The following is a 144,179-nucleotide window of genomic DNA, read 5'->3' on the forward strand; positions in this document are numbered from 1 at the left end:
GAGTGTATCATATGTGTGGAGTTTATCATGTATATGTGTCATGTATCATGTGTGCAAATGTATAGATTGCCTCATCTGTGCATATGTATGGAGTGTGCCGGTGTATAGATTGTATCATGTGTGCATATGTACGGAGTGTATCATGTCTGTATATGTATAGAGTGTATCATGTGTGCATATGTATGGAGTGTATCATGTCTGCAAATGTATGGAGTGTATCATGTGTGCATATGTATAGAGTGCCTTGTGTGTGCATATGTGCTCAGTGGTAACGTGTCCGACCTCTCACGCCAGAGACCCGGGTTCTATCCCAAACCCGACATGTGTGCATATGTACGGAGTGTATCATGTCTGTATATGTATGGGGTTTATCATTTGTGTCTATGTATAGGGTGTATAGATTGTATCATGTGGCAGAGATGTATAGTAACGAAGTAGAACTACTTCACTAATGTACTTAAGTACTAAAAGGCAGTATCTGTACTTTACTGGAGTATTGTTTTTTTCTCCTACTTCCACTTTTACTTAAGTACATATTTTCGATGAGTTTAATACTTTTACTCTGATAGATTTTTATGAGCTGCATCGTTCTCGTTACTAGAGGTGTCAAAATGGTCGATATCGGTTCAGTAATAGATCATAACGGGTTATTACGTACTGACGTCATTTATCTCCTATGTGCGGTGTCGCAATACTATGGCGAAGGACAGAGGCGCGAGGGCGAGTGAAGGCGGCACAGCACACGAGCCGCTATTTCACTACTACAGAGAAATGTTTGTGAGACTCCATCTCTGCCTCTCTCACTTTGGACATTTGACCCGCTGGTTTGTGAGGTAACTTTTCAATCTCCTCTTGGCTGTTAAAGCGATACTTGTGGATCCAGACCTGGGCGTGTATGAGGTGCAAGTTTCTCCACTGTGTCTATTATAGATTACCTGTGATAACCGCGTATTATACATACATAGACTATAACCGCGGCTGTCCTTCCCGCCATCAGTGAACAACGCTTTCATTTCTACAGCCGATAGCAGCCCTTTCTGTTGAGAAGGTGAAGACAATAACCAATCAAAGGGGTGTAAGACCTCGTCTGTCAGCGTTTAAAAAGCAGGCGGGAGAATATTTACATTAGTTTATTTGCTAAAAATGCTCATGCTGTCTTCTGTGCATGAGTTTAGTTTGATACATTCAGAAAGAGTGTTTTCTTTGAGCGGGTCAAATTAAGGGTACAGTTCATATTTATTACTGCTGTATTAAAGGACACAATTTTATTACAAGTAACCATTTAACTGTCACACCAAGTGTGCAAATATGTATAGAATGTTCATGTGTGGATATGTATAAATTGCCTTGTGTGTGCGCATATTGTGCCCAGTAGCTCAGTGGTAACGTGTCTGACCTCTCACGCCAGAGACCCGAGTTCTATCCCAGACCCTGACATGTATGTATATGTAAAGAGTGTATCATGTGTGCATATGTATAAAGTGTATAATGTGTGTGGAATTTATTATGTATATAGTGTATCATGAGTGTAAATGTATAGAGTATATCAAGGTTGTATATGTGTGGAGTGTATTATGTGTGCAAGCAGGTTGCCTCTTGGTGTGTTCATTATCTCCCAGTTGCTCAGTGTTAACATGTCTGACCTCTCACACCAGAGACTCAGGTTCTATACCAGACCTTGACGTGTGTATATGTAAGGAGAGTATCATGTGTGGAGTGTATCATGTGTGCAAATATTCAAGTCAATTCACCATTATTTGTATAGCGCTTATACAATGTAGATTGTGTCAAAGCAGCTTCACATAAAAGGTCACAGTAAATAGGAACAGTGTAGTTCAGTTTGTAGTGTCAAGCTCAGTCAGTGTGGTTTAATAATCACTACTGAGAGTCCAAATATTGAAGGGCAAATCCAACGATGCGCAGCTCTACAGATCCCGAACCATGCAAGCAGTGGCGACAGCGGAGAGGGAAAAAAACTTCACTAATGGCGGAAGTGAAGAAAAAAACCTTGAGAGAAACCAGGCTCAGTTGGGCTCGACCATTTTAATTTCTCCGCTGGCCAAACGTCTTGTGCAGAGCTGCAGTCTCAGTGGCGGAGGCTGGAAGCTGGCCTCAGCGAAGACTCGTCTGTCTCTGGAGCGTCACAGGAATCAGTCTCATGTTCTCCACTCTTCCATGACCATCACAGTAGCTGCTCAGGATACGGTCTGGTCCAGGATATGGAAACCTTGGGATCATCTCGTCGTTGGTCTTGGATCGAATCAGTGGCTCTGCATAGTCTGAGGGCCTCGGGAAGAGTATCCCCAGGTGGAAATGGAGAATAAAGAAAATAATTAGCGTAGCTGATGTTCACAGTGTATATCAACAAGATGCATAATGAGTGTAAATGTATAGAGTCTTCTTAACATTATCAACTCTTCTTTATCTTTAGGCCACGTTCCAAATCCTTACAAGTTAGCTGTTATTAAACCTATTATTAAGAAACCACAACTAGAACCCAGCAACTTAGCTAATTATAGGCCTATTTCAAATCTTCCATTTATATCTAAAATACTAGAAAAAGTTGTTTCTGCTCAATTATGCTCCTTTCTGCAGACCAACAATGTTTTTGAAGTGTTTCAGTCAGGTTTCAGAGCTCATCACAGTACAGAAACTGCATTAGTGAAATAAACAACGATTTACTCTTAGCTGCTGACCAAGGGTGCATCTCGCTATTAGTTCTACTCGATCTTAGTGCGGCATTTGACACCATTGACCATGGTATCCTTATAATCGCTTAAAGTCTACAGGTGTCCAGGGACAGGCCCTACAATGGTTTAAGTCATACTTATCTGACCGTTACCAGTTTGTGAATATTAATGGACAGCCTTCACAAATCAGCCCAGTAAAATACGGGGTGCCTCAAGGATCAGTTTTAGGCCCTTTGCTGTTTACAATATACATGCTACCCCTGGGAGACATTATTAGAAGACATGGGATCAGCTTTCACTGCTATGCAGATGATACTCAATTATATATTTCAACTAACCTGACGAGACGTCTAAACTGTCCAAGCTAACTGAGTGTATTAAAGATGTTAAAGACTGGATGACCAACAATTATCTTCTCTTAAACTCAGACAAAACAGAATTATTACTTATTGGGCCAAAATCCTGTACACAGCAGATCTCACAACTCGACCTACAATTAGAGGGATACAAAGTTAGCGTTAGCTCTACTATAAAAGATCTGGGTGTCATATTAGACAGTAATTTAACTTTTAAAAATCATATATCCCATGTCACAAAAACTGCTTTCTTTCATCTGAGAAATATCGCTAAGTTACGAAGTATGCTATCCATCTCAGATGCAGAAAGGCTAGTCCATGCTTTTATGACTTCTAGGCTGGACTACTGTAATGCACTGTTTGCTGGCTGCCCAGCATCCTCTATAACAACTTCAATTAGTACAAAATGCAGCTGCCAGAGTTCTTACCAGGTCTAGAAAATTTGATCACATCACCCCAATTTTATCCTCCTTACACTGGCTGCCTGTTAAATTTCGTATTGAATTTAAAATATTGCTTCTTACCTACAAAGCTTTAAATAATCTAGCTCCTGTTTATCTAACCAATCTTCTGTCTCGCTACAATCCAACTCGCTCTTTAAGGTCTCAAAACTCAGGGCTTCTGGTAGTACCTAGAATAGCAAAGTCGAGTAAAGGAGGTCGAGCCTTCTCATTTATAGCTCCTAAACTCTGGAATAGCCTTCCTGATAACGTCCGAGGCTCAGACACACTCTCCCAATTCAAAACTAGATTAAAGACCTATCTGTTCAGTAAAGCATACACTTAGTGCACCACTTGGGGGCTTCCACACAGGTTATGCATCTTGTTGATATACACTGTGAACATCAGCTACGCTAATTATTTTCTTTATTCTCCATTTCCACCTGGGGATACTCTTCCCGAGGCCCTCAGACTATGCAGAGCCACTGATTCGATCCAAGACCAACGACGAGATGATCCCAAGGTTTTTATATCCTGGACCTGGCCGAATCCTGAGCAGCTACTGTGATGGTCATGGAGGAGTGGAGAACATGAGACTGATTCCTGTGACGCTCCAGAGACAGACGAGTCTTCGCTGAGGCCAGCTTCCAGCCTTCGCCACTGAGACTACAGCTCTGCACAAGACGTTTGGCCAGCGGAGAAATTAAAATGGTCATGCCCAACTGAGCCTGGTTTCTCTCAAGGTTTTTTTTTCTTCACTTCCACCTTTAGTGAAGTTTTTTTTTCCCTCTCCGCTGTCGCCACTGGCTTGCATGTTTCGGGATCTGTAGAGCTGCGCATCGTTGGATTTGCTCTTCAGTATTTGGACTCTCAGTAGTGATTATTAAACCACACTGAACTGAGCTTGAACACTACAAACTGAACTACACTGTTCCTATTTACTGTGACCTTTTATGTGAAGCTGCTTTGACACAATCTACATTGTATAAGCGCTATACAAATAAAGGTGAATTGAATTGAATTGAATAACCTGTGTGGAAGCCCCCTAGGTAGTGCACTAAGTGTATGCTTTACTAAACAGATAGGTCTTTAATCTAGTTTTGAATTGGGAGAGTGTGTCTGAGCCTCGGACGTTATCAGGAAGGCTATTCCAGAGTTTAGGAGCCATAAATGAGAAGGCTCGACCTCCTTTACTCGACTTTGCTATTCTAGGTACTACCAGAAGCCCTAAGTTTTGAGACCTTAAAGAGCAAGTTGGATTATAGCGAGACAGAAGATTGGTTAGATAAACAGGAGCTAGATTATTTAAAGCTTTATATGTAAGAAGCAATATTTTAAATTCAATACGAAACTTAACAGGCAGCCAGTGTAAGGAGGATAAAATTGGTGTGATGTGATCAAATTTTCTAGACCTGGTAAGAACTCTGGCAGCTGCATTTTGTACTAATTGAAGTTTGTTAATAGAGGATGCTGGGCAGCCAGCAAAAAAAGTGCAATACAGTAGTCCAGCCTAGAAGTCATAAAGCATGGACTAGCTTTTCTGCATCTGAGATGGATAGCATACTTCGTAACTTAGCGATATTTCTCAGATAAAAGAAAGCAGTTTTTGTGACATGGGATATATGATTTTTAAAAGTTAAATTGCTGTCTAATATGACACCGAGATATTTTATAGTAGAGCTGTGTACAGGATTTAGGCCCAATAAGTAATAATTCTGTTTTGTCTGAGTTTAAGAGAAGATAATTGTTGGTCATTCAGTCTTAAACATCTTTAATACACTCAGTTAGCTTGGACAGTTTAGACGTCTCGTCAGGTTTAGTTGAAATATATAATTGAGTATCATCTGCATAGCAGTGAAAGCTGATCCCATGTCTTCTAATAATGTCTCCCAGGGTAGCATGTATATTGTAAACAGCAAAGGGCCTAAAACTGATCCTTGAGGCACCCCATATTTTACTGGGCTGATTTGTGAAGGCTGTCCATTAATATTCACAAACTGGTAACGGTCAGATAAGTATGACTTAAACCATTGTAGAGCCTGTCCCTGGACACCTGTAGACTTTAAGCAATTAATAAGGATACCATGGTCAATGGTGTCAAATGCCGCACTAAGATCGAGTAGAACTAATAGCGAGATGCACCCTTGGTCAACAGCTAAGAGTAAATCGTTGGTTATTTTCACTAATGCAGTTTCTGTACTGTGATGAGCTCTGAAACCTGACTGAAACACTTCAAAAACATTGTTGGTCTGCAGAAAGGAGCATAATTGAGCAGAAACAACTTTTTCTAGTATTTTAGATATAAATGGAAGATTTGAAATTGGCCTATAATTAGCTAAGTTGCTGGGTTCTAGTTGTGGTTTCTTAATAATAGGTTTAATAACAGCTAACTTGTAAGGATTTGGAACATGGCCTAAGGATAAAGAAGAGTTGATAACATTAAGAAGAGGTTCTCCTATAACAGGTAGCAATTCTTTCAATAACTTTGTTGGAATTGGGTCCAATATACACGTAGTTGATTTAGAGCTATTTATAATTTTGTCTAGCTCTTCCTGTTCTATGATTTTAAAGCACTGTAGGTTATTTAGATTCAGAGGCGTGTTTACTGGATCTGAAGTATAAGGCGGTGCAGAAAGTTTAATATCTCCTATTTTCTGTCTAAAGCCTTCTATTTTATCACTGAAAAAATTCATGAAGTCATCACTACTAATTTGCGGTGGAACGTTTTGTTCCAAAGATGACCGATTATTTGTTAATTTAGCAATGGTGTTAAATAAGAATCTAGGATTGTTATGATTATTTTCTATCAGTTTGCGGAGGTGCTCAGCCCTGGCAGATTTTAAAGCCCTCCTATAGCTGGACATACTGTCTTTGTACGCAATTCTAAAAACTTCTAAATTAGTTTTTTTCCATTTACGTTCCAGGGCACGGGTTGCTGTTTTGAGAGTGCGGGTTATGACTATTATACCATGGTGTAGTTTTATTCTCTCTAGCCTTTTTTAGTTTGATGGGTGCCACAGTATTTAGAGTGCTAGTAAAGATGGCATCCATACTGCTGGTTACTACATCACGGTCATTTGCGTTTGCGGGTGCATTTCGAAGTAGAGAAAGATCAGGTAAGTTATTTATAAATTCATCTTTGGTGGATGGAACAATAGTTCTACTAGGGCGATATATCGGAGCAGATCTGCTAATTTCAGGTAAACACAGCTTATATAGTAAGAGGTAGTGGTCTGTAATATTATCACTTTGTGGTATAATGTCTACATCAATGACCTCAATTCCATAAGACAGAATTAGATCAAATGTATGCTTTAAGCGATGGGTTGGACCAATAACATTTTGCTTTATCCCTAGTGAGAGCAGTAAGTCCATAAACGCGAGCCCTAATGTGTCGTTAGCGTCATCTATGTGGATGTTAAAGTCTCCTACAATTAGTATTTTATCAGTTTTAACTAGTAAGTCAGAGATAAAATCAGAAAACTCAAATATGTATAGAATGTATCTTGTGTGCATATGTATAGAATGTGTGGAGTGTATTATGTGTACAAGCAAGTTGCCTCTCAGTGTGTCCATCAACTCCCAGTAGCTCAATGGTAACATGTCTGACCTCTCACGCCAGAGACCCGGGTTCTATCATGTGTCAAATTTGTATAGAATGTAACATGTGTTTGGAGTGTATCATGTGTGCATATGTATAGAGTGCCTATGTATAGAATGTTTCATGTGTGCATATGTATAGATTGCCTCGTGTGCGTATGTATAAAATGTGTGGAGTGTATTATCTGTGCAAGCAAGTTGCCTCTTGATGTGTTCTCACACCAGAGACCTGGGTTCTATCCCAGACCCTGACATGTGTGTATATGTATGGAGAGTATTATGTATGGAGTGTATCGTGTGCCTATGTATAGAATGTATCATGTGACTGACCTCTCAAGCCAGAGACCAGGTTCTATCCCAGACCCTGACATGTGTGTGTGTATATATATAGAGAGACTCATGTCTGTATATGTGTGGAGTGTATCGTGTGCCTATGTATAGAATGTATCATGTGTGCAAATGTAAGGAGTGTATCATGTGTGGAGTGTATTATGTGTGCAAGCAAGTTGCCTCTCGGTGTGTTCATCAACTCTCAGTGGTAACGTGTCTGACCTCTCACGCCAGAGACCCGGGTTCTATCCCAGACCCTGACTTGTGTGTATATGTATGGAGTGTATCGTGTGCCTATGTCAAGAATGTATCATTTGTGCAAATATGTATAGAATGTATCATGTCTGTATATGTATAGAGTATATCATGAGTGCGAGTGTATCATGTGTGCATGTGTGCATATGTTCATCGTGGCTCAGTGGTAATGTGTCTGACGTCTCATGCCAGAGACCCGGGTGCTATGCCAGAGACCCGGGTGCTATCCCAGACCCTGACATGAGTGTATATGTATAGGGAGTATCATGTCTGTATATGTATAGAGTGTATCGTGTGGAGTTTATCATGTGTGCAAGCAAGTTCAGCCCAGTGATAACGTGTTTGACTTCTCACGCCAGAGACCCGGGTTCTCTCCCAGACCCTGACATGTGTGTATATGTATAGAGTGTATCATGTGTGCATATGTATGAACTATATCATGTCTGTATATGTTTTGAGTGTATCATGTCTGCATTTGTATAGAGTGTATCATGCAACACAGGCTCATTGTGAAAACGTAGCCCTGCGGACGTTTCTGGAGACAACGAATTACGTAGGCGGAGATACGTCTGGCTGCATTTCATTTCTTTAAACGAACGCTACGGGGCGGTGTGACGCCGTTCCTTTCGCTTGACCGCTTACCTCCGTATTGACGGCATTCCGGCTGCAACCAGTTTGTCCCGTTAGCGCACCACATCCGTCGGCGGATTTGAGAAGCAGAGAGGAGTTGACCACGAAGACGGGGGTAAGCACAAAGCAGGTAAGACAAAAACAGAATCCAAAATATAAAACAAACATGTGAATAGCAGGGTGAGGATGTGGCAAAAAAAAAAGTCAGATGAGGGCTTTTATTTTTTGGATTGCTTTTGAAACGTGTTGGTTGGGTTTAGGGAAGGAGGAAGGTGGGTCAGCCGATCGTTCGCTCAGTCAGTCAGAAATTCTGTGCAAAATTGAGTTGACAGCGGCCTCGGGTGGGTTTACGCGAGAACAGCAGGCGCGAATGGCACTCGCGAGGGAAATTTGAAATCTCGAAAAGCGTACACGGTGACCTCTGGCGGATTCGCGAAAAACAAAAACTGCAGAAAAACTTGCCACCGAGATGTATTTCGCGGTCTCCAGAAACGTCCGTTTTCAGAATGAGCCTGGGTTGGTATGATGTGTGCAAATGTATGGAGTGTATCATGTGTGCCTATGTATAGAGTGTATCAATGTGACTGACCTCTCAAGCCAGAGACCTGGTATCATGTCGTATATGTATGGAGAGTATCATGTCTGTATGTGTATCATGTGTGCCTATGTATAGATTGTATCATGTGTGCATATGTATAAAGTGTATTATGTGTGTGGAGTTTATCATGTGTGCAAGCAAGTTCAGCTCAGTGGTAACGTGTCTGACCTCTCACGCCAGAGAACCGGGTTCTATTCCAGATCCTGACATATTTGTATATGTATAGAGTGTATCGTGTGCAAACATGTATAGAATGTATCATGTGTATCATGTCTGTATATGTATGGAGTATATCATGAGTGTATCATGTGTGCATATGTATGGAGTGCATCATGTGTGGAAGCAAGTTGCGTTTCAATGTGTTTATCAACTCTCAGTAGCTCAGTGGTATACTGACGTATCTCTCAGAAACTTGCATATGTATGGAATGTATCATGTGTGCAAATGTATAGAGTGTATCATGTGTGCATATGTATAGAGTGTATCATGTGCATATGTATGGAGTGTGTCATGTATGTATGAAGTATACATGAGTGTATTTTGTATGGAGTGTATCAAGTGTGCATATGTATGGAGTGTATATGTATAGAGTGCATTATGTCTGTATATGTATGGAGTATATCATGTGTGCATATGTGTAGAGTGTATTCATGAGCGTATCATGTGTGCATATGTATGGAGTATATGTATAGAGTGTATATGTATGAAAGTGTGGAAATATAAATTTATATAATCTAGTTTCAAATGAACAATAATCTACATATAACTGAAAAGTTATATTCTTTGGTTTTGATTATATCATTTTATTAACAGCCCAGCCATGAGAGACATTTACCTTTGTCTTTCTGACTACAGGCTAAGCCAGAGTAATGCTTGAGTAATAAATGCCAGAGTAATAAATGTTACGGCCAGGCTTTTAACGACTCTGCTTTTGTCTTTGGGTTCTAACACCTATATGCCAGTTATCATGCTGACTCCAAAACTGAATTTGCATGCTTTGTTTAGCCATCTCTCCTCCTCCTAACAGGACAATATAGACAGGACATCTCTGTCTTAATTTCAGACTTGTGATAAAACTGTCAGACTACAGACCTCCAATAGGCTCTGCAGACACATGGACTTCTTGAAGACGCTGTTTGACTGCAGATTAACCACCACGTCTCAATAAAGCAATTCTGCTTGTTCAAGTCTCCTGGACGTGGTTCTCTATCTATTCACTAATTTAAGTTTTTTTACAACAAAAACAAGTATGTATATGTAAAAAGTATATCCTGTGTGTGCATATGTAGGGAGTGTATCATGTGTGCATAAGTATGGTGTATATCTAAAGAGTGTATCATCAATTGTATGTATGGAGTGTATCATGTGTGCATATGTATAGAATGTATCATGTGTGTATATGTATAGAGTGTATCACATGTATAGCGTGTATCATGTGTGCCTATATATGGAGTGTATCATGTATGCATAAGTATGGAGTGTATATGTATAGAGTGTATCATGTGTGCATATGTATTGAGTGTGTATATAACTTTCATGCCAGAGATCCGGGTTCTATACCAGACCCTGACATATATGTATCATATGTGTATGTGTGTATATGTATAGAGAGTATCATGTGCATAGAGACCCTGACATATATGTATCGTATATGTATAGAGTGTATCATGTGTGCCTATGTATAGAGTGTATCGTGTCTGTATATGTATGGAGTATATCATGTGTGCATGTGTATAGAGTGTATCATGTGTGCATATGTATAGAGTGTGTGGAGTGTATCATGTGTGCATATGTATGGACTGTATATGTATCCATGAGTGTATAATGTCTGTGTGTGTATATGTATAAAGTGTATCTTGTGTGACTCACCTCTCATGCCAGAGACCCGGGTTCTATCCCAGCCCCTGACTTGTGTGTATCGTTTGTGTATATGTATAGAATGAATCATCTCTATGGAGTGTATCATGTGTGCTTATGCATAGTGTGTATTGTGTGCATATGTATGGAGTATATCATGTGTGCACTTGTATAGAGCGTATCATGTGTGCCTAAGTACGGAGCTTATAAGTATAGAATGAATCATGTGTGTGTATATGTATAGATTGTATCATGTATGGAGTGTATATGGATAGAGTGTATCATGTGTGCATATGTATGGAGTGTATCATGTCTGTATATGGATGGAGTATATCATGTGGGCATATCTATAGAGTGTGTCATGTGCATATGTATTGAGTATATCATGTGTGCATATGTATGGAGTATATGTATAGAGTGTTTCATGTGGGTATATGTATGGAAGCAAGTATGTATATGTATGGAGTATATCATGTCTGCAAATGTATGGAGTGTGTATATGTATAGAATGTGTGCATGTGTAGAGTGTATACATGAGTGTATCATGTGTGCATATGTATGGAGTGTATCATGTGTGCATGCACATTACGCAAATAACATTTTGGTGCTTTAGCTCTCAAACTAGGGGTCGCAGAATAATTTCAAGGGGTCGCGAGAGTGATTTAAAAATTGTGTTATTTTCAGTGATTATAATATATATTTTTCAGTATTACAAGTGAAAGCTAATATTTTTTAGATTTTTTTAAAGTAATTACTGATTAGTATTTAAAAAAGTGAATGGAATATCATAACTGTGCAGTGAATAACTCGCTAGTTATCAATACAGCATGCATTTGGATGTGAAAACCGGATTGTCTACTTTGAATAAGCATAAGAGCAAGACCCCATCAGACAAAAGTAGGAAACGTCAGAAATATCAGGATGAATTCATAAAGTATTTAGAATACATTCAGGCAGAATGCATCTTTGCACTTGAAACGCAGCGCTCAGGAACAGTTTAAAACTGTTGTCATGTCAACTTGTTGCAGTAAACAAAGCCCGCAACGCTTGCCCCGCCTTCACGCTCTTCTGGAGTGTATCATGTGTGCCTATGTATAGAGTGTATCAATGTGACTGACCTCTCAAGCCAGAGACCAGGGTTCTATCCCAGACCCTGACATGTGTGCATATGTATAAAGTGTATCATGTGTGCAAATGTATAGAGTATATCATGTCTGTATATGTGTGGAGTGTGCAAGCAGGTTGCCTCGTGTTGTGTTCATCATCTCCCAGTAGCTCAGTGGTAGCGTGTCTGACCTCTCACGCCAGAGACCCGGGTTCTATCCCAGACCCTGATATGTGTGTACATGTATGGAGTGTATCATGTGTGCCTATGTATAGGGTGTATGGTGTATATGTATAGAGTGTATCATGTCTGTATATGTATGGAGCGTATCATGTGTGTTTATGTATAGATTGTGTGCAAACATATGGAGTGTATCATGTGTGCCTGTGTATCAATGTGACTGACCTATCAAGCCAGAGACCTGGGTTCTGACCCTGACATGTGTGTCTATATGTAAAGAGTGCATCATGTGTGCATATGTATAAAGTGTATCATGTGTGTGCAGTTCATCATGTATATGTATCATGTGTGTGCAGTTCATCATGTATATGTATCATGTGTGCAAATGTATAGATTGCCTCATGTGACATATGTAAAGAGTGTATCATGTGTGCCTATGTATAAATTGTATCATGTGTGCAAATGTATAAAGTATATCATGTGTGGAGTGAGCGCGCAGGTTGCCTCGTGGTGTGTTCATCATCTCCCAGTAGCTCAGTGGTAACGTGTCTGACCTCTCACGCCAGAGACCCGGGTTCTATACCAGACCCTGATATGTATGGAGTGTGCCTGTGTATAGATTGTATCATGAGTTTAAATGTATAGAGTGTATCATGAGTGCAAATGTATAGAGTATATCATGTCTGTATATGTGTGGAGTGTGCAAGCAGGTTGCCTCGTGGTGTGTTCATCATCTCCCAGTAGCTCACTGGTAACGTGTCTGACCTCTCACGCCAGAGACCCGAGATCTATCCCAGACCCGACATGTGTGTATATGTATGGAGTGTGCCTATGTATAGGGTGTATAGATTGTATCATGTGTGCATATGTATGGAGTGTATCGTGTCTGTATGTGTGTGGAGTTTATCATGTATATGTGTCATGTCTGTATATGTATGGAGTTTATCATGTGTGCATATGTATGGAGTGTATCTTGTCTGCAAATGTATTGAGTGTATCATGTGTGCATATGTATAGAGTGTATCATGTGTGCATATGTATAGATTGCCTTGTGTGTGCATATGTGCTCAGTGGTAACGTGTCTGAAGAGCAAATCCATCGATGCATAGCTCCATAAACCCCAAACCAAGCCAGCCAGTGGTGACAGCGACGAGGAACAAACTTCACCAGTTGACAAAAGTGACGGGAAAAAAATCCTCAAGAGAAACCAGGCTCAGTTGGGCACTACCATTTCTCCTCTTGCCAAACTTATTGTTTAGAGCTGTAGTCTAGTCACATTAACAGTCACATAATAATGATGATGTAGGCCATAAGTTACAAAAATGGGGGTCCGGCCCCATATATCCATAGATACAGTATAGCAGCACTGGTGTGTTAAGCATTGAGCATTAGTGTGTTACCACTGACACACTGCAAGTACAGTGAAGCTACTGATGGTTTTGTTGTATTTTGATTATTATATTTTTCTATATATCAGAATACTAACAGGGTTTATTGGATTTAAAATAGGCTCAATTAATTGGCATTGTGTGATTTAATTACAAATGGTGTACATTTTGTTACGTTATTATAGGCCATTAATTCTGATTAAATGTATGTGGTTACAGTAATAAACATACAATATTTGTCATCCTTGTCATAAGCTTACTGGAGAGATAATGTGATTAAGTGTTAAGCAGGCCATAAAAATCATTTGGGGAAGAAGGTCACATACAATAAAGCAGGGAACCACTTGTTTTGGCAACTACAAAGGTGATAATTTTATATATTACCAAAATTAAAAATATTACTGTTAATTGTAATTAAATACATACAGGCTGTATGTTAAAGACACTTTATAGAACCTGCAATGATCTTTACAGAGTGACAGCTACTTCCAAACTCAAACTATAAAGCATTTTTGTATGGTCACCTGACAGGTGCAAAGCCAAAGGTAAGCATTTAAAAGATATATTTTATTGATTGTTTTGTCAATCTTATGCTATTTTCATTGTTTCAAATTACAATATTCAAATGAGAATTGTGTTAAATTGAATTATTGACAGGTGTTATTTAACAAAAGTAAATATTACATGCTGTTTATAAGTTTTAAATTGGATTATTTTAACTTTAACATTGAACATTTAAAATTTAAGAGAACTGATTTTCTTAGGCAGATTTGTTTACATATTTGCTAAAATACTCTCCTGACCTCTGAACAGCCATCTGCACACTCATAAAGTCAGCATATTGAATTTAAAAATACTGAATTTGATTTTAAGACTTTTTTTTAATCTCTTATTTACAATAAATAGATATCTGGAGTCTAATTATTCATACCTATGGATGGATGGAGTCTAGGCATTCATGTCTATAAAAATCTGCCTTAAAAATAAAATGACCTTGAATTTCAAATGTTCAACAATCAAGTTAAAATAATCAAATTCAACTCTAGTTTTAATGATAGATACTTTACATATATATTTAATAACACTTAAGTAAATCACTAAGTCAATCAATATTTTCAACACCAATCTTTCATGCAACTTGAATGTACTGACCTTCGTTCAAGATCCTGCTGGGCTCTCAAGGCAGTTCGCTGTTTTCCATTGAAATAATAATAAAAAAAAGAAAGACAAAAGAACCACAAATGATCAGAGGAATGAAAAAAACAATTCACTCTTCAAAAATGTGTTGTTGTTTACATTTATTAGTTTTTTATATTAAATATTTGAGGCCCATGTCTCTTAATGCTGACACATTTAAAAAAAGAGTAATCTGAACTGCAGCCTTAAGAATTTTAAAACTTTGTACAAAGAAATTATTTGTAAATAATTACACTAATAGTAAAATAATAATAAAAGACGGTAACACTTTATAATAACTACACACTATGAATCATTCATTAAGCATTAGCATCTAGTTAATTCATCATCTGTTAAGCATTACATTAATAAACGTTAATAAGCAGTTTATAACTGCAGATACAAATGCTGTATTCTTGTCTTATGAGCACATTTATAATGTGCTTAATAACTGTACGTTATAATTTGTGACTGGTTGATTTTTCATGACTAAATTAAGTATTGCATTATTTACAAACCAGTTGTATTTAAGAGTAGCTGGTGACTTTTAAGATCATTCAGAATGAGTTAGTAAATTATTAATAAACTATTGAAATTAACATGTATATATCTTATTCAGGCATAAAGTAATGGTTACTACTATATATGTGTTATGGGAAGCAGACGGACAAGGAAGGTGAGTGAATTATTAACAATGTTTATTTGCAACACATGAGCACATAAGGAGAACGGAGGAGAAGTGAGTGGAGTCCGGTTGTGCGGATGATCCTTGGTGGCAGGCTGGATGACTGATACTGAGGGAGACCGAATGCACACACCAGAGGGCTTGCGGGGAAGACAGACTGATGACAAACACAAGGCAGACAGGACACCGGGAACACTGGACAAACTAGGAGAGACAGAGAGCAGATAAGTACAATATACTGAGATCGAATGTTAGTGATTACCAGGAGGTGTTCACTCAGAGTCCGCTTCGTAGGAACGAGACCGGACACTGAGTGAAGTGAGGTGTGTGCTTATATAGTGACTATAAGTGATTGGGTGCAGCTGTGTGTGGTTAATACTCAGGTGATGGTGATCTTTGCGTGATGCTGGTGGAAGAGCCTGGCCAATCCGTGACATTACCCCCCTCCCCAGGGCCCGCTCCTGAGGGCCTATACCTCCGACGCCGTGGTGGTCTACCACGTCCACGAGGTGCTGGAAACTCGGGGTGATTGGAGTGGAACTCTTCCATAAGTGCAGGATCTAATATATCTGATCTGGGGACCCAAGATCTCTCCTCCGGACCGTATCCCTCCCAGTCGACAAGATATTCCAGCTGACCACCACGACGTCGGGACCGTAGAAGGTCCTTGATCTTGTAGATGGATCCGACTTCTGACATCAGTGGGGGAGGAGGTTCCTCTTCATGGCCAGGCTCTGTGGAGGGAATCAGAGGGTCGTGAAAGGGTTTGAGGAGTGAAACGTGGAATGTGGGGTGGATCCTATATTGTGGTGGTAACTGTAACTTAAACGTGATGGGGTTGACCTGCTCCAGGATGGTGAAGGGACCAACAAATCTGGGACTAAGTTTTCGGGAGGGCAGTCGCAAGCGGATGTCTCTGGTGGAGAGCCAAACTTTCTGCCCCGGCGCATAGCTTGGACCTGGGATCCTCCTCTTGTCGGAGACCTCCTTGGCTCTGCGAACTGCCCTCTGGAGATGGTGATGAGCATCGTCCCAGACCCTCTCGCTCTCCCGGAACCAGTAATCCACTGCGGGGACATCAGAAGGTTCGCCATCCCAGGGAAATAGTGGAGGTTGGAAGCCCAGAATACACTGGAATGGCGTAAGTCCGGTGGTAGGTTGCCGCAGGGAATTCTGGGCGTATTCCGCCCAGCCCAGAAACTGGCTCCAGGAGTTTTGATGACCGTGACAGAATGTTCTGAGGAACCGCCCCACTTCTTGGATCTTCCTCTCTGTCTGGCCGTTGGTCTGTGGATGATAGCCAGACGAGAGGCTGACGGTCACACCTAGGAGTCTGAAGAAGGCTTTCCATAGTCTGGAGATCAACTGGGGTCCTCGGTCCGAGACTATGTCTTCAGGTAACCCAAAGCATCGGAAGACATGGTTGAATAGGGTTTCGGCGGTTTCTAGGGCTGTGGGCAGACCCTTCAAGGGAATCAGACGGCAGAATTTGGAAAATCGGTCGACAATGACTAAAATGCAGGTATTACCTTCAGATGATGGTAGATCTGTCATGAAGTCAACTCCTAGGTGTGACCAGGGGCGGTTTGGGATGGGCAAGGGATGGAGTTTACCTGCAGGTAGATGGCGAGGACTCTTTGACATAGCGCACTCTCTACAGCCTTGAACGTATCTCCTCACTCCTCCGATGACTGTAGGAGCGGACCAGGTGATTGGACAGACCGTGATCTGTTCTGGGAGGATTCTGGCTGGGGTCTCCATGATTTCCGGCTGATCATATATACGGGAAAGTGCGTCCGCTCGGATGTTCTTTGACCCAGGTCGGTAAGATATGGAGAATTGGAATCGGGAGAAGAACAGGGACCATCGGGCCTGACGAGAACAGAGTCTTTTGGCTTCTTTGAGGTACTGGAGATTCTTATGGTCTGTAATCACCTAGAAAGGATGTTTGGCTCCCTCCAGCCAGTGTCGCCATTCTTCCAGGGCAAGCTTGATAGCCAATAGCTCTCGGTTTCCGATGTCATAGTTTCTCTCCGCCGGGCTTAGCTTCCTCGAGAAATAGGCGCATGGATGGAGTAATGCTGGTGTACCTTGATGTTGAGACAGGATGGCTCCCACTCCAGTTGTCGAGGCATCTACCTCGACCACGAACGGGATTTCAGGATCGGGGTGAGTCAGGAGCGGAGCTTGAGTGAAGGATTGTTTGAGGGTTTGGAAGGCTGCATCGGCTTCAGGAGGCCAGGAGAGTTTCTTGGGGTGGTTTTTGAGTAGGTTGGTCAGCGGAGCGGTAATGAGACTGTAGTTGTGGATGAATCGTCTATAGAAATTGGCAAATCCTAGAAATTGCTGGAGTTCTTTAATGGTTGTTGGTTTTGGCCAGGAGACAACGGCAGTCACCTTCCCCTCGTCCATGCGAACCCCTTTCTGATCAATAATGTACCCCAAGAACTGAACAGACGGTAGGTGGAAGGAGCATTTTTCAGCCTTGAGGTACAATTGATGGTCTCTGAGGGTTTGTAGGACCTCCGCAACGTGGTGGCGGTGTTCGGCCTCACTCCGGGAGTAAATCAGGATGTCATCAATATAGACTATGACGGAGATATGGAGGAACTCCCGGAGGACTTCGTGAATGAAGTTCTGGAATACGGAGGGGGCGTTGACCAGACCATAGGGCATGACCAGGTATTCGTAGTGTCCTGTAGGGGTCACAAACGCCGTCTTCCACTCGTCCCCCTCACGTATTCTGACCAGATTGTAGGCGCTGCGGAGGTCCAACTTCGTGAATATCTTGGCGGATCGTAGTTGTTCCAGGGCCGCAGGGACGAGAGGAAGGGGATACCGGAACTTAATTGTTCCTTGATTCAGAACTCGGTAATCGATGCAAGGACGCAGCCCTCCATCCTTCTTGGCCACAAAGAAAAAGCTTGAGGCAGCGGGTGACGTGGACTGGCGGATATACCCCTGACTCAGTGCTTCCTGAATATACTCCTCCATGGCCTTATTTTCCGGAAGGGACAACGGGTAGATCCTACCTTTGGGCATAGGAGCGTCTGGCAGCAGGTCTATGGCGCAGTCCCATGGCCGATGTGGAGGTAGCTGGGAAGCTCTCTTGGGGCAAAAAACGTCTTCAAATGTGGAGTAGATCTTCGGGATTTGAATGGATCGTTTATTGACTGGACTTTCGACAGACGTGACATAGATGGTAAGTGGTTTCTGAAGTTGGACAGGTAGGTCGGGAAAACATCTGGTTTTGCAGTCTTCACCCCATTTCTTTATTTCTCCTGTGCCCCAAGAGAGGATGGGATCGTGCTTCACCAGCCACGGGCGCCCTAAAATGATGTCCATGGATGCACCCTCCAGAACCAGAAATTGGAACTCCTCCTTGTGGAGCAATCCCACTTGGAGATAGATAGGCTCACATTTGCGATGGATACGTGCCTGGGAATGGATTGCGTTGGTTATGGGTTGGATCTGGTAGACGTGCGTCGAGGCTTCGGTGTTAAGATGGAGCTGGCGACAGAGGGCGTACGAGATGAAATTTCCAGCTGACCCGGAGTCGATGAGGGCCGTGACTGAAACAGATATAGAAGGGGTAGTTAACTGGACATTGGTGGTGAGAGGATGCATTTTTTCAATGGGAGAACTGAATACACTCACCAAAGGACGTGCTGGACGAATGGGACAGTCCAGCCTGACATGTCCTTCGGCACCACAGTACATACATAGACCCCGGGTCAGCCTCCTCTGTCGCTCAGTGATGGTGAGTCTACCAGATTCCACGATCATTGGTTCAGGTTCTGGAGGGACTGCTGGCTCTGGCGAACGGAGGAGTGCTTGGGGAACAGGTGGAAGATCGTGCTGGTAGGCCCTCAGACGATCGGAACAGCGGAGGGATTGTTGGATGAATTTCTCCAACCCCAAGGTATCGTCGAGGGCTGCTAGCTGTAGTCGGAGGCTGGGCTCCAGTCCGAGCCGGTAGGTGGTGAGGAGAGATCGCTCATTCCATCCGCTAGCAGCAGCCAGAGTACGGAACCGGAGCGCATAATCCTGAGTGGACATGGCTCCCTGTTTGAGATGGTATAACTGTTCTCCAGCTGCTACTTCTGCATCTGCGCGACCAAAAACCTCCTTAAAGTACTTGGTGAAAGCTTGAATGGAGCTGGTTACCGGCCCAGACTGTTGCCAAATGGTTTCTGCCCACCGAAGAGCCGATCCAGAGAGAAGGGAGATGATAAATGCGATTTTGGACCGATCTGTGGGATATAACTCAGGTTGCATGGTGAATATGAGAGAACATTGCAAAAGAAATCCATTGCACTCCTCCGCCCCGCCAGAGTAGGGCGCTGGTCGAGCCATGGGACTGGATGAGTGGGTGGACGGTGAAGAAGTGCTCGGTGCTGGTGGTGCTTCGGGAAGTGGAGTAGATGGTAATAAAACTCTCTTCAATGAGTCCACCAACTCTTGAATGGGATCGTGAGTGCTCATGCTGTTCATTGTAGAGGTCCGGTCTTCTGTTATGGGAAGCAGACGGACAAGGAAGGTGAGTGAATTATTAACAATGTTTATTTGCAACACATGAGCACATAAGGAGAACGGAGGAGAAGTGAGTGGAGTCCGGTTGTGCGGATGATCCTTGGTGGCAGGCTGGATGACTGATACTGAGGGAGACCGAATGCACACACCAGAGGGCTTGCGGGGAAGACAGACTGATGACAAACACAAGGCAGACAGGACACCGGGAACACTGGACAAACTAGGAGAGACAGAGAGCAGATAAGTACAATATACTGAGATCGAATGTTAGTGATTACCAGGAGGTGTTCACTCAGAGTCCGCTTCGTAGGAACGAGACCGGACACTGAGTGAAGTGAGGTGTGTGCTTATATAGTGACTATAAGTGATTGGGTGCAGCTGTGTGTGGTTAATACTCAGGTGATGGTGATCTTTGCGTGATGCTGGTGGAAGAGCCTGGCCAATCCGTGACAATATGTTAATAAATGCATTATTACCACAATTTAATGCTGTTTTGTGACCTAATCTTAAGTGAGGACTTTATGCTTTATAAATCCCTTATAAATGACAAGTAAAGGCTCAGTATCAAATGAACAATAATCTTTACAATCTTATCTAAAAAAGTCAAATTACTGTAAAGTTTAAACATTGCTGAATAACCGGAGTGTCAAAATACAACATAAAATTGGATAAAACAACAATATAGTAATCTAACGATATAATAGGACGCCATGTTTAAACTGTACAGTAATTTTATTTTAGATAAGGTTGCAACAGATTTATTTTTCATGTGATAAAGAATAGAAATTAATAAAGTAGTTTATGTACTTTTTCCTGTTTTAAACGGAGCCTTTAATTGTCATTTATTAGTGATTTATAAAGCATGAATAGTCCTCTTTAGATTAGGTCACAAAACTGAATGAAGTTGAGTTAATAAAGCATTTATTAACATACAAATTAACTATTAGTATATGCCTGAATAATAAGAATTATAAATGTTAATTTGAATAGTTTATTAATCATTTACTAACTCATTCTGAATGATCTTAAAAAACAACCAACTATGCTTAAATAACAGGTTATTAGTTATAAATAATGCAATACTTAATTTAGTTATGAAAAATAAGTAATTAACAAATTATGAAAATACAGTAATTAAGCACATTATAAACGTGGTTTTAAGTCAAGAATACAGCATTTTTACCTGCTGTTATAAACTGCTTACTAATGTTTATTAATGTAGAGTTAATGCTTAACAGATAATGAATTCACTATATGCTAATGCTTAATAAATGGTTTATAGCAGGGGTAGGGAACCTATGGCTTGGGAGCCACATGTGGCTCTTTGACCAAAAATATGTGGCTCTCCAGCTGTCTCTCTTCAATAATATTATAAAGTTAAAAAATTATAACTGTCACTAAAAATCAGTTTTCTATTGAAAATACAATTACAATTTCCTTTTTAATGTATTTTTACAGCGAAATGAATAAGGACTTTAAAATAAAAAGGATGTTTCAATCAATGCACATGTGTGGCGCTGTGGTTTAACTTGAATCATGACACCAATAAAGGGTGAGCAACTTGCATGTCTATGGTAACCTCACGTGTGTCAATTCAAACAACATTTCATCAGTGTCTATGGCAAAAAGAAAAAAAATTATAAACTGTCATTTCTTCATACATTGTGATGCGTCATATTTGCTTGTTTTTGAATTGTGCATGGACATAAATAAAGGTTTTGTTATATACAACCCGCCCCCCCTTTAGCAAATGGCTCCTTGCTGAAAAAAGGTTCCCGACCCCTGGTTTATAGCGTGTAGTTATTACAAAGTGTTACCGACCTTATTTGTAGATCTTATATGGTATTACTTTACCATAAATAATTATAAAATTAATCACATATTTTAGGTTCAAGCTCTTGTTTTTATAAAACAACAAAGACATATCTTTACGAGAGAATGAAGCTTAAATCTTTAAAGAAATTGAAGATTCAACCCAAAACTTTTTACTGAAAATTATTCAGCCTGGTGAAATCATTATGCCAGAATGAGTGGCTGGGTAGTTCCTAGTCATATCAGCCATAAACAATCAGCCTTTAATTTTTCAGTTGGTTTTAGTACACGATAAAACCAAGAGTCAAGCTTTAAATAGGAAAATAATAAAAAACCTTTGGTAATTTTTGAGGGAGATGTTAATGTTTTGAGGCAATCCAATGATTGATGCAAAACCAAGCTAACATTAAATGCTTCCATCAAATCCAGTGATAAACAGAATAGACTGAAAAAGTTACAACTCTAGGAGAGTTGTAAAAGAGCTTATTAGAAAAATATAACAGTGGACTGTTTCTTTAATGTATACGTCCCCTCAAGAAACAACAACCGAACAGGAATAAGGACACAGGTTTAAAAAAATAAAGTCTATAACGTTAGATATTTGAGAATAATATTAAACTGCTGAGTTTGACCAATTTAACGGCAAGTGACTGGATGATGCTCAACGGAAGTGTTTTATATTATTAGAATTAATGTAATATTGAATTAATCGGTTTAATACAAATATTTATAATCTCCTATATAGTTTAGAGTGACATAGAATTAGCCCACATTACATATAGAATTAAAAATAATAATAATTATATAGTAGTAGTAGTAGTAGTAGTAATATTATTAGTATTATTATTGATAAATTACTCATATTTGGCATATACAAAATATCTATAATCACCATCATATGTATATAAATGTGATATGAAATACTTAACATTTTATTTAAAAAATGGTTGGGCTGTTATTATATTGTACAAAAGCAAACACACTCCAAATAAATAAATAAATATTTTAAATATTGTCTAATTTTGCCCATATGTGGCCCATTTGGGACCAACAAGTATAGTGTGTGGGCTGCCTAACTGGGGCCCAGAACCTTATTCAAGCTGGGGCCCATACTCAGCCCAACAAAATGCCCACTCTCAACCCAGAAAAATCCCATGTGGGGTCCATGTGGACATGTTGGATGGGATGCTTCCATAACAAAACTTAGTAGTGCAGAACATACATTAAATAAAAAATACTACATTAAATCTGGGGGATCCATCATATTTAAATGATTAGATTGTATATCATTTTTTTTCATTATTAGAGTTTTTTTAAGCCTTCTTGTTTGGATCCGGACGTTGTTATTATTATAAAATATATTTCACATAGAACTTTGACACCCTCTCTCTCACACACACAAAACAAAACGAATGCCCTTCCAGCTGTAACCCAGCAATGGGAAACACCCATATACCCACTCTCACATTCACACACATACACTATACGGCCAGTTTAGTTTATTCAATTCACCTATACCACATGTCTTTGGACTTGTGGGGGAAACCGGAGCACCCGGAGGAAACACATGCTAACACGGGGAGAACATGCAAACTCCACACAGAAAGCCAACTGACCCTGCCGGGGCTCGAACCAGCGACCTTCTTGCTGTGAGCTACCCACTGGACCACCGTGACGCCCCCTACATAAATCCAACAAAAATAATATCTCATTGTTGTGAAAGAATATAAATTCCACCAAACATTGATTGCCCAACTTTTCAGAAGTTAAAACATGGCCACCGTGCCATAAAAATAAACATGTGTGATACACCATTGTGTATTCACAATATTAATGTTTGTTTCGTTATGTATTTATTTATTTATTTATTTATTTATTTATTTATTTATATACTGTCAAATAGTAATTTATTATCACTACTAATGACTGTGTTTGAAACAAAAGAACATCAGCAGTTGAGAAAGCTTGTGCTTTGGGTTACCATGGCGATACTCGTGTTTACTTCAGATGCCTCTATGCTGCGCCTGGGGAAAGACACTGAAGTCTCAATGTGATTTTGTTTCTCCTGATAATTCAGGTATGTGTTATAAAAAAAAAAATCAATGTGTTTATTATAACTCATGTAAAAACATGCGAGTACACATTTCCTATGTGTTTTTCAAGTGAATAGCTTATTTACAGTTGTTTATTGAGCAGCGTGATTCAGATGAAAGTACTGAGAAAATGACAGTTGGTTTGAGTTATGTTTGTTATGACTGACTCCCCAGTAAATAATATGTATTTTACTCAGTATGTGATAATTAAACAGAAAATGACTTATTTGTATATATTGGTTGTATATTGGCTAATGTATAAAGTTTATGAGACTAGACAGTAACATTGGGAATTGGTGTCAAGTGTAACTGTTACAATTTAAATGATACAAATAACAGACGCATGATTGTTCTGTGAGTTTAGTAGTTTTATGGTAAATGGTAATATACAGAAGGTATAATATTGTGTTAATGATAATAACATGTAATAATGATATTAATATGTGTTAATGATAAGAGAGTACAGAGTGTATAAGTATTTGAAGAATTCATTGTGGTAAAAAGAGAGAAAAACAAAGAGAACAAAACTGAATGTTTGATTAATTGAAACATGATTTGTGAGGATATATTTTCAGTACATGATTTGTGAAGACATGTTTGCTATACTATGACTGTTAATAAACAGATGCTACTATGCTGCGCCTGGGGAAAGACACCGATGTCTCAATGTGATTTTGTTTCTCCTGATAATTCAGGCACTTTTAATCTGCCTACGAGTTCCGCTGCCGGGACCCGTAACACATGTCTGAACATAATTCACCTTTTCTTGCACAAAAATGCCCCAACTGAATAAATGTCATCAGTAATTTACACAATCAAAATGCTTTATTCAAAACCATAACTATAAATCATAAATAAAATACTGATAAAAGATAAATCACACATTATTATGTGGGTTACCTACATTATACCATATTTATAATAATAATGTATAATTAACAATAACAAAATTTACAAATAGTAATACACGTTTATAAATACAGACACAATTAATACAATTTCCTTAGTAAATCCATATTTTATTAAAAACTTAAACTATCATTACCTAACCTCACAACAACGCATGCGCGTGCCCAGGTATTCGGCGACCTGTCATATACGGGAACGGGCTGCTGGAAAACACGTGAAGGAAGCCGAAATATAGACAGTGTGAATCACTGTACGCTTCCTTCAAACCGTGTGCAAGGGGATTAACAAGCAACGTTCCCTACTAATTATATATCCCTGGACTTTCCACACTTCCAAAAGAGATTCAGAACATTGAGTGGATCTGACACTTTGGGAAAAATCACCAAGTCTGGTGTGGTTGTGGTATTTGAAAAAAAGAGCGATTGGCAAACCGAGGTAAGCGTCCTTTCTTCTCTACTCGATTTGTGAGTATCAGGGGTTTTGTTATGACGAATGTTTTAGTGCCATGTGGCATTTACAGTAAAGTAAAACATTAACCCTTTTGTAGGAGAGAACTGAAAGTAGCACGCGTGGGGAAAGTTCAACATAAAGGAGTAAGATGAGAATTAACTGTTGAATTTTTTAATACCAAAGTAAATGCACGAAATATTTTATGATGACTTTCACCGATGATGTTAATGATGACAGATTCAATTTTAATCTATTGTAGTTTATATTGAATGTATTCTCTACAATATTAAATTACTACTGTTGTATTAAATGGTTGAAATTATGTTAAATTTATGTTTATGTTGTAATTATGCACTCCAACACATTGCCTTGTCTTATCATTCCAGATTGACATATATACATATATATATATACATATATATATATATATATATATATATATATATATATATATATATATATATATATATATATATATATATAGTGTTCTGCATATGTAAGTACACCCCTCACAAATCTATCTTTTAAATTCATATTTTAATAGGAATATACATATATAGGCATATGTATGTATGTATGTATGTATGTATGTATGTATGTATGTATGTAAGAATGACTGTGCCTTAACTTTAAACACTATAGAGTTTTTTTATGAAAAGACACCCACTGTATTTGAGTTTAGCCCTGTAATCCAGATACATCTCCTGAAAATATCTTGCTCAGGCAACAATTAAAAAAACCTCAGCCTGCATGACAAAACACAGACAATAGCAGCTCTTTTTCTGTGCATGCTTAAAAGCTTCTTTCCCACCAGTCTGGACTTGTTCAGCTCATGCCGAGACTCCAATAAATGCAGCAGTTGTTCTAGAGCTCAGGTGGACAGGACACCCTTATCCAAGCCCTTGTTTACTCATGAACTATTATTCACTGTTATAATGGTCAACGACAAGAAAGAATTTTAAAATTAAGATGATGAAAAAAAAATGTATTGGTTTTACAGTAATTATTGTTTTAAATATTGTTTTTTAGAAGAAAAAAATAAATTTGTCCACCAAATCAAAACTAATCTAGCGTTTTGGTGTCTGCATCAATATAAATGTTAAAAGGTAATTTTATATTCATAGTAAGCTTATTAAATGCAATTAAAGTTAAGTAACATTTGTGAAAATAAAAGGTCAAAACGTGATTGAAATAATGTTTCATCATAATTCAACGTAATATCTATTTACAAAAATAAGCAACATAGCTATTCTGCTACATTATAGCTACATTTAACTATCATATAGTATATTATTGTATATTTTTTGCTGAATGGGTAAAACCTTGTGACTTTAATGTGAGAAACACATTTCTGGTGTGCACATTCAGACAAATCAACAGCACTACTTTTAAAACATATCTGTGGAAGTTATTTTCAGTTAAGACAACTCAAAAATGCATTTGAGTGTAGGACTAAGCTTAAAGGGATAGTTCACTCAAAATGAAAATTCTGCTAAATTCTTCAAAAGAAGATATTTTGAAGAATGCTGGTTGCTGGAACCAATCAACTTCCATAATAGGAAAATGGTACAATAGAAGTTGATTGGTACCAGCAACCAGCATTCTTCAAAATATCCTATATTGTGTTCAACAGAAGAAAGAAACAACATGAGGGAGAATTAATGATGTAATCTTCCATTTTGGATGTGCTATCCCTTTAAGTCTTGTCTGTGAATCAGGGCTCATTATAAATATGATGAATACTTTTTGTATATAAACATTAGCATGTGTCTTGTTAATCACAATAAAAATGTATGAGCCAAGTTGAGGCCAGTCTGGAGTGTGAAGTTTTTTGGAAAAACTATCTGGCCTTTCCTAAATTTTAACAGTGGAGGCGTGTGTGTCTGTGGGTAGGAATGCCCACTGGAGTATCTAAGCCTCGGTTGCCATAGCAGCTATTGGCTCTTACCAAAAAGTATTCCATACTGGCCCACACAGAGTCAACCTGCTACCCAACCTCACTCAAGTTACTTTAGAGAGTCAGCTTTAGAGACTAAGGAGCGTCTGTTACATAAGACGCATCAATGAAAAAGACAAACTTTTAGGCTCATAAAGGCTTTCTGTAGCTCAAAAAGTAGAGTATGGCATTCACAACGTGGGTTTAAATGGACCACACAACCAGTCAAAATGCACAGGAAAAATCAGGGCAAAAGTGGAAAAATACATCATGAGGGTTATTATGAATTTTGCTTTTATGCAAAAAACATTAGAACATTAAAATATGCTCCATGAAGATAATTTCCTTCTTTAAATATACAGAATAAAAATTCACATTTTAATTAGTAAAATTCATCTCTAAGCACTTCAGTTTGACAGTTTTAAATGTAATTCTTTAAACTCAGATTCCAGATATCCAAATAGTAGGACTGGGCGATTAATCGAAATCGACATTCAGAACTATTAATCAATCTAACTTTTCCAGGTTTTTTTCAATTACTTTCCCTACCGTGTGTGGAGTCACGTGTCTAAACTCTGTTCAGGCTGATTTATACTTCTGCGCCCACTTTGCAGCCACATCTCTGGTCCTATAGGACGATAAACTCATTCTTGAGCCTTACTTTGCACTACATTGACGATGATCGGAATCTGCGCCAGAGATGCCTTGAAACAGCATATTTTCCATTACATTAAAATGATTATTTACAGAATATGCGAGAGTTATTTGATTTAGAAGAGATACTGCTTATTTTATACTTTTAATATAACAAAACATTTAAATTAATTTATTTTGTTTCCAAAAGTGCGAGTTATTTATTTTAAATTTTATAAGAAAAGTTAGTTTTAGGCAAAGTGTGCTTTAATTTCAGTTGTTCAATGTCAATGTTCAATAAATAATCATGGATAGTAGATAGTGTGCGTTTCCTTCAGTTTTTTTTAAATCAGGTAATGTAAATCACTTGTAATATGTGTGCATACTTACTGTCCAAAACCTGTCAGTGAACAAAAAAATCTAATAAATGAATAAAATAATCATTCATTAATCATAATCGAGTTAAAAGTTCAAGTAATCGAGATTTTGATTTGCCCAACTCTACCAAATAGTTATACCTTGGTTAAATGTTATCTCTAAGAAACCATATATCAGTATAAAGCTTATTCATTCAGCTTTCATTCAGTTCAATTCATCTTTATTTCTATAGTGCTTTCACGATGTAGATTGTGTCAAAGCAGCTTAACATAGAAGTTCTAGTAAAATGATACTGTCCGTCCAGTTTTCATGTGAACTTCTTACCCTGTAATTTAAGTCATACAATTTTTTTTCTTCTCAACAATTATTTTGAAACCATGTCCAAAATATTCCAAACCAAAGTGAATATCTGTCCCACCATTGCAATTTTTGGTGTCCCCAAGAATTGGACCCAATTTACATCTAAACAGCTAGAGGTACTTGCCTTTACCCTCTTACTAGCTAGACGACGGATCTTATTTTTTGGAAGTCTACTAAATCACCAGGTATATCAGAGTGGCTTGTAGACACCATGTACTTTTTGAAGGTAGAAAAGATCAGATGTTTCTGCTTTGCCGCTTTTTATGATAAATGGCAACCCCTCATAACTCACTTTCATTTGCGTCTACATTTGTCCACTGATTGATTCCATCTTATTTCACTGACATCACCTCCTTCGACCGTTTTTTATGGTCCGTTTTTTTACCTTTTTGTGGTCAATGATCACAAATGCATAAATGTAAACCCCTTTAATACAGTAATCAGTCTCAAAAGCAGAATCTCATTTCGCCTCCAGTCAAACTCAGTATATATTGAGCTGCTGTTATGTCATCTTTAACAACAACACAAGTGTTTTTTGAATGGTCAGTGTGAATGCAGAACAAAAACATGTGGTATTAGTCAGACTGTGACTCACTGTTCTCACATGGCCAAAAGAAGGACAAAATCACTGAGGGAGTTTCCCAACGCCGTTCAGAAGGAATAAGCAAGCGCATGATTGCATTGAAAATAGCCATTCTTGGAAAACTGAATGAGAACAAGAAAGATATTTAGATGAATGATTTACTGTAAGACATTGGTCTCAGCTACTGACATTCTCCAAAACTTCCTTTTTTTGGCAAGTGTCAACCACAAAGAAGAGAAACAGAGATTCAAAGCAGTTGAAACCTCATATTGAAGATGCAAGAAGACCCAGTGTACGACTATCCTGAAGCTCGGCCTGTAGGGGACAGACGCGCATGTCCACAGAGATCCCTGAGGAGCATCAGTGTACTGGACCGGCTCTTACTGACGCACCCTGTGTGGCTCCAGCTCTCTATTAACTCAGCTACAGCTTTACACATTCTGCGGCGAGAGCCTCCTGGGGTGAGCAGTGCATTCAGACCACCATCAGCTATGAAATGAGAATGTTACAATCAAGCTTGAACATCTTTTTGGAATCTTTTCTCACTTGCAGACCTTCTTAGTGCGCAAGTCCAGTACATCACAGAAAAAGATGCTCTGCGTCCGGCTGGCAGACGACAGCATGCCTTCCTTTCTCAAACAGGTCTTCATCCGAGAAGAGGACTCGGGTGAGTTGGAAATGTAAATAGTGGTTTTATGTAGAACTCAGTTAAGCTGGGTGCAAGAACAGAGGTCCAATTTTGGTGTCCAAACAAGATTCATTTTACAAAAGTGATATTATACAGACTAAGGCTGTCTGATTTGGGGAAAATATCTAATTGGGTTTTTTTTTTTGACAGATATTGCGATTTCGATTTGATTTGTGATTTATTTTTGTAGTCAAGCTTCAGCTCAATAATCTGTATCGTAACTTCTTACTGCTAAAATGAGTGTAAGTAAAACAAAAAGGAACTGAAAAGATGTGAACTTACTTAAACATTTATTCAAATTTATTTTTAAATATTCAGAAATGAAACACTCATTTTTCTCTAGAGCAAAAAGTAAACAAATAAGATAACCCTACCTTTCAGTAAACAAGTTCAAATCAAATTGGGGAGCTGCTAGTGTAGCTTATTATACAAACAAATAAAAAATAATAACTCTAAAAATACAGAACACTGTGCAAACTAACATGGATGAAACAACTCTGAAATTGTACTTTGCTGTTGCTTGCTACTAGAGTGTCACTGGCAATACTTTCAGTTGAGTTTTTAGAAAGACACTCATCACTCAATTGCGCTCACTCAATTGGCTAGTTAGACTATCACACACAGACGGCAGTCCCGCATTTGCTCTGGGCAGGGGAAATTAAATAACTAAAGTATATTTCATATGGCAGCCCCTTGCGATTAGCTAATCGCAACGTTTCAAATCGCGGTTGCAATTAGATTTTGATTAACCCCTTAGCCCTAGTGCAGACCTTCTGAAATCATTCAGCAACATATTGTTTAAATATTGTTCCATCATCATTCAGAGTGAAAGAGGTTTATGCAAAAATGATGCATCCTTATTTTGTACTGTTTGTACATATTTTGTATATTAAACAATCAGTCATACTTCATTTTATAGAATTTAAAATTATTTACAAATTGTTTTTGGCAAATTGGGAAAGTAGTCTTGTAGGCTGAATGACAGTAGAACCATTTTTTGAGTATTTAAGAGTTGCATTGCCATCTTTTATTTAATCATCAAATGATTGTCATAACAATGCAGATTAGTTTTTGGTTCATAAACTGTTACACTGAAAGTCAATTTAGAAGTCAATCTGTAAATCATATTGTACTTGATAACATTTTGTTTTCTTTCCGACTTAAGGTAACTAAATTATTTCCATTTTATCAACAGCCTTCTCTTTGGAAAGTTCAGCTATCAGTTTCCCAGACTTGTGCAGACTCATTGCCTTCTACTGTGTCAGTCGGTATGTTAAATTGAAAACAAACTCACTGCAATCCTAAATATGATATTTCTGTTCCGTTATTCTGATATATCTGCATTTTAGGGATGTTCTTCCTTTCACTCTGGAGCTGCCTGAAGCAATAGCCAAAGCTTCCTCACACAAACAGCTGGAGTCAATCTCTCACATGGGTGTGGGTAGGTTATGAAATATTTAATTACTCTAAATATCCAGCATTGGGTCACTGTATATTCAATAGCTGATGCAATAACTTTAAAACAGGTACTGTAACAGGTACAGTCTTGAGATAATGACATGTCATAAGAACCAGTGTTAATAAACATCAGCTAATAGGCATCAGTAAATCGGTTTCACATGATCTCAATGCTCATCTGTATTCCAGAGTTCTGGAGTTCCCAATTAAATGTGCGGGGTCCTCGTAATGAACCCCCTGCTGCTGAAAAACTCTTGCCCCCAACTGAAAACACACAGGACTGCATAACGCCCGTCAACCCAAACCCCACCCCGTTCCAGGAGCTCTGTCCAATCCAAACACGGAGTCCCTGTGAGCTGAATTATGGGGGAGGCAAAGGTTTATGTTTCATCAACCCCCTCTTCCTACAAGACTACCCAGGTCGCAATGCTATGCGCAGGCGTCATCATTTTAAAACCAGCATAAAGGTTCGGGTCTCCACTGAACACTCCAGCTCTCTGTCACCACCTGTTGTCCCACCACCTCCACCGCCATTACTGGCTAAAGCCAAATGCAAAGCAAGGTTGAAGATGACCCCACCTGTTGGTGTTCCGGCTGGTCAGGAAGCCAACAAGAACACTGATCAGGAAGCCACAGATTATATGCAACCAAATGTGGTGTTACAGAAGACGACAATGGTCTCACCTACTCTTTCTCCTACTGCTGAAGATGACTATCAGATGCCCAGCTCTCTTCTGAAGGTACTGAAACTTCACAATTCTACTAAGACTTCCCAATTCTAAACAAAGCAGTGCCAACTCAGCTCAAGAGCAGGGTTTCATAACATATAAAGTGGCGCTTATCCTTGTTCTGCGTTTACTAACAGTATACTTTCACTTTTAGGCACAGCCAATAGTCATGGAGCAGAAAAAACAAGTCAATGAAGATGAGGAAGAAGGGCTGGTGCTGGAACAGCAGCACGCTCCGTCCCTCAGTGAACTGGACAGCAGCACTTCACTTAGCAGCCTGGACGAGATTGAAGAGAGTCCGGAGCGTCCTCCGCTTGTACGAGGCACTAGTAACCCCGTTATGCCACCACCAAAGAAGGCCATGTCTGCCCTACGCAAGATGAGTGCTGCTTTCATATCCTTTTTTGCCCCAGAGAAGCGAGTGGCACGGATGGTGGAGGATCTGTCTCGGGATCGCCGCATGGCTTTTGGCACTCTGGTTCAGGACTTCCTGAGGCAGCAGAGAGAGGCTCTGAAGCCGCATTGCTTGACCTCTGCTGTTCAGCTGTTGCAGCATCTGCGTCTTTTCATGAATCAGGCAAAAGCTTTCCTTCTGGAGTGTGGAGAGCTTGAACCTCCCATTGAGACTCTTCTAACTGAGAATGAGAAAGGTATTTACGCCAAGTATTCACATGCTGAAAACTGAAGCCGAAACATTTTTATCACCTCTAGATGGCAGGCAGTAGTTAAACTCCCCCCAACATCCAAGGTGTTGAATGACCATTATATTTTCTTGTTTCCAGACCAAGCTCTGGAGAAGGCCATGTTTCGCTGTATTCTTAAGCCTCTGAAGCCTCAGATTGATGCGGCTCTTAAGACTCTGCACAAACAAGATGGTTCCTTCCAGAGAATGATGGACAGCTTGCAAAGAGCCAAAGCTGCCTCACCCCAGAAGCTCTTTGGAGTTCAAGCAGGTGTTCCTGATGCCCAAGGCATTGAGAAAATTAAACACAAACTGACTCTAATGCAACGGGCTTACTCACCCATTGACAAAGTGCTGCTACTTTTGCAAACCTGCAAACTCATTTACAAAGCCATGAAAAACAAATCAGGTAAGGATTTCTTGAAGTGTTTTAGATGTATTTGTGCACATACACCATTCAAAGGTTTCGGTCTGGTTGTATTGTACAGAAGTTCTCACTGGGGCTTGTACCCATTCAAAATACTAATATGGACCTTCATGATACCATTACAGCTCTTTTAGTTAGCCATTTCTACCATTTATATATTAATTTGCATCTTTAAAATATACAAGTGTCCTTTTAAAAGAGTACCACCCCAGTGACCGCTTTTGTACCTTTATTACTTTGTTACAACCGGTTCAAAATTGCAACCCCAGTGACTATTGCAACTAACTGAGCCCTCTTTCTGAGCCCTCTTTCTCTCTCTCTCTCTCTCTCTAAAAAAAAAATAAAATAAAAAAATAAAAAAAATTTCTACTAATGTTTTGCTTCTTAGACTTTTACATGCCTGAAACTTGTCTATAGCGCTTGTTCACTGCTGCTCTTATAGTTGTGTAAATTGCTTCCTTGTCCTCATTTGTAAGTCGCTTTGGATAAAAGCGTCTGCTAAATGACTAAATGTAAATGTAAATGTAAATGCAACATTAGAGAGAGAATGCAGACCTAACAAGGTGAACAATGTATTGGTTCCATATTGTTTGTTGGCAGATTTATCATATGGGTTTGTTCTGTATATTTATTTGGACTTTTGCCATGATCTAACACTTATTAATATTCCTAAAACCAGGTCAGGAATTTGGAGCAGATGACTTCCTGCCTGCTCTCTCCTACGTGATGGTGCTGTGCAATATGCCAGAGATCTTGCTGGAAGTGGAGTATATGATGGAGCTGTTGGAAAGCTCTTGGCTTACAGGAGAAGGTAGGGATAAATACCAATTTTAGCCTCAAAATGATTAAGACAAACCTGTTTTACTATGGTACATTAAGTTGTCCTCTTTCCCAAACCAAAAAGAACAAAATTATTATTTTTCTCTTTAAGGGGGTTACTATCTGACAAGCGTTTATGCCAGTCTGAGTCTGATTCAGAGTCAGCCAGAAGATCTGCCACCCAACGGCCTCACAAACCAGGCCAGAGAGTCTTTGAAAGAATGGAGTCGACGTCGAAGCAATGAAACCACAAATCAGAAAGACAACAGATTGCACCAGGTCAGAAATTCTAGTGTTCATCCACATTTAACGGTTTACTGATGTTTACAGCAGAAGAGCTAACAAAAGAGATTTGTGTTGTTTTTATGCCACAGAAGTTCGTGAAGGTGCTGTTTCAAGATGGCGACAACAGCGTGGTGAAAACTCTAATGTGGAAGACCGCATTCAACGGTGAGGCTATGGCTCAGCTCTGTGCGGTGAAGTTTGGAGTGGGCCGAGCAGAGGAATACAGCCTATATTGCAGGAGAGATGGAGTTTTAACACCTCTTCCGCCTGACACACACATTCAAGACCTGCAGAGCATGGGTGTGAGTGGAGTTCCCCTAATTTACCAGGCATCCCATCAGGACGAAAGGTCCCAGAAGCTGAACAGAGGGGGTGCAGTGGATCTCACAGAGGTGGTTTTGTAATGTGGGACTTTCTCTCAGACACCACATGTAGGTCTAAGCAATTCATTTCATACAGCACACAGTTCCTTACTGAAAGGAAATCACCATCGTAATAAGCTCATAACAGAGCTCAAAAACAATTGAGCTTTTTCTTCGCTTAATTCATGTTGATTGGCCCTATTTTAAGTCTGAAACATTTTAAATGCATTAATATGCCAACATATAGCTTAACCAGAGTTCGAGTTCTGACTTGTGGACCTTTCCCAATCCCATCCCTCTAGGGCTGGGCGATATCTCAATAATTATTTTCCATATTGAACGATAATGATATATTTTTCGATAAAAGTTGTCAATGCCAGACTTAAATCAGTATCCCAATAATAACTGAAGCCACAAAAAGTAGAGAGTCCATTAAATGGCATAACATTTTCGGCCGAAAATTCAGTACATCTCTAATATCAACATACTTTTAGATTCCCATTGTTGCACATTTTTGCTTTGTGATAGGCTCTTAGATCAATGTAGAGTAAAAAAAAAAGGTCTAGCATTTTAACATTATTATTGACCAATTTTATCGCATTTCGATACATTATCGTTTAACGGCTCAGCCCTACATCCCCGCTTTACCCACTGTCAACATACTGTCTTCCCATAATACAAAAAAGAAATGAAACCCATACAAAATGGCTGCTACTCACCATACTATCCTAAATTATGCACATTTTGTTGAAACATTTGAATTTAAACAGTCACCTGAAATCATACATTCGGCTTGAAGATTAAAAAGAAAGGCTAAATGTCCCATGAAGTGCTTTGAAATGTACATTTTCAATCGATGTTTGATGTAATCTCAACTGAAACATGAAGAGGGTGTGGGACTGAGTAGCTCCTTCCCTTTTTATCACAGCTCTCTGCCAGCGAGAGTGGTTGAACTCAAGCATCTTGACAGGGGTGGGATATGTTAGATACTTGAGACCATTTGATTGGGCAAAATTTGATGAGAAACTGAAGTATGAGATCTTGTGAAAAAAATTGTTGACCCATTTAGGCGGAAGTGACATACTGCAAGCTTTAGATGTTTATATCATATAAACAAATTTTGACCATTTTGGAGAACACTAGCTTATAGATATTCTTAAAACTAAACATACTAACTTCTAAATAAAACTTTATTTTTATTTCATAGAAACTTTAAAGGCTCAACAGTCTCTTACCACAGCATTTGGCCTAGTTTTGCAGCTAGCGGAGCAGAAATTAAAAGACTCCATTTCTGTTGATTCCTTTCATGTTAGTATTAGATCTAGAATTAGATCTATTAGATCGAAAGATGAGAAGCCCATAGAAACTGATGACCGTAGACCCTCAAAAGACCACATATGGGTTAAAACACCAGATGTAAACCGTAATGTTTCTCCCTTGTCTCTTTATCATCAACTAAAACAACACTGTTTACCCCGGCTATTAAGGTCTGAAGTTTACACTCTCATAAAGGTTCTTCATTACTATCTATATTTGGTTACAAAATATGTTCATTATAAAACTGCTCCTGATACATTAAGTAGTTCTCAGAAAAAAAATCTTCAGTGGCACTGCTACAAAAATACCATTTATCTTCAAAAGTCTGAAGTGTAAGATGGAGTTTTATTGGTAGTGTTATTGATGCTGTTGTGTATGATAATATTGAGTTAAATTATTTTGTTTATATAGTCATTTCTTTTTGTTGTTTTATTTGTACTCTTCTTATAGCTTGGTTATTAATGATTGGATTCAGTTTAAGCGTTTTGTACTTCCTTTACTTTTATATGAAGTAAAAACTGTGTCATTGATGTCAAAACTGATGTAAAAACTGTGCTTCAAAAAAAAGAGTGTGTCAATAACAAATTATGGACATTTCTCATTCATATAACATCAGTATTAAGTGACTGGATATTTATTCTGTTGTCTACCTTGTATTTTAATTATATTTATATTAAATGCATTGTACGAATGTTTTCATATTTTGGAAATAAACAAAAAAAAACAATACCTTCAGAAGTAATTGGTTTTATTTGGTAGGGGCTGTTGGTAATCACCGTCTGAACAATTTGACATTTCCTTTTTGAGGAACTGGAAATCATGTAAACCAACGAAGACTCTTATTTCTTAGAACGAATGCTAGCGTTTCTCCCAGAAAACAGTGAATCAGATGAATTCCACACTAGACAGGATCTGCAGAGCGTGTTTCCATTTTAGAGCAAGTTGAGAAAGTATGTTACGTGTTGCGATTACATAAATCCCTCCCTCACAAAGCAAGTTCACTCCTGTCAGAGCTTTGGCATGCCTGTGTGGGAAGTGTGGGATGATCTGAAGCAGGAACAGAAATGTCTAATTAAAAATCTAATCAGAGTTACTTTTGTTTTGAAGTCAATAGACGAAATAGAAAGAAGAACCGTGGGAAGGAAAACACCGGGGGTTGAACTTAAGCACGGTTTTTCCTTCCTCTTATGTGTGAATCATTACCAGTCTGTTGCTTATGTGCTCTCCAGCCTTTTTTGTTCATTACGGGAAGTTACTGTGGCTCGGTGATGTCCAAAATACAACAGTGCCCTCTCAGCACCAGCAGAGGGAGTCTTTGCGGGTCATTTCCAGCAGCTGAGCATCCACCTCCTCGCTATCATCAGGGAAACGCTCGATGAAAGACTGGATGAGCCCTTCAGCGCTGCCCTCATACTCAGTCAGCTCCACAGCGTCATCTACAGTACAAACAACAGCATGCTAATCCTTGTGCAGATGCACCAACCTGATTTCACCAAGTATGACATGTTCCTGGATTAACCTCTATGTTGATCCTGGAACAACATTCCAATCAGAATTAAGGGATACATTTACCGCTTATGCCAAGTTTAGGCTTATTGTTAGGTTTATGCACTTCAACATGATTGTTATTCAACTATTATTCCCCTCTGATTTTGGGAATAATTTACAGTTATGGTTGGGTTTTGGGGTAGGGAATGATCCAGGATCAACACAGATGTTAGTCCAGGATAACATCGAACTTGGCAAAATCATGACGTGCCATGTAGATGCAATTTTGTTTCTGCTCTGACAAGAATGTTGGTTAATTAGCGTAAAGGCTAAGGAAGGCAAACCTTTGATGAAGGTGTTAGCCTGGACAAACATCTTGCGAGCTTCTTTGCGGAGAAGAACCGTTTCTCTGAGGCGCAGGAAGTCGTGGGCGCCATCAGAAGTGACCGCAGAGTAGCCCTCATACAGAGCTCTTCCTCCCTCTACATCAGCTGTGGACTTGTGGACCTACAGTCAAACACAAAGGCCAACTCATTTGAAATTGTTAAAAAGGGGTTAACTGCGAGGTAAAATAAGGGTGCACTCACACTAGGCTATATGAACCGTGCCTTGATGTGTTTTCCTGTTTGTTTGACAAATGTGAGTGGTCCGAATCGGGCCCAGGTGCGGTTTTGTTGGCCCGCCCTGGCACAGTTGGAAGAGGTGTGCCAAAGCATGGTTCAGTTGGGCATTGGCATGGTACGCTTGTAATGTGAGTGCAAGGCGTGCCTGAGCCGAAACTGAAGACACTTGTAAAAGACTGTTTAATAAGGATTTACTAATTCTTTTTAATGAACGCAAACTTTCATAGTTTATCACAGATACAAACCCCTCGCTGCACGTCAGATACATTTTCAGCAAACCTCCTAATACGTGAAGCACGATGACTTTTATGATAATTTATCAGCGTCAAAAGTTGTGAATCTGTTCAGCAAAACTATCGATGATGCAATCATGCTTAGGTTAGGAAGGCAAAAGCAGTGTGAGGGAGGAGAAGAGAGGAGGGGGCACAATCACACTTCGGCGCGGTTCAAGGCAACTGTACCTAGTGTGAGCACACCCTAGAAAAAAAAAATAATAATAAAAATATATACATGTATGCATTGAGAATTCACACAGAAAAAGTTTCATTATTTAAATTTGCAAAAAAAAAAAAACATTATGTAGAATTATGATGAATTCGAAATTCATTCATGTTTAAAAAAAATGGAATAAAAAAAAAATATCTTAAAAATGACACCATAAAAAAGTAAAAAAAAACAATGCAAAGCAGTAAAAGTACATTAACAATACTGAAATAGCATTAATAATTACATATAAAGCAATGAAAGTTCATTGAAATCATACTGGGTTTTTAATAAAGGGTTTTTTATATTTCCTGGCTTTGAAAATGTTCTATAATTTTAATAATAGCATTTATTTTTTATTAAGTTTTAGATTTTTTTTTTCTAAATGAAAATGAGAAACATGTCCTTGCCTACTAGCCAAAATAAATATTTTTTATTATTTAAAAGTATTCTATTTAAATGGACTTTTATGTTACAAAATGAATGTAACCGATAACAAATTTTTAAAACTTTAAATACATTTATTTATTTTCTTTTCAGCTTAGTCCCTTTATTAATCTGGGGTTGCCACAGTGGAATGAACCGCCAACTTATCCAGCATATGTTTTACGCAGCGGATGCCTTTCCAGCTGAAACCCATCACAGGGAAACATCCATACAGTCATTCACACACATACACTATGGATAATTTTAGCTTACCCAGTTCACCTTTAGCGCATGTCTTTGGACTGTGGGGGAAACCGGAGCACCCGGAGGAAACGCACACAAACACAGAGAGAACATGCAAACTGCACACAGAAATGCCAACTGACCCAGCCGAGGCTCGAACCAGCGACCTTCTTGCAGCACTACCTACTGCGCCACCCTGTCGCCTTTTTAAAACGTTTACTTTTATATTTTGTTTCAGTTAACTCTAATAAGTCTGATATAAATATAGAAAATATAATATTATTTAACCCAGTGTTGGATTGCAGCTGGAAAGACATCTGCAGCGTAAAACATGTGCTGGATAAGTTGGCGGTTCATTCCGCTGTGGCGACCCCTGATTAATAAAGGGACTAAGACAAAAAGAAAATAAATGAATGAATAATATTATTTAAATTGTATTAAAACATAAAAAAACACCTTAAATGAAACCTTTTAAACAACTCACTAAAGTCCAGTGTTGTGTGCTCATGTGAAATTTACCATGCCTCTTTTGCATACTGCTATGAACATTAATAATCACTAGGCCAGTGATTGTCGTGCAGTAAAGCAAAACACTTGTTCCATTAGACCACCGGCTGTACCTGCAGTTTACAGAGGAATCTTTGGATGGCGCTCTTTCCCACTGTGTTGATCTTGCTGCGATCGAGCGTAATGACAGCGTCTGGTCTTCCATCTGTCCCAGTACACTCCTTCACACAAACCAGCCCCTCTCCAGCCTCCAGAAGAACTCGCAAAATCACAAAGCGGGCCTGCATGTGCGCCTACGACAACAACACTGCCATGAGGAGACGATCAAACACAAGTGGGAAGATTTCTAGGAAGGCACACATCTCTAAGCTCACCTGTCTCCAGCTCTTGCTCTCTGGTGTGTAAAACTCCAGTCCCAGAAGGCCAGCGCGAACCATGTTCAGCCAGTTTACGTAAATCACCTCCTCTGCGTCCTCTCCTTCATGGCCGAAAATACTGAGGTACCAAAACAACTGGTCAACATCTGTGTCTCAGTGGTTCGTTTTGGCGTCGAATGAAGTAATGTTCAGTGTCTCACCTGAGCACCTGTTTGCTGAGACACAGGTAGAGGCCGACACACTCGGCTCGACACTCCTCATAGGACGAGGCAATAGTGGAGAACTTACTGTCCCAGGTCTCGCTGCCCTTATACCAGCTGGAGATCTGAAAGGAGAAACGTCCATTTTAATAGCTGTGCTTCAGAATGTTTGGTTATGTAACGATTCACCTGACTCACAAATCGATACGATTCACGATTCAGTCAAGATTTTTTAGCAAAACTATTTGAAACAAATTTAAAGTGATGAGCCCTTTCATTTTTTTCTTAAATGCTGCACATTTTTCGCTAAATAATATATTTTCTGTCATAACTAAATTGCTATTTAATAAAAACAAATAATAAAAAAATTATAATAATACGAACTAAGGAAGACTCAAACAATCTAAAACAGTGACTCAACTGGGATTTTACATTAAAAAAAAATAAATATCAGCATATCTCTGTTTTCTGGCATAACCTGAGATCTTTGCACATTTACAATGTCTCTTTCTGATGAAAAACTCTGGGGACTAAGATGGCTAGTGTGGAGAGAAAAGCCCAAGGTCAAACCAAGCGCCCCCTCTGTTCAAAACATATATCGCGTTATATATATTAGATATATATATATATATATATATATCTATATATATATATATCTACCATTTTGAAGTCACAGATTTCAATAGTATCTTAATGCAGCTTTTATGATGCAAGCTGAGATTGCATCATTCAGCGATGCAATGTCAGACACAATGCACTCAATGGAGCGAGTGAAGTAACTGTGAATGGTAGGGTTAGGAGTGGGGTTAGGCGAGCGCATTAAAAAAAGCATTGGATGCAGCTCAGTTTGCACTGCACCAGGTCTGCATCCAGACCCCTCTAACATATTTGAATCGATTTTCAACAGACTCATGGTGAATCGCTATATCCCTAATGGTTTATAAGCACTGTTAGGAAAGTACTTTAAAAAAAACCATCATGTCATTAAAATTATGTCGAATTAAAATTATGTCGAATTACTACTTTTCGAATTACTTCAGGGTTTCTGCAGGTTCTCCAAGTCAATTTTAAGACCATTACGAACGATATTAAAGGGCCAGTGGAAAATATTTTTACTTGCCCCATTAAAATTCTAATTTAATTATTTCTTAGCTACATGTTTTAAATAATGTGTAAAAACAAGCAAACTCTAGATATATACATATACATTTTCTTTCAGCATTACTTTTCTTAAAAAAAAAAAAAAGAAACAATTTAAGAACAATAATAAACTTAATTTATGCACAGCTGTCTGTCCAGGTCAGAATCCTAACCAGTTAACAATAAATACATGGAGAATTTAAACAAATGTTATTGTAAGGAAGAGTATAAACCAAATTGGTAAACTGAGAATAAATGTAACATTTGTTAAAACTATTTTTAGTTAGTTTGGATGGATTTTAGATGGATTGTTGGTTTTACCTAATGGGTAGATTTACATGGACAAAGGAAAATTAAGGCCTGTTTAAAATGATTTAACCCTACAACACCATAATTCAGTGAATTTAAGACTTTACGGTTTAGTTTCGTTTTTAGTTATTATTTTATTTAAAATTTAAGACATTTTAAGACCCAGTGGACAGCCTGAATTTTGTCTGTTAAGTAATTGAATTACTCAATATCTAATTTGATGAATTGAGTCAATGCTACTTGAAATCCATATACAATTTACATAGACAAAAACAAATGCTTTCCAAGTAATGATACTGTATTTCATACATATAATAATGTCATTCATTTCTTATTTCATTGTTTTTTAATAAGCATGTGCAAATGGACAAATGTTGGACCTTCTTTAGTTTAAAAAATTTAATTCTGCAAAATATGTGAAAAAAAAACCTAATTATTTACACACAATTATTCCAAATTTCCCCTGTAATTTTATACAATATACTGTAATGAAAGAATTTCGTAGTTCATCGTTTAAGCATGTGCAATTTTCTTGGTAAATGTAACCTAAATATCGAATTATTCTGCAAAATATATTTGTATAATAGAAAAATACAACTACACAGCTTCTGAACTAATTTATACAGAACTGCTGAATGTATTCAAATTATTAAAGGCAAGTACATTATAAGTAACTGTAATTACATTTTCTAAAAAAGAAAGATAATCCCTCATTTTTACTTTTTCAGCCTATACGTAACTTAATTATATTACTTTGTAACTAATTAGAGCCAACACTGTTAATGAGATGCATGAGGTGTTATTGACTCACCAGTTCTCCTGTTTCTGGATTGCGAACAGCCGTTTGATCAAAGTTGAATTTTCCCTTATCATCCTGTTGCAGTAGAAACATACGTTAGCTGTATTCAAGACATATGTAACATATATTATAAATATATTTACATATTTTGCAGCCACTTTGCTAGGTACACCAGTTCAAATATCTTAGGCCTGTTAACATGAGCAAAAACAATCGGCTGTAGATCGAACAGAAAATCAGAATGGAGAGAAAAAAAAAGTTTATGGATGAGGAAATGATTGGGGAAACTGCAAACTATGAGAGTAAGAGGTCAATAAATAAATTTGCAATAATTTAGCTGCTGTGGCTGGTCAAGCAAGCTTATTTATTCTGAAACTATGGTCTATAACTCCTCCCTGAACATCCGGCTGGCCAGTATATTTATCATGACAAGATATTTCACAGCCGTCTGTGATTCTCTCAGATCACGTCTTTGATAATCCACACCACCGGAATGTCATTATGATTTTCACTGATCACTTTCTCAAAACCTTTACGCAAATTAAAATCAAGTATGAACTCTGCACAAGTTGAACCCAATAAAGTGGCCAGGAAGAGTATTTATAAGAATAAAAATAAAAAAAAATTCTGAGTCACGGTTCGCTTCTGTTTCTACCTGGAGTTAATGTGTTCATGGCCATTCAAGGCATATTACTATATTCAACTACTATTAACATTGCATTTGGATTTTGTCTCGTCTTGTCACACACATTTATGAAGATTAGATTTTATTTTAAATCAATCAGATGTTAGGTCAGTAGCCAGAGAGTAGATGGTCTTTTGTGGCAGTCTCAAAACATTCAACCACATATAGATCTGCATTTTGAAAGCAATCCAAACACATGCAGACGTTTTTGACTACCTCTGCATGCGATTTGAATGTTTTCACCTGTATTTAGCATCATCAACTTGTGATTGGATTGACAAAACACATCTTAATACCAGGTGCATACGGAGCCGCATACAGCCACATTCTGTTTTGCTTCACTACCTGAACAAAAAGCTTTCCACTGCCATGACCCAACAGCTCATGGAGTCCAACCTGCACCTCAAAAGAAGGACCTTTCCATTTTATGTACAGGTCCTATGGGGAAAAATATATATAATAAATAAATCAACAATAGGAAGATAAGCGCACACTTTTTGAGCCTCCACTTTAACATGTCTGAGATGGCATCAGTCTTACCTTGTCTTTCTCCTCAAGAAATGTGAGCTTGTCTTTCTGTGTGGCATATGCAACTGCCAGCACATTTCCAAGGGACACATTCTTGAAACCTTCGGTCTGTCTGATGTCATCATCTACAGATAGACAGATAACTAGTTAAAGGAATAGTTCTTACAACAATTTACCCTCTCTGTTAATGTTTTATTTTTCCCTTTTGTAGAATGCAAATGGAAAATACTGAAGAATATTGTGTGTGTGTGTGTGTGTGGGGGGGGGGGGGGGGGGGATGGGGGGGGGGCGATTGGTGACAGCCAAAATGTCAAATTACATAATTTTGTCCTGACTGTCTTTAACCCAAAAAATGAATCTCCATTTTTCTATAATAAAAACAGGAAGTTGTTGTACTGAGCAGTCCCACCAGAATTTTGTGATTCTTCTGCTCAATTTCTGCTGCTATTTAAGATGAATAAATTTATAACGCAAATTCAAGCAAATGATTCAATATTTTTTATATGCAGCACAGCATAGATTTCCTGTGGATTTTGGCTAACCTGGACACTGTTGCAGCCACATCAAATAACATTATATTTGCATATTGAAAGTGCTTTCCCGGTGTGCGATACCTCAAGTTGTCAGAAACACCACAGCTTTGCGCTTCTCCTTAGGTGTGTGACCCACGTTATACATGTGACATTATTAAATTCAGCTAAAGCCTATTTGAACAGAGCCTAAAATTCCCTAATACTCCATAACTTAATATAACTAAATAAAACTAATAAAAACAAAATAACTTAGATAAATTAATTAATTAATATAACTTAAATAATTAATATAAGTTATTAAAATAAATTAATTAATATAACTAATAAAAATATAACTCCCTGACTGTAATCGTCCGGAATAGACCTTTTAAAACTCCATGATATTCCAAATATTGTATGACCTTTAGGAACCTCACTTTCTTAGTATTGTTTTCCTACTATGGATGTCAATGGCTCCTTTTTTCAACATTCTTTAAAATATCTTGTTTTGTGTTTAACAGAAGAAAGAAATTCATAAAAATACAGAACCGCTTGAGTGTAAATGATAATGAAATGTTTACTTTTGGTAGAAGTATGCATTCATAACCTTTTATAGAGCATTTATAAATGTATACTGTCAAATATGGGGTTAGAGGACTCACAGTTGGGAATGTTGATTCCTGCAGGGATGCCGCTGCCGGCAAAGGTCAGAACATCCAGAGAGGTGAAGTCTGGTTTGAGGAATCTGTCCTTCTCGAAGGCTGGAGGCCAAGGGAGCTCTGGGAGCAAGATCTCAGCTGAGCTCACCAACTGAGCAAAGCGAGCACTCATGGCCTTGTTCACCACAGCAACGAAACCTAGTGGGAGAAAAGGTAAATGCAGAGGAACGAGAAAAAGATCAAAGCTGGATGTCTACAGCATTTACTGGTGGTTTAAGCAATTTATAACAACAACACTAACACTAAGAATAAAAATAATAATAATTTTTATAATAATATAAATGTATTCATATTTTTATTATTATTATTAATATTGTCATTATTACTATATTTACTACAACTGTTTTTCATTATGATATTGGTGTTTTTTATTTTATACTGCATAATAAAATTATGATTAAGATTGAATGTGTCAGGCCGTATATACACACACACGTTTACATTTATACATTTTAAAATCACTTTTGTTTGAAAAAATACACGCCAGAATATTTTATATGTACATTTATACACACACACAAAAATAAAAATGTACAAATTTGTGAGCTTACCTTCAAATTCACCTCTTGAGCCAAATGGATCTCTGTAGCTCTCGATAAAACCAATGTAACTGTAAAAAAAAATAATTAAAATTAACAAAATTGACTTTAGTAGATGCTCAAGTAAGTTTACCTTATGGAAACTTTTGGGAGAGGGTAAGAAGATGGATGTTGTGTTCATCAGCATGGTAAATTGTGCTACATTGCTAACCTGCTCCATATAAGATTTGTAGAACAAAATTAAACTACTCCAAATTAAAACCTTCAAAGGATTTTGTTAGAACTGCATTGCTTTTTTATTATAATTATTTACCATGTCAATGATTATTTTAATTAAGCTTTATTTATATTATTATAACCTTATTGCATTACATTTGAGCAATTGTATATTTCTATCATAATTATGCATAAAAATAAAAGCATTTAACATCTCCAGCTTTTAAATATCAATTTATATAAACTATCAACAAAATAAACTAAATAGATTTGATATAGGAAGGCAGTTTCTTTGTTCAGGGTTCATACACACTGTTCCTACTAAAATTCCATGACTTTTCCACAATTTTTCCAAGACTTCCAAGTAAATTTTCATGACCTAATGTTTCACGCAATGTCTACATATGCTTAGTAAATGAAAAACGATGCATGTTCAAATTTATTACAGCATATCGTTAAACACACAGCAATCTATTTAGTTTCAATTTATATCTATATAAATGTAAAATTGATTTAGATAATGCTTCCACCGCATTAATAAATGTGAGAATACGTGATTGGCCAGGGACAGAAAAGAATTAATTAACCTATATTCAAGTATACAGATATCTATTTTTATTTTTTTGTGGTTTTTCCAAAATTTTACCAGGCCTAGAAAATGCCACGTCAAAACTCCATGACTTTTCCAGGTTTTCCATGACCGTATGAACCCTGTTTGTTGTTAGGTTTTTTTGCTGTTCAGTTTGTTAGTTAGGTTGTTGTTTTCTTTCTTTTTCATTTTTTTTTTCATGGCTGAAATTTGTTATATTTTGCATAATCTCTTTTTCCTGATATTTTACAGATTTTGTATAAAAACCTTCCACATCTTCTTAACTGCCCATTACAGATGTCACTTTCAGCTACACATGTTCCAAATTTAATTTGACAAATTTAAAGACTGTTGTAAAACTGTTTTGATATATTATTAATATATTTGAAATGGGTTGGACTTGTTTGGTTAACCTTTGGCTCAACCTACACTGAAACTCAGCTATTTCTGTAAAATGAGTCACAGGTCTGTTAAATATGGGTCAGTCACCTCTCCACAATAGGTCCTTTGTCCTTGATCCAGAAACGGGACCCTTCTTTATGGGCTTCCACTGAGCCATAGGTAAAGCTGCGGATATACTCTTCCAACATCCTTCTCTGGTTTTCATCAGCTGCATTAACCTAAGACAAAAAAAAACAACTTTACTCTTGGTTCAAATGGTCTAAAGCTATTGACCTTACATCCAAAAGCATCACTAAAACAATGTTTTCTTTTTTTTATTTTAATGTCAACATACCTTAGCCTTTTCCAAGTTCTGACAGACTTTCTCCATAAGAAAAGAATAATCGCCCCTCTTCACACAGAACACAGCATCCTCAAATTCAAATCTTCCACAGCACGTTTCACCTTCCCCTTCCTCAGCACAGCAGTCTATAGACAGGAGAAAAGTAAATAAATAAAAAAAGTTATGCAAATGGATACACATAATTATACCAGGTTTTAACTGCTAAATAATAAAAAGTCAATAAAAACTGGTTTTCATACTCACCCTCCGTCTTTCCGGAGGCCAAACGCACCTCATAGCACCGTTTCCCATCTACTTCTGTCTTGAACAGACGGGTGTTGTAGGCACTCAGGTTCTACAACAAGAAAAAAAAGTCTAAGTGTGAGAGATTATTATTATTGAGAAATTGTGCAGAAACAGCCACTAATAGCAAGGAAACTACAAAATCAAATTTAGAAAATGTAAAATGGTAAAAAAACTGACTGTGAGATTATCATTTAAAATACTGGGCGAAAATTTTGCTTCTTGCACTACTGTGTATATGCTCTAAAATGACAGATTGCTATTAGGAACAAGCCTAGGATGTGATGTGTAAGAAATTAGTTCCACACAAGAACATTTTAAAGACAATAAAATTAAATAACTGGTAAAATAAAATGTACACAACGACTTGAGCAAAATAAAATTATATATATATATATATATATATATATATATATATATATATATATATATATATATATATATATATAGTGACTTTTATTCATATTAATATTTGACATCAAATTTATATTAAGCATTTATAATAAAAAATAATGATAGTCTAAATGTGCCATTATATCCTATTTTAATTTAACAGTTTTAATTGAAACAACTTGCAGGATCTAAATCTCTCACTGGTGTACAATACCTTGGAGTCCAGAAACTTCTGGGCAAACTCTGCATCTTCTAAGCAGCAGTTCCCTGAGAAATAAGCCGTGATTCCCTTAGAAAGAGGAATAATTAGAACAACATCAACCTAAGACGATGCACTGAAGATGTATAAGACATATAAGGTATAATAGTCAGACTGTAATAGGATTTAAACAGATTTTACCTTCTCACCCAGACCAAGCTGCTTCTGCTTTTCTTCTAGAGAGTAGAGGGGCTCACAGCAGCTGTTCCACAGCACTTCTGTGTCACTGGGATTCTCCTTAAAGGCCAGACTTTCCCACACCAGAGCCTTGAATTTCTCCTACATATACAAAATATGCAGTTATCAAATACTAAAAGTGTTGGAATATTGTTCACACATGGGGTGGCAATCAGTTCACCCTAAAATTATAAACATTTACTCACCTTCATGTTGCTCCAGTCCAAAACCAAGATATTTTTAATAATAATAATGGGAACTAAATCTATTTAACTAACACTCTGAATGCTTCAAACATTAATAAAAAGATAAAGAAAGGATTTTAATCTAAGTTTTCCAAAAAAAAAAGACCATGCCTTTTTAAAAAAAAACTTGTATTAAACCACCTGATATGGATTTATTTTTTATGTCTTCACAAACATTTCAAAGATTTTGGAGAATAGACAGTCAAATGGAAGGACAGAAATGCACTAAATTTCAAGACATCTAAAATTTTTTCAATCATGAACAAATGTCTTATGTGTTTGGAGCAACACAATGAAAAATAATCTTCATCTTGGAGCAAACAATCGCTTTAGGTAGAGCATTTCACCTTTGGTAAGTTAGGAATGAACTTGGTGTCTCCAAATGACTTGTAGTTCCCCATGTTTGCAAAAAGCCCAGCAGCATATACAAGGAAGGCCTGGAAACAGACAGACAATATATGTTACGATAATGAACACAGAGAGAGCAGATGTTAACTTTGGTGTTTGCATCAGGACATTTCACCTGATATTCCTCAGCACTCAGTCCAGCTGCAGTTGCAGTTTCCTGCATCTGCAGTGGCGTCTGTGCACGGAACATTTTTTGCAGCAGTACGTAGATCTTGGCAGACTCAGGAGATGTCTGGATCAGCACGACCAGGCCACCATACCAGGACGCCCGAGAGAGGTAGTGTGCATACAGTTTCTCTTTGGGAGACAGCAGCTTGAAAGCCTCCCGGCAATCCAGAGCAGAGATCCCAATGTCGTTTGGGAGGTAATACTGAGAGTCCACCATTTCTGATTACAGGCAGCTTGATTTCTCTCCACTAAAAACCACAAAAGCATAGAAAACCACTGATTAATAATGTCAATATGTAATAGAACAAAAATAACTGCTTATTATCCACCTGAACTTTATGTCACACAAACATTTAAGTAAATACTTTAACACAGGGTAAATATGTAGAGATAATGTCAGAAATGTGTCTTTAAGGCTGAAAGGTGAATCAGCACAGATTCTGTGAGTTTCTGTTTCACTTCTGGAACTCAACTGACCAGCTAATACTGTTAACGTTAGCACAGTTGATGGTGGAGGAAAGCGGACAATGAACAAACCTGTGCAACGGAAACATATAGGCAATATCTCGCTATATAAACATCCTGTTATCTATTAAATCGAACATGGGCTCTCTCTGTAAACATTTTTAAAGATATCATCAAAGCGTGTCTAGCAAGCTCTACCTCAATTGTGCGTTCACTCCTGTCAAAAAAATGAGAACCACCACAAGCGTACGATTCTACTTCCGCAACTCATTCAATTGAATGACCCGCCCCTTGGCCAATCAGACGGCAGAGAAGATTACTGACTGGCGTGACAACCAATAGGAACAGCAACTGAGAAGAGGCAGGGGTCGAAAATGAAATAAAAGTTTCGTTAAATGCAATTTTTACATTTTATTATTATTCATAAGTGTATTAACACGATATATTACCACAAAAAAGCATAATTACAAGGATTCTCGTTATAGTGAACTAAAATAAGCTGTTATGCTAGCTGAGCTCCCAGAATCCTGGTGGAAATTGTCGTGTTTTGTTTATCATCACTTAAGTGCTCAAAGTGGATTTCATTTCCAAGTAATCTGAAATAATTTCTGTCAACAGGAAATTGTCAATTTTCATGGTCAGAATAGCATTTCGACCACCCAGGATCAGGTATTTGTTTATTATGCCGTGGTTTGCTTTCTCGACTCATGTTGCCAGATAAATAACGTTAAATCTTACAACCTTTTAGGTTTTAATAATGAATTAGTTCAGCCCAAATAAAGTTGAAATAAAAATATAAATCGAAATAATTATTAATTTTTTCTTGAAAATTGCATTACTACAATGTAGTTTATAAAATGAACCTAATTCGTGATATTGGGTAATATTTTATCTACAAATTTTAATTACAATATTTCCTCACTATTCTAATATTAAGTTATTATTTAAAAAAAAATAGCATAGCTTCAAAACATTGAAATCAGCCCAGTGTTTATTCCGGTTGTGGGAGGCTCTGGAACACATTTTAAGGATGGGTATGGAGGTCAATGTGGAGACGGGGCATCAACACTGTCCCGATGGCGCCAGATGAGTAGATAGTAACCAGCACCCAGAGATGAACCATTGTCATCACTACACTAGTTTCATCAATACCCTACATAAGAACAACAGTATATTTTTCTCTTTTCTTGGGAAGGATAATGCCAATTTTTAAAAAATTATATATATATATATATATATATATATATATATATATATATATATATATATATATATATATATATATATATATATATATATGATATTTAAAAAAATGAAGTGTTTTCTGTTTTGTTTTGTTTGTGAGGGGTGTACTTATGTATGCTGAGCACTGTTCATGCTCTAAAATGACGTATTGCTATTAGGAACATAACATTAGAAATATATTTATATATTAGGTGGCTGAGTAAAACAAATCTTTTGGTTCTTAGTTTAAAAAAATAGCTGAGATTACATGCATATCTGCACATTTAATAAGCAGCATTGCCAACATGCCACATTGCAGCGAACAAAGCTGTGGTTTAGAGCAAGCCAATCACAGAAAGACAATGTCAATAAATCAAATAGATCCAACAGCTTATGGGGCAGCACGTTGCCTGTTGCTCCTGTTCTCCAAGAGGAGGAGAAGAACAGTGGAAATCAGAGAGCTTTTTGCACAAATAATTCAGTTGGTTTACATGCTTGTGATTCTGTTTTGGGTTTTATGCCAGCCAAGTAAGCTATTTGATTTTGACTAAAATATGCTTTGAGTTGGATGCTTATATTTACTTTCCAGATACAAATCCAATTTGAAAGCAAAGAGCTCGTCTGCAGCGATAACAACAGTGAAATGTATCCTCACAGATATGTTTGAGAAATGGACTACTGTTACAAGCCCAGACTCAAATATGGTTTTCAGTGATCCGCGGTGAGAATGGAGAACTGTAAGGTAATGTTTCAAGCATTTCAGTGCTACAGCTTTCTTAGTTTTTTATATTTGATTTGGGGTTATTGCACCTCACATGTGTCATATTTGCAGTATTTAGATACTTTTTTAAGGAGTGTATTTAAAGTGTTACTTCCTGAATGTATTTTTGTGGGATACTTGAATTGCTGAACTATAATTGTGTTTTGGTCTGCAGCCAGTGCCACAATCTCTTAACGCTGTTTGTATTTATATTATAGTGCTAATTACGTCTTTAACTAACATAAATGCCAGCACACAGAAAAATGCGATTTTACTTAAGAATTAATATAGAAGTTATATTATTTTTAACGTGGGAGTATTTTTCCTGGAATCATGAGAGGCAGTTATTCAGACCCAAATGCTTATCTACATGATCAGAGTTCTCAGAAAAGTAAAAGACCATCTTGTTTTGACAGATGCAAACCCACTGGTGATTAATGGCCAACTGTCACATGGAACATGAAGGGAGGGCCTTTGGTATAAACACAAGCATGTCCTCGGAATGCAGCCAGTGATCTGTGAGTATGTTAATTTCTCTTAACATGAGCGAACGCCACCTGCTAACATGCCTTACACATGAACACTTTGAGTCATCTGAAATTTTGAAATGACTTCAATAAATTTGGAAACAGGAGGAGATCCACTGACAGAGGACTGCCACGGAAAAGCTAGAAGAAAGCAAATATTCATCGAGCAGAAGAAAAGGAGGTGAGTACAATAAATGTGAAGAGTTTGTGCAATAGAAATATTAAATATAGACACTGTGCATTCAGAACCAGCTATGCTAAATTCTTCAATTATGAAAACAATGGCTATTGCAAATGAATTTACATGGCATGCAAATCCTTATCGTCATTGCTTTTGCAAATAACACACATATTCATATAGTACTCAAACAACAAATCAGCCAATTGCAAAAAGACACTATGCAAACTTTGGGAAAATAGTGAAATATTTGGCAACAGTTTGCATGCCACCATATATTTACTTTACCCAAACTAAAGCTAGTCCATGGAACATTTACATGCAAATGCACAAAACAAATATGTGTATCTATGCACTATGTAGTCTGACTGTTAAATAACATAGCAAAGATTTTAAATAATAATTAACATTGCTTAAAAATAAATGTTTCTTATTTCATTAAAGCTTCATTTACAGCTAAACTTTATTTAATCTAAAATATTAAGACCAAATTAAAATATTCTTTATTTATTTTTTGTAATTTATCTGATTTTTATCAGAAGGCAACAATAATTAAAATGGAAGGGAAACAAGAATTTTAAAGTAAATGTAGTTCTAGATCAGAGATGTCCAACTAGGGCCCGTGGGCCAAAGTTGGCCCTCAGTAACCTTTGATTTGACCCACCATCCCATAAGAGAAGAGAGTGAGAATGATGGGGAGGGTTGGGGCGAATGCCTTCAATAGAGATTGCAATTTCTAATTTAACATGATGTTTTTTGTTTGTTTTATTGATGAGCTGCAAAAAAACAAACAAAAAAATATATGTTGTAATTAAATGTTGTAAATGAGTTGAATTTTATATATATTTTAAATATAAAAAGTCACTCAATGGATAGAAGACAAATCAAGGCAAAAAAACAAGTGCAACTTGACTAATGTTACGCCATTCTGTTATAAATAGGATTGTTTTTTTACTGTAATAAGTTCACTATACAATGTTAAAATATATTCTACATTAGTACATGAAAAGCAATGTTTTCTTATTATTTTAAATTACCAGTTGCAACTTTAATGTAATATAGTTTGGTATATTTACCTTCGGCCCACCGACCTCAATGTTTTTTAGCCCTTCATAAGAAAAAATTTGGGCACCCCTGTTCTAGATGGTAGCATACAAACTTTCACTGACTTTCGTGCCTTTTACAAATGCCATTTACCATATTAAAACCAAGAAAGTGGCCATTTGATGAAAATAGAATGAAGTCGACAATACTTTTATGCGTTTTTATTAAGTTTCATATTACACAAGCAAAATCTTATTTTAAACTATTTATATTTGACCTTTTTGGTTTTGGTGTAAAAAGCGTGCAAATCATAAGCACATGGGAAGGCATGACATTGTATCAGAAGTAGCAGGCAACTACGTTTGGTAGTGATAAGACAAAGTGACGCAATGCTGACGTCTCTTTTTCAGTCAGTAAAAGTGCTGTCCTCTGTCTATGAAGAAAAAGATAGCTTTAGTGTATTGTATGTTCCTGCCTCTGAATGACGCAAGCAGTAAACCAAGCCAAGAGAAACATGCTCATACAACCAAAATAACCTGTTTATTCCAATTTACTGTTGGTTTTAATACAGGGTCTGCACAGAATGGAGAAAAACATGTTCCCGTTTGGCAGCACAAAGCAGAAGGAAAAAGGAGAGTCAACTGTTCAAAGAGTTAACTGCTCTTCTGCCTCTGGACTTGAGTATGGACGGTCAGCGAGACAAAGCTTCGGTAATACGTCTCACAATTGCTTACCTGCACCTGAGGGGTCTTCTGGACACCCCAGACTCCTTGATGAAACCTCCTTCACCAGGTAGACAGAAGAGGTGGTTGAAAGTAGAAGACATGTTGAAAGAAAACAGGTTTTCTAAAGGCCATTGTGATTGTAGGAGTGTCGGCTAAATCTCAAGAGAGGGAGTTGCTAGATTCTGCCCTCGGAGGGTTTGTGGTTTTGTTGTCTTTGAATGGCAAGGTCATCTTCGCCACTAAGGGCTTAACTACCCACACAGGAATTAACCAGGTGATGATACAAAAAAAAATAAAATAACTGTATGCCTTCGAAGTCAATTTACTGGCACTTTTTTGAAATCTTTAACATATCTCATTCAGATGGATCTGATTGGAAGGAGTTTGCTTGAGTTCTTGCACCCATGCGATCAGATGGAGGTCAAAGACATCCTCACGAGATTGATTGGTGAGTATTTCTGACAGAAAACACCCGTTTTGACCATAGATTTTCCATGTTTGTGTAACAGATGCCAGCAAAAGAGCTATGCGAGTACATCTTACTCCCCGACCTCACCACCAAGCAGTTTTTTTGTTAAAAGACATTTAATAAATGTCCAAAGACCTCTAAAAGTAGTCTCAATAAAAGAAGCACATTGTTGACTGACACTAGAAGCTGTGGTCTTTTAAATCTTTATTCCATATTGGAAACGCTGAATAAAAACATCTCAGAGTGGGCCGAGAGGTACTGGAATGGGTACATTTAAAAATAATAATAATTCATTACATTTATATAGCCCTTTTCTGGGCACTCAAAGTGCTTTGCAGATTTGAGGGTGGAATCTCCTCAACCAACACCAATGTGCAGCATCCACCTGGATGACTTGACGGCAGCCTTGTTGTGTTAGACTGCACACCACACATCAACTTACTGGTGAAGAAGAAGCAGAGTGATGAAGCAAAAATGTAAATTTGGCCAGGATGTCGGGGCAAACCCCCTATTTCTTAGGAAAAAACACATCCTGGCATTTTTAACGGCCACAGAGAGTCAGGACCTTGTTTACATCCCATCATACTGGGGCACTAGGATCCACACAGACCACAGGGTACCTCTTGCACTAGCACCTCTTCTAGTAGCAACCTAGATTTTCCCATGTCGTCTCCCTCCAGGTATTAACCAGGAGCAACCCTACTTAGCTTCAGTGGGCAACCATGTGAGAACTGCAGAGAACTAGTTTCTGGCTGGTACCATGAACTAGAAGGGAGTAAGGTTTATGGGAATGAGTGTAACAGGGGCCATCTAGTAAGAGCTGTACAAGTAAACCACATTCCCCTGGCCTGAAGAAGTGCACTTGTGACTGAAGCAAGAGGCTGTTAGTAGAGTGTCTTACTAACCAGGCAAAAATGAAACCTCCCATGCTGGAAATGCCTGTTGTAATCTGGTTTAGAGTGGTGTAAATAAAAACAGAGTAGAAGCAAAAGGTTACGTTGGCCATGACCTGGATGGTACTGAGGTTTCTGGGAAGAGTCAAAGACTATAGACATACAAAGATGGTCCACTTGAATTAAAATGAATGGGGGAAAGTGCAAAGCTCATTATGGCTGGCACAAACAGAGAAGGAAGTCCAACCTTCAAGTAAGACATCCTTCAAGACACCTTCAAATCAATCGTTATAGCCCAGGAGTTCTTTGGGGAAGCGCCTGTATGTGTTCACTTGATCATTATCTCAAAATCCTTGAGTTCAGTGAATACCTGCAGTACTTTTGACTGGGGAAATCATATCACATCCCATCCCACCCCATCACATATTGTGGCTTTCCAGTGTTGTCTTTCAGTATTACTCCAGGGGTTTATCTATGTTATTCCATTTTATTTGAAACAGCTATAAACGAGATTGGTGTGAAATATCTGCACGTTCACAGTAGCTGGAAAAATTCTTTGCAAATATGGCTGCAGGGTAAACAGACTTTCTGAAGGGACTTGTGCAGGTAAACCATAGACTGTGGGTGAACTTTACTTCCCTGGCCTCAGTAGGAGCACCAGAGGCAATGATCTTTATCATTATTGAAAGTGTGCCAAATTTACATTTCAGAAATGCCACCCTGAATCCTGCTCAGAGTGGCAGGAGTCCAACTAAATGAGTTATGTTGGTGCCATGACTTTGACGAGAGTTTAAAGGTTTTGTAAAGGTCTCTCTCCCTTTACCTGAAGAAACATACAAGAGGCCTTTTTTCATGTTTGGAGGAGGGAATGTATAACCAGATGGATTACACTGGTTCATACTGATTAATACTGTAGTGCCAATGATCTGTTTCTAATATTTGCAGGGAACCAAGGACCACAAAGATGTGAAGTGTTTCTCAGGATAAAAAAGACAATGAACCAGAAACTGACTGGTTGGAAAGTAAGAATTGCATCTTTAAATTGTTTGAAGAGTAATACAATTTTCGTTGTTTCACATTTTGCTTATATTGTTTTAAGATTATTCAGTGTTCTGGAAAGAAAAGGTCTTCTGCTACACCTGGATCGAGTTGTCTGGTTCTTGAGTGCAGGGTTCTGCCCATTCAGGAGATCACAGAAGAGGATGAAGCACTGAATGCATGTACATTTATGAGCGTTCACAGCCCTGACATGACGTTCACTTACTGCCACTCAAGGTACAAGCCTATACTTGCTGCTTTTATGAGCAAATAGCTAAATGCTTTGACTCTCTTTGGGCAGTTTTTGCATGTGAAACTCTTTTTTTGGCTTAGGGTCGTGAAACTGATCGGCTTTCGAGACATGGATCTGTTGGGCCAATCTGTATACCAGTACTATCATCCATCTGACTGCCAGCAAATCCGCAAGGCGCACATTTGCCGTAAGAGAGATATCTTGTTATCTGTTTACCCCTTGTGTGCTGAATTCGATCGTTTTGTTAAGCTTTATGTGATAAAGGAAACTTCCAATACATACAAGTCATGATTTACTTACACTCATGTCATTCAAAACACGAATTAACTACACTTTTAAAAAATTGTGACATTTTATTTAATTTTTAAAAGCTTTCAAGTTTAAAACTGTATAAGGATAAATACATAATACATAATAATATTTGATCTATATCACTAACTATCTCTAATGTTCAAATATCTGTCTGAAACAGTGCTCTCCAAGGGTCAAGTGTCGACCGGGAAATACCGGCTGCTGCACAGATATGGAGGTTATGTGTGGGCAGAAACAGATGCCTCACTGGTGTGCAACATTCAGACTGGTGTGCCAGAGAGTGTCGTCTGCATCAATTACATTCTAAGGTTAGAAGATTTTCACCAGCAGGTATCTTAATAACCCACAAGTATGCAAATATCGGAATGTTTTACATTTAAAAAATATATATATTTGTTTAATTTGTACCATTTTAGTGAAGTAGAGCAGCCCAATTTGGCATTTTTACTGGAGAAGACAGAACAACTTCTGAAGCCAACATCTAGCTCCTATGGTCCAGAGTCAGAACTTGCCTCTTTTCCGCCATCTAGAGGCCAGGAGGGTGAAAAAGATCTCAAAGAATCGAACAAACACAACAGTTCTACAACACATCTGAAACAAAGAGGTGAAATTCACAAATGTTAAAATAGTACATGTATGATGATATGTGAATATGATGCTTCATATATTAAAAATATGGTTTATCATGAAGGTGTATTGTGTTTTTGCTCAGATGGTGACATACAGGAAGTTGAATGTACAGAGATCCCACATAACGTAGAAGGGTGTTATGATTCCAATTGTGTGAGTAACCTTACCCATACCAAATTTACTGCAGTACACGATGTTAAAATAACTGTGCTTTGATATAAGTACCATGTTTTTCTTGTAATCCTTTAACCACAAAACTAAATTTCAGCAGTCATTACAGTACGCTAGTCTTCATTATTATCATTTAAAACAGTTTTCCTGACAAGTATTTTGAAGAAAACTGGAATATGTACAGTGCATCCAGAAAGTATTCATTGCGCTTTACTTTTCCCACATTTCTTTTATGTACAGCCTTATTCCAAAATGGATTAAATTCATTTCTTACCTCAAAATTCTACACACAATACCCCATTATGACAATGTGAATTTTTTTTTTTAAATTGTTGCAAATTTATTAAAAATAAGAAACCTGAAAAATCACATGTACAGAAGAATTCACAGCCTTTGCTCAATACATTGTTGATGCACCTTTAGCAGCAATTACAGCCTCAAGTCTTTTTGAAAATGATGCCACAAGCTTGGCACACTTGTCTTTGGGAATTTTTGCCCATTCCTCTTTGCAGTACCTCTCAAGCTCTATCAGGTTGGATGGGAAGCGACGGTGTACAGCCATTTTCAGATATCTCCGGAGATGTTCAATAGGATTTAGGTCTGGGCTCTGGCTGGGCCACTCAAGGACATTCACAGAGTTGTTGTGAAGCCACTCCATTGATATTTTGGCAGTGTGGGTCATTGTCTAGCTGGAAGATGAACTGTTACCCCAGTCTGAGGTCAAAAGCACTCTGAAGCAGGTTTTCATTCAGGATGTCTCTGTACATTGCTGCATTCATATTTCCCTCTATCCTGACTAGTCTTCCAGTTCCTGCTGCTGAAAACATCCCCACAGCATGATGCTGCCACCACCATGCTTCACTGTAGAGATGGTATTATTCTGGTGATGAGAGATGCCTGGTTTTCTCCAAATGTAACGCCTGGCATTCACTCCAAGGAGTTCAGTTTTAGTCTCATCAGACCAGAGAATTTAGTTTCTTATGGTCTGAGAGTCCTTCAGATGCCTTTTGGCAAGTTCCAGACAGGGAGTGGCTTCTGTCTGGCCGCTCTACCATACAGGCCTGATTGGTGGATTGCTGCACAGATGGTTGTCCTTCTGTAAGGTTCTCCTCTCTCCACCGAAGAACGCTGGAGTGGCCATCGGGTTATTGATCACCTCCTAAGGCCCTTCTCCCCCGATCACTCTGCTTAGATGGCCGGCCAGCTCTAGGAAGAGTCCTGGTGGTTTCAAATATCTTCCACTTATGGATGATGGTGGACACTGTACTCATTGGAACTTTCAGAGCAGCAGAAATTTTTCTGTAACCTTCCCCAGCCTTGTGCCTCAAGACAATCCTGTCTCGGAGGTCTACAGACAATTGCCTTTGTCTTCATGCTTGGTTTGTGCTTTTGCATGCAATGTCAACCCTGGGACCTTATATAGACAGGTGTATGCCTTTTCAAATCATGTTCAATCTACTGAATTGACCACAGGTTAACTCCAATTAAGCTGCTGAAACATCTCAGGTGGTCAGTGGAAACAAAATGTACCTGAGCTCAATCTAGAGCTTCACAACAATGGCTGTGAATACTTATGTACATCTGATTTTTCAGCTTTTTTATTTTTAATAAATTTGACACAATTTCAAAAAAAAATTCACATTGTCATTATGGGGTATTGTGTGTAGTATTTTGCAGAAATAAATTAATTTAATCTATTTTGGAATAAGGCTGTAACATAAAAAAAAATGTGGACAAAGTGAAGCACTATGAATACTTTCTGGATGCACTGTGGATATATATATATATATATATATATATATATATATATATATATCATTACCATTATATATATCATACCATTTCCAACAGCAACCTAGTTTTTCCATGTGGTCTCCCATCCTGGTACTGACCAGGCTCAGCCCTGCTTAGCTTCAGTGAGTAACTGGTCTTGGGCTGCAGGGTAATATGTCTGTGGTATATTGGTATATATATATATATATATTATATACTCATTTCTAATAACTGATTTATTTTATCTTTGTCACGATGACAGTAAATAATATTTTACTAGATATTTTTCAAGACACTTCTATACAGCTTAAAGTGACACTTAAAGGCTTAATTGGGTTAACTAGGCAGGTTAGGGTAATTAGGCAAGTTATTGTATAATGATGGTTTGTTCTGTACTATTGAAAAAAAGTAATACTTTTTACCTTAAAATGTTTTTTTTTAAATTAAGAAATTCTGATTCTAGCTGAAATAAAACAAATAAGTCTTTCTCCAGAAGAAAAAATATTATCAGACATACTGTAAAAATGTCCTTGCTCTGTTAAACATAATTTGGGAAATATAAAAAAAAAGAATAAAAAAAAAAAATTATTAATAATTCTGACTTTAACTGTATATATGTTTAACTCATGAATAAAATGTTGTTATGATTGATCAGTATTTATTTCAAACAGAATTATTTCACAAATTCTTACTGTACTTCTTCTGGATATTGTAGGATCAGTGTGAGTTAGACTTGGACAGTCTTGCACCATACATTCCCATGCATGGAGAGGACTTCCTGCTAACTCCCATTTTAGACGGGACAATGGACATGACAGAACTAAACATGTGTACACCATCATTCAACAGTCCGCGTCAAAACTTGGATTCTTCAGCGGGAACAACCATTCTGCCCGTGAAGAGTCTTAATCCTACCCAACAAAGTGTCAGTCATTTTTTTCTGACCAAAAGGTATGCCAAACGAAATCTCACGTCTTTCTGATTTAGTGGCTCATTTGTATGAATTTGAACAAAAATATACACAAATACAGCGATCCCAAAGCTGCAAAAATATTCATATATTAACTTAATAAGGCTTTCACAAAGCCTGTGATGTTTCGATTGCACCGGCTCTTAATCATAAGATCCATATTCATATTTTTGGAGTTTTTTAAAGATTCATTTTTTTGGCTATTTTGCCTTTATTAGATAGGACAGTATTTAGGACAGGAAGCGAAGTTGGAGAGAGAGAGAGAGGGGTAGGATAGGGAAATGTCCTCGAGCCGGGATTCGAACTCGTGACGCCCTGACGTGCTACTGCACCATGTGACGACACGCTAACCACTAGGCTATTGTGCTGACTGTATTTTTGGAGTTTTGATGTTGCCACCTTTATAGGCCTCTATTTTTGTACTTCTTGTTTTTTGGGTGGGCACCCTTTTAGATTGATGTACATGCTTTTGTGAATTTTTTACAATCTCATTCATACATTTTAGTATGATGGTCAGGTTTAGGGGTGTGATTTGGAGGCACGCCTCTTTTAAAAATTGTATGTATTTTTTTTGCAAATGAAATCGTATAAATCCAAATGAAGCTCTTCTGGCAATACTTCAAATAGCTACATTACCTTGTGAGATCAGACAGGTACGTCTCATCAGAAAAATCAGACACATCTCAGGTCAATTTGTAGTTTTTCAATTCGGCAAATTAGTGGCTGATTTTTATCAATTAAAATAATCTGCTTCTGTTCAGTGACGTCATTTGGATCTTTACTGGCAATGAAGGTTCCATGATGGAAAAAAATGAAAGATAAATGTTTACTTCACGAGTTCACACTCAGGAAAGTGAGACGTCGAGGTCAGAGTGAAGTGTCTAGCCCGGCCCCAGAACGCTCCCACTAGCTAGATCGTGTTTAAGAGGTAAGGTGTCGTAAGATAATGAATGTAGGAGGAGTTTGGTATTCATGGGGGTTATGGCTAATGCTGATTGGATAATAGAATGAATGTCAATGATGTTTTAGAATTGTTGAAACATCTGTGCATACTCCTCCTGAAATGTTTATAAAACGTCACTGTTTTTCTGTCATTCCTGCTTCAGACATTTTCTTTCTGGAGATTGTAAATGTTTGGACGTATGTACAGAGCCTTGCACATGACAACAAACAAGTACATTCTGACCAATTAAATATTAAGTCTCTACAACTTCTATGTCAACACATTTACAAATTTGTTCTCTTGTTCTAAGTAAATTTGAGTAAATCATGGGCACACTGTAATCATTTGTAGTTAAAGTACACATTAAAGTCCATGTGAAGCGGAAGTTGCTGAAACTTATTTCAGTATGTTGACCTACTTCCAACTGAATACTGAGTAGGGGCGGAGCTTTCTTTTTGTACATCATTCCTTCACAGCGAACAATCGGTGCTACATAATTTAATCATAAGTACAAACACAACACTGCACATAAGAGCTATTTTAAAAAACCTATGCATAACTAACATACATGGATTAACATAACTAACATGCATGGATTAATTGTTTACTTAAAGAATACCAATGTGTGCTAGCAAAATAAAGATTGTAAAGTTTAATTTCACATGGGCTTTAAGCTGAAACGGTTAAATTAAAGCAGGTGAAATAATTAATTCAACGTGAATTTACTGAAAACAGTGGCATACAGACCACGTCAGGCAAATTCATCCAAATTAGTCACTAAATCCAGTGAAATCAGGTTGATGTTTATGGTAATGATGTTGGCATTTTGCATACCACTCCCTATAATTCCTTAGCATTTCTTTCATTATAGAATCAGCGATACTAACCTGATATCAACCAAGCAATGGAATGACAGCTTGGATCTTGTCAACAGAAATTCAAAGGTATATTGTTCTTATATGCACTAATGACCTGTATATTATTATAGTTATTTCCAGTTCTTGAATTTGATTAAGTGATTCATTCAGCAATGTGTTGTCTTAAATGCTGAAATGTAGATTTTAGTTAAGCCTTCATTTGAACTATTTATGTAAGAGGAAATATTGTGTCTAGAAAGTTACTCACTCAACATTTAGTCAATATTAACTTTGAACTTTTGATTGAACTGTTATATAAAAGTATAAAATAGTATTTGAGTATTTAAATTGATTACATTTTAGTCATGTGGTAATTGGACTCATTTCTTTCTCCAGGTTTATGATTACGATTATAAACAACATAATTATCAGCTATTTTCATCTGAAACCAAGGCAAATCATTGGATGGAGGATGCTCTGAAATTTTCACAACCCAACAGAGTTCATAGGAACATTGGTAAGAGACTGGATTCAGACTTCAGTAGAAGTTTCCAGAACAGCTTTTTCATAGCAGCGTCATATAAGGAGCACTGGTGCTTTCCCTAACAACATTTTAGTGTCTTTTAAAAGAACCATTTTTTTTTCTATAGTGAAGAATATTTTAATTGTTTAAACCAGTGTTTCTCAACCATGTTCCTGGAGGACCACCAAAACTGCATGTTTTGGATGTCTCCTTTGTTTGTCACACTCATTACAGGTCTTTCAGTCTCTGCTAATGAGCTGATGATCTGAATCAAGTGTGTTTGGTTGAGGATACATGGAGAAATATGCAGAGCTGGTGGTCATCCAGGAACGTGGTTGAGAAACACTGATCTAAACCACCTTTTTTCAATTTAGAGAACTTTTTAGTAAATGGAAAGGTTGCAAATTTTTTTTAAATGGGGTAGTTCACCCAAAAATGAATTCTCTGCTATTATTTACATTAATATCTTAATCCACCTGATAATAGATCAGGTTAATAATCCACCTGATCTAAACCTGTTCGAGTTTCTTTCTTTAGTTAAACACAAAATGAGACAGTAGCCACTGACTTACATAGTATGGATGTCAATGGCTATATTTTCCAACATTCTTCAAATCTCATAAAGGTTTGGAAACACTTAAGAATAGTGAGTAAAAGGTCATTATTGCGAGAACTATCCATTTAAAGTTTCTTGATGGAACCACCGATGTCAATAAAGAACATGTGAGCATTTATATACATGTGTTTTGCATTTTCACTAGATGGATCAACACCACCACGGATATGGGACGGACGCTTGAATCATCTTCAACCGAAGTTCAGATCACTTCCAGAGAAAACCAATTGTCCTCCTCAAAAGAGAAGACCCCTAAATGAAGTAAAAACACCCCCGGCACTTTTGACTCTGCCTGTGTTGAGCGGATGGGAGTGTGAAGTCAACGCTCCTCTTGAACACACATCATATTTACTCCAAGGGACAGAGATTATGACCGTTCTGGACCAAGTGGCCTCCAGAGTGCCTTGGTGCTGATGATGCAAAACAGAAGACTTAATGTTTATGCTTGGTCATCAATGTGTTTTTATATCAACTCCCACAAGCCTGTGTGATAGGAGTAATGGACTACATGCACAGCTAGTGTTTTTTAGTCAATGATGAACTTCTGGTGAAAGCTTTATGTGACTATTTTCACTTTCATAAGGTTCCTTTTGCAGCATCCATGTTGTAATGTAATTAAAATATAATCAGTTAAATAGACTTAAGCATTGTTAATTCTTAAAAAGCAGCAGGCTAGCACAGAAGTTCCATTAAAAATACTGGGGTAAAATTAATCTCCGTATTTTAAAGACATGGCACAGAAAAATATAAGTTAATGCAGTGCTTGTTTGGTCTGATACCCACTTTATGTTGCATCTCAGCCAGGCAATTAAGATCGCTGTTTTCTTAAAGAAATCAGATTTTAAACATGGCCATTTTGTATGGGAAGACAATTCACTGGAGCCTCTGGGGCTGGCTGACTGAAATGAAAGTTTGTGTACACATACCCCATTGTTTTATTAATCTAATATTGAGATTATAAATGACTATATTGTTGATATACATGACTGGTCAAAAGATGAGTTTAAAATATTAAGATTGTGTTTAAAAACGTCTCTTCTGCTCACTAAGCCTGCATTTATTTAATCCAAAGTACAGCCAAACAGTAAATAATATTTTCATTACTTAAAATATCTGTTTTCTAGTTGAATATATTTAAAATATGTAATTTATTCCTGTGATTTCAAAACTTTGCCGAACCTCTAGCTTCATTACTCGCCACAATCCTTCTGAAAGCATTCTAATGCTGATTTGCTGCTCAAAAACATTTTTATTTATTAGTATTGTTGAAAACAGCAGAGTAACATTTATTTACAGTTTTCTTAGGTGAATAGAAAGTATATATATATATATATATATATATATATATATATATATATATATATATATATATATATATATATATATATATATATATATATATATATATATATATATATATGTATATATATATAAATAAATATATATAAATATAAGTGTGTGTGTGTGCGCGTGTGTAGCTATCGAATCAAAGAAACATTGACATTCATCGTTTCTTTGCCTACTTTTAAAATTTGGATTGGGTGGGTAATAGTACACCACCTTTTTTTTAGGACTACACCACTGGTTTAGTGGTACATATTCAAGTATTACCCTGTGCCATAAAGACTTTGTAGGAGTTTTGTCCGTTATCCAGTTCAGGAGAATACATTTTCTTGCACAAAACGTCAGGTACTTGCAAAGTGTTTTTTTATGTTTGTCCATATTAATCTTGTCGAACATCCCAAGCAGCATGTGCTTGGGGTCACAACCAATATTAATAGATAAAATACCATTCATTTCTTGTTCAATCATGGCCCAGAACTTTTGAATTTCCCTGCAAAGCCAGAAACAATGAACAAGGTCTCCTTCCTGGGTTTTACATTTCAGACACATTGGTGACAACTCTTTAAACTTGTGTCTCCGTGAGGGAGAGAAAAAAAAAATCCAGTTTTAAATCGCAACAGTTTTATTGAGGGAAAAAAACAATACAGATAAGGTTCTTCAGAGAACTGTCAATCAAAAAAAATCAAGTTAACTCAAACAAGGAATTTAAATTCACACACAAGACAATGTCTGTATATACATCACCAGTTGCGACTTTATTTAAGAGATGGCTAAAATGAGCGCATTTTGAGTGAGAGATTTTCTGTCCTTCTGTTCCAGAATAAAGATTTATTTTGTGATGGTGTTTCTGTAAAGAGAAGATAAAACCAACTACTGAACAGAACACAGACAGAATGTAAAGGAAAGTGTGAATAAATACGTACGCGTTCATGCTCTTCCCACTGCCACTCAGCACAATGTAAGGGGTTTTCTGTGATTTCTGCTTTTCTTGCAGAAGTGCGACGGTTCCCAGAGGAGTGTCACTGCTGCTCATCTTCTTCAGCAGCTGCACGGATAAGCAAAAAGGACGTTAGCTTTATAGTTTGAAAACAATGATGAAGGTATAAATACCCCTATTATGGGTTTTTGAAAATGACCTTTCATGTAGTGTGTAACAGCTCAAAGTGAAGTGAAATTATCCAGGCTTAAATCTGAAAGTGCGCCGTGTTTAAAACTATTGATTCGTTTATAAAAGAGTCGACTCATAGTGCTTCAAATGAATGGCAGATGAAATTACGGGATTTTTCAGGGATAAATAACAAAACGGGAGGGTGGCGGGAGATGGGTCTGAAATACGGGAGACTCTGAGAAAAAACAGGAGTGTTGGCAGGTATGCTCACACATACACTTGAATATTGTTGATAAGCCATGGTGGGCATTTCTGTCTAGTGCTGGACGCTGTCGACCAATCGCAACAGACTGTCATCGGTCCAATCAGTGCAGATTAGCTTCACGCTAAGGAGGGGTTTGGGAACAAATGAATCGCTGAACGATTCATATGGGAGTGGCTGGGATAATTAGGTAAAAATAAATGCAGATTATAAGACCATCAAAGTGTTTTTTGACCTTGCATGCATATCAGCCTGTTGTTGGAGACCCTTAAAAATAAAAAGATGACCCTTTTTATTGTATAATAGGGGCCCTTTAAAGGGACAGTTCACCCAATACTAAAAAAAGAAAAGAAAAATCTGCCAATTTACTAACCCTCGTTTCAAACTTTATTCTGTTGAACACAAATGAAGGTATTTTGAAGGAAGTTGAAAACTGGTAAGCATAAACTTCAATAGTATTTGTTTTTCTTATCATGGATGTCAGTGTTTACAGCTTTCTTCAAAATATCTTATTTTGTGTTGAACATAAGAAATAAAAACTAATTTTTTTGGAAGATCTTAAGAGAATGAATAGTGAGTACATATTTATTTTTGGGTACCTCTTAATTTACTTATTTAGAAATCTCCATGTGCTTCTCATTCAGACTTTCTAAGAATAAAAAAATTATCTGTCCAAATAGAAATTATGATTATTAAATATAATTTATTAAGCAATATTTAAAAAAAAAAAAACAACAACCCAGACTTATGCCCAATCCCAATTCTATTTTTGTACCCCTACTCATTCCCATTGGCCCTTTAAACAGAGTGTAAAGGGCTCCAAAATTTACCCCTAAGAAATGGAACAGCACAACAACACCTGCACACGTCATCATTTGCGGCTGCTGTAGTTATTCCAGTTGCGTTTTTTTTTTGGTATTTATCTTTATAAAATCACTGAAGGCAACGAAATCATGTTATCATATAACGATATAATAAAGCAATAAGCTCCTAACTGTAGGCAACTGTGCATTTACACCATGACCATCCATGTAAACACTCGAAAACAACATTAACATTATACCAGACAATGTAAAAAGCTCATGCCCAGCCACCAGACTTCACTGACAGAGTATTCGAGTGACATTGAGTGACAGACATAAAAGTACTGTGTGTTGTGAGACGACTATACAGGAGTTATTAATAGGGAATATAGATAGCGAAATTTAGTGTTTTTTTTTATCATGATGGTAAAACATGAGTGTGGTTCTAAATGTATTAAAACATTACCGTACTTTCACACCGAAAGCGGCGAGAGCGTCAAAGTAGCCGGCAGTCATTAATTTTCAATGAGAGCCGGCGGCGATAAGCAGCGCGGTGCATCTTCGCCGGTGTGGGCGTCGAGGAGAGTTGAAATCAAGTCAACTTTATGGTAATGAGCTATGACGCAGTTTGGCGGCAAGCAATCAGAATGAAGAAGTTGTTAGCCGGATTTTCAATTATTTACAATATTTTCTTACAGGAACATGCATTAAATAAGTTACTGGCGAGTTACTGATGTGCATTAATGTTATATATATTTATCTTTAAAAAAGCGGGAATCTCATGCGACAGTACAAAACCGCATTGCTGCTTCAGGATATTTCAGACATATGGACACATTGGATGATTAAGTGGAGCAAAGCCACAGTGCACGCAACTTGATCTATTGTTAAATGAATTAGATAAGTGCGCAACATTTTCACGCTAGAAAGCATGTTTTTATGTGGGAACGTAACTGATATGCTGCAATGGCCCCTTTAAATACGACATTAATGTAGCGAATTTTGACACTCTCGCCGCCAGAGCTGAAGGCAGACAGCGTTGTCGCCAGGGCGGCCAGAGCGACCTTGGACGCTCTCACCGCTTTCGGTGTGAACGCACAGTAAGCTTGTTTGTAGTAAAAATTTATAATAATGACAAAAATCTACTAATTTGTAAATCTCTTGACTTATGTGTGCAGCTATCCTGCCGTTGTGGCTGGTGTATTCTGGGAAATATCTTAGCCTTTGGTTTCGAGTGTGGTCCTGAAAAATCTCCATTTCAAGAGGTCTCTAACCATTCCCCTTAACCCTCAAGCTAAAGAGAATTAGGACAACCCTACCCCTTCATGTGAACGCGCAAAACAAGGGGTAGAGGTAAGGGGAAGGGCTAAGGGCTAGAATTGAGATTGGGCCATCACAGACATTTTGTGAACTGAATGTGTCGGCTAATAATGATGCTAATATGCTCAACAATCTGCAGAAAACATACCGCCTCTTCCTCAAGCTTTTTCATCCTCCGCTCCGTCTTCATCTTGCCCGAGCCTTTCCCATGAAAGCGATGAGAAAGCTGCCTGAAAGCCTAGAAGAGATCCACACTCTTACAGCATCTCTTATAATCATACTATATATGTGAAGTGTGAAGAAGCACATGTGCACAGACCTCTTTAGGGCAGAGTTTACGACCCGATTCATCAACGTATTCAATCTTGACATCAGGCTTGTAGTTGTCCTTTTCCTTGAAGTCCTGAGTGAAGCCTCTGTATTCCTCCCTACGGCTGTACTTGTCATCAATATGCCTGCATATGAAAATGGAAACATCAACTCTCTGACCTTTAAAACGCATTCAAAAAAGAATAATTGTTTGTATTAAGAAAAAAACAAATAAAAAATAAATAAATAAATAAATAAATAAAAATAAATATATCATTGCATAAAACAATTACGAATTAAACAGGGTTTCTGCAGGTTTCATCAAGTCAAATGTAAGACTTTTTAAAACCATTATGAATGACTTATACTGGGCTAAACACTAATGCTTATTTCTAATGTCCCGGTTGGCCCAATGGAATTTCTTTTGGCTTGCCACCCAAAAAAAATAATCAAACATACTTATTTCTTAGCAACATACTTTGTGTCAAAACAAGAAAACTCTAGATGAACACACTTTTTTCAACACAATATTTCTCTTTTATTTTTATAAATAGTTTAACATCGTTAAAAAGTATTTTTGAAGACAATTACATAAAAAAAATTAAATATTTGTTGGCTTTTGGTGCAAATTGATTGACTAGAACTTTCATTCAAGCCCCTGCATTTTTGTTTTAAAACCTTAAGTTTTTTGCATTTATTCCTCATTACTAATTTTTAATTTCATATTACTAATATTTAATTTCATATTACACACAAACTGCTAGCATTAACCCCAGTGGAATGACTTTCCTAACTCATGTTTGATAATCATGAAATTATTATCACTAAATTAATGCTGTAATTAACAGCTGTGGATTTACATGTGTTAGATAGTGGAAAAGGCTAAATATAGTTTACAAAAATGTTCTAACACAGAGTTAATTTGAGCTTTTTATACCAAAAATATGCTCAAAACATAGTCAGGTCCAAAATGACCAGAAAAAGAAATGTGTAACTTTATGGTTTCTATCTCTCAAAATAATTGTGAAAAAACAAATCTGAAGAAAAAAATGTATGTATAATTTTAAGGTCTTAAAGCATTTTGAAAAAAGAATGGATATTTTTTTTACGCATCCTTGACTCAAACCAAAATGGTTTGAGCTTTTTTTGTTCTGTTGAACATAAAAGAAGATACTTTGAAGAATGTAGAAAACCTGTAATCATTGACTTCCAAAGTCATACTGCTTTCACACTATGGATGTCAATGGTTACAGGTTTCCAACATTCATCAAAATAACATCTTTTTGCGTTCTAGAGAAGTCAAGGGTAAGTAAATGATGACAGAATTGTCATTTTTGGCTGAACTATCCCTTTAAATTATTTTATTGTAATTATAAAAACAGACCCGAAAGTGTTAAGAAAAAAAAGAAGAAACAACAACAACTTCTTGCTTTGTTTACTCACATTTTGTCTTCGATGCAGTAGTTATCATTTGGTAGTGCTGCTTTTGGAGTCTTAACACGAGCCACCTTCTGCATCTGTGTATCCAGCAGTCCTAAAAGAGTAATATGTACATGTACAGTTGAAGTCAGAAGTATTAACCCCCCTGAATTACTAACCCCGTTTGTTTATTTTTTATTTTTTTCCCCAATTTCTGTTTAACGGAGAGAAGATTTTTTTCAGTACGTTTCTAAACATAATAGTTTTAATAACTCATTTCTAATAACTGATTTATTTTATCTTTGCCATGATGACAGTAAATAATATTTACTAGATATTTTTCAAGACACTTCCATACAGCTTAAAGTGACATTTAAAGGCTTAACTAGGCAGGTCAATTAGGTTAACTAGGCAGGTTAGGGTAATTAGGCAAGTTATTGTATAATGATGGTTTGCTCTGTAGACTATCGAAAAAACTATATAGATTAAAGGGGCTAATAATGACCTTAAAATAGCTTTTAAAACATTTAAAACTGCTTTTAGTCTAGCCAAAATAAAACAAAACTTTCTCCAGAAGAAACAATATTATCAGACATACTGTGAAAATTTTTTTGCTCTGTTAAACATCATTTAGGAAATATTTAAAACAAAAACAAATTAAAAAAAACAATCAAAGGGGGCTAATAATTCTGATAATAATGTTAACATTACTAGTCACGTTCAAAGATTTGCTTAAAATCTCACCTTTATTTTTGCACAAAAGCAAAGCAGCAGCGAGACCAGAGTTCACAATAGGCTCTTCGTCCAAAATAGTGGTAGAAGCTGTTGAGAACTACAATAGAAAAGACCATGTTGAAGAAAAGTTTTCACAGCCCAACTGAATTACTGTCAATAGGATGAGCACACTGTAAAAAAAAAATGCAGGGTTTCACACAATTCCTTCATGTTATCCTAACACAAGTTAACATGAAACAATTAAGTTGTCCTAAAAAACCTTAAGAAAACCTAAAGAAAAAACAAATCAAGAACTGTCATGTCGATTAGATAAGTAGTTTGAGCAAGCTGCAGAGGACTCACATCAGCCTGGTTTTTCTCCTCATCCAAGTTGACGGTGCTCCAGCCCACGTTGTCATCCATATCAGAGTCTGACTGTCCACCTCCTTCTTTCTCGTCGTCCTTTTCAAAGTCCTGTGTGTGCAAAACAAAAACACATCCAACTCAAGTCCAGCTGGTGAAATTATCAATCTTGAGTGGGAAGGGCTTTCAATTGATTTCTACCATAATATCTTCTTGGTCCTCTCTGTTGCCTGACAGCCCGTAGGTGGGAATGTCTCCGAGAGTGCGGCAAAACTCAGAAGTGGCATTAAAGACAATGTTGTTCTTTTTGTCCGGGTCGTTGTCATCGTCTCCTCTCGCTCGCACTTGTTTCAGGCGCTCAATCACCTGAAAATCAACAATATAAAGAATAATTAAAACAGCTGAATAAAGAAAATCTCAAACAAGATAGTTGTATTTAGATTGATAAAAACCCCACAGAACTGATACAGCTCACAGGATTTCCACTTTAAGACAAATATTCATTTCCCTGACTAAAGAGAGCTTCATTTGCATGGCATCTATTGAATGTAAAAACAGTTCTTACCATTTTTCTGCAAATATTATTATGTGTTGAAATGAAAAACAATAATAAAATGGTTTTAGCTTATATAAATTATTGCACGACTTTAATAGCCACCATGAGAACAGATATGGATAACTTACCTCAGATTTGGGGAAATGCTGTTTGTGTGGCTGAGATATAAATCAACAGCTCAATAGAAGTTTTATAAACACATTATATTTCAGCCTTTCTGTCATCTACTTTTTAATGGCCAGCTTTTTTGGTGTAATCGTGTTAATAATAACATATTTAAATTTTCAAGAAGAGCTGTGGTGAAAAATTGCTCTTTTCTGAGATTTTCAAAATGCATCAGTATTCTCTCTTGAATGGATTCTTAGCTTAGCTGCAACAGCAAATAGCACTTTATGCTTTACTAAAAGCCGCACTTGAGCAATTAATGCGTTAAGCGTGTCAATCGCGCAAAACGCTCAACTCGCGCGAATCGCATCATTCACGCCACCTCATTTGCGTGTACCGTGCTGCAGGATGTCCATTCGCGTCTTTGCATTGACTTAACACGTAAATCACTCCTTCACGCTTGGCGCTTCTTCCGCGTCTGGTGTGAACGCAGCATTACAAATACCACTTGAACCTAAAATAGTCATTAGTAAATTTAAGAAAGGTTTATGCAAATTACAAGTGTTCATAGTGAGCTGTGTTTACATTAATCTTGTAACATAAAAACCAACTTAAATGAATGGCTGCGTCCGAAATCGTATATACTTCCGTACTATATAGTAGGCTAAAAACAGTATGCAAGCGGAGTCTGAATTCATAGAATTCGAAAAACAGTATGTGAAAAGTACCCGAATGACCTACTACTTCCGGCGAAGTTCTTAAGTGTGCATCCGATGCACGCTACGATATCCCACGATGCACTGTGAGAGAATTCATGAATGGGAGTAAAGCAACGTAACTGACGTGGGTAGATCACGTAATTATGACAAAATGGCAGAGTTTCTCTGCATACTGCGCACATTTATTCTGTATAGAACGTACTTTTTTATATAAATAAATCATATAAAAACATGGAACCCCTTCTCTAAATAAATATCCAGTCTACTAGCCATCAACTGAGGGAGGAGGAATTTAAAATCTTAATTGCTTGAGGTATAAATGATAATTTTTTCCTATTTCTTACACATCTGGGAACACAATATTGATGACCTGATGGTAACAATTGGAAGGTGTTTGACAAAGGATGTCTCTCATCATTGACTATCATGAGCCTTATTTAGTACTCTCTCTTTGTATATACTATCAATGCTCTTTAGTTTTATTCACAACAACTTGCTGGTTTTACCACCTTCCCCAGTGACCTCTTCTGGGCCTCAGAACCATTTCCATACCAACAATAAGGGCTCTATTTTGACGATCCATGTGCAAAGTGCAAAGCGCAGTGTGCAAAAGCATTAAGGGCGTGTCGGAATCCACTTTTGCTAATATAAGGACGGAAAAATCCGCTTTGCGCCGTGGCAACAGGGTTGAGCTTATTCTCTTAATGAGTTATAGGTATGTTTTGAGAATAAACCAATCAGAGTCTCATCTCCTATTCCCTTTAAGAGCCAGTTGCGTCGCGCCATAGCGCATTTGCTATTTACATGACGGACTTTGTAAGTGGAAAAACTGAGCGTTTCACTAGCAAGAAAACAGTTAAACAGAGCATCTACAGCATGGGAATGGGAGATGAGCCTTCTCATCATTTAATTTCACTTACACTCTCATGGAAACTTCTTGTACGCACAGACATCCATTAGTATGGTGGCCGGGAAGTGCAAAACAATATTACGAAGAGTGAAACACTTTTACAAAGCGCGAGACAAATAAACATTTTGAAAAACATTTTTACCAATCAAAAGACACAATTACATAGGAAAAACTATTTTACCAAGGACGAAACAATGTTACATTTCAGAAAAAAAAAACAACAACTCACAAATCACTTTTACAAGTCCCGAAACAAATTTACAATTACAGATTCCTTATAGAAAGGAAATGTACCACACACTGGAAGTGACGTGGAACGTACACTGGGAGTGACGCGGGGAGAAGTTTTGTTGTTCGTGGTGAGCGCGATAAATTCATGCTGCGGAATACATGGTGTATATAGAGTTTATGGTGACCGAACATGGACAGCGGTCGAGGGATGTTTTGCGGCAAACACATGAGCAGCTTAACGCGGTTTTGTTTTACGTGTAGTCTGTCCTTGGAGTTTATAAAGGACGCGGACCAGACGGAAACACCAGACATACTACATCACTCCATCAATGTGTTCAATATTTTAACGAGGGCCACTTGTACGCTGTAATCGTGGGCATGATGTCAAGTCTAGACGGTGTAAACATCTGCTTGAGGACTCTTAACAGTAAACTGAATGAAGCCGGTGTTACGGTTTAACTGGTGTCCGTGTTAACTGGTGATGTAAACTATTCACATTTGCAGATTTGTCACTTTTTCACAGCAACAAAACATGCCTATACCAAATAAAGATTCTTATTACGGGGTGTCATTGTAAACATTATTGATTTTAATATTTCTATAGCAGAACAGTATATAACAAAATTTAATGTAAATAAATAATTATAATTGACATGTCATCAACGGGATTCGAACCCTGGTCAAAAGGTTCAGAAAAGGTCCGACCTATGTAACTGAGCTATCAAGGTCTGCATGGTGAGGGCGGTTTCGATATCTTTATCAGTCAACATATGTCATGCTGTGATTGTTTCCATGTACTTGCGTGTACATGTTTCTACATACTCTCACACTGATATTTCCTCAGAATAGCTCTAAATGACAAATTGTTTTATCGCAGTTGATAAAACTATGATTTTTATAGTTGTAGACTCATGTTAACCTGTGTCTACAAAGTCACACACGAGCTGATATTTTCCGGTGTGTCGTACATACTACGTCACTTCCGGTGTGTGGTACATTCCCTTACCGTAAGGAATCTGTAATTGTAAATATGTTTCGGGATTTGTAAAAGTGTTTTGCATCTTGTTAATTTTTTTCTGAAATGTAAAATTGTTTCGTCCTTGGTAAAGTAGTTTTTCCTATGTAATTGTGTCTTATGATAGGTAAAAATGTTTTTCAAAATGTATATTTGTCTCGCGCTTTGTAAAAGTGTTTCACTCTTCGTAATATTGTTTTGCACTTCCCGGCCACCGTACATTAGCCTATAAATAATTAATTTCATTTGTTAAGCGGAAAGATTTGTTTCAAAACTATTTCTAAATTCAGTTTTAATTTCCAGCAAACTAATAAATGAACAATAATAACGAAGTGTGCTCAAAAAACTGAGTTATATCCTAATACACATGCTGTGCCTCATATGGTCTAAAACCTGACAGGTGGCCAAATCTAAGCTTGTTTTTAATAAAACAAACATAAATATGCATATAATAAATAATACTGCTAATAATGATAACATTATACAAAAGCAAATTGTTATGAATAAACAGAAAAAGCCCCCCGAGATTAAGGCATGAAAGTATGGTTTTTATATTTAAGTAGGCCAGAAAAAAATATTTTCTATTAAAATAATGTTTTGTAATATTTTAATCCTTTACATTTATATCCTATATATATCCTTAATATTTTAATTCTTTTTCATATGTAAAGATATTTACGTATTGCTGTACATCCTTTCTGTATTAAGCAGTGTGTAAGCGAGGCGCACAACTAACACGCTCTGCGCTGGACTTTAGACTGGCTTTGTTTTGGTCTATAGAACAGTCTATTATAGTTTCTCAAAATAGCATTGTGCCTCAACACGCCTTCTTTTTTAGACCAGAACACCTATGGGCGTACATATGAGCGCAAATGCATTTGCTATTTAAACTGCGTGGCACAAAACGTCAAAACGACTCTTGAGCCAAGCTGAAACTAGCAAACAACATTTGCGTCGCGCCTTGCGCCACATTGTGCCGGGTGTATGATAGGGCCCTAAGTGTTTTAGCTCTACATCAGCATTAATAAATGTATTTTCATAAGGGCTGTAAATTAATAAAGGCTTTAGGCAAAGAAAGCCAATAAAATGAACAAAAACTAATTCTTCATATCTAAGTTGAGAAAGAATGCACCTGTCCCAATAAACTAGATCACATGACTGTCACGATTAAAAAGAAATGTTAAAATTCAATTAAGTGTCAACAGAGTGCTGTAAGAATGAAAACTGGTCCCTGTAGATTTTCCTATGGGGTTTATAATGTTTTATAATCTTTAAGTATCGTTAGTTCTATTTATCACAGACCTTATTTTAATTTTAATTTTGCTTAAGTGGCATCCAGTTCTTACCCTTTCTCCAGAGTCTTTAAGCATCTGCTTTTGGCGAAGTAATCTCTGCTTCTCAAGCTGTTTCTGGAGCTCTTGCTCAGCTTCATCCTCTTCTAAAGCAGACGGCTCTGGGGGGACAAAATCCTCTGAGAAAGACAAGGAGAAACACTGTGAGTGCCGAGAATAGTGATACAACTCATTTGAATTTCAAAGCAAAGACCCCTAGAGAGAAACAGATGCCTTAAAAGAAAAAAGGAAAAAGAGTTTAACTTTGGACATGTAGATGTTTTTTCTTACCCTCATCACTAATGTCCATATCGGCCATTCTAATGTCATCTGACTGCTGGAGGACATCTCTGGACTTGCTGATGTTTTCCATAAAAACATTACCAGGCACTGCCTCCTCCTCCTCATCATCATCTGCTGCTTTTCGACCTCGACCTCGAGACCTGAAGCCAGAACGATTGTGTTAAAATAACTGTATTGTTGCCAGAGTATTTAAGCCAAGACAATGCAGGAAAACAGTTTACAAGTTATTTTTCATCAACATGTTTAGGAGATTATAATCATTTTATTATTACTATTCAATCATTTTAGAGATTGTGGGCTTTATAGTGTTGGTTTCACTGTACACATTCACAATACACTTTGAGGTGTATTATTTGTCACACTTTATCAATTTGTGTCTGTAGATTTCAATTACTATATAGAGTGCTCAGCATATTTGAGTAGCTTATTTTGAAAATGATTATTTTTATTCATTTCTCAGTGAATCTGGGCAATGTATTTTGATGTATTTAAATAAAACAGATTTATTAAACAGATATATTTATTAAAAAAGTATTTTACTCGCCAAACATATTTATAAATTGAAAGATAATACAATTAAATTCAAGCAAAATATTGCAAAAACAAATTACAACCTACAAAATTTCAACAGAATTTTCTCTTTTTTTTCTTCTCTTGATTTTCATTCAGTTTCTTTTCAGCTTAGTCCCTTTATTAATCTGGGGTCGCCACAGCGGAATGAACCGCCAACTAATCCAGCATGTGTTTTACGCAGCGAATGCCCTTCCAGCTGCAACCCCCCCACCCTCTTTGATTTTTTTTATTTATTTAATATTTTTCAAGTTTTGTTTTTAGACCATTATAAGTTAACGATAACTTTCTTTTTTTTAAAGGCCATCTTCTCAAAATAAAACTTTAGCACCTCTAAATCTATACTCTAAAGATTTTTGCTGAGAATTATGCTCATATGTTATTTGTTTGAATATTTATAACATTTATAGAACAAAAAACTATGAATATTGTTTTTATGGATGCTCATAGTACTTGAAAGTGTTAGTGATAAAAAGAGATTGTCCAAATCGCCCCTATAAAAACCTACCATTCTAACATGTCATAAAAAAAAGGAATTCTGATGATGACACAGTGAGCAGTGTTAAATCATTAGTTTAAAAAAATCATTTTTAAATTCAATTTCATTTATTAACCAAAACCAATACATTCAAATAAAACCTCTAATTTAAATTATTTTTTATTTAATTCCATGTCAGTAACCAAGGCTATATTATGACAAGAACATTTCATTAATACATATACAATAAAAAACAACAAAGGAATACATAAATTAATACAATTTTTAGCATGAATACATGATAAAAACTCTAATACGTCGCTAAAAATATAGGAATTCTGAACATAAGTTCATCTTATTTTTAGATTTTAGCTTGAGAACTGTATGCAAACTAGCTTGTTTAAATTATGCATCATTTGCATATTAAAACCGCATGTTAGAAAACTTGCTATTTGCCTATCTCAATGTAATCAATCAACTAGTGATGTAGATAGGAACTATTTTAACCATATTCTCCTGAAGTGTCTTGTATTAACAACTGAGTGAAAACTTCACCTGGATCCGAAATCTGAGTTTCGAGTGTCGTCAACCAAGAGCTCATCAGCCCTGAGTACTTTCTCCTTCTTTCTGATTTTCTTGACCTTACGTTTTGTCTTCTTAAAGCCAACCTTTTGTCACACATTGAGGGAAAAAAAGAAATATGTCAGTCAAGAATGAAATTTAACTTGAAATCAAGCATGCTGAAATAGGCTTCTCACCATCTCCTGTGGCGTGTAGTATTCAGTGGCGAGGGTGAGGGCAGATGTGCTCAGAGACTGGGCCTGATCACGCAGACTCTCTCTGATGGCCTGCAGCTCTCGCTCTCTCTCACCTCCAACAAAACCTCCAGAGCTCAGCCTGAAGCTCTTCTTCTTCTCCCCCTCGATCTCCTCGTCATACTTGGACAGCACAGACTTTGGCTTAAACTGAGAAAAGACGACAGAAATATTGAAAGTGTAAAAAATACTGTAGAAATAACAATAAAGATTTGGCCATTCCCTCTACTTTTAAGATCATGACACAACAAGATAACTTTAAAGGAATACTCTACTTTATTTGAAAATAAGTTCATATTACAAGTCCCCTACTGTTAAACTGTCGAGTTTTACTAATTATTAATCCATTCAGATGATCTTTCAGTCTAGAGGGAGCACTTTGGCTTGTCAATCATTGCATCAGATTAGACGTCATGTCCAAACTCAGTCATGGAGGGCCGGTGTCCTGCAGATTTTAGCTCCTACTTGCCTCAACACACCTGCAAGGATGTTTCTAGAAAGCCTAGTAAGAGCATGATTAGCTAGCCCAGGTGTGACTGATTGGGGTTGGAACTAAACTGTGCAGGACAACAGGCCTCCAGGACTTAGTTTGGGTTATCATATCTAGCTCACTCCAATAATAGTTTAAATAATTTCTGTTGTACCATGGCTGCAGCACACAACAATATTATGTAGCAACTGAAAATTGTTCTACAGCTAGTTAACTAGGTAATAGTACAGAATATCATTGCGCCTGCTGCAGCCATTGTACTGCAGCAAAGATGCTTGATTATTATGTCAGAATGATAGTATTGTTCCTAGCCATATTAATTTCATTTCTAAGCAGACAATGTAATTACTACCGAAGAGTCAACCTTTAAACAGGAAAATTATCAAAATTCTTTTAGCAAGATGCTATTGGTGTAATCTGATTCAATGATTTATGCTAAGCTAAGCTAAAAGTGCTCCTGTCAGACCTGGAGATCAGCTGAATGGATTCAAAAATGGTAAAACTCAACTTTCCATTTCTAATGGTGATGTAAATGGAATAAAAAAAATAGATGGAGTGGAGTTCATTTAAAGAAGTAGTGTCTACAAAGTTTGATGGTGTTCTTTTATTGCAGAAATCATGACCAATAGCTGCACTCAAACACACCAAAAAGAACTACATGCGAATAAAATACAGAAAATGATCTAAAATAATCAATATTGATCATTCAAAAAAACCAAAACTAGTACTACTAATACACAAACTGAACAAAGTGCCATTTTGCATATTACATGGAAATATTTGCTTATTTAAATGCTCAGGTAGGTTGAAATGACATCAGACTTCCTTTGCGCTGTTTTTGGCTTTGCTCACTTCACTTTTGGAGAATGTGCTGCTTTCTTATGCTGCCTTCATGTGTTTTGGAATTATTATAAACCTGAGTTTCTTAGTCAGAAATCTGACAGGTTTGAAGTTATATCTGGTTTAAGTTATATCTGTAACTCAGATCATTTTGATAACGATTTGAAGCATATTTTGTTTTATCCACAGTGGAATTAGCATGAATGTTTATACGGTTGTCAAGAAATTGGATGCTACATTTCATTTCAAATCAAATGTTTCAATACACGATTTCCTCAAGTAATACATAAGAATAATACTTGTATCCTCTGCAATTCATGTACTTTACAAAACAAAGTACTGGAATGTAAAAAGGCTCGTAATCTTGACTTTGCATGAAGCATAGCACTTGAATGCAAGATTACACTGTAATCCATCACTGTATCATATTTATTCATGAGACTGTGTGTCCTCATCCGATAAGAAGATACCTCATTTAGATATTCACAACTTCACTTTGCTGATTTCTTATGACACAAGTCAAAGATAAGTGTAAAAAACCTGTATTAAATGTGATATTTAGATGCAAGGGTTAATTACAACATACATTTGTTGGGACATTTGATGACAGCAAAATGAAAATGTCCCTCACCCACTTTTGTAGCAGTTTATAAAAAAATGTATGAAAAAAATTTTTTTTTAGCTTGTGCAGAATAAACAGGGCTCGAAATTGCGACAGCTTTTTTTATATGCACCCGAAATTTTTTCTATGCGCCCTCAAAATATGTTTGAAAGCATTTGTGCGAGTGCATAAAATTGTTGTTGTGTGACCAGTTTTCACTGCAAATTGTTCACCACATGCGGGGATTTAGGAGACATTCATGCAGAATGCATCTTTGCACCTGAAACGCACAACACAGCGCTCAGGAATAAGTTTAAGTTTAAAACAGTTGTCATGTCAAGTCAAACAAAGCCTGCAATGCTTGGCCCAACCCTTGCACTGTTCTGATTGGCCCACTGCTCTAGAACTAAACGTGAATGGATCAGCTGTCAATCGCTCAAAAAATAGCTTCTGCCTTCAGGTGACAGGCGCAAAAATAGAGTGTTGAAGATGAAAGAATGAAAACAACACTAACCAATTTTGTTTTAGAAAACACTTATATAATGGTACATCTGACTACTGATTATGTGGTGAATGCTAATCCACCTTTTACACTTTTCAAAAAGTGGATAAAGGACTTCCATTGAGTTAATGTCCACTATGAACATGACTAAAGCTAAGGTTTTGTGTCAATAACATCTATGCAATATCAAACACCACCCCTGAGAACAGCACAGTTATTATCGTTAACTAAGATTTATTCATGTCAAGCAGTGCATGCAGGGTTAGTGGGTGCAGATTTTTTTTTTGTTTGTTAGTTTTGATTAGTGTTGATTTCAAATACAATGAATTTGTTAATATAAAACCTGAAGAAACTGTGCTCATAATTGGTGGGTCCGTCTAAATTTTGGCTGGTGTTCCTAAATTTTTTAAGTTAGGCAAAAAGGTTAATTTTGAGCCCTGAAAAAACTACATGCGAATAAAATACAGAAAATGATCTAAAATAATCAATATTGATCATTCAAAAAACCAAAACTAGTACTACTAATACACAAACTGTGAACAAAGTGCCATTTTGCATATTACATGGAAATATTTGCTTATTTAAATGCTCAGGTAAGATGACATGACATCAGACTTCCTTTGCGCTGTTTTTGGCTTTGCTCGCTTCACTTTTGGAGAATGTGCTGCTTTCTTATGCTGCCTTCATGTGTTTTGGAATTGTTATAAACCTGAGTTTCTTAGTCAGATTTTTTTTGTTTGTTAGTTCTGATTAGTGTTGATTTCAAATACAATGAATTTGTTAATAAAAAACCTGAAGAAACTGTGCTCATAATTGGTGGGTCCGTCTAAATTTTGGCTGGTGTTCCTAAATTTTTTAAGTTAGGCAAAAAGGTTAATTTTGAGCCCTGAAAAAAACATTTGGAAAATAAATAATCTCAAACTTTGGGGCAATCTTACAACGATCATGTCATCCACACTCTCCTCCTCTTCGTAAGGTTTATAATCGGGCTTCTTTTTCTTCAGCTCCACATTTTTCTCAGCTTTCTCTTTGTCGATCAGACCCACATTGACCAGCACGTCCTCCTCCTCCTCCAGAACGCCTGTGAAAATCACCCACACAGAGAAATTGTGAGTGTGCCCACATGAGAGCGTGTAGGTGGTGTCAGCAATTTAACAGATGCTGGTTTATCTAAAACAATCAGATGCAGGTTTATCTTACCTTTGTCTTGTAAAGTTAACACAACTGTTTGCCCCTCTGCAAAAGACTCCACCTTGTGTTGAACCTTGAGCCCTTTGAGATCATGTGAACTGTATGCTTGCTAGAAAAGAATAACAGATGATTTGAATTTAGTACACTCTGCTTGATTTGTAAAGAGACAATTGAAGTTGTAAAGGGTGGAAATGTGAAACGCCACTATGAAACAAAACAAAAAAACAAACATTCTAAACGGCAATATCCACAAAATACAGATATTAGGACCGCAAAACTACAACATCTAAAGTTTTCATTACACACCTTTTGTATTTATCACTTTTTTTGGAGAGAGGTCTGGATGCAGCCCTGGTGCAGTTGCAATTTGAGCTGCATGCAATGCTTTTAATGTGCAGACCTAACCCTACCTCTTACAGTGATGTCACTAGCTTCATTAAACCAAACTGAACTGAGCTAAACTGATCTGAACTTAAACACTACAAACTGAACTACACTGTTCCAATTTACTATGACCTTTTATGTGAAGCTGCTTTGACACAATCTACATTGTATAAGCGCTATACAAATAAAGGTGAATTGAATTGAATCCATTAAGTACATTGTGTCTGACATTGCTTCTCTGAGATATGCCATCTCAGCTTGCATCATCATGGCTGCATCCAGATGCTATTGGCCAACTTTTTGTTGTGTTTTGTATAAAACTGCACTTATATTAGTGGTTTTGCCACATTTGCATTATATTTAATGTGTTTTGAATGCAAAAGCCACTTTATTTAAAGAAAAATAAATAGTGTTGACTTGATGCATGTTATGGATGGTTATTAAAAACAAGTTACGTAATATAAATTGTTTCAAACCTTTGACCTTAATAAAAATTCAGATTTGGACCTTTTAATGTAGACATTGAGAACCCCTGATCTAGGGTCTATCAGAGAGAAAACATCTATGGGGAGCCAAACACATTCATTATTAAATTTATTAGAATTTTTTTTTTTTAAATAAATAAATAAAAATAAATAAAATAAAATAAAAAAATTCTAAACTCTAAAATATTGCATTAAGTATAAGTTCAATCTAAAAAAATAAAAAATAAAAATAAATAAATATATGGAATTATACATATAAACAAAGTTTTTAGAATTATTCAGAAATCAAGATTTGAACTCTTCATGTGTGTGTGTGTGCGCATTTATACATGTCTATATGCATGCATGTTTATGTTTGTTTTTATCATTATATTGATATATTGACACTGGCTACTGCAAAGTACCAGAAATATTTTAGAGGGACATTTTGATATCATCTGGGTGGGTCTAGGACCTACTGACCAATTAAAGGACTGGTGTGAAATGTGTTGTGAGAAAGAGCACCAAAAAAGGTATTTATGCTGAACTTCACTGAAATCTAAACTAGTGATCACAAGAGGCACATTTGAAAGCCTGTTAACCAGGTGGAAAAGGTAGTGTATGTCATAAGACCACTTGTGATCATATTCCAAAAAACAGCTGCTGACACCAGGTGGAAACAGGACCAAACAAGAACAAGTGGATTACTGAGGAAAAGCAGAATCAAAATCACACACCCGCCTCTCCTGTGCAAACTCCTGCTCGACTAGATTGCTCACACCAAACTCTTCATCCATCTCCTCGAGGAGCTTGGCCTGTAGACAGACGAAAAAAGAATGAAAAACTGATCAATTCCAAGTGAGATCCAAAGCTAGTCATTTGTCTATTCTCTCTTTTCTAACCCTCTTCTCTGCCATCTCCTTCTCTTTGGCGAGTTTGCGACTCCTCTCCACCCAGGCTGCTGTGTCGTCTAGCCATGGCTCATCATCTCCAAGCACCTTCACCTTCCTGAAATCATACAAAGACAAACAGGCTGAACTATCAATTCAAATACATTCAGTGTGAATTACTATCTAACTAAATGGAATTGCAATATCAGTATTTTTTATCTGTTGCAGCCAGCGAAAATGTCCTACCCCAGTTTCTGATTGAGCAGGCGCTTCTCTTTAAGAGCAGCCAGTTTCTCTCGCATCTCTGCCTGCTGTTTGAGCTGGACTGGATTAATGGTCTCAGCCACGAGGGGCTCCTCCTTAGTTCCTGCCTCTGAGAAAAAACATAGAACAATCAGAAATTTAGAATCATTGCTTCAAATAAGATGTCAAAGCCCTGGTTGGTACAGAAGTCCTTTCAGCGTGGAGTTTGCATTTTCTCCCTTTGTCAGCATGGGTTGTTACTGTTGCTCAAGTTTTATGTATTCAAGATTATAAATTGTCCCTCGTGTGACTTGTGTATAAGAATTGTAACAGGTTCTGGCCATGAATATAGCCATATTTGCTAGAATGTTAAAGCTGTTTGGACAGACATATGTGCATGTATGGTGTATAGACTGTCATATTGGGGTGATATAAGCACACCCAGTGCTTTTTTTTTCAATTTAACAACATAAAAAAACGATGGACCAATTGGAGCTGTTTTCAAATCGACCGCTACTTGACGTAGGAGTGCGGTCCCCCCGCCCACCAATATTGATTGACAGGCACGTCATCATATCCTCAGTTTGTTAATTCACGTCCGCCATTTTCAGCGCGAGTCGAAGCGATATCACTAAAGGAACACCCTAGCTCTATTTTTAGATGCAGGGCTCATTGGGCTCAACACAAGAGCAATATTCTCCACATTATCGCTCTAATCAGAACTATTGGTTGTATCTTTAGGTAGGTTTGCAAACATGTGTACTTCTCATTGAGTCTACCTTATACTTCAGCCGTTTGCATTTCTCGCGATCCCAGAAGCTCCCTGTGATCTTAACTAGCATGCGTTTTAGAATTCTAAACATAGGTTTCTATCAGAGTACACTCAAGTTGACGGCTGGGCGCCGCGGACCGCTGCAGAAACCTATGTTTAGAATTCAAAAATGCATGGCGCGACGATTCGGGACACTTTATGCTTCTGGTGCGCCGTGTTCTGTGTAGTTTCTGTGTACAAGCTCGGCACTTGAAAGTAGCACACATTTGGCTGTAAAACTGTACAAGGACACAAATGATTTTGTACTCTCTGCTTGGTCTGTGTCCGAGTCGTACATGTACGACTGAATGGTGATCCTCTCACTCCTTCTCCGTCTGCCTGTCTGACTCTGTTGCAAACGCAGAGCGGGTGAGCTCATGGCCCCGCCCCTTGTTACGTTGGCAGGAAGCCGAAACTAATCTACATGTGAAGCAACACACCCATAAATCAGCGAACTGTGGACACGCCCCCAACATGACACTTTTTAACACATTATAATAAAAAATCTGAATTGTGTTTTGAACTGAACCTAAACTGGCACACTCAGAAGAACCATAATATTAATATTAAATCATAAAAAAACGAGGTAAACTATGTTCCCTTTAAGAAGAAAATGAATAAATCATAGGTATGCAATCGGAGTGTTCTCATATATGACCATAGAGCACAAAACCTAATGTCTTAGGACTTTTTTTACCAAAACGTCTCATGTAAAATGGGTATATTTTTGGCAAAAGACTGAAGTAAAAAATTATAGATGTTTCTTTAATGCCAAAAATCATTTGATTATTAAGACCATGTTGAAGTTTCCTCCTGTAAATATCAAAATATAATTTTTGATAAGCAATGTGCATCACTAATTTGGACAACATCAAGGTCAGTTTGTCAGTTTTTTTTTTGGAACCCTCAGATTCTAAAATTTTATATAGTTGTATCTTGGCCAAATATTGTCCCTTCATCCTATCAAATAATACATCAATGAAAGGTTTAATTACTTATTCAGCTTTGATGTGATGCATAAATGCCAGTTTCACAATACTGACACTTATGTTTTGTGGTCCAGGGTTCCTATGTGCACTTTACAAGAATAAGGTTTAGAGTCAGTAAGATATTTATAACATTTTTTGCTTCATGTGATCCTTCAGAAATGTACCTGATATGCTGATTTGCTGCTTACTTTCAATATTAAAATCTTTTCAAATACAGCATTTGATTATTAAAGTATTCCCAATGAATGACAATGCTTATTTCCTTTAAAAGTCAGCAAACTGCATTGTGAGCTGCATTACATGTCTGAGAAACATCTTTCTCTATGCACACTTTGGCCGTGTGAAACATCTAGATGGAATTTATTTTAATGATTTAAATTTTTATTTTATTTTAATGATTTAAATTTTTATTTAATTTTATGCTTTAGAGCTGAAACCAATATATTAAGGAATCTTTACATAACAAAGGCGGCACAGAAACCAAAGCCGAAATGGCATAAAATAATACAATCATGAATTTACACAGACCGTTTAATGCAGCATAGTGTCATTACACAATTATGAGCAGTCACAGACCCGCTTCAGATTTAGCTTTACACGCATTAGACTGTGTAAAGATGATTTTAGACACATAAGCTTTTTTTCTAAATACAGTGGTCCCTTGCCATAACGCGGTTCACCTTTCATAGCTTCGCAGATTTTTTGTATGCAATTTCACATGCTTTTTTTTTTTTTTGACAGCGCATTGTGTTCTGCGTCCTGATTTGCTGCTGACCATTGACAATCAATCTCCTCGGTGCAGTGTATCCTGTACAGCACTGTTTCCCAACCCTGTTCCTGGAGGCACACCAACTGTACATATTTTGGATGTCTCCCTTTTCTGACCCATTTACTTCAGGTTTTGGAGTCTCTTCTAATGTTCTGATGAGTTGATTCAGATGTGTTCGATTAGGGAGAGGTTGAAAATGTGAACTGTTGGGGTGCCTTCAGGAACAGGGTTGGAAAACACTGCTGTACAGCACAAAATGAGTTCAGCTTGCCAAATTGACAGAAATCTTCGATCGCTCGCAATGCCGTACTGTATGCTTGCAAGTTTTCTCCCCCAGAAAAACCCACAATGTCAATGAAACATTCTACACCATAAAAGGCACCCACGGTAGCACACAAAAGGAAGAAACATGCTAACCACTGCACAAAAAGTTGGACTTCTGGACATGCTAAAGGAAGGTAGAAGTTTTGCGAGTGTTTAAACAAGAGAGAAAACTGTGAAAATGTTAACACCTGTCTGAGAAAATAGTGTAGAGAGGGGTTTTACAGCAATAAAACATCTATAATAATTGTAAAAAATAAAGTGGATTACTTTGCGGAGTTCATCTAGTGCAGGTTATTTTTAGAACATAACTCTCTCGATTAAAGAGGGACCACTGCCTACATGCAAATAAAATGTACTATACTTTGGGTTTACTATATTGCACAGCTCTATTTTTAATACAAACTATTATTTTTTTTTTGTCTATTTAATAAATCAATGAAACAATTATTTCTATCAAAATAAAAATAAACATCAGTGTACAAAAAATACCTTTGACTAAGCAAATTCTTACCTTTCTTGTTTTCATTGAGATCAAGGGGTTTTAAACCAAGTTTGGCTCTCAGCTTACTGCAAAACAGTGAGTAATGGCATTCAGCAACACACATTTGCAAATATTGCATTGGTACTTTCATTGGAAAAGAAATGCAGCAATAACATACTTGGTCTCTTCGATGCTGAGTGAAGCATCACCACTTGCAGATTTAGGACCTGGCTCTGCAAGACAAAACAGCTGACATCAGTATCACTCAACGCAAAAACATCTATCAAAACCTTAAAGAGATAGTTCACCTAAATATGAGAATATAAGCATTCTCAAGTGGTTCCAAACCTTTAAGAGTTTCGGTTAGAACTCAAAAGCAGATATTTTGAAGAATGTTAGAAACCGGTAACTATTGACCTCCTTATTAGGAAAAATAAATACTATAGGAAGTCTGCAGGTTTCCAACTTTTTTCAAAATATCTTATGTAAAAAAGAAACTCAAAGAGGTGTGTGAAAAGTGATGACGGCAGAATGTTCAGTTTTAAGTGAACTATCACTTTAAAGATGAACACAATTACATGTAAAAATGTACAGAATGAAACATGAATGTCGTTTCGCATCGTAATCAGCAACCTCCCTGGAAAGAAAATTAGAAGGCAGCCAACATTTCTACAATACAAAACGTATTACAGTAAGCAGTTTTGGGAAAATTTAATTTGAATTATTATAATAAAATCTTAAGCCTGTCATTCTTCTTAGAAAAACTCAAAAATATTTCTTAAAAGTATGGTTCACTCAAAAATAAAAATTTGGCATCTTTTACTTACTCTTCGCTTGTTTCAAACCTTTATGACTTTCTTCTGTTAAACAAAAAAGAGACCTTTTGAAGAAAGCTGGAAACGTGTAACCATTGATGTGTGATGTGTAATTGTTTTTCCTACTATGGAAGTCAACGGTTAAAGGTTTCTAGCTTTCTTATATATCTATATCTATATATAAATAATTATGTTTAATTGAAGAAAGAATCTCAAAAGTTTGAAACCACTTGGAGTAAATTTTCACATTTTCATGAACAATCCCTTTAAAAAGAAGAAACACATTTTGTTACTTTTTTTAAAAAATGACTCAGGATTGTAATATATTAGTTTTACAAGTAACTTTAGCCAAGTAACAAGTAACTTTAGTCTTCTGCGACATGTTATATAAGACAGTATGCTGGGGAAAGCAATAGTTTCAAATAGTCAATTTAATGTCTATTTTCCTGCAGCAATGAGTTTGTCACTGATTGGACAGGAAGACTATATTGAGGTAAAGTTGGTTTCATATGCTCATATTCGTTCATTTAACGGCCCTACATTGTTTACTATGCTAATTTGTGTTTACTAACTGCATTTCGTTGCCTTGTACGTGTACATGTGTAATGACAATAAAGTTAAATCTAATCTAATTTGAATATTGTGTCTGAAATCACATGCAAGTATGACTTTAAAACAACATTGTTCACAATCGATTAAATAGTGCTAATGTTGTACCTTGATAGTCATTGACTCTTATGTGATTTCCCTATTCAGAATTGACAAATAATACTTTTCTGAAATGATATTAAGGAGAAAGTCTGAATGTGCGAATAGAAAACCAACTTGAGGTAAAGTTGGTTTCATATTCGCACCTTCGGACTTCCTCCTTTAAAATATATATTTTCAGAAAAGTATCTTTGCACTTTCTTAATAAGGAAATTACATTAGCAGTCAATGCCTATCAAAGAAAAACATTGTTCTCACAGTCCTTTAAATAGTGCTGATGTTGTTTTGAAGTCAAGTTCGACTGCCATTTCAGAGCGAATATTTAAAGTTCAATAGTCACTGTGCCACAGGTCGTCTCTATTAAAAAATGAAAGAATGTCCGAATATAAAACCAACTTTATTGAATTAGGAAGACTGACCGGCGTTGTCCTCGAAAGCAGGATCGAGCTTCTCCTTCTTGACTCTTGGCTCCGCGTTGCTCTTCTCGGATTTGCCGCTTCGGTCTTTCTCCGCTCCCCGGCTGCTCCTCTCTCTGGAGCGGGATCTCTTTCTCTTCTCTCGGTCCCGGTCCTTCTCCTTATCTCGGTCCTTGTGTTTGTGCTTCTTGTGCTCACGGTGCCGCTCCTCAGGATCCCGGTCCTTCTCCTTTTCCTTGTGTTTCTTCGATGATCCCATGTTGGGTCTGTTTGCGGATTAAATGCTCTGTTTGTCTAAGGCACTTCTGTTGATAATAACTCGACGAACAGGTAAATGTTTACAGATAATTAACTGTGCGAACACATCATAGTATTGGGTACAACTTAACGTTATATTATTTCATTATTTCGTATGTAGTTGAGCAGCAAAATGTAAACACTAAACCAAAGCGACTTGCTCCACTGCAACAACACGATCGTATGATGAACGCGGTGATGTTCTGATAACTTCCGGGTTAAATGCCATAAAGAGGGATTTGCAGCCCCACCTAATGGTATGGAGAGTGTTGTTGGCTTTCGTTCGTAAATATTTTAATGTTTTAAAATAATGAATGTGCTATAATGTGCTTAGTAATAGTCTAAGAAAATGTAGTTTTGTAGTTGTAATTTAACAATTTCTCTTATGAAAATGAATAATGTTTGTATAAGTAACCATGTTTCGGCACAACAGTTACTATTTGTTGAATCCAGTTTTTCTACAACCACCATGAGTAAGCTAACCATGTGGCAAAATCCATGGTTAATTGGTGATTACTTTTAACTACAATAGTCATGTGTGTTCATTTATTTGTAGTAATGGTTAATTTCTGTAAGACCACTAGCAGTGTGAAATCTAAACCTAGTGTACAAAAAATGCTTTGGTTGATTATTTTGAACAATCAGATTTTATCCTTCCAAATTATCTTAGTTTCATTAAAAATGTCTGTTATCATGGTCTTTAATTTACAAGCACAACTTTTCCCCACATAATTATATAATTTTGCACAAAAGAGATTTATTGTACAAAAATAAGTGAATTTACTTTGATAATTGGGCAAAATATTATATAATTTATGTTAGACAATTATTCAATAACAGAGGAGTGCCTTTTAAATATGAGGAATTTTTGTTCTATTACAAATATCCAATTACAGCTAAAGAATTTGCAATTGTTTTTGGAGCAATCCCCTCTGGGATATGCTTATGAAGGGATGGGACAATCAGTCTTCCCAGGTTGTGCCACAATGTGCTAAAAACTCTATGTCAGTGTGATAATCTCTTGTCCTAATGCTGTCTATTATTGGAACAGACATATATGTAATATTAACTGGAAAAGAGTATGGATTTTACCTCACAAATTCCTAATGCACAATAAAATCCATGAAGTGTCTCATAAAATAATACATAGGTGCTATCCTACAAATATATATATATATATATATATATATATATATATATATATATATATATATATATATATATATATATATATATATATATATATTTTTTTTTTTTTTTTTTTTTTTTTTTTTTACGAAGGTTTATTTCTCCTTATTTTTCTCCTTTATTGCTCCTTCTGCGATCATCAAACTGAAGATCTGTCTCACCTTTTTTGGAATTGTGAATGTACCAACATTTTTTCGAAAAATGTTTTAAGTATATTTAGTGTTATAATCCCTCATGTTATGTTGAAATATGAAAATGATATTTAAGGATATAACCATCAGAATGAACATTCAATTTTTTATTTGTTTTTATTTAATCTTATTATATTTACACAAATGTAAATTTTGTAAGCGTAAACCTTTTTTTCAGATTTCTCTTGAAGATCTAAATCTTTATATGTCTTTGATTTCTAAATCTACTAATAAGAAAGCTGTAAAAACTGTGAATCCCCTGCTGCCTGGCATGTAATGTGAAATAATGTAATGTAAATGTTTCATTATGTTATAATAAAACAAACAAATGAAAAAAAGGTCAGATTTTTAAAAGTTCTCTTCAGGGTTATGCATCTAACAATAAATTAGCATTTTACATATATTATTATTTTATTTTTATTACAAACATTTGGCTTTAAATGCAGGCCCGTAGGCAGGGGGGGTTCGGATGATTTGAAAAACCCAACCCCCCACTGACAAAGTCCAGAATTTGCCTACTAGAGGAGCTCATCTGTCCCATTTTTTACAGTATGCCATTAAAAGTTGTGAAAATAACCAATAGAAGAAGACTTTAAGACAAATAGAATTTCTAATTATTCAAATAGACTAATTCTGACTGAGGATATAAGCTGGCGGGCAGCACGGTGGCGCAGTGGGTAGCACAATTGCCTCACAGGGCGAACCCTGGCTGGGTCAGTTGGCATTTCTGTGTGGAGTTTGCATGTTCTCCTGTGTTTGCGTGTGTTTCCTCTGGGTACTCCGGTTTCCCCCACAGTCCAAAGACATGTGGTACAGGTGAATTGAATAAGCTAAATTGACCGTAGTGAGTGTGAGGTTGGTGGTTCATTCCACTGTGGCGACACTTGATTAATATTGGGACTAAGCTGGAATAAAATCAACAGGCTACAGGCCTGCTTTAGTAGGCTACTACAACAATAGAAAGCCAATTGTTCAGTTTGCATTTGCAATTTAACAACACATATGGTGGTGGTGCGTTTTAAGACAGTGACAACATGGCGTCTGTATCTATGCAGAACTTATACTTAACAATGAACTTTTTATTATAAAGTAATTACTTAAAAAAGTACCTATCAACAAAATATTCTTTATGACCTAAACGTTTTTTTTCTCACCTCAGTTTGATCACAAATCATTGCTTGTGGCCTTGTGGAATAGTAAAGTGTGTAGTAAAATGTGTGTAAAAATAAAAAATAGCAGGGTATGTAATATTGCATGCGCCCTAAAATAAAAATCTCCAGTCTTAAAATTGTTAACATTTTAAAAATTGTTTTACTCTGCTTTCTCACTGTGAAACAAGGTAGTAAACACAGTTGCAATCTGTATGTAGCAAACATCAAATAGGTTATTGTTGTTAGTGTTATAAGGATTATACAGGCACATTTACAGCATATAAAATCTGTTCCAATTGTTTGCTTTGGTAAAAACATAATCAGTGGAGGTTGTAGACAATAAACAGCTTTTATTCCAATATCTGACTGTACATAAATAAATAATATATATGGTTCATTTGGCATGATTACAGACATATATTGGAAAGTGAAGATCACATTTTAATCAAACATGAACATGGTGATTTCCACTATTACTTTTAAACATACAGTACCATACACTGACAGAAAGTCATTCAAGGACAATGAAATCAGATATTAATGATAAGAGACGCAACACAATCAAGGTCTGATGTCATAAAATTGCTCTTAACAATTAAATTTCAGAAAACAGATCAATTTACAAACATACAAAGAATAAAATAATCAAATAAATTCTAGCAATTAAACTAATCATGCATTGTTTATTATTGTTTCCAATTATTGTTTTGTTGTTGCAATTCAGATTATGCCATCAACAACACCAGGCTATAATTAAGCCCACAAGGCCTAAACCAGATGACAATGTCTATAGGGTGTTCAGGCATCCAGTTTTATTAGAGAAGCACCTGAAAAAATATAATCAGCTTTTGTAGCAGTTCTTTCATAACAGTTGAAAAGAGGACATCTATGTGCCAAAAAATGGAACTGTAAATGCATATAGATCCCAAATATGCAAATAGCATGTCTAATAACAATAGGTTCTACAAACTCTAGAATAATAAAGTTTTGTTAAACATAAAACAGTAGCAAAGCTTTTTAAATACAATGTGGAATTATGTTAATGACATATTGTATCACTTCATTAGTGTTTGGATTGCAAACCTTTACATTTATTTAAAAAACAAAAAGCTATAGTTCACTATACATTCATCCATATGCATATTCATTGAACAAATGCTGTTCCAACAACAACAAATTAGTTTGAAGTTACCAATGTTATAAACATTATGACCATTTTAAGTTTGCCATCCTAATTTGATCTTATTAAAATGACCACTGCACACACAGCCCTGAGCACATCACAGATAAACTGGGCCTTTTATGCAAATGAACATGCCAAATTGGCATGAAAATACCTTGTGGTAAAATTAAAATAACATTGAACTCCATGTCCCCTCAGTATCATTTACCTTTATTTGAATTCTTGAACAAGCAGCCATGCTTCATGCTAGCACTCACGAGGGGGAACCTGGAGTTCCTTCCAAAGCGTTAACATTTCTTTTGGCGTGCGTCTATGCACGAGGAGAACATTATGATATGCACACGGCTTATCTCGCACATCCTCCGGAAGGTCAAAAGTGAGGAAACCTGAATGATGAGTGGGGGGCACCCCAAGTCTATGAAGGCACATTCCCAGGAAAACATCATCAATAGGAAACAAGCTGACCCAACGAGAAACCTCCTGCAGACGCATGGCCAAAGCACCACTATAAACTACACCACCGCCTCCTGGGTATGTAGGATATGTTCCCTTATAGAAGCTTTCAGGTATGTAATATTTAGTATTGGGCTGCCTATTGGGCCAGGCATTGGCAATAACATCCCCCACAACAAAATCAACCAGTCCTTTTGTTTTATTCCCACGTGTCTTTTCTACTCTAATTTGGTCTAGGTAATCCAGCAGAGCCTTAGTCCTAACAAAAACATCATCGTCTCCTTTGAAAATGAAGTGAACCTGAGAACAATGCTTTGAAAGCCAGTTCCAGAAGAGAACATCCTTCAGGGTGAGGTTAAAGAACGAGTCTTTGAAATCCCAAAGGAGGATGTCCTCGTGGGTGCTGCTCTCTAACTTCAACAGGGCACTCAAATCCGGATGAGGCCCTGTCTCAGTGTCCTGCCTTGCAAGCAGGAAGACGGTGCGTACAAGCCATCCTCGTCCTCCTCTACCCTCTTGAATAGGACCACTCTTTCCCCATGTCTCTCGGATGGCTTGCCTGTTTTCAAAGTTCCCTATTTGTGACTTAATCGCCATCAGAAGAAATGGTGTTTCAGAGTCCTGTCCTGCACACAGGTCAGGTTGGTCCACAAGGATAGCATAATGCCTGCAGTGCATGGACAGGACAAAATCCTTCATTTGATTAGGAAGGGTGTTAAAGTCGGGTAGGTGAGATGCCCAAGTCTTGTCTTGTTCACAGGCATAGGATTTTATTATCTCCTGGGGTTGATCTGCATCAAGACTTTGACTTGTGGACCATGTGCTGTTTCCTCTCAAAATGGGGTTGTGTTCTCTGTCCCAAATGTGCTGGAGGCGGTTCCATAGTGCCCCATCCTCCAGTCTGAGATTCCAGAAGGGACGGACTGGATGGGATGCAAGAGCCCCTGAGTTTGCAGAGGCTCCGGTGGCAATGAAATGGAGGGGCAGCTGTGGTACGGGAGGGGAGTAGGAGACGGCTACAAATACAGACACCATGATGTACACCAACAGGTGACTTACCATCACACAAGGCAAGAGACACAGACATAGCAGCTTTCCATTGCATCTGGAACGTGCCATGGACTAGGAGAGAATCGAAGACATTGAGGAGAACAGTAAATTATTATAAGTAAATTAATAGTTAAGAAGTACCATACATTTCTCAGAAATCTCATAAATGACAAGCTGTTTTTGTTAAAGTGAAATACTATGACTTCTGCCACTAGGAGTAAATCTCTGAAGAAGTCAGTCTCCATGGTTTTGCCTCGTGAGACTCGTTATGTGTACCTGACTGGGTAACGTCTACAGCATCCTACCACCCATGATATTTACATCATGTACTTTTAGACCACAACATTTACTCTTCTTATGGAAACACCTTATTTATAGCACAATTTCATTGGACAACCAAAGTACACTAATCTGGGAAGAAGGAAATATTCGGTTATCAGGAAAAAATATGTTCTACAGTGTGAACAATGTTCTAGATTTCAAGAGTACATAATTTTTCAGGCATAATACTTGCTGTAACTCAGAAATTAATTGAATGTACCCATTGGATACATAATAAATAATAAACAAGATAAGCTACATTTTTATTTTTATCCCACTCATTTTTTAATTGATGTGTAAATTACTGTAAAACGACTAAGATAATCTTATGTTACAAATTGTTTTGTGGAGAAATAGTTCACAATACCTTCAGATTAGAGGTTCAGCTTATCTGAACTGAACAAATTCCTGTCGCTTATCTGGAATTTTCTTTCCACACAGCTCCCATCCTTTCTTCACAAGTCCACACAGGTCCCTGGTGTTGGGTCATGATTGTTGCGGTGCTTTCCAGAAATGTGTAAATATTAAATTCTCAGTTTCTTGCATTATGTCCTGGTTCTGTCAGTGAAGTGTTGATATTAAACCATAGAGTAGATTGCCTCTCAACCTCATCACAGGTGCAGATACTAAATGGGAATATTTGCATGCCACAGGTGATTTGAAGAAGCACATAAACCCCACCTACCTACATTACACGTCAAGCCTTTTTGCATAATCTCTGTTTTACACCCACAAGCCTCCTTATATTTGTATAAAACGCAAATTGAGATTATATACCAGTTTCAACAACACTGTTGTTTGCTATACTTACAAAGTGTTGCTGGGGAACTTCTCCAGAGGGATTTAGTGAAACATGCTTTGAATCACAAAAAAATGAATCACATTTACAGTCTTTCTGATTCTCAGACTTACTGATAATTCGATCCAGGGAGGCAGGCTAGGTTGATGTATTCCTTTTGAAAAATAAGCATCTGTTCTTTGCTGCTACCTCTATGATGTAACCGACTAATTTGGGTAAGCTCCCAATTTCTGTTATTGAAAATACCAGCTAACATGTAGCTCGTGCTAACTATAAATTTATCGGCATGGCATGGAATGCTACAATGTGCAGATAAGGTTCTGGGTTCAAATCCCGGATGAGCTCATCAATTCTGTTATGAACTCTGGGGTAACTCCAGACTTGAATCTTATTGGCATATGGTAGCACTCCTGAAATGGCATTCAGCCAATACAATTTGAGGTAGCATCAGCTACATGTTAGCTAGAAATGCTGGGCAACATTCTTGATGACCCCAGAGGGATTTAGTGAAAAATGCTTTGAATCACGAAAGGTGAATAACATTTACAGTCTTTCTGATTCTCAGACTGATATTTCAACCCAGGGAGGCTGGCTGGGTTGATGTATTTCTTTTAGAAAGTAGGCCCTGGCTTCAAATATCGGATGAGCAAATAGATTTTGTTATGAACTTTGGTGTAACTCAAATCAGAACCTGGGGGCTCGTCCGGGATTTGAATCTTATTGGCAGACGGTAGCACTCCTGAAATGCCATTCAGCCAATAAAGTTTGAGCTAACATTAGCTACATGTTAGCAAGTATTGCTGGGAAACATTCTTGATGACTCCAGAGGAATTTAGTTAAACATGCTGATTTACAGTCTTACTCATATATTGATCCAGAGCGCATGTTACATTGATTATAATATTTTTGAAAAATGTGTTCCCTCTCTGGTGTAGAGACACATCTGGATGAGCCCAAAAATTATTTAAAAAAACTCAAGGCAAGACATAATAGGGGTCTTGCATAGGATTTGAGCCCAGGACCTTTTTGTACAATATATATGCCAATATATCAGAACTCCTGGAGTGCTGCTCAGCCAATCAAATTTGAGCAAACCAGCGTTGTATAGGCATCTATGTCTAATTAGAACAGGGAATGTCCAGCAAAATCAAAGGCACTTATCACTTTACGGTCATGCCCTGAAGAGCAGGCAGCAGAATTGAGTCATCAAGTTTCACCAATATTACAGGGGATTTTGGGGACATGGATCAGCAGCGTTGCCTTGAGCATTCTTATGCTGTCCTCTTGCACGTGCACACAAATCCACACACGCTCAGAAAGCCTTTGCCCCAGTTTCTCTCTTCGTCCCTTTAAGGCGCACCACCATTTTAGCTTTGTTCTATCATTCTGACTTTAATGCTGAAGTGGCCTGTAAGTAGGCGGACACAAGAGGCATCCTTCCCCCAGCTTTTCTCTCTGACACTGAGTAGATTAGACTGCATCGAGTATGCTTCCAGAAACCACTAGATAGTCTGGAGCGGTCTCTCCCAGAGAAAGCAGCACTCTCTAGGTTTCACTTTGATATGATAGGTGTCCTGTATTAGACCATGCCGACTATTGATCCAAGCCCTCAGGCTGCCAAATCACAGCGCAGTCGCACAACACTGCAGCTAGCCATTATGTAACTGGTGGACTGCATTGCTGATGTGTCAATGGTAATCTGACAGCTCATTGACTATACTGTAACAACCAATAATTTCCAAACCAACATCCCTGATTCTGAATGAACTGGTCCTGGTTAGGATGGGCATATAGGAGAGCTAGATTAATGCAACAAGATTTGATGGGTAACTTGTCACAAGCTATTAGAAAAGAGACACTAAACACTGCATATTTGTTGTAAAAAATTTATTTCAACAAATCATTTTAGCTTTGCGAGAACATCATACTGATGAACAGTTGTATTACAAGCCAATTTTCTTTTCTTTTTTTTTGTTTGTTAAAGAGGTAAGTTATTCTCATAGTCATTACTGGCAAGGATCAGCCTTACATCATTTTTGCTTCACAACAGTATCACAGTCTCTCACAGTAAAGTTTTAAAGAGGAAAAAAGATGAAGCCCCATCGTTTGTCATTGATAAAAACCAAAGTACACACAAGTATATGGTCAAACTAGCACAGGCTGCTGTGTCCATCTTCTTTCAGAAGCAGCGTGGGCACTGAACTCTCACAGGGGAGAACGGCTGAGTCAGTAGAAAGGGAAGAGAAGACTGGAAGTTCAGTTTGAAGCAACATGCATTCAAAGTACATCAAAGTACAACCCTTGAGGGAACGCTATAAACCTCTATGCAAAGAGTCACTGATAGAATTGCCATGATCAAACGAAACAAACCAACATATGAAAATTTAACATCTTCAATAGGCAATTTAGCCGTTTAGTGGGTGCGAAAATCTGCAGGTAAAGTGTAAAGTTACAGCAACAGAGTATGACAACATCATATCGCCCAAAAAACAAGGTAAGACACTGATAACTGAGCAGTTTAAACATGTTTTATACTGGAGGGCACTTCTTTTTGTCAATTTTAAGATGCCAACCTTCTAAGCCAACCTTCGTTTGAGTATTTGGCACAAAAATGAGAATAATAATAGCCATAATTATAAAAACAAAAAAAAGAACAAGCATTACATACATGAATAAAGTCACAGAAAGAATCAATTCACAAATTTACAACAAATTTTACACAAAACGTCACATTTAGTTCATTTCTATGTGCAAACCATATACTGTATATAAGATTATTCAACACAGGAAGTACTACTGGTCATATATAGTATCCAGTTTTGACGCTTTGCACACGTTTATAAACAAATTCAGCTTTCATACACTGAGATTCTCAAGACGTGGACAGCTAACAGCAACATCGCCTGTCTAAGATGTCCAGAGCTATTCATTCAGTGTTGCCAGGTGATTCTGGTAGGCTTATGCAGTATTTACTTCTACAATGAAAGGTATGATTGAATGTACAAAGAGGTAAATTTCCCTACAATGTCTGGAAGAGCAAATCCAGGGTAAAGAAGGCATACAGCAGTGGCTCATGGCATCGACAAATGCAAGCTTACGGCGAAGCTTGAGGTGTGCCAATGGATAATGAACAGGCCTGAGGTTGGGTTTCTTGATAGAAATGCTAGGAAAGTTCCAACTACATTACGCTCGCATCTTAACCTATCTAGCACACGCACACCATTCAATTCTCATGTCCACACACACTTTTGAGCAAACAAATCTAATACAGAGGGCAAATCCAAACCAAACAATTACAAGACTTCCAAGTGCTTCAAATTCTTTCTGTTGATAGGTGCTACATTGACTCGGAAGACAATTAATGTACCAAAAGGCATCCCTGGCATTTCTTTTCTCTAAAAACACGCTCTATATACATATACTCATGCAAATAGGGGGAAGAAAGGGGCAACTGGCAGTTTTAGTGAAATGGTAAACGATAAAGTAGGAAAAAGATGGATGCCAAACATTGAAGAATAGCATTTATACTCTATACATAGCAATAATTCAAGTCTTAAAATGCCATATTATTAATCTAAATGCTAATCAGCAGCATCTATGTTTAGCAAGGTTTGTGCGGCTCTCATAGCTGAATTGAGAACGTGCTGAATGTGATTATTTTTTCAATTTATTGTATCTAATAAAGAGATTTGAATTGAGGTAGCACATTTCAATTTAAGGAAGTATAACAAGGACAAAAAAAAGCACTCGCTTCGAATGTTATCACTCAATTGAATGGCCGTTACCAGTGGTTATCAGCTGATAGATATGGGCCAGTACTGGTAGGCTCAGAAGGCTGTTATCATCCATCCACTTGGTCAATCAGCTATAGTAATAGAGAAGACTCCAGATCCAGATCTGTTCTTACATTACTGTGAGAGTTGAGTTTAGGGTTGGGGTAGGGGCAGACGTTAATGAAATACAATTAATGGGAGATTTAATAATTAATATAAATAATTCTCATGGTTAATCAGCTACACTAATAGAGAAGACTCCAGATCCAGATCTGTTTTTTCATTACTGTGATGATTGGGTTTAGGGTAGGGGTAGAGGTAGACGTTAATAAAATACAATTAATGGAAAATTTAATAAATAATATAAATAGTTATTGTGGTCAATCAGCTACAATAATAGAGAAGACTCCAGATCCAAATCTGTTTTTAACATTACTGTGATGGTTGAGTTTAGGGTAGGGGTAGAGGTAGACGTTAATAAAATACAATTAATGGAAAATTTAATAAATGATATAAATAATTCTCGTTAACTTCCGGTTGCAGCCGTATGTGATTTATAGCTGATTAACCATGTGGATGGATGATAACAGCCTTCTGAACCTATCAGTAGGCGCAGAAGGCCCCTACTGGCCCATATCTATCAGCTGATAACCACTGATAAAGCCCATTCAATCGAGTGATAACATTCGAATCGGCTGAAAAACGACCAATTAAAATTTCTCAGTTTCTCTGCATTTATGATTTATAGACATGTGTTTGTGTAAAACGTCATTTTTTTATTCATTCTGTGAACCACTGATGATAATTTCTTCCAAATTTAAATTCAAATATTGTCATTTAGAGCATTCATTTGCATGAATTGACAAATGCCATGCTTTCAGACAGGTTTATATTTGTTATACAGTTAAGAAATGAATTAATTCGGTTCATCCCAAATCATTTGGTGGAATAAACATGACTTTCAATCACAAAGAAATATTTGTTATTCTGACCAACTTACAGTTTCTGGAAAAGAAAATGCACTAAATGACAATATGTTTATGTAAAATTGGGGAAAATGTTATCAGACCTTTATGCATCCTTTTCACAAGGCAAGTTATGGTGCATTTAATGGTCATCATCATCTTAAATCCTTAAAACTGTTTAATATATAGAATTTTTTTTAATGTATGTATATCTATATGTGTTATGTACTGTATGTATTATATCATCTTTGTATCAAATTACAAAATTAAATTACAGTTTACACAACGCTTTGTAATGCAGTGTCTATGGACAGCACAGTAAATTTGACATGGTTTTCTCTTCTGGTTATCAGTCTCACACAATTTTTTTTCTGGGCGATTTGGCCTAAGATCAAAATCTTGATTAACTGAACATTTTAACTCAATTACGATTAATGACCGATTATTACATTTATTTATTTAATGTTTTTGTCCTCATAGTTCACTGACAAGCTTTGTACAGTAAATGTGCTCACATATTACAAGTGAGAGATTTTTGAATGTAGGGTGCATTACTTGATTTTAGCGTTAGGGTTATAATTTAAGTCAACACACACTCTCTGCTATCTATGATTATTTACTTCTATGTGAAGCTGCTTTGACACAATCTACATTATAAAAGCGCTATAGAAATAAAGATGAATTGAATTTATTGAAAATCAACGCTGAACACAGCTACCAAATGACCAATAACAAAGCTTGCGCTACGCGTTGTTGTGATGTATAGTATAAATAAGTTGTTTTTAACTGGTATGCGGGTATGGGAAGGTTGTGCTGGACTGTACATGTGCCCTTGCCAGAAGTATAATATCATAATTAACATAATAAGTATAAATCATAACATAATAAGTGTAATTCAGCCTTAACAGAGCAGGGGAGCTCCACATGTGGTAGGAAAAGGAATTGAAAAAATTGACCAGGAAAAATTAGATCGATTATAGGTTCTAAATGTCGATTTCGATTACTTTTCAATTGATTGCCCAGCCCTAATCATGAAAATTATTTGTTGTACTCTCCCATTCACAAGTTTACCCATCTATGATGACTTCCGCTACTGAGAAACCAGGAAATGTAAAAAGGGTCCATAGAATAAAACAAAAATTAACATTTTACTCAAAGCCATACCTAATAAATCCAGAGAAAGTTTACATTTTCAAATGTTCTTCGACAGATGTACATACAATTTTGAAACAATCCCAATTTCACAAAAAAAACCCATAAGTAATTTAAATAATCCCTTAGCATAACTGCTGGGATAGATAAATAATAAAAAGAACAAACAATAATGAACAAATCTGCCACTAATTCGCCAAAATGCAGATTAGTTATGAATCATTATGAGAGTGTGGTGTGAAAACACATGTTCTATATACCAGACCACGCAACTGTGTACAATCTCTTTAAATTCCACCTCACACCATTTCAATGCAATATGCTATGGTGTGTGGCCAATTCAAATGCACTAACTTGCTTTTAGCTTAAGAATCGTCTGGTTACTCATTGCTCTGTCGCCTCACTGAGACCTATTTATTAGGTGTTGCTTACCTAATCGTTTCCTCTGGGTATAATCAAGCTACAGTGTCAGACAAAAACACAGTCAGCAGAGAGAGAGAGAGCGAATAAAACAGTCAGCGCATCATGTATGACAAATAAAAGCAGCGGCTGACCCTAAAATAACACAGCTACGGCACTGAGGTTGTTGTACATAAAAGCCATATAGAATCAGACATATTTGAGAACATTTCTGTGATCTTGCGCCTATAAGAAGACACCTTCATGTGTCGTTACTGTAGGAAGGCTTGAACCAAAGCGTATGAAATGCAAAATAGTATACTTTGTCACACGCTGCTGGGCAGAGCAGATTAATGGAGACGCAGCAGCGTTGTGTGAAGGCCCAATGGCTCAGTGAGGCAGATAAGAGCTCCGAGACGGCAGACAAACTCCCCGCATGTCAAGACTGATGAGAGGAGGCTGAGAGGACCAAGGCTGAGAACTTGACAATATGTAGGAAGAAGAATGTGTTTCACAGTGAACTGACCGAACCAAGCCTTTATCACATAATAATGCATAGTCTCTTAGAGAACATCATGAAGCTACCGTATAGGAAAACAAAGGATCAAAATGGAGGAAGGGGCTCTGGTTTCCTTTTGTGGTACATAATACAAAACCAGACTGTTTGCCTACAGTCCTGAGAGCACTAAAATCTGATCATGGGCAAATTAGGCAGGATGTTTAAAAATAGCACAGGCATTACAGCTGATAAGGGGTGCTCACTTTTCTTAAAGGGATAGCTCACCCAAAAAATGACAATGACCTCATCGTTTATTCTCCCTCGTGTTGTTTTTTTAAACCTTCACGAGTTTCTGTTGATTATGTTGAACACAAAAGAAGATATTTTGAAGAATGCTGGTGACTTCAATAGTTTGGAATACTTTGGAAGTCAATGGGTTTTTTAAAATATAATCTTTTGTGTTGAACAAAGAAACTCAAACAGGTTTTGAACAAGTGAAAGATGCACTGTAAAACCCAACAGTCAACTTTATCAAATGAAATGAGTGTAGTTAACTCAAAATTTACTGAAAGTTAATTCTACTTATTTGAAAATAGTTTTAACCTCAGCGTTGAAGGTAATGAGTTAATGAGTTAATCCTCATTAGTTTAACTTAAATGGAGTAAATTCACAGTACTCATAGATTAGTTTTTTAACTCAAATGGTTTGTTGCAATCGGTTTTCTCAAATGGTTTGAGTTGCCTTAACTTATTGGGTTTTACAGTACTCAATTGGTTTGAGTTCTCTTCATTTATTGGTTTTACTGTCCTCAAATTGCTTCATTTACTCAAATGGATTAAGTTCACAGAACTCATTAGGATTATTTAGTGAACTTAAATAGTTTGTTTCAATCAGTTTTCTCAAATGGTTTGAGTTGCCTTAACTTATTGGGTTTTACAGTACTCAATTGGTTTTAGTTCTCTTCATTTATTGGGTTTTACTGTCCTCAAATTGCCTCATTTACTCAAATGGATTAAGTTCACAGAACTCATTAGGATTATTTAGTGAACTTAAATGGTTTATTTCAATCAGTTTGCACAAATGGTTTGAGTTACCTTAACTTTTTGGGTTTTACAGTGTGAGTAAATAAAGACAGAATTTTCATTTTTGGGTCAACTATCCTTTTGAGCAGCGAACAGAATATAAAATGGTAGGCAAACACTCAATGCTTTAAGCTACACCTGCACACTTTCACTTGTCATGCAAAGTTTTGCATGAACTACACATATCTACCTATCAACTTGATGTGCAAGTCTAAAATGTAAATCCAAACAAATCTGAAGAGAGAGAGAGAGGGTCATGACGATGACTTGGCTTGGACGGCTCCAATCACAGTAATTCTGCACAGTAATAAACAGTGTAGATATTCCATATTACACAATTTGAAACAGCTTGCTATTTGAATCCACAACATCCTTCTCCTCCTAATTCCTTAACATCATATGCAGCATAAAAAAGCAATCCCAGCCAACAACTTTGTGTTTAATAGACATCTAATAGAGCTTGGCTAATACAGCTTGGCTAAAACAAGGCTGAACTTGGGCTGTCAGTGAAAATCTAATAGACATCTAAGAATAGCCCAAAACTAGACTAGTAGAAAACTAGAAAACTTAAATAGTCAAATAGACAGATTAGACAGACTTAATATGTGTAGTCATTCATTTCTGTTTATTTGACGACTAGTTTAGTTTTGGCCTTCTTAGACGTCTATTAGATTTGACAGCTCAAGTTTGGCCTTGTTTTGGCCAAGAGGACTATGTTTAGACGTCTATTAGACATCTTTTAAAAACAAAAAATGCTTGCTGGGATAAATCATACAGAAAGCACACAAAAATAAATCTGTGTAAATGTAAGCCATTGCACTGCTTGCACAAAGTAAAATCACAGTTGAATAAAAAAGAATAATAAACAAAAATTGTAATCTGTTTTCTCTATTTGCTCTTAAAATGTTTTTTCATAGCACAGTGCTTAGTACAAACTGCCCTCTGTCCGATTTCACAAGCAAATAATACAAAAAAAAGGGTTTTGGATTTCATTTGCCATTAAAATGGCTGGTTCATGCCCCATGAAAAATATGTCCATTAGTAAAACTTAGTCTGTGCAAATATAAATGAAATCACTTCCACTTCTACATCAACATTATCATCAGTCTCTATTGCACACATCCCACACAAAGACGCCAAAGATAAAGGATGCGAGATGTAAAATCAAGTAACAAAAATAGCTGTATCAAAAAAAATTCAAAGGCAAAATGAATTTCATGTCATTGGAGAATTTTATAAATAGTTGGCAGCTAATGCGAAGGTAACCCAAAAAAAGCACTTTGAACTGATCACCGAAATCAAAATATACTCTGTCTAGAAAAGTTCTGTGCACAGTGGAAAAGGAGTTTGAAGTTTGCTACAGCTTTTGGGTCTCAAATGCGATGCATGTCACAGTTCTGAGAGTCTCAAAACATTGGATCTTCTTCTGCGCTTGACAGCCAGAGAGTTCTTTGATTGCAGTTGTTTTTTCTCCAAATACCTTTGACAACTTTTGTGTTTAGCCAAGCTTCATAATAGTAATACTAATTTAAGCAAATCAGGATATTATTGTGGATTAAAACTTGACATATCATTAGCAGATTAGAAGAGTTGGTTGCCAACTGTCTGTAAGTGCTATTTATATGAAACCGAAAGACTTAAGAGTGGATATAATTTAATTAAAATTGACTACGTTCCGTTATTTCGTTGAGACTCTTTTGTTATTTCTACCATCTCTCTCTATGTCTTCAATCTCAAACTGCTTTTATATTTAATCTCACTCTCAATCTAATCCATTATTACCTTCACTAATTTATCTTTTTTAATTTGTCTTCCATGCTCCACAGTTTTAAACTTGTGTTTCCAGGCCACTCAGTTTGGGGGTGAGGATTCGAGGTGTTACCCCAGAGTTGAGGTCCCTCTCGAACTCTAGCAGCTGGCCCATGAAGTTGAGGTTGGGTGACACTATTGGTCGGCGGCCCCGCACATACTTATAGGCATCAGTCATGGTCATGAGTGTGTGCTTCATCAGGTAAGCAATGACAATAGTTGCTGAGCGGGACACACCTGCTTGGCAGTGAACAAGAACACCCCGTCCACACTGGTGAGCTTCCTCTGAAATAAAATAGGGAAAATAATGAATTCCTATTAGCTATAAAGATGTTCTGATATTTATTAACATTATTTTCCAGAACACAAACCTACAGTCTTGATGACTCATCTTGCACTACACAAATTGTCATCCAATCAAATGCTATCTATGCCAAATCAAATGCCCTACTTCCATAGTACCACCTGTACTGGACTAGCCCAAACATGTCCAAAACTCTTCCTGGTGGGTGGATGTCCAGCAGAGTTTACAACCAACACTAACAAGCCTGAATCTGCTAATCATGGCCTTCAGACTTACTAAAACTTTTCAGGTACATGTGTTGGAGCTAAAATCTGCAAAATTATGTCCCATCAGGAGCAGCATTGGACACCCCTGAACTAAAAATCATTGTTCCATTGCCAAAGGCTATTAACAGTTTAAAAAAGAAAGAGACGTGCATTTTGATACACTTTATCCATACCAGGACATTGTAATTTGGTCTGGTAATGTTTAAAATACAAAGAGTTGACAAGTTCTCTTACCGATAAACTCAAAAACCTCTTCGAAATACTGTCGCAGGTTCTGCTTGCTGTTGTCAGTAGCGGGGAGCCTTTTGTAACGCACCAAGCCTGTGTCCAGATGATAGAGGGGAAGATGGGTGGTGACATTGACCACAAAACCAATATTGAGATGAAGAAGTAGATCCAGATCCTGTGCATCTCTCTCGTTGCCCAGAAAAAGGAAAGGTAGGATGGGACTAATCACAGCATTCTCCACATCAGGGGTCATCACACTCTCCTCAGACAGTGATGCTGGGAGTGAAGAGGAAAGAGGGAGCGAAAGGTGCACTGGCAAAAACAAATAATAAAACACAACGTTGCTTAAATTATTTTGTATAATGAGGTAAGGATGTAAGGTTTTTTAGACTCTTTTCAATGGTTTAGATATGGCACAGGTTAAAATGCAGCTAAAACATGATGTCATAGAGCCCTTATGTAAGAAAATCGAATAGTTCTACTAATTTTAATCCCTCCTCCTTATCTTCCTGTTTGAAGTCTCTTTGCCATAGAATGGCTATTATCCTTTAGTTCTTTCAAAAAAAACAACTTAAAACCTGCAGACTGAACTTAGTTATATAAATACATCATCAAGGGTAATGTAACTCTAGCAATCTTTGGAAGCTAGGCTAACAAGGATTATGCACCCAACAGATTAACAGAATAATTTTAATTTGAATACTATCAGTGCATAAAGCCATACAGCCTAATGGAAGATGAGAAAATGAAATCAGGGTCAGTATATTCATGTGGGATTGACAATGTGGAGAGACTGTGCGCGTCTTTCTGAGCAGTAAATCGTTAAAACCACATTATATAGATTTCATTCAACCTGATGTATACTTGTACATTAGTGTCTTTACCTCTTCCATTTTCCTCATCTTGTTCTCGGTTGAGTGAGTTCAGGACCAAGTGGAGCGACTGTGTGGAGGGTAAGGTGTGTCCTCCTTCCCGCTCTCTCTGTTTGGGCTTAGGCTTGATAAGTGTGGTAGGAGCAGAGGGTGGGGGGCGAGAAGGGATGGAGGCGAATCTGGAGAAGGAGAGCGCAGGGATGGGGATTGTGGAAGCACTTCATCATCAAACCCGTTGCCATCCCCCATGCAAGCATCTGCTCCTTTGTTCCATAGCCTCTTGAGGGAATCTCTGCCCTGGTCCCCACTACTCCCTGATCCAATAAAGTCTAAAACTGCCATCTTGCCTTGCTGGAGCCTTCTTCTTCCTGCTTGATCTGTTAACTGGGAACGAGTGAACTCCATAAGATTCCGGCAGTCAAGGATTACAGGATTGCCACCATTGCCACTATTTTGGTTGTGGCCCATGCAGGTCCTCCCTGAGCCCATCCCTGAATTGTGGTGGATAGGTTGGGTTTTCGAACGAGTCATCTTCTTTGCTAGTTCCTCTGGCCAAATTGTGCGTACACTGTAATCGTCATCATCAGGCTGATATCCTCCCATGGTGTGTGCACCAATATTGTGGCCCATGTTAGGAGGATTCCCTCTGTGTGGGTTAAAGGTAACTACAATGGGGTCACTACTGCAGTAGCTGCATGTGGAGCTGCCAGTTTGACTTGCTTTAGGATTGCACCCACTGACGCAACTCTGGAGCGCTCGAAGAGGTGCAGATGAGGACAAGGGGGCACAGGGTAAACAACCCCCAACCAGTTTCTTACGGAAAGCAGCAGGGCTCTCAAAGCCTCCCGCCTCCCCAGAACAGGATGCACAACCTAAAGGTCTAAGCAGTCCTGTACGACAATCTGAGACAGTGCTGTTGGAAGAGGAGGTGTTGGTGGTGGAAGCAGTTGATAGACACCCTCCTAAAGTCTTCAGTCCCATGGTTCCGCCACCTCCGTTGGTAGCACTTGTTCCTTGGGCGTGGGAAAATGAAGACGATGGGCTTGTATTATGACTGTGGCAGCCAGCCGTGTGACCTCTACCTCTTCTACAACGCACCAACCTCCAACAGCCACAGGGGTGGGAAAAGTCAATCGTACATGTATGGTCAGGACTGGGGAAGCCTCCCCGGGAAGATGTAGGTGAGAGAGGCAAGGCGTGAAGAATTTGTGGCCGATGTTCTCTAATTCGTGACGAACGGGGCTGACTGATGTGCTGGTAGGAGGAAGGGGCTCTGGAAGGGAGTGAGGGTGGGACAGCAGGGTACTGAGGGTTTAGGATGGCAGCATGAGGTAACGGGGCTGAACTGTGGTGACGGGATAGGCTGTGGGTGTGGGGCAGCTGGTGGCCGGGTCCCAGTTTGGAGTTTTCTTTGTTTCCAATAGATGATGCGTCCCTCTCACTATGCAATGGGTAGCTGGCAGTTGCAGAGCAAGACTTTAAAGACAAATCTCTCTCTCTTGTAGGTTTGGATTTTAACTGCTGTCTTTGAGCTGGTACAAACTCCAATATTCCTCCAGGAGATACTGTAAGTTGGTTCGTAAGATGGCTACTGTGCGGAGTCCTGTTTTGACTCTGATGATGGTTCTGATGCTTCTCCACTAACTCGGAAGACTTTCCTTTACATTTTCTGTCGCCTTGCCCAGAATCCAAGTGCAGGGACACCCTTTTAGTTCTGCTCCCTTTGATGCTTCCACTTCGGGTAAGACTACTGCTGCGACCTTTTTCTATGTAAGATCCACCTCTTCCACCTTTGTCCAAAGACACTTTAATGTCAATGGTATGTGTGTGCTTGTGAGGTCTGGGACCTAAAGTTACAGTCCCATTGCTGTGACAATGACTAGCATTGTGGTCGCTCTCCTCAAAGAGAGCACCTCGTTCCCCTTTATCTCTCTGAACATGGGACGGCTGCCTGCGCTTGCATTCTAGAGACAGGTAGTTGGAACCTGGATAGGAACGGGGTGGTGGGGGTTGGGGTTGTGGTAAGCGGGGTGGAGGCTCGTTGTGAGTGCCTGGGCGGTGTGAGGAAGACTGTGATGTGGTTGGAGGAGAGGCCACACGCAAGGCCAAACTTTTAGGGCGCTGAATAACCACAATGCGCTCGTCAAGAGGGAGTGGAGGCATCTGGGGCTGAGCAAAGCTGTGTGATTTGGAAAAGGGAGAAAAAAGACAAATGGATCTTACAGTGCCCATTATTTTTGTACTCATATAATTATAGAAATATGCACATAAAAGACATATTTGTTACTTGACTACTGCACACACAGTTAATTTTAGTCACAGCACACAAAATTACATAAACAATTGTGATGAGTTCGACACAGAAGGCAATCTTCTGTTTTCAGTCATTCACAACCTTTCTTGTAATTAAACACTGCGAAACAATAAAGAACAGCACACAGGGTACATCACAAACTTGTCAAATCCTGATATAACAAGAAAACCCATTACCCTTTTAAGATCTATTAAAAGCATAAAGTAGGACATTCATTACGACCACACATGCAAACCATGTGAAAAATAGTATAAATTAGGGGACAGCTTCGTAATGATGTTGCATCAGGAAAACACTGACATAATTTGATATAAAATTCTGTAGTTTATATTATCACCATTGTCTTGATATGAATTTATACAGTTTATCTTGAAAACATGTTAAAACATGTTCAAACTTGTAATGGAATGGGTTATTGTTATACTATGTCTAATAATAGATACATTCTGGTGCTCTAATAACCCCTCTGCAAAGCAGAGCACTTCAGCTCATTATTCTAAATGATGACCATTTGAAACATTACCATTCAACATTATGGAATGTCAATGGAAAGTCCATGAGAATGTTAAAGTAATATATCAGTCACCATTTACTCCCCTCCAAACCCATAAACCTTTCTATCCTCACTGAAACAGAAGAGGTCTTTTCTGAGCAACTGCAATAAATGGAGTCTTAATAATGATGTAATTACATGAATTTGACATGAAATATAATGTACAAGTCATATTAACCACTCTAATAATGCTTTAGTGTCCTTTATGAAAGTGTGAAAAACAGGCTTGACTTTTCTCAGTGTGTATTCTATGGAAGAAAGAAAGCAATTTAGGTTTGGAATGGCAGGAGAATGAATGACAAGCGTTTTCAATTTATTCCTTTAGGAATAAGTACCAACGGATAAAATCCAAAAGAGAGAACAAAGAAAATGTGTACGTAAAGAAAAAACAAAGCAGCACAGAGAGAACGGTTACATGATGTGACATGGCTGGATCATCCATTGACCTCATGTATGAGGGAGGCATGCACAACAGTACTTCAGACATATACCCACCACAACACACCCACACACACACATAGACCCCAGGACAGAGCCAGCACATGCATACATTCACGCACAGAGCCTGATGATGGTATCCTCATCCTCTTGCTTTTTTCAGTCTTGCCTTTTGTAGCCTGTGGTGGTGAAGGGGGTGGGTGGTTACATTGACCCAGATTTGTCATATTGCAAGTCAACATCACTCCAATCACTTTAAATCACATGAAACACCTTATCAGCAGTATTTCACACACAGACCCCATGTGTAATGTTTTTTTAAGTGAATCACGTTTGAGCAGAAACAGCATCACATGCTTGAGCGTCAGCCTCTGTCAGAGATGTACAGCATCAGCATTGATGAGCTCAGGTATCGGCTGAGTACCAACTACAAACAATGATTAGGTTTCACTGATATCACCACAAAGAACAGTGTGTGCGTGCTTGTACAAATACAGCAATGTTGCAACAAAATGATAGCTGATGAATGAAAACAAACATGATCTGATTGGTGTGTGATATTACAGAAAGGCAGTCGTGGCTAAATGTGTCCCTTCCATTTTATAATATCATCCATGACTGATGTAAACAGAGAAATGGAGAGAAAGTTTCATATTTGGCAAAGCATAGAAGTTCATATATGAATATGTTCATTTTTTGAATTAGTAAAAGGGTAGTTAATTTACTCTTCTTCAAGGCATCCGAGCTGTGAATCCTTTTTTTCTTCAGTAGAACATTAAAGAAGATTTTTAGAATATACACTACCTGACAAAAGTCTTGTCGCCTGTTTAAGTTTTAGAAACACCAAATAATAACTTGACTTCTAGATGATCATTTGGTATAAGAAGTGGCTTATATGAAAGGCAAAAGCCTCTAGAATATGCTGATTTTAACAAATAAAAATATGATAATGCCTTGATTTTTTATTATTTAATTATGACAGGAAGGTCTGACTTTGCTAAGACAAAAGTCTTGTCACTTAACAGAAATAATGTACAGTATAGAATATAAAGTCATAGTGCAGTGGAAAATTATTAATATTGTGTATGACTCCCATAAGCATGACGACTGCATCCATTTATTCTTGCAGGACTTCTAGAGCTCATCTTACCCATTACATGCTCAATAATATTCATGTCTGGTGACTGGGCTGGCCAATCCCGGAGCACCTTGACTTTCTTTGCTTTCAGGAACTTTGATGTGGAGGCTGAAGTATAAGGAGTGCTATCCTGCTGAAATATTTGCCCTCTCCTGTGGTTATAATGTAATGGGGCAGCACAAATGTCTTGATACCTCAGGCTGTTGATGTGTTGCCATCCACTCTGCAGATCTCTCGCACGCCCCCATACTAAATGTAACCCCAAATCATGATTTTTCCTTCACCAAACTTAACTGATTTCTGTGAGAATCTTGGGTCCATGCGGGTTCCAATAGGTCTTCTGCAGTATTTGTGATGATTGAGATGCAGTTCAACAGATGATTCATCTGAAAAATCTATCTTCTGCTACTTTTCCAAATGATCAACTAAAAGTCAGGTTATTATTTGTTGCTCTCACTACTGGGATCAATGACTAGACTTTTGTCAGGTCGTGTATTATGCAAGTCAAAAATTATCAGCATTTTGAAATGAAAAGGTTAAAACAATACAGAAAAAAACAAAACTAATGCCTGCTGATACATTGAGGTCTTATGAAGTAAAAATTATCATTACATTCAATAACTGAACATCTTTAACCCGTTTTTAAGCAGTCCTGAGAGTGTTCATGACAGTCTGAAGCACAAGCTTCATGATGCATGATGGCATAAGCCCATTTGAAATGCTGGGAATCTGTGAAGCATCAGTCTTCCTGAATGTAAGCATACATGCATAGGCTGCAGCATCCCAGATAAAGACAAGCATACTTGACAAGCAAGTTTCTTCTTCTCCATTGAATGCTAATATCATCAGTTCACAAACTGTCATAAGCATGCTCAAGATCATGAGGTGAGGCTGTGGATTAAAAGTAGTCATGTTATAAATTATGTTCAGTTTCTTGCAATGATCGATCGTTTTGCTCAACAATTCACCAAGGAGTGATGGGTTTTTATTTTACGTTTGTCAGTAAATATACATATATATATATATATATATATATATATATATATATATATATATATATATATATATATGTTTTTTATTTATTTATTTATTTATTTTTTTGACTGTTAAAGTGCCAGTAGCCATTGACTTAAATTTTAGGAATTGCCAAAGGATGTTTTTGCCACAGTTTTTGCTAAACATCTACTGAAGAAAAATCGGCAACTACATCTCAGATTGTTGAAGATTGTCTGAAGGTGAGTAAATTAACATAACATTGTCCTCACTGGCTTCACTGTCCATTTTAAAGCTATATTAGGACAAATTAAAAATGACAATATGTCACATGAGTTCACGTGAATTAGTCCAACTAGAATGACCTCACACCCAAATCAATGTGTAATTACAATTTTAGTGTTTTGTCAAATACTGATTGTTAATTTGGCCTATTTCAACGTGTAAGCAAGCTTCATACAACAAAGTGCCAGAAAGCCCAGATAGGCTACTAACGATAAAATTAACGTCTTAAATCTGCACACCACATTCACGTGGATCATTTCCAGGCATGTTTTACATTGAAGTCTGCGACAGAAGAATCTAGGCCCGCTAACTATTCGCCTAATTAAATGGCTGGCTCTTTTAATCCATTATAAAATTGTGGAAAGAGGTAAACATGATAAGGAGGTGAAATCCAGCGGAATGATTTCGCGCATCGTCACACGTCATTACGTTCATTGCCCCTAAATTTACAAATTCTCTCACTTGAAAGCAGAATCACAGCAGTCAACACGAGCCTTTGTTTCTCCAAGCAAAATTGCCCCTAATACGACACCTAAAAATACGCTTATACAGACGGTTCACAAAAATAAGTATTACTCATAGAACAATGTCATCTAAGCCGAACTACTCACTGAAATAGAATACAAGAGCGTCAGCCACATAATTCCAACTGTATCGACTGTCACTTTGTTAGGCCATACTGAAGCTGTCGCGCAATTTCGGATACGCTATTAACGTAACTCAGTGTATTTCCACATCTGGGCTCAATTTTACCACCATTTAAATTTGTATTGCTAAGATAAATCATGCTAATTATATTACCGATGGAGCTGCGTTATAATTATAACGATTTGCTAAACATTTTGGTGCGTTATTTGCTTTATAGCTAGACAAGGTCTAGGATTTCCGTTGTATTTTATTATAATTCATTATTAATAAAAACAATAGCTGCATATGTTTCCCCTTAACGACATTTTGTTGAAAACAATAACAAATAAACACAAAATAAGTAGCCATTAAGCATTCTTTATAACCAGGAAACACAAAGCATATAAGGCCTAAAAAAAATAAAAATAATAAACGACTTACGTTATAATCTGTACGTCCGCTGTATCGTCATTGTTTGTGATAAATTAGGTCCTTGTGTTTCTCAATTCCGCTCCAGTGCCGCGAGACATTTACATAGCTGCAGTTATCTATGGTCTGCCTTAATGTGCGGGTTACGTTTTAAAAATCCAGCGATGACCATCAGCGTATGACATGCAGGCAGTTTATCCTCATAATGCTCAAAGCGCTTGTAATGATCAGTTTGCACAGTTAACACAATAACAATGTGTACGACAGCGCAATGCAACGTGCGCTTCTGTGTACTGTGCGTGTGCATGAGACAGCGCGCTGTGTGGGGGACGGGGGCGGGGTTTCTGTGTAGATGACATCATTCTAGGCCAATGACAAACTAAATGTGATGAAATGATGCCTGGTTAACGTAGCTGCTTTAAAATATTTAATTAATTAAAACAATTTTTACCACATAACTATTTTTCTTGTTTTTTAAAAAACATAAGTATGAAATTTAGAATTAAAAATAATTTATAAAAATAATAATAAAATCAATAGACATTAATAGATATTCGTATGCTTCTCAAAATAAATTCTTGAAAGCATGTTTTGAAAAAAAGATTATTACTATTATTATTATTATTATTATTATTATTAACAATATTGAAATTAATTAGAATAATAATAGTCAGTAAGGCGGTAAATTAATAAAAAAAAACAACATTTCTTCTTCTTATTACTGTCATTATAATCATAATAATTAATTACTATTTGTTATTGTTGTTGTTAACAATTAACAACATATTATAGATATTAATAATAATTGTCAGTAAGACAATAATGGACAATAAATAATCATTGTTATTGCTGATATTATTATTATGCTATTAATAATAATATTAATAATAACAACAAGATGAAGGAGGATAAGTATGGCAAAAATGTATAATAAATAATAGAAATAGTAAAGTAGCCTATTTATTTGGATTATTATATTTATATTATCTCATCTTATCTCATTTTCACTCTGCTTTTCCGGGGCTGGGTTGCGGGGGCAGCAGTCTTAGGAGAGAACCCCAGACTTCACTCTCCCCCCAGACACTTCCTCCAGCTCCTCCGCGGGATTCCAAGGCGTTCCCAGGCCCGCAGAGGAAACATGTCCTGGGTCGGCCCCAGAGGCCTACTTCCCGGTGGGACATGCCTGAAACCACCTCCCTAGGGTCCAAGAGGCATCCGAAACAGATGCCCGGATCCACCTCAGTTGACTTCTCTCGATGTGGAGGAGCAGCGGCTCTACTCCGAGCTCCTCCCGGGTGACAGCTCCTCACCTTATCAATAAGGGTGTGCCCCGCCACCCTGCGAAGGACACTCATTTCGGCCACTTGTATCTGAGATCTTGTCCTTTCAGTCATGACCCAAATCTCATGATCATAGGTGAGAGCAGAAACGTAGATTGACCAGTAAATCGAGAGCTTTGACTTTTGGCTTAGCTCCTTCTTTACCACAACGGACCGATACATCGACCACAATACTGCTGCCGCTGCACCAAACCGCCTGTTAATCTCACGTTCTATCCTTCCCTCACTCATGAACAAAATATTATATTATATTAGCCTATTATTATATTATTTGGATAATTTTTTTGTTATTTGGGCCTTCTGCTAAAGTAAAAATAGCAAGGTGTCTTGGCACCAGGGGTTGTGGGGAATTACAGAGAGCCTCTAAAGACTGTGTAGAATCTTAAAAACATTAACCTGGCCCTTGTCCAAATGGGTTCCTCAATGGAAAAAAAAACACTAAGGAATATTTTCTTTTGCTTTCCATCTTAGTTTTATTCCCCCAAACGCCTAGAGATGGCAGCAAAGTATTCAGTCTTTCATTCACTGTCCAATAAAAGCAATGATTAGATACTGTGTTCTTGAATGGCATAGAGCTGAGCTACAACACATAATATACATGACAGAAAATGTGTGTGTAATGTATCTAGTTTAGTACAACTGTTTAATCTCTTAATATCTCGGTTGCAGTAAAGCAATAGTCAATCCAAGTCAGTCAGACTTCGGAACAGCTTCAATCTCCAGACACTGCAGGTAAGACTGCTAAACTGGCATATACTGCAGTCACCTTTAGTAAACACTCTGACCATATAGGCTGAATGATCATTACAGACTGATTCATTGGCTTGCATTTAGCATGAGTTATGACATATTCCTCCGGAGATCTGAGAAACGATGCAGTTTACCCACAATTGTGCATTTTGTTTGCAATTACTGTGCATTTGACTTTACTGAATAAGACAACACGTTGAAGTGGATGTATTCACCTGCTAGAGTTGTTCATTTTAGAGTAGATTGCTTAGGCAGTGTTCTTATTTCCTAATAGACACATAAATCCACTCTCTGTGTGTCAGATGTGAATGATGTGCATCTTTTGGCTGTAATCCTAATGAGTTTTCCCCCTTTTTCTCATTTTACATTCCACTGGCTCATATGACAGTAGGATTTTACATGCTGCTGTGGCAGGAGAATCACAAAAATGCAAACAGAATGCAAAAAATCTATTCACAGGTGTATTTGTCATTCATGATTTTTTTTACAGCGGGGAAAATAAGTATTAAACATGTCATGTTTTTCCATGGGAATAATATTTCTAAAGGAGCTGTTGACATGGAATGGAGCCAGATTTAGGTAAAAACCCAAACAATACAAACATTAAAATAAAACAAAAAAAATCTGAAAAATTAGTTAAAACATTATTATGTTTAAATTATTGTTATTATGTGAAAAAAATATTTATGTGTAATAACAATGAAATGACACAAGGAGAAAGTACTGAAGTACTGAAACGTATTTAATACTTTATATAAAAGGCTTTTTTGGTGATGGCAGCTTAAAGATGCCTCTCATTTGGAGAATGAAGTCACATCAATTGCTCAGGTGTGAGTTTTTCACAGACTTCATCAAAGTGTAAAAATCTTGATGTTCTGTGGCTCTCGTTTAGTTTGATTTTATATTGGATTCAAGCCAGGTGATTGGCTGGCCATTCTACAGCTTTATTTTCTTTCTCTAAAGCATTTGAGAGTTTCCTTGGCTGTGTTTTGGATCATTGTTTGCTGAAATGTCCACCCTGGTTTCATCTTCATTATCCTGGTATGTAGATGTTGGAATGAAGCAGCTAATATTAATTCACAAAGAGGAAGAGCAGATGGTTGCTGAAGAACTAGGTACTAAGAGATTTCGGGTGCTGTCGGCTGTTGGGCTTTCACTGCCTTTCTACACCTCCATTTCTTCATGTGTTCAATACTTTGAGTCATTTAATTTATTATGCATTACTTAATTCGTAAAATTAATTGTTATTTTTCTTCTTTGCATATATGGATTTCTTTGGGTTGTTACCAACATCTGGGGAAAAATTCAAGTCGACGGCACCTTTAGAAATAAGTTTTCTGAGAAAAATGGTGACATGTTCAATACTTATTTTCACCTACTAGTGTTCTAAACTTGATGGCCACAAAGAAAGAATACATTTCATCAAGAATAAACTGCTTAATTAGTACTGATCTGACACATCTGAATCCATGTGGAAGTTAATAACTGACTTAAATATTTGAAACAAAAAAGTATGTTGCACTGCAAAAAGATGAAAAAATTGCAGTGCATGAAAAGTTCTTTCATTTAATGTGTTCAGGGTTTCATTTAGCATTTTTGGACATAAATTCCGCATTGTTATATGTATTAAGGTCATTATTATACATTCAGTAAATAATATTCACCCTCCGGAAGTGTAAATGAAAGAAAGTAACTATTCATAGTGTGGCGGAAGTAAATTATTGAAAGAATTTGTAACAAAAAAGGGAACTTTATTCTGCATGATTGTACAGTATTAAGCAGTAAACATTTTCATTGAAAGGTGGCACGGTGACTCAGTGGTTGCACTGTCGCCTCACAGCAAGAAGGTTGCTGGCTTGAGTCTCTGCTGAGCCAGATGGCATTTCTGTGTGGAGTTTGCATGTTTTCCCTGTGTTTGCGTAGGTTTCCTTCAGGTCCTCCGGTTTCCCCCCACAGTCTAAAGACATGCGTTATAGGTGAATTGAATAAACAAAATTGGCTGTAGTGTATGAGTATGTGTGTGAATGTGAGAGCGGATGGGTGTTTGCCAGTATTGGGTTGCAGCTGGAAGGGCATCCGCTATGGCGACCTCTGAAATGGAGACTAAACTGAAGGAAAATTAATGAATAAATCAATATTCACCCTCCTCTACAAAATATTATATATGTCTAAAACTGATAATCTGAAAATTTATGGCACAATTTTGGCTACACAATTTAGTGACAAAATTTTGGCAGAATATATAAAATTTCACATTAAAACTGAATTAGAGACCACTAAGCCACACAGTTTTAATAAACCCCTGAGTACTGTATGACTACAATCTGCACATTTTGTCCTTGGAACAATTTTTTCTTTTTTACATGGGCCGATTACTACAAATAGATTTGTCTGTGTTTTAATGTTGTAATTCCTCTAAAGTCACACTTAAATGTTAAAATGTTGTTTATCCAAAAATAAAAACTCTGTTTATTAATTACTCTCATGTCATTCCAATCCCTTGAGACTTTCATGTATCATAGGAACACAAATAAGAGGTTTTAGATTAAAATGTGAGAACTCCCTCATCCTCCATTGACAGCAAGGTTTCCGACACGTTTTAAGTTCTCAAAGTTCAAAGATACCAAAAACATCATCAAAACGAACCATATGCATTCAGTGGTTCAATTGAAAATATCATACATTTGTGCACACATGAACAAAAATAACAACTTTATTCTACAGTTTATTTTTTCTCAATGTCAGTATAGAGTTCGCAATCACAAGAGCGTTTGACCTGAACCTCTGATGGATACCTTGGATGCACCTGTGCTCTTTTTTTTCAGTTATCTGGCAGTATACATCATGACATAGTGCACCGGAATGTGGAGAAAATACTAACAATGAGCAGAGAGAAACGGTTAAATAAAGTAATTTATTATTTTTGTTTTTATTTTTTAACCAGTCTGGAACCTTGCTGTCTATGAAGGATGAGCTCTCAGATTTCACCCTGAAATATCTTAATTTGTATTCTGAAAGTGAATGAAGGTATTTGGAACAACATGAGTGTGATTAATTAATGAATTGGGTGTGAATTATTTTTATATAATATTACATATTGGGTGTAATAATGATATCAAAAGTTCAACACAGACAGAAGGTTTTGGTGACTTGTGTAGATTTTCCAAAGACCTCTGTTGTTTCTATAATGACGAAAACAATATTTTCTATCGTTGAACCCAACGTAGAACTATTGTATACAGAAAACCTGTATGTTTTTTTTTTTTTTTACTTAAAGTTAATTCTTTTAGTATGTGTAATATTTTTTCTCTCTTCGGTAACAACGACTGGTTTTTACCTGTGTCAGTCTGGGCATTGTAGAGATTTGCACTTTTTTTAAAATCAAGTTATCGGGTTATTTAAAGTATGCAAAGCACTACATTTAAATTAAACACGATTTGATAATTCTTTAAATTAGTTGCCATAAAGTGAAAATTACTTGGTTCTCATAGGAATATCCTAACAAGTACAGACACCACACACCGATGTTAAACTCTTATTTTTTTAAGATGGTGTCCTAAAACTTCATAATAATAAAATTCTTATTTTAAATGTCGAACATACAAACAAACAAGACTTTAATAGTAAAAGTGCGTGTGAATGAGAGACTTTATTTTAAAGCGCTGAGTCTGAGGCAGAGGAAGTCGCTCCTCAACCTGGTCTGGTTTCACATTTCTCTGAACGCAAACAACACTGGCGTCCCGGGCCGCGCTGCTGCTGCTGCGGTACCAGTCCGTGACCGCCCGACTGCTCGGCTTTTCACGGCTCACAGATGTAATTCGTCGCTACCACCGACTGGAACCGACCAATTTACAGCCATTCACAGCCTGGCTACGGTTAGGACAGATTCTTACTATCACACTGTCTAAATATCAGCGACTTTTTCGAAGTCACCCGCCAGCTAACGCGCGTTAGCAGGTTAGACGTGATTTTCAGAGGCGCATAGAGCCAGTATACGAGCATCTCTCATGGTTCTGGGCTTGGATTGTTTAGTTTGTTATCTCGAGACGACATCTGGAGTTTAATTCTGCTTAAAAACGGACATGTTGACACCTGTGTGACGGACATTACTGCGAGTAACGCCGATCTGAACGCTGCTGAGTTGGCTAACTTAAAGGAGCAGCTCGATAACTTGCCCTGAATTTTTCTCGTGTTGTGTGCTAAGCAGGACTTTTCATATGCGTTTCCTGGAACCTTCGACAGAAGAAAACAGGAGCTAACTTTTGAGATTACAGATGCACATCTATTTAAAGCCGAACATTAATAGTTACGGCTGAATTGGGACCCTTTGCCTACCGGCCTAATAAAACTTGTGAGTCCCTCGGACTCGATTTTGCACAATTGTGCTGGGGGCAATTCTGTTGATTTTATTCACTAGTAGACGGGTTTAGATTGTTTAATACTGTAATTTCCCAGCAAATTCGTTAGTTTAACCGAAGAAAAATCACATAGGAAGTTCACATTTAATGTTGACTACCGACTATAGTGTTTCGTCGATTTTTGTTTCAAATTAAACTCGTGTTCCTGCCGAAAATAGTAAACAAACTATGACTTAATGTCAGCATTTAACGTAATTTAAACCTACTCTGTACTGGTTTTGGGGGTCTCACAAAGAGCTCAGGGGGCTCTTTACAACTTGGACTTTGGATACTTCTCATTGTGCTCTGTCCATGTCACATCTGATTGAATTGTGAGACCTGTGAAGACGTTCAGTTTCTGATTATAAACTGTCTAATTCATCCTCAAAACGATGTCGACCAGGATAACCACTTTTAGCCATCCATGACCACTCCTCTGGCCAGGTGAGTCGAATTTAGGCGTTTAAAAACATTTGTAAACATATTGAGGTCAAGTTGGTTTAATATTCACACATTCAGACTTTCTCCTTAATAATATAAATTTAGAAAAATATTATTTGCAAATTCTAAATAGTGAAATCATATTCTCAGCCAATGACTATGAAAGTACAACATTGTCCAGTCAAAGAAATAGTTCTAATGTGGTGTTGAAGTTATACTTGCATGTGATTTCAGAGACCGAATATTCACAGTACCATAGTAAACAATATAGAGAGCATGTCACATCAAGTTGTCACTGAACGAATGTGCGAAATGTGAAACCAACTTTACCTCAATTATTAACATCTATGATCAATTTCCTTCTCTCTTTTACTCTGTGCAGCAGGCCGATGTCTTAGTTCATTAACCATCTTAGCTGCTTATTTTCTCTGCAAAAACTGAGTAATGCAAAAATGCTGTTTAGATTTGTTGTGTAAACCGGAAACAGTGCAATAGTGTTGGCTAATAGCTCTCCTCTTTACCACAAACTGAAGAGACGTCCGTTGTCAAATATAGTTTTGAGATGTCAGGTATTCACGATTTGTATTTGCCCATATTGACTACATTGTGGATTTCTTTAGTGTCTGATGATAAGATAGAAATCCCTTAGTTTACTTAAAGTAATCTTTCAAGTTCAAGTGGGTCGGGAAGATTCCGTAAAAAAAATTAGTTGATTAAAGTACAAGTCTGTCATATTAGTGTAGTGCTATTAATAAGACACATTGCTTCAAATCAGTGGCTGGTTATTATAATATTAACTATTATAAAATGCATGCTCCCATTCTTCTTTTGCTGCACTTATTGACTTTTTTTCCCAACAGTAAATGTTTGAAAGTGCTAGTTTACACCAAGGTAACGTTCTGGCATAGTTTGAATGACATTATATGTAAACATGTCATTCCAAATCCTGTAAGACTTTTGCTGAACACAAATTAAGATTTTAAAAAATCTGGTAGATTATTTTTTTTTAGGTTATAAGTTTTAGTTTAGGCTTGTATTTATGTTCAGACAATCAGATTTACAGAAACTAAATCACTTTATTTTACATTAATGTGAACAACAAAGTAGGGCTGAACAGTAATATCGTTTGAGCATCGATATCGCAATGTGTGTATCTGCAATAATCACATTTCAGGATTAGATTATTTATTAAAAATTGAAATATAAAGGTTTTATTAAATTATTATTTTAAAAATGATGTATACAATGATGACCAGGTTATTTTTTTACGTTTGATTGTTCAATTTCTGTACATTATTACTGTTAGATTCTCCAGAAAACCATAAAGCACTGTTTATTTATAAATTTTAATTTTTTTTTAATTATATGCCAATATAGAAATAGACTTTATCATCTCAGTTGATCTAAATAAATGAAATCTTTTCAAATAGAGCTATTCAAATCAACTGGTGAAATTATATCATATCGGGATTTATATCGCAGCAGAACAAAATATGGCAAATTGTCCAAATTTTCCAATATTGTGCAGCCTTACAATAGCATTTGAGATTACATGGTGGATCGCCCTGTTAATTTGTGTGTGACTTTGGATCAAGCATGTACAAAAAAAGCTACAATTGTACTTTTTTGACATTGTTTTAGGCACTTGTTGAGGTCAAATTGATGCTTGGCGTTGAGTAATTTTGTAGCTTTGCCACACTTGGGATCAAATCTTGAAATTTTTTGGTTCTTTAGGTTCTCTAAAATCATGGAAGGAACCTCAAAAGCTCTCTCTAAAATAAATAATGGTGGTTAGCTTGTTTTCTGTGGTTGGTTTTTAACCAAAAAAGACTGATCCTCTTTCAGTGACTCACTGGCAGAATAGTACCAACACTAAGCAGCTTGCAGTTGAAAATCTCATGGGACTGATTTGAGTCAGTTTGAGTGTGTGGTTTGTTTATAGTGAAGATGAAATGTTTGCTAAAATGTCTCTGTTGCCAAGTTGTACCCTGTCTTACTGTGCTTTTCAGTCTGAAAAGGTTGGTCAGCATTTTTTTCTCTCAAAAACTTCATGTGGTTTAAGGGAATCATATATAATCTGTTTGGCCTGATGTTGTTTAAAAAGTTTTAATCATCCCGGGATGCTATCCATGTAGATTTCTTTTTCAAATCAGATATTGTTTTATTTACTCTGCAAGCATTGATAGGAGTTGTGGTGTAATGATTCTGGAGATTTGTGATCCACAACCATGTCAATCTGGACTGGCATTTCCAGTCGGGCATGATTTGAGGAGTGTCATTAGAAGAGGTGTTTATATTTTAAATGTTAATCTTTGTGCGCAATGCTTTGCAAACTTTAAACAGATACTGCTGTGATGGGTGAAAATCACAGTTTTGTGTACATATTCCTTAAAAAAAAGTCATGATTTTTGTCTTTTTTCCAGTTGTTGTTTTAACCACTTTATTACACATTCACACACATTTCTTACAGTCATCCATACACATCTATACACATTCCTTACAAAATAGTCATGATTTTTGCCATTTTCCAGTTGTTGTCCTAACCGCTATATTACACATATTCACACTTGTGTTGTCACGATTAGGCATTGACTGCTGTCTTCATTTGATTCAAAAACACAGATTACAATTTAAAACGACATCTTTGGACATATTTTTCGCTGGAGAAACTGTTGTCCTAAAAAACAAAGCGTAAAAAAATCGAACCGTTAGAATGGTAAATAAGAACGGTATAGCAGAAAAAAAAAGGTTTTAAAACCTTAACTTTTCCAAACTACTGTATATCTTAAAAACGGTTATCGTCCCATGTCTATGGGCCGGTAAAAGATTCTGACGGTATGAGAACCTTGGATAAAAATATCACGGTTTCACGGTATTGGGATTACTGCTCTAAAATATATTTTTTAAATGTTTGAGGTAAATACAAAAACATTTTTTCTTTTTGAACACTATATATTTTATTTTGAGAAACATTTAGAATATTTTGGAAGAGTAAACATGTCAGGCTGAATGAATTATAGACTTCTGCTGCCTTCATTTGTTTCAAAAAAAGATTTTTTTAACAGGTTAAAATGGCATCTTTGGATATCTTTTCTGCTGAAGAGACTGTTGTCCTAAAATAACATAAATAAAACAATCTTACACATACCTTAGGAATGGTATTGCAGAAAATTTTTTAAAACCTTGTCTTTTCCAAGCCGCTGTGTATCTTAAAAACGATTATACCAATGCATCATCAAGATACTGGAATTCGGTACCTATTGGTACTGAAATTTTAAACGCATCCATTTCCGGCTAACATTTGAGTGCTGTTGAGCACATTCACTGCTTTAGAGCACTTCAGTGTGTTTACACTCAGCTGTGAATTTGTGAGTGAGTGCGTGCAGCAGTGAGTTTGGTGAACTGATGACCTTCATGGCTAATCACAGTAATTTCTGTTGAGCACATGAACACAATGGCAAATCAGCGCTGTTTAAGAATGTGCTTAAATGTTCAGCGATCAAATGTTAGTGGGAAATGGACGTTTTTAAAATGTCAGTACTGATTGGTGCCAAATTCCAGTACCGTGCCAACACTAATTTGCATACATTCCTTACATACACATATTCATCCATACACATATTCATCTTTACACGTCCACACACATATTCCTTACATAGTAGTCATTATTTTTGTTGTTTTCCAGTTGTTGTCTTAACCACTGGGAAAAAATTGTTCTCATTTGATTAGAAGTTTATAATCTACAACTAGAATAGGCCATAATCATGTCTTGAACGTTGAGGGGGACCCATTAGTTTATGTTTTGTTTAAAACGCAAAATGTATTTCACACAAACTATTAATCACATAAAGTATACCATTGTTAAAATTCAGATGGTGAAATTTGAAGGAAAAGAAGTCAGTGTTTTCAGTGTTACTTCGTTTGTCTTCAAAAGAAAAATGAACCCAAACTGGTTTGAATGAAGTGAAAAGTGAGTAAATGTTCATTTTTGGGTGAACTATCCTCTTAAAAGTACACATTGTGCTGGCATTTGTGCTCTACTGTAATCTCTGCCTACTAATGCGATTGGCCATTTCTATGATTTTGAGGAAAAGAGCACTGTTAGACTGATGCAGACCACATGTAACTTAGCTCTTTGTGTCATCTTAACAGCAGAGAGTGGGTACAATTTGGCCATTTGTAACTACTGTGGTAAATTGTCTCATTTCTGGTGGTTACAGGCATGTTTCTAGCAGATCACCTGTGGTTTGAGCTTCACATGCTCACAGTCTCTCTGAGGCTGGAGTGTCGTAGTCTTTCACCAATGGGGGGGGATGTTCAGCTGGCGTCTATTTGTGTACTGGCTGCTGCCTCCCTCCTCTTGAAATAGTCATGTTGTGATAAAAATACTGATAAATGACAAGCTGGCTCACACCCCTCCTTTATTCCCCCTCCCCCGTGTGCCAGCGTACCCCGCTGTTTTCCCCCAGCGTCTCAGACAGTTGGCCCTCAAGTGGAGCCTCTGCTTCTCCATGACCTTCTAGTCCACGAACCATCCATGTTGAACACGGTTGTGATCTATTGCTCAGCAAAATTCCCGCATTCGGGATCCTCTTTTGGGTGTGTTTTGTTGCGTCTTCAGGGTGGGTTTTGTATCCTTGTCAGATATTAGTCATTCACATGGACCTGAATGTCTTCCTTTAAGACTCTGTAATTAAAAACCAGCAATTCAATGGGATGTGTGCACCATGTGTAGTTGCTCCTCAACCAATAGCACCTCATTGACACTACTGTGACAAAGTTGTCTCCCAGCCAGCTTGTTGAGTTCTGTTTACAAATAGGGGAGAGTAGGGCAAGATGTGCTACTTGTTTTTTTTTAACCAAATGTTTTCTCTGTGAAAGAGGAATGAGATTTAGGTTTTCATTGTATTAACTGAAATTAGATTAAGCAGTTTTGTGCATGGCTAGAAATGTGCCTAAAAATATGATGTAACTAGGATATATTCCAAGCATGCTTAGGTTGTTTATCCAAATTTAGCCAAATCAGATGGATTGTTTGGTTTAGGGGCTTACTATCTTTATATCTGCCTCCCCAATAGGTATTGCTATTGGCTAGACCGACCCAAAGGTGAACCTAGAGCTTCAGAGCAGAGAGCTGAAAATAATTACTAATGGCAGAGTAGAGACAAGGAAAATAAAGGAATAAGAATCTGCATATTTGCTGAGGTTTTCATGCAGTGTTTTGAAGTCAATGTTTGTACCTTAAAATCTTTTTATCTTGATTCTGAATGATATTTACTTTTAGGTTATTACTTGAGGTTATTTTCCCTGTTTATTTTAGGACGATCTTCACTTAAATAAATAAACAATCTAACTAAATATGTAGCTAGATATTTAAATTCATTCATTCATTTTCCTTCAGCTTAGTCCCTTTATTAATCAGTGGTCGTTATAGCAGAACAAACCACCAACGTTTTCAGCATATGTTTTACACAGCAGATGCCCTTCCAACGGTAACCCAGTACCGGGAAACACCCATACACACTTATTCACACACATACACTACCAATTTAGTTTATTCAATTCACCTATAGCTCATGTTTTTGGACTGTGGGGGAAACTGGAACACCCAGAGGAAACTCACTCGAACACGAGGGGAACATGCAAACTCCACACAGAAATGCCAGCTGACTTAGCCAGGACTCGAACCATCTTCCTGCTGTGAGGCGGCAGTGCTAATCACTAAGCCACCTTAAGTGTCACCCTAGATATTTAAGTAATATTTTAAAAGCATTTCATTAGGGAAATGTATCACAAGAAATATGATGATGATGATGCAATACTCAGCAGCAGTACTGCATATTTTACCAGTATCGTGCAGCCCTAGAACAAACAGAGCTGTGTCGTAATCTTGTGTTTATTAAATGAAATAATCAGTGAATTTGTTAGTGGTTTATATATATTACATACTAAGTTCATACGTGAGAGGAAAGAACTTATAAAATGCTCACAATCCCATTCAACTTATTTTTACATCAAGTACATATGATTGAATCTTCTGTTTATGTTTGCTGATCATTGTTTATATGTGAATAAATGGCAAAATGTATATGTTCAACTTATAAAGTGATGGCGCCTCTTCTAAAGACATGATTAAACGGCTCTGTTCATTTGGATTTTTATTGTGTTATCAACATGTCAAAAGAGTTGAACAGACATTTAATAGAGGAACTAAAATGGCTCCGATTTTTGTATTTTTTATTTATATATATATATATATCACAAACACACAATAATTATGTATAATTACACAATTGTTTAGTAATATTTGTAATGTTGTACTCTTCAAATGCTGGAATTACTGTCACTTTTAGTTGCTGTAGTAGCAGAGCTCATTTATACATGTCTACATGTGTATAATATATTTCACCAGTTTCATGCATTACATATATATTAGTATCTGTGTGTGTGTATATATACAGTGCTTTCCACACATAGATTTTACTTGGGCGGGCTGTACAGGTATATTAATGTCCGCCCAAGTATATTTGGTGACATTTTATATTTTTATTAATATCATCCTTTTACACTTTTTTTTTTTTTGGCATCTGCCCAATATCCAAACATCCGCGATCTATTAACTAGTGGAAAATCTCCTCTCACCCTGCACGTTTCCTACTTCTCGTTGTGTGTGCGCAAGATCAATACTTCCACAGACAATATCATGTGCTCTGCAGAGACCCACAAAGACGTGCCTTTTTGCGACTTAAAAATGCATCCGTCCTGGGTTTCTAAATCTCCTAAAATGTCCAGGATTCTGCTTTTGCTTTCATTTTCTAAGCTGTTGTCATTTTTATTTTAAGTCTGATTTACTTTCAATTGGCTACGCAGCTGACAGCGCATGCACAGCCGCGAGATTGAGAGAAACATTATAATTAATTATTTAATCTAAACGACTCTGATAAACTTTTCTCTATACTCAGAGAGGACGAAATAACATCTAAACTGGCTGCAAAATATATGCACACTGTTAGAAAAGATTAATCAACTCAATTGCCTTAAGTAATCTACTATTTTTTTCTTGTTATTATTATACTTTTTAGATTTCCTTTCTGTCATTTATTTCTCATTTTTTATGTATATTTTTTATTTGATGTTGATATATTACATATTTTATACATATATAATATGTTTGGCAATACTGTACAAAATGTCAGCAGCAGATTTTACCTGTCAGTGGGTGCACAATTGCTCCTGAATAGAATAAAAGTAAAACAAATAGTGGATTTTTAAATAAATTAAAAAAATTCTACCCATTGAAAAGAAACAGTGTTTAATAAATAAAAATATTGTTAAAAATCACTTGTTTTTGTCGTGTAGGTAACCATGTGCTGCGGGTTAGGTATGTTTCAATCCGGCTACCACCACAAGTATATTTCAAACCTGTTGGAAGCACTGTGTATTAGGGATGTAACGGTTCTCTGTAAACTTTTGTTGTCCACTCACAGTTCAGTGTGATCCGTGGTTCAGAATATGCATTATTAATATTGGTTTGTCCAATCAACCATGTCCAATCACCTCTTAGTATGTAAATCTGTTTTTTGAATATATTTTCTGAAAAGTCTGAAAGTACTGTTAAGATGTGTTGACAGTTATTATCTGCATAATTGGTTGAGACTGCTGAGTCAAGATGTAAAACAGAAAAGAGGGGAAGCTTTTTATTTTTCTTAAGCATTTTATTTCAACATACAATTTTTAAAATGCCCTATTTTTATTTAATAAATGAGAGAACATGCAAATCTAGTCATGTGTGAAGGCTGTTGTCAGGTATTTGTTTTTCAATAAATATCTATATTGTTTTTTTGTGTGTTCTTTTTTTTAAAATAATTTTTCAGAAAAGCTATTTTTTTCTTAACATGGCACATTCTGTACCATACAAAAACCATGACCCTAAAACCGTTATACATACCGAACCGTGTGTGGTTTGAACCGTTGCACCCCTACTGTGTATATATATATATATAAAATAATTGAAGCAAGTCATGCACAATTTGTTTTAAGTAGATGATACTAGCTTACGCTGTCACATTTTAAACTGCTTTTTCTCGAGTATGTTTGGAAAGTCAGATATCATGTTGAACTGCAGGTCTCTTCAGGTAGACATTGAAGACTGAGGTGAGCATGTATTATTTTGAGCTACAGGTCTCCATAGCAACACAAAGCTTCATAGTTGTACCATGAAGGTGAATGCAGTCTGATCATAGTAACTCTACCATGACCTCATTTTCTGAAATATAATGGCTTTTAGCTAGTTTGCACACATTACCGTCCCAATAAAACAAACCTCTCCTGGATGTTTGTCAGCTCTGACGTCTGTGACCGGGCCCTAAACGTCAGCAGCGACAAGCGATGAAACCAATCTTGCTCAAAACACTCTGATTGTTCAGCGAGGAGTCGGAGAACTCCAACCGGTTTGACCGATGACATAATGAGGAGTCTCAAGTCCATGTGAACTACATTATTAGTCTAGTTAGCTGAATGGCCTAAATGAAGGGTTTTGTGTTGGAGATGTGGAGCAGGATCATCTGGTTGGTTTTCCTATTGGTTCTAGGTTACAGGAAATAAAGGTGTTGGGCGAAACTGGTTTTTCTAGGAGACAGGTAAAGCTAGTTGATCTGTAGCTCAGGAAAGCGCACTGTTTATATACTGCTTGCTTTCTTTGGGTTGTAAAGATGGTTAAATTGATAACCGTCTGTCCGTTTCATAGTGTTTGATTTGTCTTTGAGTGATCAGTAATCTGTGGCACATGTAATGGCTGTTTAATGTTTACTGACGGGTGTGGTGCTTCAACTGTAAACGCCACTGATTTGGGCAGATGTTGTGAAATCACTGCTGAACTCATTGCGTTTGTCTTGTTATAACACATCAGATGTTGTCAGTTGCTGTCTTTCAGAGATCCCAGAAAAAAAAGCCCACGCACATGGACCATGTGTCGAAGATACAGTTTGTTCTGTCAGCTCGGTTGAGGTGGCTAAAGGAAATTGGTTGGAAATTGTAAATATTCATGTTAAAGTTGTTGTCCTGGCGAAATCATGTTCGATCCTGGGTTTAAAAGGATTACTCTACTCATGGGTGACTCACAAAATTTCCTCTGTTGCACCGTGGTAATATTTGGAGAGTACAGAAGAGTCAATATATATATATATATACATGTCTGATCTCATAACATGCTCAGTATTTTTGTCTGATCTCATAACATGCTCCATTTAAATATCACAGAAGAATTAATTTGCGTGAAAATGAGTCCTGGATAGGGCCAGACAGAATCTGCGGACATTTTTTTGCCATTTCTGCGCAGAATTTTGTAAAAAATCTGTGGATTTATGCGGAATGATTTTAGGAGTAACATAACTAAAACCTTAGTATATAAAATAAAAAAATAATAGCTTTTTAACTTATTTAATGTTTACTATCCAAATCCAATTAGATCCACTTTATTTGGTAAACAAAGCAAGTCTCTTATATAATATCTCTACTAAAAGACAGAAAAACATTACAAACTGTATTGTAAATAAATCATATGAATATTTTCATATTAGTCAATAATATTACTGAAATAAATAAAAAAACTGAATAAATATAAATTTACATGATTTACACAAGTAAATAAACAGAATCAATGATGGGCTATAAATCTGCATAATTCTGCATGCGCAGATTCCGTGTGGGCCAAGTCATGGAATAAAAAATGATTGCTTCTATTGTTATTATTAGGATATTATTAGTAGGATTATTGTTAGTAGGAATTGAGGCAGGAGTGAATGAGTTCAAATTAAAGTGACTTTCACTGTCTAAGTTGAACTATTTTATATTAATAGGTCAAGAGAAAATGAAAATGTCTTTTTAAAATCTAATTTTAGCTAGTTCTAGGCTATTGTACAGCTTTTTACTGTTGAATTGTTTTTGATAGACTTAAGTAATGAATGGTCAAATAAAATAATAACGAAACAATTAATTGTAGGTAATTTTGAGGTCTTTTTCTTTAGTCTAGAAGTTTAAAAGAGCATTTCAGTAATTACTCATTTAAATGTGTTTATTTATAGGTTTTAAAATGTATTTGTAGGTTATTATTAATAATTAGACAATTATTAAAAATTATAAACAATTAGTTTTATTTAAAATGGGGGTAACACTTTACAACAAGGTTCACTAGTAAACTGATGTTTTATTAAATACTTTATTAAAATCCAATGTGGTAATTGTTCATGTTAAAAATGAATGTTAACTAAAATGAATGCCTTCCTGTAGTTAGTTTCCTGTAGTGTAGTTAACCAATGTTAAAAAAATGAAGCCTTATGGCTAGGGTTAGGTGGATAGGCGATGCTAGCATGCATTGCAATCCTCCGCCCGCCCCCGTCGCAGCAGCAACCCGCTCACGAAAGATACACACTTAGGCCCCCTTTACACTAATACGTCTTAGTTTTAAAATGACATTTTAGAACGAAAACGATTCACGTCAACGTTGGCATTTCACCTAACATTTCTGAAAAGCCCTCTGTCTACAATATACCACTGAAAATGCACATCACGTGACCACACACACACACACACACACACATACACTCTCTGTCATGTGCTCTAACATATGCACACATCTGAGCTCCAGCAGTCAGCAGTTGCTTTGAGCACAAAACCCCAGAGAGCAGTGCACGTCGGACAATTTATCAAGGATGCACCGCTGGATCACGTCTCACTATAGTTGTTAAATGTATTTAATTAATCCTGTCTCTATCTAAGGACTTTTCAGTCTTTTGAGTCTATCAGGTAATGTGTCACAGTGTCAGTACACCGCTTCAATCTTTTGCTTTCACGCTTGTACTTAGTCATTTTAGCGAAAACCTGTTGGTTGGTTGCTGTTGGTTGTGCACCTTTTTACCAACCAAGTTTGTCGACGCCACTAACGACACCGATCACTCTGCCTATTCATGCCAGAGTCATTTGTTTTTGATTTGGTTATGGGTAAAAAATGACCATGTGGCAGAGGTAGTCGAAACCGTAGGCTACAAATAATGAATTCGTTAGAAATTAATTATTCATAAGTAATTAATTCACCGCTGCCTACGACGCCATCTATCACGATGTTTCACATTAGACATCGTACAATGCCAAATTGGTCGACATCGCCCAACCCTACTTGTGGCTGAATTATACTTCTGCATTGAGTGATCGCCGTAACTCAGTGCATGCCTTGCACGTAGCATTTATATTTTTGCGTTCTGTTTGTGTTGCTCTGACAGCAACACTTCTAAAACACTAGATGGAATTGGGCTTTCTATGTTCTTCTATGTTGAGTTTTGTTTACACTGGAAATACCTGTAATGCTAACTTATTGTTCAAGTAGCCTATAGCCAGGAACTATGCTTTTAAGTACAGCTTTAGAGGTGTAGTTGCAAGTATACAAGTTTGCGATGCAGTTTGTGAATGTTTGTTGGAACAACGGATTTGGTAAATGCCAAATCAATGAACTATGTAGCGATGGAACTTGTGACCTTACTTGGCTAACGATGGTTTTCGGAAACGCACCTCTGATTGGCGAGTACCGATCAAGTCATTAAATGTGATTATCGGCGAGATACCGATCTTTAGCCGATTGATTGGAGCATCCCTGTCAGGTAGTTTAAAATATTAAGCCAAAATATACTTTCTTAGTTTTTCTTTTTTTCACAATACATATACTTGTCAGCAATCAGTAGGGTAATTTTGTTGCAGACCAATATAATTCTGCAGTCTTACTGGTTAATGTAGTTTCTCCTTCATTAGACATGTATTTCCCCCCCCTAATGCTCTTCATTTAGTCTCAGATAATTGCATATGACATCCACTTTTAATTACGGTAAGCTCCTTAATCCCTTCAATTCCTCTAAAACGCAGCTCCACTTCTACGCAATGATGACATCATTGGCGTGTCATTCTTGTATCCTTGCCTCAGTGCTCGAGGATCAGATGAACTGTGGAAACCTTCAGAAGGGCTCAGTCTGTAGTTTGTCTTCTCTCACTCCGTCCCATTGTCTTGTTTCCCAGCTGTCCGGGCATGTCAGCTCTCGTTTCCAGAGAGATTCTTGAAGGCTTCTTTTCGCTCCAGCAGCCACTCCTCCTGACAAACCCAGACACGTCGCTTCCTGTACACCAACTGAAACCCAAACCATTTTGGCTCTTTTCTTTCCTTTCGTGTGTCTCTCACTCTCCTCTATCACTGTACTTCCTGGGAATTAGCTCAACTTCCTGTTGTGCTACGGTTTGTGAGGAAGCTGCTTTTCCCAGCTTGGCTCCCCTGGGGTGGTCAGCATGTGGATCTTATTTTAGGCTGAGACCTCCTGGCCCCTGAAGCCTTCCTCAGGGTTATTCGTCTATGGCTATCAACGCTTGGCTTTTGTTTTGAAACAGTCCTGGAGTATCTGTCTTCACCTCTGTCACGCGCCTTAGAAGAGATTAAACTCTTCACGGCGGGTATTTTTATGGACCCCGACATCTAAACTAGAGGTACATTTGTGTTTTTAATGATTTAGTCATTTAGTTTAGTGGTTTAGTTTTGCATTTTAACAAGGTGAAATAATATCGACGGTGAAATTTAACTGCAGTTCATTTAGTATGTTCTGTGTTTTTGTTTTATTACGTTTATATACAAACTGACACATGAGACTCTTTGGTTTTACGCCGTGCTGGTATGACCCAGAAAGAGTTATATCCAAGTGTTTTAGCCAAGTTAGCATGTCTTGTCATTTTGTGAGGATTTTTTCCAAGATTTATGCCCGGTTTTATGTTGTATTTAGACATTTTTTCTGGATTAACTACTACAAGTACTTCTATTTATATATTCTCTTTAGTTTTCAGCCATGAACACAAGCAAAGTCATGACATCCTTGTATGAATTGGAAGGAGGGGATGTTCAAATGACATGTTCTCTCCTGTTTATTTCATTCTTGGTCTATTTCTGGCTTTTTTACACCATATATTTTCTCTTTTTATTTTCTAAGTAAGTCAAAAACAAACGCAATATAGCTGCATGACAAACTAAGTTGTTTTTGAACTATTTGTTTCCGAAGATGTCAATACTGGCATATTTAGAGTCAGATTAGAAATGGAAATTCACTGTATAATGGATGACCAGCGGAGGATTTTGAGTGGAAACTTTACAGATACATTGTGCTGATACCTGAGAGTTGCATTACATTTTGGAAAAGTGATTAAAAAAAAGGTTACATGCTAAAAGTAGTCTAATGCTTAACAAATCTCTTGTGACTTTACATTTTTTAAGATTGTCTTTTAGTTGTGTCTGAATGCTAGAGCACATCTTATGTTTAAAATTTTTTTTAATAATTATTTCTTAGGGGTTTTCACCTTTATTGGGATAGGACAGTGGAGATTGTACTGACAAGAAAGTGTGGGGAGGAGAGATTGGGGAAGGATCGACAAAGGACCTCAAGCCGGGAATCGAACTCGGGTCGCCGTGAACACCTTGGTGCTATGTGTTGACACATTAACCACCAGGCTATTGACACAGACTACCACATCTTTTTTTCAAAAATGCAATCTCGATAATTTTTTCCATATTGAACGGTTAGAATATATATATTTCGATATAAGTGCTTCCAGTTTTAAGAGTATCTCAACAATGGCTGAAGCCACAAAGACTAGCCGCTACATTAATAACAATTTAAAGTATTGTTTATTAACAAAACCGGTTTACACATTACTCAGATTTTTTTTGGATATTTCATTTTTCTGTAATATAAAATTAAATATTGTGAGGAACTGCAACTGAAAGCATATATACAGTACACAAACAAAAATATACTTATTAGGGCTGCACGATTAATCGAAAAAAGATCATCTCGATTCCACCCTACACACAATCTTAATGAATCTTTTCTACGATTCAGCCAATTATATTTTCAAGCTCAGAAGAGAAGCATAAAGGGTGTCGCACAAGTCTTCACATTGTTTTACATACCATTCTCAGCAACATGGACACCTCCAAATGGTGTTAAAAGTGTCACATACTGTATAATTCACCAGAAATGTCATTTCTGTCTTAATGTAATGATGTATCCGCGGTCGCAAAATCGTCAAGCACAGTTTGTTTACTACCTAGATGACGCGCAAATGCCTGCCATGTTTACTTTAGTGAAGAGAACCGGCTGTGAATAACAGGTAATAATGTTGCAAATAACGTTCAGTTTGTTGCAAAATGAACTCCAAAATGATGGCAACCATGACATGAACAGCATTCTGCACATCATTTACTTGATCATTTAGAGTTATTATTATTACAAGTATTTGATGTTATTTTCTTTCATAGCAAACACAAAGTGTTGTGCATGAAAAGAAGTGTTTACTGGGTCAGTTTGACTTCTCTAGCCTATATAATATTGAATCTAATTCATGGGGGAATCTGAAAATGACAAATGCCTCATTTTACCAGTGGAAAAAAATGGTCTAATAATGTTGTCAATGACAGATTGCAAGCACATTTCTCAAACATAATAATTCAACTTTATTATTATGTTCAGTTGTATACTGATGTCATCACTTTATTGTGAATTAACAACCAGGACATATTTAAAGTCTGTTCAAGTCCACCGTTCCAAGACTATATAAAATTTAGCATTTTAACCAACAGTAGACCTACATATAGGCCTAATATTATTTTTGTTGTTTTACTGTATGTTTGAGAATTAACAATAATAATAGCCTACTTATATTAACTTTTATTTTACATCTACAGTGTCATGAGAAAATCGTGATCTTGATTTCAAGCAAAATAAATCGTGATTCTTATTTTAGCCAGAATGGTGCAGCCCTATTACTTATTGCGTTTAAAAAATATATACAATTACAGAAACATTTTAAAATTAATGTTTTACTTCATTAAAAATCGTAAAATTTGTCATTTAAAATAAAGAACAGTTTAACAGCACATGCTGCTGGTGGGAAAGTGAATCGAGCTCGCTAAATAATATTGGGTCATGCAGCATCTCTAATTTCAACACAACTACAGATTCCTGTTGTTGCGCATGTCTGCTGTGTGATTGGCTCTTAGATCAATATCAAGTAAAAATGTCCAAAGCTTATCATCGTTATCGACATAAATTTTATCGCGATTCGATATGATATCGTTTATCGGCCCAGCCCTACGTTATATTCAGATATCTGCTTTGGATTAGGATCTATTGTTAGTATGTATTGAATATTGTTATTTGAAGTGCTGGATTCTATTATTATTATGATTATTATTATTATTATTAATATTATCATCATCATCATCATTTTGTTATGTATAGTAGTTGTTAAAGGAATAGTTCACATCAAATATATTTTTGCCCTCACCGCTATGTCAGTCTTGGTGGTTTGAAAAAATGGCCTCTTTGAACAAGGAAAATTAGGTCAAAAGAAATACTGGGCTCTATTGAAAGAGGGAAGGTCATGTTTGGGTGACACGAGGGCGATTGTATTATAAATAAACTACTATGTAAAGTCAATTTCAAGCTTCCAAAAGATTGTTCTGTGTTAAATGTTTTTTCACATTGGTTGGCGAGTTGTCGATGTTTTTCTAAATTCATTCTGGGGGCCTCTTAAAATGCCCGAAGTGTGTTGCTTATTTACCTCTATTGTTATTAGCTTCTGAGAGGAAGGCAGGTCTCTTCCTGTCGTGTGTGTGTTGTTGCGTCTAGCCATTTCTCTCATAGGTGTTAAATGTGCAAAATTTATGCACTAAGATTCATGTTGGCTTTTCCTGTGCTGCATGTGCTATGAAGGGGTTTTCTAGATTTGGTGATGTGATCTGTGTGTAAATCGGTGTCTGAGCAGCAGTGCCGCTGTTCTGAAGGTCAGAGCTGTGTGTGTGTGTGTGTGTGTGTTCAGTGTCACTGCAGACCCTCGCAGCACACATCAGCTCAATGTGACGTACACTCTCTGCAGGATCATTACACTTCCCTTTTGTCATGAAAGAGGAAAACTTGCTTGTGTGAAGCGGGTGATTGTCTGTATGTGGGTCATATTTCACCATGGAAAAAAAACTTTAATTATTGTTTACATGTAATTAAGATTTGATTGAGAATTATGGATCTTGCATCTTGCTAATGTTTGAGTTACAATACGTAATTGTTTATTGACTGTTAAACAGATTTATGTCATTCTAATGTTTTAACAGTTAACAATAGTTTTTAATCTCAACAAGTGAAAACGTTTGTTACTCTTCAGTTGTTAAAGGAATACTCTGATATAGGGAAATAGGCTCATTTTACAACAAGGAAAATAAAAGTGTTTTTTTTTTGTGATCATTAACCACAAAACCAGTCGTAAGTGTCATTTTTGTGGTTGTGATGTCAAAATGAAGTCCTCAGCAGTGCATATTAGTACTAAATGGAAATTGTTTAAATGTACACTGATTTAACACAAATAAACCTATATATTTTTTCCTCAACAAACTCCATAATGTGGATGAAACATTCTGCACCGTCCAAGGCACCCACGGTAGTTTCCAAAAGACAGAGGATGATGCGAACCATTGCACAAAAAGTTGGACTTCTGGACATGCTAAAGGAAGGTAGAAGTTACACGAGTGTTTAAACGAGAGAAAAACGTGAAAATGTCTGAGAAAACAATCTAGATTGCAATCTAACAATTAGATTTACAATCTAAATCTAAAGTCACATCTGACCTTAAACCACCCCGACTCCTGTTCCTGGTTAACACAGCTCACTATTTTCGTAGATAAGCTATTAAGGAATTTTTGTGACAGACTTACTTGAACTTTGAGACAGTTTTACCACTCAACCTGCTCCAATTCAAAATCTTTAGGGAAAACTTTGTATTCCAGTCATAGTGGTCTAACTATTGATCAATTTTGCCATCTTCAAGGGCATCATCCTATACAAAGATGGTCTCTGGATTTTCTGTATCATCCTTTAAATGATTTTCTATAAATTAATTTAGGCTTGTAAAGTTATTGGGGTCATTAGCATTTAAATTTAGCAATAATCCATGGATTGTTTACACTGTCAACAGCCAATCAGAGCTACTGTAACTGGCTGTTGCTAAGAGGAAACTAGTTTTGTTGATGCAAGATGGGTTTGTTTTATGCCTCTCTATTGGCTTACCACTGTAATGACATTGTGGAGAATAGCTAGCCTGAAAGGGGAATTCCCAAGCTTTACATAGATCCCAAACTTGAGTGGGTAATTCGCAAAGTGCGGGTATCAGAACGCTTTTGTCCTATTTTTTGTTTGTGATTTTTGCAGGATCCTCTTACACAATTGTTTTAATTGGAAATGTTTAAATGGGACCTATTATACAAAACCCCTTTTATAAGGGGTTTAAGCACACATATGTGACAACAGTCTGTAAATATAACCAGCTTCTAATGATAATTGTTCATTTTGTTATAATCACACTTCATAAAAACAGTCTGCAGCAACACTTTGATTGACATACTCCCATTGTACATGTAATCAGAAGGGGAAAGCCATGCCCATTAGTGACGATCTCTCTCTCACTTGCATAGGATCTTAGTCTTGTTCTTCAGTCTGCCACTATGCTGACACACAGGCATTTGTAGCTCCGCCCTCTATTGAAAAAGTGCTAGGGCACAATCTTATTTAAATTTAAAGCGATAGTCACCAAAAGGGTATCTAAGCCTAAAATTGGCAGTTTCAAATAGTTATAAAAAATTATTTGTTTGGTAGTTTGAGCTGAAACCTCACACACACAAACCAGGGATATCAGAGACTTATTTTACATCTGAAAAAGTGCCCTCTTTAAAGAATAAAACTTGCAAAATGTCTTTATAAAACATGATTCTTAATATACTAATGATTTTTAGCTTAATAACAGAATTGATAATTGTGACCCATACATGCCGTTTTTGACTTGTGCTGTAAATTTAGTACTTTTTGCTTAGCTTATCTTTGCATAGATCATTGAATCAGATTAGACCATTAGCATCTAGCTCTAAATGGTTAAAGGTTTTGATAATTTTCCTATTTAAAGCTTGACACTGTGTACTAAGACTGATGGAAATGATTAGGTAAGGTAAAAGTCATTCAGGATGATTAAAAAAAAATCTCTATCAATTAATTTTCTATTGGTAATACATATATTATTCGATGATCACTATAAGATAGCAGAGAGGTATTTGTTATGTATATGTACATTGTGTAATATTTAAATAGCACTTTTATAGCTGTTTTCGTAGTACCCTATGGCTGAATCACTGGTAATGGGTGTGTTGAACAATAGTGAAGTAGCTTCATCCGCCTCCATGAGGGTGTTGTGAGAAAGATGCGTCAAAACTAAATCTCAGACATCACCCAATGCATTTTAAGTGCCTTGAAATTGAGTTTTTTAAAAAGATATTTGCTGTCCATAGACAAAAGGCACCTTAAGCACACTGACGTTCAGACGCAGACATGTCACATGGTCTAATGTGAACATGGTGGCATTAACCTTGTCGTGAACATGTGCAACGATCCAGACAATAGAGTATCTGTTTGGAATGATGTGCTCACCTCGCCGGTCAACAAGCTGTCCTCAGACTGCAGCTCTAATGTGAGTGCACACACACAGGCACAGGCCACAATTGATGCTCTGTTTCCCAATCAACACAGAAAGAACCGAGTGTACCTCGCTCAAGAGAAATCCCCACTGTTAAACACACTCTCGCTCTCCCATCAGCTTTTTTTTTTTTCTTCCCATGGACTAGCGGTCTGTTTTGTCTGTATTTTGACCAAGTGCATCCTGCATTATTTCAATCTTTTTTCTCTCTCGCTCAATATGTGTATATATATCAGCTGGGGATGCACTCAAAGTGAAGTTAATTTTAAACTAGCCTTTGTTTGGAATGACTGAAATTGTCCTGCATTATTTTTCACTGACATTAATGAATATTTAAGGTTGCTGGAGGCTGTTATTGTAGTGAAGTACCATGTAGGTGTGAAAACAGTATAATTATTGAAGTGTTGTTCATAGAAATATTGATCTTAGCCTCTATTCTAAATAAGGGCAGCTTTAGTGCATGGCAGCTGTCATACCCGCTTTCCCAGTAAATCCCAGTGGATTCTGAAATCGTAGAATCCAATCATAAAAATTATCAAAGAAATTAGGTGTATAATATGGAATGTGACACAATTTGTTACATTTTTTATATTAATAATTCAAAGGCAATGCAGTACACTTAATTACAACTCAATAGGCAGTTTTCTATTAATATTAAATGCTACAAGACTCTATTTAAAGGGATAGTTCACCTAAAACTAAAAATTCTGTCATCATTAGCTCATATTAATTTGAAGAAAGCTGAAAAACCGTTATCATTGACCTCCTCTATGCAAGACTATGGTTTTCAGGTTTCCACAAAATATTTGTTTGTGTTCAACTAAAGAAATAACTCAAAATGGTTAGGAACCAGTTCATGGTGAGTAAATAGTCATTTTTGGATGAACTATCTCTTTAAATAAGAAGTCTGTGTGTTCCTCTGTGAATGAATGGCACAGTTTGTCTTGCCCATAAATTAGGGTATCTGCAGGGTCTTAAAAACTATTAAAATTTCTTAATTAAAAAAAAACAAAACAAATGTTTAGGCCTTAAAGTCTTAAAATCACTGACATATTGTGTTGTAGGTCTTAAATAATTTTAAACGGGTCTTAATTTTTCTATGTCCATGTGAAGCTACCCATTGGGGCCAGCACCCACTAACATTCCATCTCAATAAACGTTTACTTTTATTAACTCTGTTTACCAATATGGTTTGATAATCTTCCTTACATTAAAAAAGCCACTAGTTAACCTTGTAATGTAATTCATAATGGTCTTAAAAAGGTCTAAAGTCTTAAATTTGACTTGATGAATGCTTAGATTAAATATGTTTTATGATTTCAATTATCTGGACTTGCTGTTTGTTTAGTAACTTATGTTTTAGCTAATAAAATGAGTCCAGAAAACTTTAAAATGGGGAAAATAGGAAATGGATCTCCCAGGACTCTGTTGACTCTTTATAATATTTTTGAAGGATCATGTAAGCCTGGAGTAATGGCTGCTCAAAATTCAGCTTTGTCAACTTTTTTACTGACCCAGAAGGTTTGAATGTGGTGTAGAATGTCATCCAGAATAGTATAAAGTCATACTTTTGTGTAGAAATGTTTGTATACACAGATGCTTCTCTCCCTTCTCATATGAAAGATGACTCCTCTTCTGACGTGCCAGATAAGATGTGCTAAATTGTCATTGGAAAATTCTCTTTAATAATAATTAATGTGCTAGTAATAACCAAAAGGTTGAGTAGTGTGTGTTAGTTTGCCATTCGGACACAGTTAAGATGTAAATATAAACTGGATTGTTAAATATAAAGAATACTCATGCATTCATGTTTAATAGATTAACTGTAGAGGATTTTACACATTATGCTCGTCTGAGGAGGTGTGCATGTCTAAACGACATGAAATTTGTCTGTGCACTTGAACCAGACCTGAAGCATTTTATATTTATTATTTGTCAAAGTGTTTTCTGTTCTCATTTTTGGCCAAGATTTCTATTTTCTCTTTCAGTCAAAAACCAAGTCATTTTCAGCTGAAATTGTGGTGCATCCTTAATCTCCGCTCTTTTTCACAGCCTCTTCCCTTTTCTACCTCACTCTTCATCTCTGCCTCCCTCTGCATGTCTGCTTAGTGTGAGAATCAGATGGCGACTGGCGACAGTCCTATCCAATCAGAATTACCCGAACTCTGATAAGGATATTATTACAGCAGTGCTCTGCAAACCTCCCCATCTGTGCATTTAGGTTCAGCCATCATAACTGTTCCCAGGTGAAGAGCTGTGGTCTGGAATAGTCGGAAAAAACAAACACGGGCCTAAACTGTTTTTCTTTCTCTCTCTCTCCTTTTGCAGTCTCACTCGGACTCAAAGCCCGGTGGGCGCAGCACTATGCCCCACTCCACAGCAGACGAGCAGCCACACATCGGCTGCTACAGGCTCCTCAAAACCATCGCAAAGGCAACTTCGCCAAGGTCAAACTGGCCAAACACAATCCTCACCGGCAGAGAGGTGAGGACTGCATTGAGCCCTGAAGAAAAATGCTACTAATTACACTGTTTAAAAAGGCATGTTGTTTATCTGCTGGTGGAATGTGCTTGAATCATTTTTTCTGATCTCCATAATGCAAAATAGAAACCAACATGCTGTTCAAGTTAGCTCATGTCTGATGCCTATTAGATCTGAAAGCAACAGCAGCAGCGCCACCTGAGCCCTCTCAGGAAAAAAAATAAATAATAAAAATAACTAAAACAGGCTGGCCTCTGCTGTACACTGAATGTGATGATGACTATGACCTAACTCTTGCTTTGGCTTGTTGCTCAGGTTACTAAGAATGCTCTGGTTATCAGGTATCTGTCAGGTGTCAAATAAATCATGTGCACATAATTGTTTGGGGTGTAACAGTAGTCACCTTTTCTGTACATTATTATTAGGCTCAGACCGGATCTGCGAACATTGTTTTGCTATTTCTGCAGAGAATTTTTTTTTAAAAATCTGAGGATTTATGCGGAATGATTTTTGGAGTATCATAACTAAAAAGTGAATAGTTGAAATAAAAAAAATAATAGATTTTTAACTTGTATTTAATGTTTACAGTGCAAATCCAATTAGATCCACTTATTTGGTAAACAAGGCAAGTCTCTGGAATAATATATCTACTAAAGACAGGAAATATTACTTTACAACGGCATTGTACATAAATCATAGTAAATTTTTTATGATTATATCATAATAATATTAGTGAAATTAATTTAAATAAATATAATAATTGAATAAATATAAATGTAAACATATTTACACAGTAAATACATAGACTCAATGATGGGCTAAAAATCTGCAGAAATCTGCAGATTTCTGCATGCACAGATTCCATGTGGACCTAATTAATATTAAAGCCTACAGCAGATTCTAATCTATAATATGTTAATTTCTTTTTTTATTAACACCCTAAATGAGGAAAATGAGACATGAAATAACAGGAAAAAAGGGTAATGCTAAGCTTCATGAACAAATAATTATTCATGGATGATTTCACAATTAGGGGGAAATTAAAAGGAATTTGTTTGGGGGATTTGTCAATTATATTTCAATTTTATCTCTTATAAATGCATATTATTGATCTTATATGATTTATACATAAGTGCATTAATTGTTGTAAAAATCATTCTATCTTGTGACAGTTTATAGCCAATCAGTTTTTAATCAGTTCTGAATCTCCAATCAACAGTAGTATCCTTTCATTACTTTACATTGTTAATTTTTTATTTAAACATTGTCATACAAGTTGATAAAGATTTAATTTTTTCGGTTGGCAAAAAAAATACAAAAATAAAAAACATTTATAATCTAGATCAAAATTATTAATACACTTTGAAAGAAATAGAAATAAATAATACTATATTAAATAATACAGCAATAACCTATTTGTCTAATCTATATACTTTCAATGCCCATCAGTTCAAGAGAAGAGTCACCATCTAGAGTTCTCCAAAAAATCATAGAATATTTTTCAAATAGACCAAAATATATGAATTTTCTTTTTTAAAAATAGGTTCTTTTCTAAAGCAAGGCAAGGTTTCATTCTCTTATCCACTGAGATACACCAGAGTCGTGTTTTTTTCATGCAATTAAGGTGCTTGTTACTACTCTACTTCTCATCATCGAAGAGATCGCTGATTTGCTGAAGCATTGTGCAAAAATGTGGTTACAAATTTGAAGGGCTGGGTGATATTGCACAAAAAAATCACCATATCATGTTCATATCATTCGATAAATCGATAATTCTTAAAACCTTTTACCAATACAGTTAGGAATATTAAGATTTTTTGTTATTTAAGCACTGAATTTTAATTTACCAACATTACTAAAGGCAAATAGTTTTATAGTCAAAAACAAAAATATTTAACAAAATATCTGATCTGTTTGTAATAAAAAAACATAAGCGTTAAAGAGACTCTTAAACTGGATACATAAAATCTGTAAAGGTGTGAATAATGATACGGTAAATCTCAAACTCTATAAATTACTCTATTACAAAACAAATGATAATCAAATCTGAGCTTGGGTGACGCAGTGGTGCAGTAGGTAGTGCTGTCGCCTCACAGCAAGAAAGTTGCTGGTTCAAGCCTTGGCTGGGTCAGTTGGCATTTCTGTGTGGAGTTTGCATGTTCTCCCTGTGTTCTGCGTGGGTTTCCTCCGGGTGCTCCAGTTTCCCCCACAGTCCAAAGACATGGTACAGGTGAATTGGGTAGGCTAAATTGTCCGTAGTGTATGAGGTATGAGTGTGTATGGATGTTTCCCAGAGATGGGCTGCAGCCGGAAGGGCATTTGCTGCGTAAAACATATGATGGATAAGATGGTGGTTCATTCTGCTGTGGCATCCACAGATTAATAAAGTGACTAAGCTGAAAATAAAATAAAAAAGAATGAATGAAATCTGAGCTTTCAAGTAAAGGAACCAGCCATCATTATTCAATACATACTGAACATTAAAAATTGAGAAGTTGGATGACTATATTATTACCCCCTATGCTAAAAACTCTTTCAGATGGGGACCTAGTCTCTGGGATGCACAATAAAAGAAACCAAAAAGCCACTCTGGGGACATCCTTATAGGGTTGGGCGATGTCGATCAATTTGGCATCATGCAATGTCTAATGTG

The 144,179-nt window shown here is 36.9% G+C and overlaps 6 protein-coding genes and 1 long non-coding RNA gene across 7 annotated transcripts in view; 3 read left to right on the forward strand and 4 right to left on the reverse strand.

Moving 5' to 3' along the window:
• Positions 1–24,826: 24,826 nt before the first annotated feature.
• rin1a (Ras and Rab interactor 1a) lies at positions 24,827–36,392 on the forward strand. Its single transcript, XM_056446577.1, has 11 exons — positions 24,827–25,072; positions 29,196–29,438; positions 29,530–29,644; positions 30,861–30,933; positions 31,015–31,106; positions 31,313–31,863; positions 32,006–32,501; positions 32,634–32,942; positions 33,640–33,771; positions 33,892–34,058; positions 34,154–36,392. The coding sequence occupies exons 2-11, from the start codon at positions 29,253–29,255 to the stop codon at positions 34,466–34,468; spliced, it is 2,436 nt and encodes an 811-aa protein (XP_056302552.1). The 5' UTR covers positions 24,827–25,072; positions 29,196–29,252; the 3' UTR covers positions 34,469–36,392.
• An 82-nt stretch (positions 36,393–36,474) lies between these two features.
• On the reverse strand, positions 36,475–49,531 carry dpp3 (dipeptidyl-peptidase 3). Its single transcript, XM_056446648.1, has 18 exons — positions 49,467–49,531; positions 48,751–49,051; positions 48,575–48,664; positions 47,947–48,084; positions 47,761–47,835; positions 47,115–47,205; positions 46,863–46,996; positions 46,616–46,746; positions 45,334–45,392; positions 44,726–44,920; positions 43,564–43,676; positions 43,369–43,461; positions 42,351–42,413; positions 40,091–40,215; positions 39,888–40,008; positions 39,627–39,806; positions 37,576–37,738; positions 36,475–37,179 (listed from the first exon to the last, which is right to left on the reverse strand). The coding sequence occupies exons 2-18, from the start codon at positions 49,018–49,020 to the stop codon at positions 37,037–37,039; spliced, it is 2,184 nt and encodes a 727-aa protein (XP_056302623.1). The 5' UTR covers positions 49,021–49,051; positions 49,467–49,531; the 3' UTR covers positions 36,475–37,036.
• Positions 49,532–51,776: 2,245 nt separating this feature from the next.
• Positions 51,777–64,219, forward strand: hif1al2 (hypoxia inducible factor 1 subunit alpha, like 2). Its single transcript, XM_056447057.1, has 14 exons — positions 51,777–51,960; positions 53,573–53,793; positions 53,870–54,000; positions 54,090–54,174; positions 56,034–56,110; positions 56,188–56,363; positions 56,460–56,566; positions 56,852–56,999; positions 57,108–57,295; positions 57,404–57,474; positions 59,981–60,216; positions 62,050–62,122; positions 62,432–62,552; positions 63,320–64,219. Exons 1-14 carry the CDS (start codon positions 51,860–51,862, stop codon positions 63,586–63,588), a joined length of 2,004 nt encoding a protein of 667 aa, XP_056303032.1. The 5' UTR covers positions 51,777–51,859; the 3' UTR covers positions 63,589–64,219.
• Positions 64,220–65,246: 1,027 nt separating this feature from the next.
• Positions 65,247–89,257, reverse strand: sart1 (spliceosome associated factor 1, recruiter of U4/U6.U5 tri-snRNP). The gene is made up of 20 exons (XM_056446554.1): positions 88,771–89,257; positions 87,007–87,061; positions 86,859–86,914; positions 83,458–83,584; positions 83,224–83,329; positions 83,059–83,136; positions 81,483–81,582; positions 81,221–81,363; positions 77,793–77,999; positions 77,590–77,702; positions 75,975–76,126; positions 75,699–75,823; positions 71,018–71,182; positions 70,817–70,927; positions 70,484–70,571; positions 69,764–69,854; positions 68,331–68,466; positions 68,160–68,249; positions 65,442–65,563; positions 65,247–65,365 (listed from the first exon to the last, which is right to left on the reverse strand). The coding sequence occupies exons 1-20, from the start codon at positions 89,024–89,026 to the stop codon at positions 65,347–65,349; spliced, it is 2,340 nt and encodes a 779-aa protein (XP_056302529.1). The 5' UTR covers positions 89,027–89,257; the 3' UTR covers positions 65,247–65,346.
• Positions 89,258–92,893: 3,636 nt separating this feature from the next.
• si:dkey-175m17.6 (N-acetyllactosaminide beta-1,3-N-acetylglucosaminyltransferase 2) lies at positions 92,894–94,349 on the reverse strand. Its single transcript, XM_056446619.1, has one exon. It carries the CDS (start codon positions 94,347–94,349, stop codon positions 93,024–93,026), a length of 1,326 nt encoding a protein of 441 aa, XP_056302594.1. The 3' UTR covers positions 92,894–93,023.
• A 2,966-nt stretch (positions 94,350–97,315) lies between these two features.
• LOC130214794 (uncharacterized) lies at positions 97,316–113,791 on the reverse strand. The gene is given in 5 exon segments (XM_056446618.1): positions 97,316–105,364; positions 105,884–106,189; positions 106,762–106,909; positions 106,912–108,928; positions 113,539–113,791. Coding segments are annotated over 4 exon segments (2,721 nt in total). The 5' UTR covers positions 108,913–108,928; positions 113,539–113,791; the 3' UTR covers positions 97,316–105,098.
• A 27,720-nt stretch (positions 113,792–141,511) lies between these two features.
• LOC130214947 (uncharacterized) overlaps positions 141,512–144,179 on the forward strand; it is a 10,690-nt gene continuing 8,022 nt past the window's right edge. Inside the window, exon 1 of the long non-coding RNA XR_008835645.1 lies at positions 141,512–141,529. This is a non-coding gene — a long non-coding RNA (uncharacterized LOC130214947). The remainder of the gene's footprint in view (positions 141,530–144,179) is intronic.

Source organism: Danio aesculapii, chromosome 21 (assembly GCF_903798145.1).
Source record: "Danio aesculapii chromosome 21, fDanAes4.1, whole genome shotgun sequence".
Taxonomy (NCBI): Eukaryota; Metazoa; Chordata; class Actinopteri; order Cypriniformes; family Danionidae; genus Danio; species Danio aesculapii.

What these genes read in the sequence shown, in the direction of transcription:
- rin1a (XM_056446577.1), top strand. Translation starts at nt 29,253, where the DNA reads ATGCAAGAAGACCCAGTGTACGACTATCCTGAAGCTCGGCCTGTAGGG. An exon ending in TGCGGCGAGAGCCTCCTGGG is followed by an intron (nt 29,439 to 29,529) that starts GTGAGCAGTGCA and finishes TCTCACTTGCAG; the next exon opens with ACCTTCTTAGTGCGCAAGTC. An exon ending in AGCCATGAAAAACAAATCAG is followed by an intron (nt 32,943 to 33,639) that starts GTAAGGATTTCT and finishes TCCTAAAACCAG; the next exon opens with GTCAGGAATTTGGAGCAGAT.
- dpp3 (XM_056446648.1), bottom strand. Translation starts at nt 49,020, where the DNA reads ATGGTGGACTCTCAGTATTACCTCCCAAACGACATTGGGATCTCTGCT. An exon ending in AGAAGTTTCTGGACTCCAAG is followed by an intron (nt 47,206 to 47,760) that starts GTATTGTACACC and finishes TTCTTGTTGTAG; the next exon opens with AACCTGAGTGCCTACAACAC. An exon ending in CTCAGCAAACAGGTGCTCAG is followed by an intron (nt 40,009 to 40,090) that starts GTGAGACACTGA and finishes TTGGTACCTCAG; the next exon opens with TATTTTCGGCCATGAAGGAG.
- hif1al2 (XM_056447057.1), top strand. Translation starts at nt 51,860, where the DNA reads ATGACTTCAATAAATTTGGAAACAGGAGGAGATCCACTGACAGAGGAC. An exon ending in ATCGAGCAGAAGAAAAGGAG is followed by an intron (nt 51,961 to 53,572) that starts GTGAGTACAATA and finishes GTTTTAATACAG; the next exon opens with GGTCTGCACAGAATGGAGAA. An exon ending in TTCACTTACTGCCACTCAAG is followed by an intron (nt 56,364 to 56,459) that starts GTACAAGCCTAT and finishes TTTTTGGCTTAG; the next exon opens with GGTCGTGAAACTGATCGGCT.
- sart1 (XM_056446554.1), bottom strand. Translation starts at nt 89,026, where the DNA reads ATGGGATCATCGAAGAAACACAAGGAAAAGGAGAAGGACCGGGATCCT. An exon ending in AGGAGATGGCAGAGAAGAGG is followed by an intron (nt 83,137 to 83,223) that starts GTTAGAAAAGAG and finishes GTCTGTCTACAG; the next exon opens with GCCAAGCTCCTCGAGGAGAT. An exon ending in AAAAGCTTGAGGAAGAGGCG is followed by an intron (nt 65,564 to 68,159) that starts GTATGTTTTCTG and finishes TTATCCGTGCAG; the next exon opens with CTGCTGAAGAAGATGAGCAG.
- si:dkey-175m17.6 (XM_056446619.1), bottom strand. Translation starts at nt 94,349, where the DNA reads ATGGCACGTTCCAGATGCAATGGAAAGCTGCTATGTCTGTGTCTCTTG.